Source organism: Triplophysa rosa, linkage group LG25, assembly GCF_024868665.1.
Source record: "Triplophysa rosa linkage group LG25, Trosa_1v2, whole genome shotgun sequence".
Classification (NCBI taxonomy): Eukaryota; Metazoa; Chordata; class Actinopteri; order Cypriniformes; family Nemacheilidae; genus Triplophysa; species Triplophysa rosa.
Window position 1 is genome coordinate 6290199 of NC_079914.1, and position 119344 is coordinate 6409542.

Sequence of the window (119344 nt, forward strand, 5' to 3'; positions counted from 1 at the left end):
TGGACAAAATATACCACTATTGCAGGGCTCTAGACTGCGACCAATTTGGTCGCACATGCGACCTAATTTCTCAATGGTGCGACTAAAAAAAATCTGAGGTCGCACCGGTGCGACCAGCCGTTCGAGAGAAAAAAAGTCTCTGCGAAAGTCTCCCTGTGGTTCAACAACAGACACATTAGGCCCATATCGTGGTCTAAACCAATCAGAGATAGTGAAGGGCAGACCCCCCTCTGATTGGCCGTGGTCCAGATATTCCTGTACGTGTGTGTACGTTTGAAAATGCTGTGCTGCAGTCAGACAGAGAGAGGTGAGTAGCCTATAGGCCCGTTAGATAAACAGAGTGGATGTAGCCGCGGATGATGAGAGAAGATGAAAAGAACGATTGACAACTTTTTCGTTAAGAATGTTAAGTTAAGGCCTGATCCGTCCGAAAATCATAACCAATGCTCTGACACGCTAGACTGCGACTTAATGGTCTCATTTTGCGACAATTTTTACTGCCAGTGCGACAAGTTTTTCTTAATGGTCGCACCGGTGCGACTGTCAAACTGATCAATATATAATTTTTGCGTATTATAAATTTAATGCGCAGAAATGTTATATTGCGCAAACTGCGCATTCGGTCACTCATTTTCGTTAACCATTCACTTATCTATCAGTGCCCCGCCCCCAAAGACGTAATTCGCGGGTTATGGGTAAGAGGCGAAGGACCGAAAGAGCAGACGAGTGAAGCGCACAATCTTGCAACTTAAATAAATATGCAGAATACAAGAATTTCCCCTGCTAAGGTACAAAACAGCAAAGATAACGAAATGTGTTGCAAGTATTGTATGCATGTGAAGCTAATGCAGGAAACACGTGTTTAAACTTTATGCACTAAACTATTGTATAAAGATCTCTAACAATACTACAAAGCATACAAAACGTTATACATCACGCTAAATACTATTTATTTGTTAGTCGCTATTGATAGAAGCCAAACGTGTATCAATGCAGCTTTCATGAAGATTAATCACTAAAAGCCTTCAGGTCTCGCGGGTTGTTTGAGATATGCGCGCGCCCAGAGAGTCAGAGCACAAAATACTAAACGGAGTTCTCTTTCACGCCTTCTTATTCTGAAACGGACATATTAACACAAAATAACCTAAAGATTCCCATATTAACAAGAAACCTAGTAAATGTATTCAGTTTCGTGACCAAACATTTGGGAAACAAAACACATGTGTGTTCCAGTATATTGCGTGAGGTCTTAAAGGGGCAGCAGCATAATAAAGATCTGTTTATAATGTTCATCAAACAACAACGGACAGGCCCAAAACCCCTCACTGATATTTAAGGAATTGTGTTCTCTTATAGGAGTTGTTCACAACAAATAAAGGAAGAAAGTAGCTTTAAGAAAGATGTGCTTTAAATATGGTAAAGTGTTGAAAGAGAGTTTACATATACAATAAAAATAATTCAATCATAAACAATGATTTGTATTAATTTCTAATTGATTTATTAATGTATTAAACACATTTTAATGAAGTTTTAGTGATTCTTTTTTCTTACCTCACCCCACGACTCTGGTGCTATCAAATTAAGGGCTGGTGCCACCAACTGAATAACTTGGTAGCGCCAGTGCCACCTCTCTCAAGTGTTAGTCTAGAGCCCTGCTTTCTTGTAGAATTGTGCTTCAAATAAAGAACTTTATGTTGACCAGATTGTTAGTTAATCATTTACAAGTCAATATTGCCTATATGGACAGCGATTTAAAAAAAAAAGTGAACTTGTAAAACTTTTGTTAGGCGCACCAGTGCAACCAGTGCAAAAAGTTAGTCTAGAGCACTTTAAGGTAATCTAAAAATGATACGGCCCTAATTTATTCATCTGTATGTAACATTAATGTATTTTGTCAGATACCTGTCTATTCATGATGAACTGCACTTGAATTTTTTTTTTTAATGGTGACAACAGACGATTTATACTCCTATAGTTTGGCCTGTGCTACCACACTTTAAACCTCTGTAGCACCAGTGCTATGTGCAAAAAAAGTTAACCTACAGCCTTAAAACTAATAATAATTACTGCTTGCCTTTGTTTTATAGCAGTCACGGAGAGTAGGCCTATAACCAAATTCAGGCGGCCAAAGCGGACACTAGTTAAAATACTTAGAAGCAAACTTTACCAATCTAGACCCGGAACAATTATATTGATTATATTATATTATAATTCAAATGAAATATATTTTTTTTATCGTTGGACAAGTAATTTTTGTACTCGGACAAGTGAATGACAAGTTTACTTGTCCGAAGGACAACCACATGACAATGCTTAATGTCAAGCCCTGTGAAAAGGCACAGTCACTGAAGTGACCGGGCTATGCCCCCTTGTTTTTTTATGATATTGGCAAAAATCCAATATCGTGCATCACTAATAAAAACATATTCTTCTCTGGTTTAAAGTGGTGCTTCTTCGTGTTTGTTGGAGATACAGTTAGTCGGTAGTTGACATTTTCTAAAGTGGAAAAAACAAAGAACATTTTAATTTTATAGGTTAAGAGACACTGTGGCATGAGCTGAGGTGTGGTATGAGCTGTGTCGGAAAGCTTGTTGCCTTGCTGCCCTGTCACGCAATGACTTCGGAGGCAGTATTTGTTAAGTAACTAGGCTACGCCACATTAAATTCTCAAACATCATGGTAAACGTAAAAATATTAAGTTAAATAAATAGAAACAATTTTTACTCTCCTTGTACTGTCATCATGCTTCTAAACCAATAAGCTGTAATTAGGGCTGTCACGATTATGAAATTTGATTGACGATTAATTGTCTGATAAATCATTGCGATTATGGCGATTAATTGTCTGTTTTAGGGCTTTGGCGATTATGCCGATTAATTGTCTGTTTTTGAGCTTTGACATTTAATTCTCATTCATTTTTGATTCAGCGATTGAAATGACCATATTGTTCTGAATACAAGACTATGTTTTTTTCTTGGAAATACATCGGAAAAAATTGGGTCATCATATATTCAAGGTTTAGGCTTTCACCTGTCAATAATACAACCACCAAATACTTGTAAATGAAGTAAATTCATCAGGGGTGAAATGAAGCAACCGTTAAAATACTATCAGTCACAGAAAAGCTTCTAGTCTGTTTTTTTCTCACTTGCAAGACTACAATAAAATTTTACTTCTGTGTTAATGAAATTTTGGTAGACTGGTTTTCACACTGAGATTTGCTTAAATAATATTAAATTGTACTGCAGGTAATTTGTATATGTTTTAGTTTTTTTTTTAGTGATTGTGTTGTGGTGGTACATTTTACAAGTATTACAATGCTTTAGTAACAATATATACACTAAAATATGCAATATGCAGATGCACTACAGCTCCCCCTAGTGTCTTCTATAGAGATGTGCGATAATTGCGATGATCCGAAATCATCGCGATGAGGTCAAACAATCGCGATGAGACGATTATTTAATAATCGTGACAGCCCTAGCTGTAATAGCATCACACTTCTCTATACCAATAAGCTCCTTCTGATCATGAACCAATTAAAGGTGAAGTGGGCAGGGCGACACATGTCGCTCCTTCCAAATGTGTTGCCCTGCCCCATCGTCCAGCCTGCAGGGCTACTCACTGTACTGGGCTGGGGACTCGGGTTGAGTGACGTGAGTGGGCGTGGCTTCAGCGCCAACACCGGACACGCCCCCAACAGTAGAGTTTTTTTATAACTTATTTTATTTACTTGGATGTTTTTTTCTCCATTCAAATTTGGATGGGTGGTTAATAACACGCTTTTCTGTTGTGTGACAAACTCAGAACACATATTTTAATGTCACTGTACTGTACTCGGACTTTAAAGAAGTTGTTCATCCACAAGTGAATAGTCACTCATAATTCTTATTTTTTTCATTAAAATAGATCCCAACTTGTACCACCTAGAAGCTCAAACATCCATCATAAAAGTAATCTAAAAGAATACAATGGCTAGTGTCTAATGAACTTAAATGTATAAGAGAAATCTATTCATATTTTGAACGTTTAGCAATGAGCATTTGGCGAAACTGAAACCAAAACAAACCCATAAGCATGCCAAATTCAAATATGCCAACACTTTAATAACTTCACATCTCATTAGTTCTCAAATGTCTCATCATATGACAATTAGTCATGAGAAATGTGAAAAGCAATGGGATTTGAAATGATTAATGTGTCGCCATGTTATAGTTTCATTATAGCTTTTATGATGAGTGTATGCTGTTTTGGGACCTATATATGGGCATAAAGGGAACAAATATCTTTATTTTTAAAAATTTGTGCAGTTAAAGTCATGTACATGCCATGGGGGTGAGTAAAATATAAAATAATTTTCATATCGGGTGAACTATCGCTTTAAGAGCTAATTCTGTATTTTACATACGCTCTTGTGGTTTGGGCAAACAAGAGATTAATGAAGTAATTTTTCTCGGGGAGCCGTGCAAATTATCATAGCAGCTTTGTATGAGCTCACGCGATTACACCCGCATCGAATAAACCCTGTCACAAGATAAAGTGAAAAGGAAATGATTCTGGAAAGCGGAGGAGTGTTGAGATACAGATACTCTATGAATGCGTCAGCACAAATACGTTGAAGAGTCGACCTACAACAAATAAACCAATAGGAAACGAGGAAAGTATCTGCGTCATTGCAACTTAATGACATGACTAAAAGGGTGAATAATGTTGTCAATGGCACAACAATGCTGTTAACAACACATGATGTTGGCTACTAATAAGAACACAAGGGCTAGCCTGGTTAAACAGACGAATGGCTTTTAAAAGTGTAGAAAAGCAATGGCATGCAAATGCGATTTCAATCTCTCTTACCACGCACACACGGCGCAGGAGAGGTGCAGCGCTCTTCTTAATTAGCTGTGAAGTGTGGATTTAGCTAAAGTGACTCTGGAAGTATGTAATTGAGAAAACGGCTCTTGTTTGGCAGGCAGGGTTGGGTGGGGGTTTGGAAAAGATGAAGTACTAATGCATCTGACAGTCTATCAAAAATCAGAGTGGGCTTTAGAGGCATCAAAAACCGCTCTTCACAATTTAAAAAGCCTTCATGTAAAATCACATCTTTGATCGCTGCTCGTAAGCAGCACACCACCATCCATATCAATATATATGTGTCAAAGAGTGCATTGCATTACTTTTTCATAAATTTACAGGATTTTCATTTATTGCAGCTATGTCGGTGATCAGGTTTTCTGTCATTTAGTCAAAATCAAATTTTATAACTGATGTAGTGGTACCCACAGGTGTGTTTCCCATTTTCAATGTTTACTGAAAAAAGATGATGTAATTAATTGTTTTGTCAACCTTTATGTTAATGCTATTGTTTTCATCACCCATATAAAAAGTACAACATATTTTACATAGTTTTTAAATCAGTACAACCTTAAAATCTGACTAAAAATACTATACTGAGGTTTAGTCACAAGCTTAATTATTTTTTTAATTATGGAAAAGATCGAGAAAAAAAACATCTAAACAGTCTGTATATGACTCTTTCTTCAGTGGAACAAAACAAAGATATTTTGAGAAATGTCTCAGTGGATATGTTCAATGGGGGTCCGTGTTGTTTGGTTACCAACATTCTTCACAATATCTTCTTTTGTGTTCTGCTGAAGAAAGTCATACAGGTTTGTTTTTTTATTTTTGGATGAACTGCTCTAAAATCCACAGACACAGAGGCAAAAAAAAAAAGACAATAAGATGTGAGGTTTCTGCCCAGTTTCATTGTAGCTACATTTAACAATGCAGAGACTTGTGATCCCCAAAGAAATGAACGACATTTAAAGTCTGCTTACATTTGAAGAATCTGTCAACCCAAAAACGTGAACTTTTCTCTCTCACGATCTTCAATTAAGATAATAGTCTCTGATGTTTCCATTGTCAGTAAGAATGATACTTCAGTACACGTCATATTAAAAGAGCACTGCATAATTTTCACAAATAATAAGTATGCATTCATAACTTTGCATGGTGCAGGCTGCAAAATAAAGGCAGACGGGTCAGATGTATTCTGCAGTTCTGTCCATAATCAAACTTTTATTAATCTATAGACTGCAGTCCTTCAAAACTCTCCTGTAACCGATTGCTGATGATAAATATGTAATGTTGCATTGTTAAAGTCTGAATATTTTTCAACAAAATAAATCGTGAAAAAAAACCGAATTAAATTTGGAATATAAATTAGCAAAACGGGACCGATCTGACCTCAGGGTTGAGGTACATTTACAGGCCCAGTCTCTGCCGATGGCTGCCCTGCCCTTCAGTTAGTCATTCTGTGTGCGTTTTGGTGATTACAGGGGAAAGTTTGTGATGGGATTTAGACCGTGAGAACATCAGGGTCAGCGTGTGAATTATCATTTCGCATTGACGGATAGGGGAAAAAGAGGAAGTATGTGTGCTATGCAAACTGATTTGATTGAGTGCTGCAATATTGCTGGAGACCGTGTACTTTGCTCAGAAAACACACATTGTACTTCAGTGTGGAGATCTTTGTCTGAACCACTAATCAATAATATGATGCTGTATTAGTATGGTGAATTGTTTTAAAGGGTTCATATTTGACACTTTTTTCGCCGAGACACTTTTAGTCTAATGATAGAGGAAGTCATTCGCCATTGCAAACAATCCGAGCAAACAGCAAGACAACAAAGAACAACAACCAAACAATTTGGAGAAGGATATGCTTCTCAGCTTGCTGTTCTTGGTTTGAGCGTGTTCGAGCGGCACACTGCATACTTTCTGTGTGTGTATTGACCCCTAGTGGACTAGTGCACTTTTTCGCTCATGCGCTGTTGTACGTGTCACGTCTGCGCGGTCTCAAAAAATGGGCTGCACAGGGTTTGCGGACGACCGTGGATCCTTCTGATGACCTAAATTGCGTCAGTCGATTCATCGTATTTGCAAACCTCTTCTGATCAAGCCTCATAATATTATTGGTAATATTATTCCTATCAGGAGCAGCATTAAAAAAGTGCAGAGTTCACTTTAAATTTAACACCTCAAAGGGTTTGATTGCCCTAGCAACCACCAGTTATCATCTTCAGATCTTTAGGTATCCTTCTGACAATACAAGTTTTCCAGTTCAGTTTCCATGGGGATGAAGAATTCCAATGAATGTTAATTGCCAGCATAAGTCTATACAGAACACTATAGTATCAGTGTTTTATTTCAAAGAACCAAAATGTGACGGTGACTGTTCCTCTATAGATTAAAACTAACTTCACGTCCACATTTCTTTCTCTCTTCCACATTATCAGGCCCCTAGGGAGCCCAGAGGCCCTACAAATTACTTGCATGTCAGTTAGCGCCAGGAGAGAGGGGCACAAAAGAACGGCTGGAAATTGATGCTGCCAGTGAAGTGCCACCACCCATTATTTTTCTATTTTTATTTTGAAATGAAAATCCTCGCGATGAGTCATGGCCGGAATTTATATAACGCTATATTTTGTTATTTAAGACCTCTTGAACCTACATTAATTTGAAGTATTTTTCAATAATGTCCTTCATGATTCATCTTTTGGGTTGGGAACATTGCAATAAATTAAGCAAAATCACAAAGGGGCCGAGATATATTACAGCTTTAATAAAAGCACGAAATGGAAAATATTTAATAAAAATGGTTTTAAAATGGATCGGGACACGATTTGCATAGTAAGTCCAAAGAAGACGTTGTTTATCAATCTGCATATCAATTTGAACAAAATGGTAGAGATTTGCAAGTTTTTAAGCCTTGCCATATTCTCAAGACAACGCAAAAGAGAACTCGATTCGGTTCTCACAGGCTGTGTATGATAGCTGCATCTCTGACAATGCGCAAATATTGAATTGAGTTCTCTTTCACGTCTTCTTAACAGACATCCACATAAAATTATGCCAAAATGCTCATATTAGCAAGTATCCTTGTAAAAGTAATCCATTATGTCTTAAGTAAACAGAAACACCCTGCATTCCAATTCGCCTTCTATTACTAGCCCTAAGAGTAGGTACTGTTTTTGTGTTGGAATAGTAGGTACTTTTGAGTGCATGGCAAAATAGATTGCACAAACTGGGACATACTAACAGGAAGCGGAAGTGGCCGTTGTTGCCTAGACAACATTGTGGCCAATAACTGTCACACACATAATACACAAAATACAGCTCTTCTTTCCATTAAGGTATTTATTCATTCATTATTTCGTATGTAATGTTTACTGTATACTTACATTTGTTAATTTAGTGACGCATCAGTTATATAATTTATTAATGCAGTGGAGCGTCACTAAACTCCGCCTACTCGTGGTGAGTTGTGGGTAATATCAGCCGTCAGAGTGTGCATCATTCTGCACTTCGAATTTCTACCGGAAGTAGTAGACCATCCGGGAATCATTGGAATACTATTTTCAACATACTACGATTTGGGACATACTAATTCTACTTTCAAATACTATTAGGACGGATAGTATGCGGATTGGAATGCAGGGACAGTTTGGAAACAAAGCGCGTGTTACAGTTTATTACATCCGTGCATCTCTTATAGGGGCAGCAGCATGATAAACATCTCTGTTTTTAAGGACGAAGAGAAAAAACATTCACTGCTCCTGACTGATTACATTATAACTTTAGTAAGGTTTAATTTTTATTTAATTTATATGGTGAAGACTATAAAGGCTTATCTTACATTTGGTTATTTAATTTCTGTACCTGGTAACTACTATTAGATCAACCTGAAACACCTGAAAAGCACTCATTATTTTTATTTGTATGTTTGCTTTATTAAATTTACTTGTGCTATTGCTTTTGCACATACTACTTTTTTATTTTAAAGGGGTCATATGACACGGCTAAAACGAATATTATCATTTGTTTTAGATGTAATGCAATGTGTATACTAGGGCTGGGCGATATACCGGTATGTACGTGACTACCAGTATTGTTTTGCGCCATGATATGAATTTTGCTATATCATGCATACCGTTATATATTCATGAACTCTAATTTTGCATTTATATTGTTTTGTTCAATTTGTCAACTGTTAACACTGCTAATGAAGACACAGAGTCGAGGGTGAACGTTTTAACCTTTTGTCCTCTCAACTTCGCGCTACACAGGCATTAGTAATCAAACAGAGAGCGCCTTAACAGTCCAAATTAATAGAGCACAAACCACCGAACGTTACTCAAACACGCCACAGCAACAATCAAGCGTGCACAAACAACTGCAGGTTGCGTTTGCGAATTCATGAGATTGAATGTGAGATTTGAGTGAAAAAGATGAGCGAACGCGCAGAAAGTGAGGTTGTTGAACGGCACGAGGAGGAATTAGTTAAAAAAAAGAGGGGCTCCTCTGTCGTATGGAACTGGTTTGGGTTCAAAATCTCTGACATCGACCAGCAAACCATACTCTGCAAGTTGTGTCGCCGTGTTGTTGCAGCCAAAGGTGGAAACACTAGCAATCTCTTTCACCACTTGAAAACCATGCATGTCCGCGAATATAAGACATGCACCCAAATGCGTACAACAGCTCGTCCAACAGATCGTCCTGAAGGCGGCGCACGCCCAAAGACGAGGTTAAAAAGCTTACAGTATTTAAGTTTGTATAAACTACATTTTCCTTGTAGTAATCTTCTTTATCCCCAATGTACTATACAGTATTTTATTTTATTTTACATAATATTTAATTTCTACCTCATGTTGAAATTTTGCACTGTTTGAAAAAAAAACAATTGCACAATTTAAAAAAAACTTTAAGAAAGTTGATGTGAGTATTGGTTGGTACTAGCTGAAGCTTTAAAAGATTTGATTGAAAGTATTACAGTGTATAACAACTAGGGATGGGTATCGTTAAGATTTTATCGATACCGATATCGATACCGGTACTTATCAATACTGTTATCGATACTACGCTCTATAATTTGATGCAAAAATCAAGATGTTAAACATTTTAAGTTTCTTTATTACAGCTGAGCTTTAGAACGGCAGTTTACAAATACTTCTGAGCAAACAGAAAATGCCACATAACAAAACGTGTGTGTGTTCCTTAGCATACCACTTACGTGCCGTAAGTGGTATGCTAAGGAACACACACACGTTAGCATGTGCATAGGAGCACATCATAATGTAATTCAACATATTTACTTAAGTACTATTAGTATAATAAAGTAATATTTTTTTAATTATATGCACTATTTTTTACTAGCACATTTACTTCAATTTACTAAAGTAAGTAAATATACTCCGTGGCCGAATTATTAAAAACAATGTTATAACTTGTTCTCAAATAAAGGACTTTTATTTTGATGGGTTTCCGCAAAGGGCTGTTTGACAGAAGCTTCCTCGTTGTGAAACGCGGACGCTGAAAGCTCAACAAGCGCAACCATGCCACTCTTTCACTCATAAACACGCAAAACAAGGAGATTACAAATACATCGCGGAAATCATATGACCCTAGATATATCACACATACGTCGAGCAAACTTCAGCCATTCGGACATCATTCAGGGATGGAAAATGACAGGCAGCAGCCTCTAATTCGCCGTTTAACACACGAATACACAGAGATAAAACAACGCAAGTATCGATAACAGTATCGTTTGTCATGCAGCTTATCGATACTCTGGTATCGACCCAATTATGTACCGGTCCAAAAAAGTACCGGTTCTCGGTACCCATCCCTAATAACAACTGAGTTACCTTATTTTCCATGTAGCAAAATATTTTCATTTTCTTTATCCCATGTGTTCATTAAATGTGTTTAAATAAAAGTCTTTTAAGGTCTATGTTCCATCCCTGACTTTTTTTTAGTTATATGAGGTTAAAATACCTATTTTTCCTATAATTTAACTAAGGTGTACTAAAATGTGATTCCATATGTTTTTATCATATCGAAATATCGATATCGACTGGACAGTGAAAAATACAGTGATATGAATTTGAGCTCATATCGCCCACCCCTAGTGTATACACGATTTAAGTTTAAAAAAACGCTGTATTTTCCACATACCGTGCATGTTTGTATCTCCTCTTTGCCCCGCTTCTCTGAAACTCACAGATTTTTTACAAAGCTCATCGCTCTGAAAAGCGAGGTGTGCTATGATTGGTCAGTTAACCAGTGCGTAGTGATTGGTCGAATGTAACGCCTCTTACCATATTTGGAACATCAGGTTCCAAAGCAATTGCACTGACAGGTACGCCCACCTTACCTGCGTATACATTTGGGCGGCTGGTGAAATTTTTTTGAGGTGGGGCTGTGGCACACTGGCACAGCAAACAATTTCAGCAAGCAACAAAGTTAGAGAACATCTAGTTACCTGTTTATTCATTAAAATCTCTGATCAGTTAATTTACCAGTCTCAGTTAAATTTTGGACACCTCCATGACTGATACAAATCTGAGGATCACCATGTACAAGAAAATCAATCAGGTGCTTCATATCCCTCACTCCCGTAACTGTCCATGCTGGATCTGTCCCAGTTGCTTTAAACAACAGGCACGGAAAGCAAAATAAGGCATTAGCAGAAACGCACCCACATAGCCAGGCCTTTTTGGTATACCAACGGGAAGCGAAGCGAAGCGTATACTTCTTCCCTTTTTCGCTTGTCTGCTGTCTGATTAAGAGGTCAGGCTGATCTGGACCCAGCTCCTTTACCTTCAGTTTTACTGCCAAAGTTCTCTCTCAAACGTACATTGGAGTTGAGAGTTAGGTTCGTGTCCGGAATTACCTGAGCCCGCCATTGTCACACAATTGGAAATTGCGCCACTACAGACCAGCCCTGATTTTAGCAGTTTGGGGCGACAGAAAAATCGCCCATGTCAGATAAGATTTGTGGACGCTGACTGGGTAAATTTGATGTCACGTCTTAAATATATGTATATCTTGAATCAGGATTTGACTAAATTCTACAAAGACCCGCCTCCTGTGGGCAATTTCTCGATCGCCCCTCAGCTGAAATTGAGACGTGCAGACAAGCAGAGAGGCCATATTGTGATGATGAAAACATATATTTTCCACATATGATTATCTATAACATTATATTACGCAAATATACATTTAAAAAATGTATATAATTATTATTTTGTGTGTGTAGCTCAGGGAGGGCGGCGCCCTAGCGCCCTCTATTGGCCAGCCGCCACTGCGTTTCAGGCAGGTCTGGGTGAGCGTTGGCTTTTAGATAGAATGCATCTTTTGTTCCGATACTTTAAGTTTTGCAATTTTACGTGTCTAATACATGCATGGGCAACTTGTAACACACCAAAGACACAGAAAAACACGTATTCGCGCCATATGACCCCTTTAATACTTAGTATTAGTAGTTGTCTTCAACAGTATTTGAAATTTCAGTTTAGCTAATAGTTTTTATATCATTACCTTATTTATTGAGATTACATAGGTAGAAAAAACAACAAACAAACAAATAACTAGACAGTGTTATTTATTTATTACTTTTTAAGGTGGGGCCAGTGAAAATTTTGTAGAAAACGTTTGTTAATGTATTTTAACTTTTATTTCTGAAACGATAAAAAATATTAATTTGATATTTTTTGATTGAGAACTGTGGGTACGCTGTCCATCTGCTCTGGTATCCTTTCGGTTTCTTTGTTCGGTTTAGCTCAGCATTGAGACACAGAGGCAAGATCTTGAGACCTCCAGTTAAATCATTAAATTCGTTCATCTTGGCCGTGGCTTTATTAAACCAGAGGAGACACACTGTTCTGGCTACTGTCTGCTGAGGATTTACTGCTGGTCTACGAACTAAAGTCTTTCTCTCAATGATTAGATTATCATTATTCTATGTTAGACACTGTGTCAGGCACCGTGTACTTTTACACTTTTATGACAAACGTAAAGCAATGAGGATTTTAATAAAATCAAATGTGAAATACACTTAGAGTGGGTTCAATCTTTATTACCTTTACGTACAGCCATTAAAAGAATGTTTTGAGTATAGCTTAAAGGGATAGTTCACCCCAAAACAACATTTTTGTCATCATTCATTCACTCTCGTGTGATTTAAAACCTGTATATGACTCAAAGCATAAGCTCTATAGATCGTGTGTATTTAACGCAACATTCATTTCTCTTTTCACAATTTTTATACGAGAAGTACATAAGCACTTGATAGTAAAACAATTGTCTTATCTCATTTTTCTGCACTTTAATTTCTGATCTAAATGAATACATTCAAATATACTTTTTTCGGTGTTGAATGATACTAATGTTGATGTCTGAATGCATCCCCAGACATCTACAGTATATTCAATATCACAGAACATCAAGGGACTTCTTTCAAATCACAGAAAGAAACTTCAGATTAATTTCCTCTGCTTTTGAGTTTTATCATTAAAGCTACGACTGTGATTTCCCACCGCTTGCGTTCCCTCAGTGTATTTACCTCAATTTCAATTTGTCCTGGTTCGAAATTACCATGTACACACACAGTGGTTGAAAAAATACAAACATAAACTTGAATTCTCTCTGCCGTTTTTCCAAACTTCAGAAACAAATTTCCACTTATCGAAATGGCCACAAGGGAAAAGCACAACAGATGCAAAGAGGAAACGGTCCAAACGCTAGCCACCAATTCCCAGCGACCCCTGTGTGAACAGACTAACACAGGAGGCTGCTTTCACTCCACGCTGATGCGCTCACCGCAGGAAGCACTTATTGTTTAAGTGTCTCATGACATTTGTGCCCCTCGTGGTCTTCACTGACCTCAACAGCTTGAATCTATCTGACCTATGGGTCGTTTTCAGTTCATGTGACAGAATTCATAGACATTCCCCAGGGACCGAAACTGTATCTTGCTGATTTAGTGGCTCGTATCAAGGTCAAATTCTCTTTTTGCATCCGATTTGAAAGGTTTCCTCAAGTTAAAACCGTGTTAATTACACTTCTGCCAATAATGTTTTGCCATTTGAACCACAAATCCTGTCCTTTAAATCTGCCCTGTTGCTTGCAACCCTGTTACATCCTTTTTTATGTTATTTATATCATTTTACAATTAATGTTTATGTTTATTTTAGTATATCATCGCTGTCTGACCGAAAGCTCATATCTGTAACATCCCCTCTCGTCGGTCAGCCACGCCCCCCCCAGCATCAGCGCTTTCTCCCAGTTTCACCCGCTCCCTTTCACCGGACCTTTAACTTCACGGACTACACTTCCCATAATCCCTTGCACCCGATTATCACACCTGAACCTCATCCCCTGAATACTATATATGCCATGTCTTTTGTTGTGTTCTTTGTCTGTCTAGTTGTATATGGTCAGTTGTATTATGACGTGCACTAGTTTGACCATTTTGATACCTGTGGATGTTACCTGTCATTTTAATGATATGCATGTTTATTCAAAAATGAAAATTCTGTCATCATTTACTCACCCTCGAGTGAAAAACACAGAGAAAGATATTTGGAAAAATGCTTGTAACCAAACAGTGCCACCACTGACTACCATAGTAGGAAAAATGACAATGGTAGTCAAAAGTGCCCAGAACTGTTTGCTTTCCAACATTTTTCAAAATATCTTCTTTTGTCTTCAACAGAACAAAGCAATTTTTCCTACTATAGCAGTCAATGGTGGCCAAGAACTGTTTGGTGACGAGCATTCTTCCAAATATCTTTCTCTGTGTTTATCAGAACAGAGATATTTATACAAATTTGGAACATGTAAATGTGAGTAAATGAAGACAGAATTGCTATAAAGTTTCAGAGATTGACACAAATTAGTGTTTTAAATTGTAATCAAACATGTTTGTTAGTTACACTTCCCGAGGTTGATGCACAACTGACCATTTGCTTTTATTTTTAGTAGTTTCAGGCTCTGTTTGTGCCCCATTCATGGCAATTCCACAAGTGACGAATGACATCTTATCATTTGCTTGAATAAGACGTTTGATTGTAAAGCATCGCTTAAAACCTCTATAAGGTGCAATTCAATAAGCGACCCGATTAGCAATCATCTCATCTTCTTTGCGTCCCCGCAGACTAATTTTATAACCTGAATTCTGCAATTAAACACTTCATCTCCCTCACGCCGCAATTCCGCCGGCTTGTTTTGTACCCACATCGTAGATGCGTACGCTCTGAGAACGCATCTCTGTGTTTTAAACACTTCCACACTTACTCTCTGCTGCACAGCTGCGTGTCACAGCGGTTTTAAGTGCACTTACATACACAAATTGACTTATGTTAATGCTGGAAAAGTACAATTCAGGAAAACATTCTGGATGGGGCAAACAAATTCTTCTCATTGTTTTTAGGTTTCAAAATACTGTATATAACTATATTTAATAGTATATATGAACATTAAAATCAGTTTTTTATATTTAAACTATATTTCATATAGAAAAGTTTTTTGTGTGTTTGTACCCTGGTTCTGGTTGTCATTAATGTGATAAACCATACCTGTTGTTACTCTGCTTGGACACCAAAAAATGTTGAAAGATTATTTTGTAAGAAGCACTTGATACTGTTATCTAATGTAATGAAACACACGCATCTGAAGAGCATCTTAAGCCCTATTCGCACGGGATTAGGGCTAGGGACCTCTAGTCATTTGTAGAGATGCACCGATTGCAATTTTCTTTGCCGATTCCGATTTTATTACAAGTGAAACCTGCCGATTCCGATTTTTGCCGATTCCGATTTTCTATCCACAAACTATAATTGACAGTATACTGTATATAAAACCATATTAACTTTTCTTCAATACACATTTTTTTTATTTTCATTGAATAAATGATTGAACATTACAATTTCCCTAAATGCAGTTCTCCAAGCTGCATTAAATTACAGAATCTTCTCTTTCCCAAACAACTCTTAAATTGAATAACTCTGTGACTGAAAAGAAGTACAAATAATAAAATATAACTAAACATGTCACTTAATTTACCTTTTTCATTTTTGTAGATAACAATAAAATACTTCAACTTTATTCTCGTCTGTTTCCGTTTATGAAACTAACATTGCTTTATTTCATTTTTTCTGAAATGTAAAATTGTCTTTATCTTGGGTCTGTAGTATTAAAAGAAGTGGGTTGATTTTTGCTGCAACTTCAATAAAATAGTTAAAAATCTTATGAGTGAATTCTACTCTAAAGATGTATATGTATTTGCAGTTTTTTTGTGTTAGTAAAGAACTCAATCAGATATATATCACATATAATGGTTGATTTATTCATTTTTTTATATTTGGGATTTTTAAAAACAAGTAGAAGTCGTGTTGAATGTCATTTTACCTAGGTGAAATGACCAGTTTTAATGTAAGACAAGGAATCAGGTTGAATGGAATTTACATTTGTTTTACACAGAGTGAACGACTTCTACATGAGTTTAGCATGTGTCAGAGTTTAGCATCACTGTTGGCATACATACCCCATGTAGACGGAGCAGCGAGAGATTAACTACAGTGCACCTTTTTGTCTGTACAGTACATGATGCGTGTGCACGCGCGTGCAGTCAGCGGATATGAGAGATGCGCGTCAGTCAGCAGAGACTCGCGGTCCGGTGGACCCACATGCGTGTATAAACGAGCCGTGAAAGACAGGCTGTGCGCGTGCACGTTTACACGTCACGGCTGTGACGTTCTTGCCCGCATCACGGGAAACAGCGGATCGGCTTGGAATCGGCGAGACGTGAGACTGACCGGCCGGTCACCGGTCGGGCCGATCATACGAAAAACCGGCCTGATTCCGATCTCTGGCCGGTCAATCGGTGCACCTCTAGTCATTTGTAATAATTACAGATGTTGTCTGTGATCTTAATCCCATGCAAATCAGCCATGTCTGTAATTTGTAAAGTAAAGATTCCTAAATTCCTAAAAATCAAGGCTGTAGCGGTGACAGTTGGGCTTTCAATGCAATGTAAACAAATAAAGTGGCATGTAAGTTAACGGAGTAGCACACCGGACACTCGAGGACAGCTCACAGGAGGCATACATTCTGTATGCTTAAACTCAAATTCAAAGTCTACTCCTGATTGAACCAATTTAACTTATTTTATGTTATTATTTAGCAAATAGGCTCTATATCACGTTAATAAATCCATTATAGTTTGCTGTAAATGCAAACAGTTCAGGGGAAAAGCATCCGTGCGCGCTAGCTCTTAAAGAGACAGCAGCATAATAAATATATCTGTTTTAATGCTCATCAAACAACAAAAAACGAAGACAAAACACACTCACTGCTCCTGACTGATCAACTTTAATATGGTTTGATCTATATTCCAGTATACTGTGAAGACTATGAAGTGTTATTGTCAAGGTCCTGCCTTCTTGTTTCTGAATTTCTAGTCTTGTGGCAGGATCGGGACGGAGCCCTTAGGTTTTATGTGAGAAAGCCATGAGTTGTTTACGTTTTACATCTCATGTGCTTTCTCGTGTCTTGTCTTTGGCCCCGCCCCTCTCGTTTCATGTATTGCTTCCCTGCCGTGTCTAATGTTTCCCACCAGCCCTGTGTCATTATCCCTCGTTTGTCTCTCCTATAAATGCCCTCATGTTTCATTGTCTTGTTGTTCGGTCATTGCGTTTGGTGTGTTTGTAATGTTCCCGTGTTCCTGTCCCGTGCCTTGTCAATGGACTGTGAGTTTTATGTTTTACCCTGCCGTGTTTTATTGTAAGACGTTTGGTCGTGTTTTTTAGTTTAGTTTTGCTGTTCTTGTTTTTCGTTTTGCCCCATCGAGGGAAGTGTTTCGTTTGAATTCTTGTTTTGTTCTCGTGCCTGTTTTTCCCCCATCGTGGGTGTTTTGTTTTGTCCTTGTATTTAATAAAGTATCTGTTAACCCCTTCACCACCGCTGCTGCCTGCGCTTGGGTTCTTCCCCTCAACTATCGTGACAGTTATTTTACATTTGACTCCTTTATTCAGTTTCTGTACCTAATAACCACAGTTAGACCAACCTGAAACACCTAAAAAGCACTCTTCATTTTATTTGTGTGTTTGCTTTATTAAATTTATTTGTGCTATTGCTCATAATTTGATCATTTGTTCTAATTGTATAACTAACTGATTGACTATTATTATTAGAGTTAGGCTAATAGTTTATGGTATTATGAGCTTATTTATTAAGATTGCATAGGTAAAAAAAGAAACTAGTAACTAGATGTTATTATTTATTTATTACTTTTTGTGGCGGGAAAGTAATTTTTGTATGTATGCATAGTAATCATCATAATCGTGCAACCGTGATTATTCCTCAGATTATAATCGTACCAACAAAATCTATAATTGTTATATCCCTAGTGCTAGGTCATATCCATACCTGCCAACACTGTCGTTTTGGCCGGGAGTCTCCCGTTTTGTTATTTCTCATGGAAACTCTCGGAACATGTGAGACCCGCGATCGCGGTGATGATCCGGTTCATGATCGTGGGTCTCAAATGCTGACAGGTACGGTCATATATCATTAAACACCATACAACTATAGGTTATACAAACTATACGCAAAGCCTTGTCATCATATCCGGGAAATAAGTCCGTAAATTTTAGTAAAATCACAGGCTTCACTTATCCCGTGCAAATGCTCCACATGAAATACAGATGTGTGGAGGTCATTTCTAAATCACACGAGTTCCCCAGATAATACTAATCCCGTGCGACTAGGGCTTTAGTGTTTAAAGAGGTCTATGCACTTTACTTTTGGGACCCACTGTTTGTTTTTCTCACATTTCTCCACTCCACAAATGAAAATAATTCAAATAGAAACCAAAACACGCATTGCTTATCAATCCACATTCTGAAAAACAGTGTGGATTTGTGACATGGAGTGACAGAAATGTCTCAAATTGTTTGGTCAGTAGATCCACTTCATGTTTTCCATTTTGCATAAGGCCAAATAATGTGAATAAAGCAGAATTGCAGAATTGACAATAAAGTTTTATTTGCCTACTATATTTTACTGTTTAAGCAGGGCTCGACATTAACGCTTGTCCGGGACAAGTGAATGTTTTGTATGGGCAAGTGAGAGAGAATTTTACTTGCCTGACCAGACAAGTAACGTTAACTTGAAGAAAAAAATTTAACAACAGTGCGAGATATATGTAGGATAATAAGAATATATGCATTAGACAGAGCTGCTTGTTTTTGTGTGACAATAATCAATGGCGCACCGCACCGCACTGAGTCCATGTAACTTGATACGGACACGCAATCCTGTTATTTAAATGTCATCTGGCTGTTCTGCGTGTCTGAGTGAATTATGTGCACAGTTTAATATTCAACACGGGTAATGGTCGAGGATTTATCTGCGTCTGCACTGTGATGATGACAACAGACGATTTATACTTGTGCTCCTACAGTTTGACCTGTGCTACCAAACTTTAAACCTCTCTAGCACCAGTGCTATGTGCAAGAAAAGTTAACTTACAGCCTTAACACTAATAATAATTACTGCTTGCCTTTGTTTTATAGCAGTCACGGAGAGTAGGCCTATAACCAAATTCAGGCGGCCAAAGCGGACACAAGTTAAAATGCTTAGAAGCAAACTTGACCAATCTAAATCTGAAACAATTATATTGATTATATTATATTATAATTCAAATGAAATATCTTTTTTTATCTTTGGACAAGTAATTTTTGTACTCGGACAAGTGAATGACAAATGTACTTGTCCGAAGGACAACCACATGACAATGCTTAATGTCAAGCCCTGGTTTAAGAATTCAGACATAATAGAGTGCTGTAGGGATGACGCATTTTTGTAGGCCAACCCGGAAGTCAGCGCCACACTGGTTCCCTATGCATTTTTCACAAAAAAATAAGCTCTACGATTAGCAAAGGTTTATCACATCACATCTGCAGAAGTAAAAAGCTAACAGGCTATGAACAAACTACACTACGGTCGCTCGATATCAACGTCACCACCACAAAGCCTCTAACAACTTTTTCAAACATTATAAAAATAAATTCCAATAAATCCTCATCCATGTTTTTAGAGAATTGTGCCCATGTTGCATTATTTTTAGATTTATATAACATCCCGCATGTCTAACATCTCTGCAAGTATTTTTTATCAACTTGTTAGCAACCACCGTTTTAAAAATCACAATTGAGTTATAACTAATGTGTTTTATTTCGTGGATTAAAACGTGAAAATATTTAAAGGTTTCGTTACGACAGATCATATTTAAGGAAATTTACCAAAAAACAATTGAAAAAACCTATAGATTTTGGGGCGATGGAACCGAAAGTGCTAAAATGCTAAATCGCTTCCAGGGTTTGCATACAAAAATACGTCATCCCTGCGGTACTCTATATACTGTATAGTAGGCAAGTATGCTTATGCGGACATGGGGAATGTGTATTTATGTGATACCTTTGGGACAACTAACATCTCCTCTTCACTTAAAGTAAAAAACTAAACTCTCTCACTGGTTGCATGCAGTGATCATTTTTAATGACAAAAAATGCCCTTGTTTGTGACTCATTCCTCACCTGCTCTGATTTATAATGTCAAGATTTTTCACACTTATTTGGCCAAAACATTTTATAGCACCCCCCACCCCACCTTTATCTAAACGTCCATCACACTCCGATCTCCCACTCCACGCATATTCACGCCTCTGCCTAAATACCCCCTCTCACCCCCTCATCGTGTCAAATAGAAACCTCTGTGGGTGATGATGCTCTGACATATTTGTATTGTTGTTAAATCTTTAACGTAAGCTCCGTGTAATAAAATCCTAATTTGAATCTTTGTAATTATCATTGTACTGTCTTGACGATTTAATGATGATTACAGAAGAGAATAAAAGAGTAAATCATCGTGATCTGTCACAATTATGGAGGTCTCGGTACATTCTCTCTTAAATGTATTGCTGGCCATGGGGAGCTTTACCCGCAGGCAACGTTTCAGTTCCAAAATGCTATTGCCAAATTGCTCTGAGAACAAAATGATGAATCATTGAGAATGGAGGAAAACAGAAATAATAAACAGAATTTTAGAGGAGAACCGCAAAATCAGATGATTTGAAATCAAATTGAACTCCGAGAAGAGTTCAAGGAACTGGATAAGGTCGATGACAGACACTAGAAACTTTTTCATGTTTAAAAGGCTTAAATTTGTGCATGCTTTTAAGAAAATGTAAATCATAGGAATATTAAAAATGTGTTGACATCATCTGACATGCTGTCATTACAAGAAGAAACAATTTTGAGTTTAAAAAATGGCGTTTACAGTATTGGATTGACAATGTACTGTAAGCCTATGGGGTCAAAGGATCACAGAGGGTTTAAAAACGGATGTATTGTATTTATTCTTTGTAAAGAAATGTTTACTGTTTGAGCTGTAAAGTTTTTACACAAAACTGTCCGTCTGGACTTGGTTGTTATTAATTTAAGTACAAAAAGTATTTTTTACTCTTTATGGTATTCTTGCACTTGCAGGCTTGTCAGCTTTACATGTCATGACATGATTTAAATATCACTTACTTTTACAAACAAGAGTAATAAGTGCTTTTATCAAAGTAGTCTAACACTTATAATGCCAACCATAACTCCTGTTTTTTAACGTTTATCTCTGAGCGCTGCTTTCTCCCATTGAGTTTCATTGAGAAGCATTACTGTAAACACAATTTTTGCTTGTCCTGTGGTAATCAACTGCATATTTTCAGCTCATACCATAATAAATGGTGTATTTTATTGGAGCGTTTTGTCAATAAAATATAAAAAATATCTCCAGGGACATTTTCTTTCAATGATAACACAAAATTGCTCTGCATTGTTTGTTTTATTCTTTGAGTGCTTTTGTTGTTCAGATTGTGTGTGCAAATACAATTTGTTAGACCTTAGTGGTAAAACACTTTGAGAGCACAACCAGGACAGAAAACAATATACATCAAGATTATTTTTTTTCAGATATGACAAAAATGCACAGTGACAGGTAGTTTGTAAATGTCATTGGAAACCTTTGCTTTTAACCGTTTTAGCAGGTCAGACACAAATTGAACTGGACGATCACTTCATCTTACTGAACCTAACAACACGTGGAGATATGTCTCCATCTGTCACACCGCAAGAGCGAGGACGACCTCTGTTACACTGTCAGTCATTTGATATCTCGCTGAATATTCCTGCGTTGTTTTGTATTCCCAGAGACTGAAAGATTAAACTCTGTATGTTGCACTCTTAGTAAAGTAGCTTTCAAGGCTGAAACAGTGACCTGGATGCCACACGCTTTATTAGTTCCAGAAAATTACTGTCATAATCGCTGTAATTTTCTTGCGTTGGGGTGCTAAAGATCCATCCATTATATCCAGAATGACAGATATAATCGACATCAAAAGCAAAAGAAATTTGTTGTGACACCAGCCCCGTCAGGTTCCAGTCAGACTAGCTTAACATCTTTTTGCTTAACGGTGCGCGCCAAGATTGTAAATGAACCGTCACCAGCGGGGATAAAAGACAATTTGTCCGCCTAACAATCAACACCTTCACAATGAATTATACAATATGTCGGGGACATAAAAAGGCCAGAGAGAAGATACTGACATGCACATTCTGGACGAATTAGCTCAATGCACCGCGTATGACTTTGCAGTCCTTTATGAAGTTTGAAGGCCACATCAACACAGTTTGGCACATTGTTTTTCACATTTGGATCAGATGATAAAGTACCACAGTTACAAAACCATTCCACAACACAATACATTTATAAAATGGATCAACCCACCACATTTTGTGCTGTAATTGCATAAACATGCATTGTGACATTTATACAAAGCATGCGTCTTTTCCCCTTTAGACTTGTGGAAAAATGACACAACACGTTGGCTAACTGTACACAAATATCACACTCCACTAACGTGAAAAAAAGTGTAACCTGATCTCAGTCTGTTATTTAAAAAAGAAAAGAAAACCCCCGTTCACCCGACTCTCCTGTTATCTCTTCGGCAGAGTATCTTTTTAAAGGACCTTCGGAAATCGTTATTGAAAATCGTGTATATAATGGGATTGAGGGAGCTGTTGCAATAACCGAACCAGAAAAAGAACTTGAAAAGCCTTTCTGGCACGCAGGAGTCGCAAAACGCGGTCAGCGTGTACGTGAAGAAAAACGGGAACCAGCAGACGACGAACACGCCTATAACTACAGCTAGGACAAAGGTGAACCGCTTCTCCCGGTTTTGACGACCCTTCCACCTGCTGGTCTTGGTCCTCTGGCAGGCCTCTTGCTTCTCGATGTTGTCACCCGGTTTGATTTGGCTCAGTTTGGTCTTGCCCTTGGAGCTCTTCTTTTTGAGCGAGCAAGGGTTGGAGACCTTGTGGTCGGAGGAGGACGATTCTTCCATGTCCACTCCATTTATTTCGTCCTTGTCGTCTGCGCCGTTTGGCTGGACGTCCGGGTCCCCGCTGAGCCTCTCCTCCTTTTCATCCTTCTTATCTGCTTCCTTTTTCCTCCGGTCCCCAGGGGGCACTCTGGTCCTCTTCTTGGCGATCTGATAGATTCGGATGTACACGAGCACCATGATTATGCAAGGAAGGAAAAAGGAGCCAATGGAAGAGGAAATGATGTACCATTGTTCTCGATTAATGTCACAGGTGGAGTCCTCTTCCTTCTTCTTCATGGTAATGAGAGGCGGGAAGGAGATCACGACGGCAATGACCCACACAACAAAAATGATGCGCTTGATCCGTTGCGGCGTGCGCTTGAGGTTATACTCAATGGCTTGCGTGATGGACCAGTACCTGTCCAAACTGATGGCGCACAGGTGCGTGATGGAGGCCGTGCAAAAGAGAACGTCCAGGGCGAGGTAGATTTCGCACCAGACCTTCCCGAAGGCCCAATAGCACATCAGCTCATTGGCTAATGAGAAAGGCATCACCAGAGTGGCCACCAGTATATCAGCTGATGCCAGCGACACTAGGAACAAGTTCTGGGGAGCCCTGAGAGCTCGGCTCGTGAAGACGGCGATGATCACCAGCACGTTGCCAAAAACGATGAGGAGGATGAGGAGACCCACGAGAACGCTCAGAGGAAGGGCCACCAGGACGGTGTAGCGTTCGCAACAATCCGTCCCATTGGTCACATTGGCGCACTCCATCGCTGAGAATCAGTCTCTTCCTCTCGCAACCCAGATTATGTTTCCAGCTGATGACACTTCATGACGTCCATATTAGTGAGAGAATCTTTGCATTAGGCAGGAATGACATTTTTGGTCATGTTGACATCTAAAAAACAAAAGAGGAGACATTTAACAATACATAAACATTATAATAATATATATATATATATATATATATATATACATATAATAATATAATAACAAAAACAGTGATAATAAAAACAGCTTCAAATCATTTTAAATGAAAAACATGTATTAGGCAAATATGATGGACATTTTCTTCATTTTTACATTAAGCAATACTAACACGAATAAAAAGCTATTATTTAAAAAGGAGCAATACATAATATTCTGCTTTTTATTAATGGTACAATTTAAGGCAACAATATTATCCACTAGAAGCAAAAAGTGTAGGACAGACCTTACCTTGGAAGGAAAAAAATAATGCGACGCACAAACTTATTTATCCATCCAAACAAATCGTGTTCAGTTTATAACTTCTCCGTTTCAAGTCGGTCAATATGAGGAAAAACTGCCTGACTGTTTTCTCGCATGTCGTCGGCGGAGCGTGTTATGACAGCGCTTCATCATCAGCGCTCAACTCAGCGGTGCGCGCGCTGGATCGGGCTCATCTCGCGCACGGAGCTAATAGAGGCGTAATCATATTACCCGCTGTGAGCGCGCCTCGTGTGTGAGAGACGCCGGAATGAAGTGCGAGTGTGTGTGCGCGCACTCCCGTTCGAAATGACTTCCCATACGCCGTGTGCGGGCCACGCCCTCTTTCTGATAACACCAGCCTCCGTTGCTTAGCAGTAGGCAAGAGGCGCGGTGGAAACGACGAAAGCAGGTTTAAAACGCCTTTTTATCAGCTCAAGACAGGTTTGAATCAATTATAAACTATTTGTTTTTGGAGTGTTCATTCGGATAAGAGAGAATAAACCTGAAGTGACTGTTTAGGAGGGGTTAATGATTATCTACGCGTCAAACAAAAGGTCTTTATTTAAGGTAAAGTTGGCCCAGTCGACACACTTTTAGTCAGGATGGGTATTACATATAATGCATCCCTATGAAAAATATGATGACATTTTACTGTGGAGGATGTAAGTTAATTTAACAAAAATATTTGAATGTGAGTGTTTTGGACTAAATGTTGACTAAAATCTTATTAATAGTTACTGAGATATAACTCTCGTGACAAGTAGGCCTACTCGTGTTGCAACTATTGCCTACATTCTTAAAACGCATACAAAATGTCCACACCTTTTAAACAGTTTTATTCCATTAAACGACTTGCATGTTTATTTTTCCTTGCTCATAAAGTGGTCTTCCTTAAGAAAATTCAACATGGTTTTACTATGATAACAGCCTATAACAACCATATTTTTTTGCGGATTGATTATCATGTACAACCAGTTTGACCTCAAGTATAAAATGGTTTAAACTGTAGTAAAACCATAGTTAATTTGTAATTGCTATATTTTTACAACAACAAAAACCCCTACCGTTAATATACTTAACCATGGATAATTTTCGTAAGGGATGTTACATAATAAGCTTTTTTTATTAATTTTATCAGTAGGTATCCTTGGAATTAATATATTTAAATTATTATAATTTATTTTTTGTACTATTTTCTCCACCGTGACACTCAATGGTTTTCAGGCACGCTTTACTCTACAAAGATCAATGTAAATATGAAGTTATTTCAAGATCTTACTAATTTTCATGACGTGGAGCCTTGGCAAAATCTCAAAACATTACTGAGTTACAAAAGAGTTTTTCTAGTGATAAACAATGAAGAGGAAGCGCGTTAACTGTGATTATGAGTGACTAATCACGCCATACAATAAGCGCTCAATGAGAACAGCTGGGAGCAAGAAGCGATGAAACAGCGACACCCACTGGGAAACTATGCAATGCGTTTATTACTGTTATCAGGGACACGGCTGCAAAAATCCTTGATTAGCTACATTCATAAGATGTTCTTTTAAAAATATGACATTATAAATCCTATATCTTATAGGAACTGGATTTTCTTTGTAGTTTTTTGTTCATGGGTTTTAATTAAACATATACAAATCTTGAATATAAGGGACTGAATGTTTTAATTGATGGCTCTACAACGACCCTAGGTGACAGGCAGGAATAATACATGCTTTTTAAGAACTCTTGTGAAGTGTTCAGCACCACAAAAAATGTCTTTAACCCTTTCATGCTTAGAGGTCGAAGTAGCTATCCAAAAAGCCAGTTTTTGTGTATGCATGATTTTGATGACATAGTTGCATATCATCCACTACACTATCCTACATACTCCTTGTAAAACCTCTTTGAAACATATGTGTAATTAAAATCTTGTTTTTCATGTCCTAAGAGCCAATAAGAAACATCTGAAAAATTCCTGACAGAGGTTGAAATAATTTACCCATAAAACAGTTGAAGAACACTTCATTGAAAGGTTCTTCGAGGATCAAAAAAAGTTCCCTATTGTTCTATTAATGTAGACTGATAACATTTTGAAAACATGGCTGGTGAGAGAACAGCAGATGTGACATTTGTAAGGCAGTCAAATGAACATTTATTTGAAGAATGCTTATCAAAGCAAAGACTTGACTGAAGAGGGTCGTGTTACTCATTTGGGCTGAGTTAGAAAGAAACCAACCAAGAGATTCACCTTTAAGGCTGTTCTTCTAGAGAAAGTAACATTAAACATGTCTGAACATCACTTGATACCCTATGAATCTTGTATAATAAAAACATTTTGCAGTTACGAAAGAGCAACATGTTTTGTACTTTTTTTTACATCCCTGCCCACCCAGACAATAATGAATAAAAAAAAGGGGGGTAAAAATAATAGAAAATCAACATGCTTGTTTCCTATACATGGCAAGGCAAGAAAGAAAGAAAGCAGGAAACAACATATTCTTACAGTAAAAAATTATCATGAATAATAACTTCATCGAAAACAGTTTTTATGACCTAAAAGCACAGACAATAAAAAAATAAGCAAACCCTTCAGCTCAAATCATGTGGATTCACCAGAACATTACAAGTTCAAAATCAAATTTGCCATCCTGGGCTGATCACAACTGCACTGTCAGTATTCGCCATTAAAAGTACATAATTGTTTTCCTTTTTCGTTTGGACTACATTCCTGGTTTGCGAAAAAAAATGCTCTCATCCTAAATTGAATAGAACTGTTAATCCACTTAAAAATCAGCCCCAAACCCCTGCATAATAAATGGCACATAAATGATTTATAAAAAAAAACTTAGATGGAACACATCACAACGTCATGTCCCTAATGCACATCTCACTTGAAGTACTCAAAGGCATTTATTATCACATAATAATAATTACATTTTGTTAACATCTAACAAGTCCCTCGCACGCACATTCACACACACAAAAGAAAAATGTACAGTTCTAAGCTTTTATACAAAACCAGGAATGCAATGCCTCTGGTGTATAGTTAAGCATGAACAGAGAAAGCCCTTTTTTACAACGTTTGTATTTTTTCCATTTATCTTTGTAGTTATTATTCAGCGTCTGCGTCAGGCGCCATATGCACCGTATTGGCCAAACATATCCAGAGGGGTTTCGTCTGTGGAACGTCTGTGCTGGTAGAACCGTCCGAGAGCCCAGTCCTAACATCGCATCCGGGTCGGTTCTTTTACAGCATTACGTTTTTATGAGGTCCATAAAGCAGCAACAGGTTCTGCTGGTTGATAAAGCAGCAATTTGTGTCCTTTTTCATGCCAAATGTGGCCCCATTAATGTGAAGTGCCTCTATGAGAGCCGCTCTGTGGCTGCAAGTCTTTACACTGCTGCCAAAGTAAAAGAAAATGAGACATGAAAATAAACAGCGTGGACAATCCTTACAAAAGACATTTGGCTTGATAAACTAAAAATGTTGTTTACAGTCACTTATAATACAATACTAAACCAAAAGAAAATGCATGTTGGCTTCAACAGAACAATTCCATATGAAAAAAAAGATGAAATAAAAAAGGTCATAATCAAAACATTATGGGTTTCATATCAATACTTTGATGATTTGCACCATTTGAAACCAAAGGATACCTGTGTGAATTTTAAATATACAGGAACACAAACTAGTCAGACAGAAGTTCAAATCAAAACATTTAATAAAGATAGCATTAAATCCTCAAAAAAAATCTAAGTTCTTAATAGAATGTGTTAACATTTAAATTTGCTGAGGCAAACTTTTTTCATTCATTGTTATACAATATACATGATAGACAATTAAAATAAACGATAAAATACTTTAGAAATTATAATAAAAATGCCCCCAACCATTTGTTTAATCGGTAACGTAAAAAATCGCGACCCTTTTACTTGAGGTGGATGCCAAATATCAATACAAAGTGCATTAAAAGCAGCAGCATAAGAGGGGCGGTGTATGAAACAAAATAAGGATCCTGTGACCATGTCGAGGTTCAGTGTTCTGAACAGTTAAAAGAGCAGAAATCAGGGGGTTACGTTTAAGACCGGTCCCATAACGCCATTACTGGCGAACCGGACCATAAAATCCTTCAAAATTAACGAAAAAATTGATGTGAATGGGTGTTTTGGCATTCCTCACAGTAAATGTGGGCCTTTAACTGCTAGCAACGTTCAGCACCTGATATGTAGATGCAAACTGATAGAACACAAGCAGAGCGCAACACTGTGGATATGGCAAACAAGTAAACAATCTTAGACCCACAACCCAGACCTGCACCTTATTAGCGAAACCCATGACGTGATTGTTGTCGATTAAAACAAATCTAGATCTTGGTTACGTTATTTCATTTTCTCTAAACCGGTTCCTATAATGAAAGAAAACGTTACTGATCACTGCAGATTTACCAACTTCAAGCATAGCAACATGGCACGCCTATCCCAACACTGAATAGGAATGAATATTGAAAAATGGGACTGATTGAGTAATCAAAATTATTACAAAAAAGGAATTACGGAATAAATTATGCTTTTGTAAATTCAACCTTTTTGTATTAAAAACCTCTTGGATACTTATGTTCAGACACAAACCACCCAACTGCACTGAATAGGCACAATTTCTATAATAATATTAATAATAATAAAAAATTAAACACTAAAATTTGTTCTCTGCTTCCGAACAGGTCCTCTGTACAATAAAAATCTTTTGGTTGTGGGATGAAAAGATCTAAAAAAAATAAATACAAAAAAATCAAACAAATAAAAAAATCAAACAACTAACATACAGTATGGCGGCAGCAGCAGCAAAAATGAAGTTGTTTCTCAAAAATGAAGTTGAAAAAACGTTTTGTTTTGCATACGACTGTTTTTCCTGGTGCCAAGAACCACTATAATGACTTTCAATAAATTGGCAAAATGATTGAAACATTTTAAGAGCGTCGCTTCTCAGAATCACTGATACATAATCATTAATTTTGGCAACAAAAGTCTAGACATTGTGTTCTACTCGACTGGGGTAAAGGGGGCCTAACTGGCTATTATTCCTCCATTTGGAACCCAGTTATGCAGTTTGCTGTCCTAGATGTCTTCGAGACGACATAAAAGCGATTCTGTTTTTTCCTCTACAGTGTGTAAGCCTCAAGCATGACATTTCAGACCATAGCTCGGTAGGGCCCCTGCATCTTTAGGAACTGGATGATAAATGAAGGACCACCAGCGACGATCTGGGGTGGGAGGTGACTGAGGGGGCAGTTCTCTATGCTCATTATGGACAGCTTACTGCATAGGGCCAACTCAAACGGCAGGCTGTGCAGGTTAGGGTTGTCATTTAGGTACAGGTCCTCAAGGTTCTCCAGTGTACCTGTGGATGGAGAAAAAAATTAGGATAGGATAAGCACCATACAGGCTTTGTGTTTGATGACAGCAGTGACATCATACCGATCTCCTCAGGTAGGTGCTGCAGTAGGTTCTCTCCCAAGCCCAGGTAGGTCAGGTTTGTCAGGTGACCGATACCTCTAGGCAAAGTGGTCAGCTGATTATTGGTCAGCACAAGTTTCTAAGAAAATGAACATGAAACATTGAGATGAGTTCCAGAGCATCCAATAGAGCCACTCCAGATCTGCATCTAACCACAGTCACTCCAGATCTGCATCTAACCACAGTCACTCCAGATCTGCACCTAACCACAGTCACTCCAGATTTGCACATCACCAGTCACTCCAGATCTGCACCTCACCAGAGTCACTCCAGATCTGCACCTCACCAGAGTCACTCCAGATCTGCACCTCACCAGAGTCACTCCAGATCTGCACCTAATCAGTCACTCCAGATCTGCACCTAGCCAGAGTCACTCCCGATCTGCTTTAAATGTCCTACCTGTAGATCCTTAAGGTAGGCAATCTCATTTGGGAGGGACTCCAGTTTGTTCTCCTCCAAGTCAAGCTCTCGTAGTTTCCGTAAATTCCCAATCCCGTGAGGCAACTTTTTCAATAGATTGTTGGACAATATAAGAACCTGAAAGAGAACAGTGTGAAACCATAAGCCAAAAAAATGACACTAAACAACATGAGACCCACTATGACAAAGATCAGTGTGCATCAGTAATCAGTAATGCACTTGTAAGAATGTGTGTAGTTGCATGGACTAAAGAAAAACACCCTTATATCTTTAGATTGCAAGTGATCCATTACAACAGATGATATTGTACAGCACCTCTAAAGACACAAGGCCGCAGATATCCTCTGGAATCTTGGTGAGCTGGTTTGTTGCCAAGTTCAGCTCCACCATGCTGGTCCACGTCCCAAAATCCAGTGGGAGGGACGTTAGCTGGTTGTCCTTTAAGTATGGTTAAAAAATATAAATAATGTTAAATCACCAGTAACATTTCTAGCTAAATTAATGACAATTCACATCAAAAGACACCTGATATTAGGACAACTTTATAACTTATTTAAAAAAAAAGAGCAGCACTTCTTAGAATGATGTATATCAGTGACGCTTATATTAGTGATGCTTAAGGTAAATACTACTATGTAGAGCTTATTGGATAATATTAACAGATGCTTGCCTAAGTAAACACTACTATAATGTACACTAAATGTTAATCCTTAAATCTAGTGACTTCAAACGTGCTTTTACCTTCATATTGAGCTTGCTGAGCACTTTGGCTCTGGAGAAGATGCCAAAAGGGATTTTGTTGATACGGTTGTGCTCCATGTTGAGAGAGTAGATAGTGGAGAACTGGGAAGGGCCTCCCACTGGGTAAGACTGGAAACAGTTTCTTGCCAGCGTCAGACTCGTCAGGTTGACCAGGCTGGAGAGAAGACCCTGAGGAGGAACCGATGTGATGATATTAGTGACAGTGATTAGACAAAATTAACATGACAATCTTGTTAATTAGCATAGAGCTGGAGATTTCTAAAATCAAAGCAAGCCTCACCTCTGGTAACACTGAAATGTTGTTGTTTTCAAGGTTAAGCTCCTCCAGCTCTCGGCACTTCGCCAAGGATCGAGGGATCGCTGAAAGACGGTTGTACCTTAGGCCCAAACGGTTTATACTCGACAGGTTACCTAAAACAGTGAAGGAACGTGATTAACTCCACTGTTATAATCGAGTTTGTGGTTGACTTCAATGAAATAAAACAAGTCATCCCCATCATGAGTAGATCCTAACCTATAGTCTCAGGTAGGTCAAGAAGTTCATTGTGCTGCAAGTCGAGGTTGGTGATCTGAGTGCAATTGCCAATCTCTTTAGGAAGGTGCTCCAGCTGGTTGTGTGCTACATCCAGCGTTATCAGGTTACATAGTTCACCTATAAAATAATCAAAGAACATGACATTGCTTCTAACTAAATATATTTATTCCTACGTTAATTCTTTCAAATACTTAATTTTTCATTCAGTAATGGACACTGCAGAAATAATTAACCAAAAAAGTAAAACTGTCACATTTACACGCTCAAATCAATTATATTTTGAAACATAGACTACTTTTATGTTTCTCTTTAGTCGTTTGTGGGTGTCCATCCCCAACTAACTAAGAATACAAGTTTGAAACAACATGGGGGCAAATGACAGAAAAGGATCACGTCACTCACCGATCTCTGCGGGAAGCTGTTTAATCTTGTTCTCTCGGATGCTGAGCATGGTGAGTTTGGACAGGTTCTTGATGTCCTTCTCCACGGTGGTGATGCGATTAAAGCGCAGGTAGAGCGTGGTGAGAGAGGTGACGCGGTAGACCACGGCTGGAATCTCCCGCAGTTTGTTATGCCGAAGGTCAAGCATACGCAACTTTTTCAGGTTGTCCAGAGCGTCGGGCAGGCTGGTGAGAGAGTTCTCGCTGAGCGCCAGCGTCACCAAACCCGACAGGCAGCCCACCTCCGGCGGGAGGCTCTGCAGCTTGTTGCTGTACAGGTAGAGCTCGGTCAGCTGGGTCAACTCCTTGATGGAAGAGGGCAACTGATGGATGGATCTCTTGGAAAGGTCCAGGCGCATCGAGTTCTCCTCGCGGCACTTATTAAGGTCCTTGATGACCTCCGCATTGCTGGATTTTTTGCGGGTGCTGGGCGGCGGGTTGGGGCGTTTTATCGTGCTATCCAAGGTGAAGGCCACGGCGGGCGAAGCGCCACTTGCGTCCTTCTTCCCGTCTTTGGCATCTTTCCCTTTGGTTTTGGATTTCCCTTCGGCTTTCGGTTCCCTCTCCTTAGAGTCTTTATCTTTGCCCAGAGTACTGCTCATGGCGAAAGCCCCTCAGCCCAATGACACATGGGACCCTCAGTCTCTTCTTTTTCTCTCTCTCTAGTACTTTGTTCGGTATTCAGGCGCAGTTCTGGTATTGAACCAAAGGGAAGGGGCTATTAGATCTGTCAGTGCTCATACATACCTGTGTGTTCCTTTACTTGTGTTGGAGGGCTGAGACAGTCTGTGCTCCTAAAGGGGTTAAAACTCCATGGGGGAAACGCGTGTTTGCTGTAGTCGGTGTGGTGAGGAGGCCAGCAGCATCATGCTTGTTCACTCTTTCCCTCAGCTGGGCTAGAGCTGTTGTACACAGATAGGTTGCCAGGATTCATATCCTGTGGCTGTTAAAAAAAACTAAGTTTAGTTTGGACAAATAATCGACAAAGACAAGAGACTTAATATGTGCAACTAAGCTATCCGATTTCTAAATGTAGGGCCCTATGAGATCCGTTTAATTTTTTCTCAAATACCGTTTTATATTTTCCCCAATTTTTTTTCTGTTTATATTTTTCTGTATTCTGTGTTTTCCGTCTTTTACTTTACAATAGTAATTAATATATTGCCCACATGAAAAGGTACTTCAGTAAACTATAATATTCACTTATAAATAAAAAAACCCTACTAATTTAAGTTAACCAGACTTTTATTTTGACTGGTCTACACAAAGGTTGTTTGACAGTAGCTTCAATGCAGGTAAAAGCTTCACACGAGTATTAAGCATGCAGTACACGCAATCTAACCACTTTTAATACAGACACACAAAACAAGCAGATTATTTAAACCGCATCTGAATAATTCTAACGTTATTCATAGCATATCCATGTTTAGCACTACTTTCTGGTTAAGTACATTTGCCAGATTCCGTGCCATTCAGTGTATACAGCAAATTCCATTTTGATGCCAGGATTCCGTGATTCCGTATCGCGGATAACATAGTACCCTTTAAATGTCATGCATAAGGAAAAGACCAGAAATGAAACATTAGTGACAAAATAATTCTTCAAATTCAGGATGTGAAAAATGTATTTAAGAGCTTCCTTAATGGTGCCAACATTTGAGCCAGCATACAGTTCTTTCCTGTACGTTTACACCACAAGCAGTTTCAGGAAGACAAAACATAAAATCACTGTGGCCGTTTGAAGCAACTAAGGCCGCATTTACACCGCATGTATCAAGTGACCCAATTCCGATTTTTTCCTCCAATGTGGCACAGATCGGATATGACCCATAACCGTGTAAGCAGGAAAAAAGAACATGGATTCTGATATTTTCAGATCAGTTTCAGGCCTCAATCATATGTGGAAATAAATCTGATATGAATCGGATACGTGCAGTTGCGTCTGCCATGTAAGCAGACAGATCGGATATTCACCCGTCATTGTGAGTTGTACATCATTAATTCCTTTTAAACAGAGCGATGATCCCCGAAATTTTTATACAATTGCCAGGAAACAAGAGCTAAGCGAGTTTGTCAATTATTTGAAAACAAAAAAAAACTATTGGTATGCTCTATTTAGCTTAATCATGCATGAATGCATGTACATCCTAATCATCAAACTGAATCTCAAGACGGGAGAATAGTGTTGTCTGCTTAAATGCAGTTTTAAAGTTTGAAATTAATAAAAATTCATCACAATATCAAAAATTATCATCACAAAAATACAAATCGCTTTAATAAACTTGCTCAGCAGCCTTTAAAACAATTATCTGTTCCATGCAACGGAGAAGCTCGGGTTTCTCTGCAGACAACCGCTTTACTTTTAACAGGCTTCACTTGACCGAGCATTTACAGATTTTTTCCTCAACAAAACCATTACAAACAACATGAACATTATGATGATACACCGACCTAAGTGTCTTTGTAATATTAAATGCAGTCTGCTTTATTAAGCGGTTTTTCGTTCGGTTTGCTTGAGTTTGATAAAAAAAATCTAAATGATAAAAAAACTTTCTCAGACTTTAAAAAACATTAACGATTAAGTCATTTTTGAGTTCAAAAAATGCGCTGCTGTAATATCCTTTTATATTGCAGTTGCAAAAATGCCAGCTCATTTTTACTTTAAGACTCCACTGCGTTCCGTTATAATTTGTATTGAGGCTCTGTAAAATTTAATTTGACAGTTCATATTTATCTTTGTAAACTGGCTGAGCTTAATCCTTCTCTCAGAACCTTTCATTCTTTTCATTCTTATTGTCATTGTTCTGCATTTACCAATAAATATATAAGTAAAAGGTATTTACGTAAAATAAAAAAACAATATATGCTACATAATAATAACCCAAGCAATATAGCTTATTTAGCCCTATTTGACTAAATATAAAAGGAAGCGGCAATAAAAGCAATTTTGAGCTATTGAGCCACCTAAAAACACAGCAAGGGAAATTCCGTCACCTTGACATCCCTACATTCACGATTAAAAAATCTGCACATGACATTACATTACAGTACATTATCAAGTGTCTTTATGTGTGAAGACGCACTGGGGGACAAATCCTGGGACACATTATGCGTTCATTTTCCGAGATCTCTGTATGAAAAGGCTATTAAATAAGCAGCGTTTGTTTTTGGTCAGTACGTCTACCTCGGGTTGTTTCGCCATGTGCAGTGTAAATGCAGATATCGGATATGTGTCACTTTTAAAAGAAGATGTAAGCGGGTCATCAAAAAAATAGTCACAAAAACGGAATTGAGCATCAAGAACTGCAGTGTAAATGCGGCCTAAGAGCAATTAAATCCCACATCTAGTTCTACGAAGCATCGGGCCATCCCGTTCTGTTGGGGTTGTAGAATTCTCTTTTGTCAACAACCAACAATTTGTTTATTAATAAAATTAGTGCACACACTAGACAAACTTTGACAAAGCACTGGATTAAGCAAGCATGATCTTAGTTTTAAAGCTTTGGAAGGTAGGAACAATAAAAGTACAAACACAGGCTCATTGGTTTTAGTCATTACTACCTCATGCCCAAGTGCTGCCATTGTGGTTGGGCCTTGGTATTCTTGTGTGTTTGTTTACAGTAATTTACACTAGATTTTCATGTAGTTTGTCAGCAAGTATATAAACTGTAAACAGCTGTCGGTAGGGCTGAACGATTAATCGAAATCGAATCGCAATCGCGATGTGAGACGTTGCGATTTGCTAATCGCAAGAGGCTGCGACGTGGAAGCGATGTGAAAAATAGGAAACGCGTCTGTTCCAAACCCGCTTTGAGTGGCATTCTTGCTAACCAACTGAGTGAGCGAACCTCCGTTATGCCTAATCAGCACTGCCCTAGCCAACTGCGTAAACGTCCGTCATTAAAAAAAAAAACATACAGAAGGCAGGAGAGAGAGAGTGTGTGTTATTATGGCATCTGCAGAGTCAGATCGATCATTAGGCAAATAAATACTAAAGAACCGTCCAATTCAGAAGACCGCACACACAGCCTGTGTCATACTCGCGCGACTCTTCCCCGCGTTGTGCGTCTCGCGGACGAGCCTTTTAAACTTGACGCGCGCACACACAGCCTGTCATACTCGCGCGTCTCTGCCCCGCGTTGCACGTCTCGCGGACGAGCCGTTTAAACTTGGCGCGCACACACAGCCTGTTTCGTAATGACGTTTATAGTACTTGAGTCCGGCTTGGGCATCTGGCAATATGGACGAGGCTTGACGCACGCACGCACCTTGTGTAAACTCACGCCTAGCTCCGCGTTTCAAACAAATGTAAATTCTATCTAACTGTTTTGCTAATTTCACTTGGATGAAATTAAACATTCAGCACATTTTTTACTTGTTTTAAAAAATCCCACATACTTAAACAATAATAAATCAGCCTATGTAAACTATGAACTATTTTAATAATTCACTAACACAATAGAAAATGTTATGGATTTAAGGGTTACAATGGGAGTTGTATTTGTTTTAATGGAAACTATAATAGTGTACACTGGTAGTTGGATTCTATTGGTGTGATGTAATCTGGAAGTTGGGAACCAATTGAACAACAGTAAGTCCTATTTGAATAATGCCCAAAGCACACTACAAAAATTAATTTTGTAATGGTTTTAATGGAAACAATTAAATGTTTTTATTTTTGTTGTTTTCTTTCAGGGTAACTATACCCATACTGTGCTCCACACAACAATATTGAATTGAAGCTTGAATTAGAAAAGTTAAAATCCCAAATCAAATCGCAATCGCTGTCAAAAATATCGCAATTAGATATTTTCCCCAAATCGCACAGCCCTAGCTGTCGGTGCAATTTCGTCATTACAATCGTTGTTTATTAGTGTCACCTAACTATCAACAGTCAGCAACAAAATACACCAGGCTTTTCAATAACCATAATTATCACAAGTAATGGCAGCCTATAAAAATGCATGTGTAAATGCACTAACAAACAAGTACTGTGTGAGATGCTATGTTTGCATGAGCATGTGCAGTTCTGTACTTTATACAAACTTACAGACGTGCTGAAATTTGTTGGTACCCCTCCAAAAAAACGAAGAATGCACAATTTTCTCTGAAATAACTTGAAACTGACAAAAGTAATCCACCATTGTTTATTCCATATTTAATAGATATCAGACTTTGCTTTTGATTTTTTATTCATGAAATGGTTGTCAGTCAGCATCAGTCATAATTGCTTGCATTGGATGTTTTTTTTTCTCAAATCATTTTGCAATATAGCCTATAATAATCCAACAGTTTTAGTTTATTCGTATTTTTAGCTTATAGGCCTAATGTGGAATGACAGTTTTTAATGAAGTGTTTTGTTGTAGGGGTACAGAGTACCCCTTAATAGGGGCAGTCGTGGCCTAATGGTTAGAGAGTCGGACTTGTGACCAGAAGGTTGCCGGTTCGATTCCCAGGGCCAGCGGATTCCCCCACTTGCTCTCCTAGTGATAGCTGCCCACTGCTCCGGGTGTACGTGTGTTCACCACTTGCTGTGCGTGTGTTCACTACTCTCTGGATGGGTTAAATGCAGAGGTCACATTTCAGGTATGGGTCACCATATCTGACTAATAGGTCACTTTCACATATAGGCTATTCATGAAGGAACAGGGCTCAATTTTTTGTTTGAATTTACTTTGTTTTGCTCAATTTTATATTAAGTTGTATTGTATATTATTGAAAAAGCAAGACAAATTATAAAAAGCACATTTTGACTATTCAGTTTGTGCAATAGTGAAAAAAAACATGTTCGGTGTTCGGTATTATTCGGCCTACGGCCAAGTGTTTCACATCATGTTCAGCTTCGGCCAAGAATTTTAATTTCGGTGCATCCCTAATTCAGATCAAGGCTCATAGAAGGCCACTTCTGAATAGTCCAATGTTTTGTTCGACAGAGCTTTCTGACACTGGGCAGTACGTTTCGCTCCAGAATGCCTTGATAGTCTTGAGATTTCATTGTGATCTGCACAGATTCAAGGCACCCTGTGTCAGATGCAGCAAACCAAAACATAACCGAGCCTCCTCCATGTTTCACTGTAGGTATGGTGTTCACTTCTTTGAAAGCTTGATTTTTTTCATCTGTGAACATAGAGCTGATGTGAATTGCCAAAAAGCTCCAGTTTTGACTCATCTGTCCCCAGAAGGATTGTGGCTTGTCAATATGAATTTTAGCAAATTCCAGTCTGGCATTTTATGTTTTTCTTTTTTTTTATGAGTCCCCCTGGGTCTTCTTCCATGGAGCCCACTTTTGCTCAAAAAGCGATGAATGGTGAGATCAGAAACTGATGTGCCTTCACCTTGGAGTTCAGCTTGTATCTCTTTGGCAGTTATCCTTGGTTCTTTTTCTACCATTCGCACTATCCTTCTGTTCAATCTGGGGTCGATTTTCCTCTTCCGGCTGTGCCCAGGGAGGTTGGCTACAATTCCATGGACCTTAAACTTTTTAATAATATTTGCAACTGTTGTCACAGGAACATCGAGCTGCTTAGAGATGGTCTTGTAGCCTTTACCATGCTTTGTCTGTCCTTTGCTTTCTCTGGTTCATTCAGTGTGGTGCACACAATGATACCAAACAGCACAGTGAGTACTTTTCTCTGTGCAAATAGGCTGAATGACTTATTACAAGATTGGTACATGTGTGATACTAATTAATGAAACTAATTAGTTTGAAATACCACTATAATCCAATTATGTATTATCTTTTCTAAGGGTTACCAACAAATGTGTCCAGGCCATTTTAGAATACCCTTGTAGAATAAGCAAGAATTCATCTCTTTCCACAGCTTCTTTGCTTTATTCTATGACATACCAAAGGCATGCAAGTATACATGATACAATAGCTTTTCATTTCATCACTCTTCAGGAGGAATGAAGCATTATTTCAACGAGCTGTAAGGGTACCAACAAATTTGAGCACGTCTGTATAAGCATGTGCATATAATGTGAAATTTACGTGTTGTGTGTTCGCAAGCCTACCAAGCCCAGATCAGAGCTGTGGAAAGGTTAATGCCGCAGGGAATAACTTTGCAAGCGCTCTTTAAAGATCAAGCTTCCTGCAGGTTGGAAGACCTTTACGCCTAAGGAATCTTCAACAATAATAATAGTAATTATTATAAAACATATTATTATATTGTAATATACTGCAGTATTATATATATATCATCATAGTTATTTTACTTCATGAACGTTGCATTTAGTGATGCGTCAAAATGAAACTTCTTGGCCGAAACCGAAAATTCAGGATGCACAATCAAATTTAACTTTTTTTACCAATCATCCAAGCATTGCATTTCTAGAATAATTCTAGAATTATTATATCCATAACAGTAGTTAAGTTATAGTCAAACTCAGCAGCTCTTGCTAATACAAGAATATATTTATATATGGTGCAAAATCATTTTAATGAAACCAACATGCAGAACACAGAGGGGCAGGGAGTCTGTTCATGTAAACAGGCTTAAAATGAGCATCAGTGATAGCAGCACCTGCTGGATGACAGTCCACATAAACTACATCATCGGTTATTGAAAGATCGTTCCACTGATCATTCACATCTATGTTAAAAGTCTGTTGCGTTTAAAGCTCAGCTTTAAAATAGGGATGGGCATTTTTCAATAATTTCATATTTGAATATTTGTTTATTTAAATTAAGTTAATAATGACATCATTTGTTACATTTTTATTTAAAGGCGCAGTTCTTAATTAACAGCGGCCACTAGCGTTGTATTATAGATTTGCCACGAATCGCTCAGTCCAAACACGACGGTGGCCACCACAGTACAAAAAGATGTCGTTCTCATGTTGACGCAGGGAAGAGATTTTGCGGGCATTAGAAAGACTGTAGAAAGAGCTATGACTTATGTATTACATAAAATAAAAGGTTTGTGGATTTTAAGTTTAAAAAGAAGGATAAAAGTCAGGCAGGAGCTGGACCTGTGTTAATATTATAAAGACTTTACAGCAGAGACAGGTTAGAATTAGCAGATATGTACTCAGATATCTATGGAGATACTTTCCAGCAGAGAGACGTTGGAGAGAAAGATCGTCTAAAAATCACCCCCGAGGAGGATACTTTGAATCGGATCAGTATGAGTAACATACTAACATACCAAGATATGTTGTTGTTGTAATATTAGCTGTGTGACGGAGCAGTTTTGAGCGTCATTGTTTATCTGGAACCGCTTTAATATTGTACTCGTCCAGATACTGGAGAGAGAGAGCGAGAGCGCGTTGGAGCTGAAACTGGAGTGCGAGCGAGAGCGCGTTTTATTCTTTTACTCAATGATGAATAAACTTTCACTTAATCCGCGGGTCACAAGCGTTCCGCACCGGTTCTGCACGATCCGTACGAATCACGGATCTTCCCGCGATCCATTTCACCACAATACCGCAGCGGAAAGGAAGAGGAAACGTGCATGTAGAGTTGTTTGTCCGTTTAGGGCTGCTGTACAAAACATGGCGGCGAATTCAATGTATGTAGGCCCGTTCTGTATGTAGATATAAACATCTTATTCTAAGGTATTACAAACTTAATGGTTCATTACGTAAGGTCTTTATACACCTCTGAAGAAATAGTTTTGTATATTATATTGCATTTCCGTCAATAGATCCTCCTAAAAATGCCATATTGTTCCTTTAAGTCACAATTTCACACAAAGCTTATAATTATCACTAAATATTCATAACGCATTAATATTATATACTGTATAAATGTTTTTTTAATGTTGAAAAAAAGAAAAAATAGAAAAATACATAAAAACTGAATTTAAACCTGCGCAGAACGGTATAATACAAAAAGAAAACAGACAAAACAAAACGAACAACACCCAACGTATATTGACAGTCTGTGATATGTGGTTATCTTGTTTATTTAGTTTTACATGTTCTTGATAAGAAAAACAAGCATATAGGTCTATTTTACTCTGGTGAAAGACAAGCCGACAGCGGAGAAAACGCGCTGCTCTTCTCTAACTCCCTGTTTACAAAACCCAGATCTGACAAGAATATCTGGCTTTATTGTTTAAAATGAAGTAAACGGGCCCCGCAACAAAGACGGAGCCATAGTGCTTGTTTTCCTTATAAGTGACCATCATATGAGGAAGATATTTCCTGCTGATCAGCACGCATATAAATATTGTTTTCTTTGTCGTTCACGGTCAGTGTCTGTCTTGTTTAGCTTTGCATTGCATTTGCATCAATAAATAAGGTAGGCCTATTTATTTCAACTAAGGTAAGGAATCATAGCGCGTTTTAAAACAAACAAAAAAAGCATCCGTGCGAATTTATTTACAGGCTGTCACTTGAAGGCAACGACCCTATTTGAACTTCTAGAAGGAAAAATCAGGCTTTTAGGTATGGAAAAATGTGCCAGTCTTATGTTAAGGCCAAATTCATTAACGTTAGTTGCAGTGAAATGTACATTTTCATGTTTCAAGTTGTTGAAATTAGCATTACTTCGTATATTTTTAACGAACGAATATGAATTTACTCAGAACAACCGCTCCAAACAAGTTATGGTAATAAATTAATTATCAGGGCTCTAGACTAACTTTTTGCACTGGTGCGCCTAACTTTTTTTCTTAGGTGCACCAGCACAAAAGTTAGGTGCACCCAAATTTTCGACCGCATCGCATTTAACATCGCTGTTCTAGCTCACTTTTTTTTTTAGATCGCTGTCCATATAGGCAAAATTGACTTGTAAATGATTAACTAACAATCTGGTCAACATAAAGTTCTTTATTTGAAGCACAATTCTACAGGAAAGGTAACTTACTGAAAAAGTGTTGGTGCTTAAAGTGCTTCACTGAACTGAAACTTCATCTCAAGATAAATGGACCAGGGCTTGACATAACCTGGAGGTGGATGGCTCCGTGTCAGAGCATTGCTTATGATTTTCGGACCGATCAGGCCTTAACTTAACATTATTCACGAAAAAGTTGTCAATCGTTCTTTTCATCTTCTCTCATCATCCGCGGCTACATCCACTCTGTTTAACTGATGGGCCTATAGGCTCCTCCCCTCTCTGTCTGACTGCAGCACACGCATTTTCACACGTACACACCAGAGGTTGCGCTAGACTTTTTATTGTCCGTTATTTTGACGGACAGGCTCGTAAAAAATCTGTCATAATCTATTATTACCCGTCACTATGGTGCAAGGTGGCGTTAGGTGGCGTTAGGTGGTAATTAGTATGTTCGTGACGTCATCACGCTGTACTTGCGTCTCGGAACTTGTTGTATTTTAATACAACTGAATGCCCAATAAAGCCGTTGTTGTTTATATTCATCTATATATTTCATGTTTTAATGTTTATGTTCATATGTGATTCGATCTGGGAAAAGTAGTTTACACAGGACTGGCGGGAAATGTGCATTGATACTCCTTCATTCTTCATGTTATGTGGTTTACTTTGATAGGTGAACTGTCTTTCCCGCGTCCCAGCGCGACATCCGACGGGTTTTCCCAGATCGCATCACATATGTCTAGTCGGTAACAATGACAGGTGAAAACACGCACGTCCCTTCGCGAGCATATCACGCTCTAATGAAGGGAAACGGGGAGTTACAAATTGCCCTCATTGTAATCCGTCAAAATGACAAACGGACGGCCTTCAGATTTTTCCGTCACTGGTAAAAAAAAATCTGTCAATGACAGAGAATTTTCGTTTAACAAACACGTACAGGAAAATCTGGACCACGGCCAATCAGAGGGGGGCCCGGCCCTTCACTATCTCTGATTTGTTTAGACAATGATATGGGCCTAATGTGTGTCTGTTGTTGAATCACAGGGAGACTTTCAGAGTCGCGGAGACTTTTTTTCTCCCTCGAACGGCTGGTCGCACCGGTGCGACCTCAGATTTGTCTTAGTCGCACCATTGAGAAATAAGGTCGCATGTGCGACCAAATTGGTCGCACTCTAGAGCCCTGATTATTGTTAATAATTTAATATTACGTTGGTATTTTTATACCTAATGTAAGTAATGTTAACGAATTCTGTGGCTCACCAGTTTTGAAACATTTTAATATGGTGATGTAGCCGAGCATAAAACGCGATCCGGGCATCCGGTGTGTAAACTTACATTTTTTTAAACAAGATTGCGATCTGAGTGAACAAGATTTAGGAACACATACAAATGATTTTTTTATATTTTCTGTATATTATAAAATCATTACAGATGAAGTGAAGAAGTGTTAAATAAGACGTGACAACTTTAAGGTCTTCTGTAGCGGTAACTTAACCTTGTGGTGACGCAGTTTTATTCTTATGAAAAATACGAAAATTTGAATAGCATTTTTAATATTCGAATAGTTATTGCGGATCGAATATTCAAATTTTTGAACATTCGTGCACATCCCTACTTTAAAACGTGCACGAGTTAATGCGCGTGATCTCCGCCAATAAAGAAACATAAAGGCAGTCACGCATCACACAGATCTTGAGTGTCATTTTCTGTCCGCTGGTTTTGAGCTTTTCTTGTTATATTTATTAGTTTTAACCTTTGTTATGGCAGGCTTACACGATCATCCTTTGATAACAGCTTGAGTGAGCACAAGCACTGAAGGGAGAGGCGGGGGCGCCAGATATTTTGGTTTCTATTTCATTCTTTTTTTATATATATAAATTTTCGGCAGCCGAAATTGCATTGATAAATATTTTTAGGCCTCAATATTTGTATTGTGTGATAACTTTTATAAAAGCAATACTTGAGGCTGGTGCTTTATCGTAAATAAGTCCCGGCTGAAGGGGTTGTAGGCACAACGCTATACGCCTTTCAGTCATGACTTATTTGCGATAAAGCACAGCCTCTCGAACCTTACTGCTTACATATAGCTAGGCATGGGCCGAATACCGGTTTCAAGGTATACCAAGGTTTGAAAGAATCAAGGTTTTAAAACCACTAACATTTTCTGTGATACCGTTTCTAAGGTATGAGCTGTGTTTACACAAAAATACGTAGTTAAGTCATGTAATGCATTGTTTGATGTTTAGGCCTAATATATGGGGTATGACAAAAATATATATTTTTAAAGAGTATTATCATTTTATAGCTTTATTTTTAGCTGACATACAGGTACATCTAAAAAAATAGAATATTGTGAAAAAGGTGAATATTTTTTGTCACTCATTTCAGAAAGTGAAACCCATGAAATGAACAGTGATTACCGTCCAAAAAATGACCTTATATTTCATGACCTTTCATCTTGCATCTCGAGATGAGTAGACAAGGTATTACACACCACATCAATAGAACTGGAGGAAATCACATTAGGAGTTTCTGCTGACCTGCCTCTTTATATGTCGACTTGCAAAGACTCAAATGCATTGTAAACAGGTCACTTTAATGTTAAAATAGCTACTTGTTTATTACAACACAGTATTATAGCGTGTATCAACATTTCACGATACGATAGTACCTCGATATGAAGACTACGATACGGTATTTATTGAATTTTGTGCAGGAAAAAAAACAAAACAAATGAAGACTTGGAAAAATGTGGCATAAGTGTTTATTAAACTATGACTGAACAAAGATCACATTTATTATTTTTAGATTAGGTCATTTTAAAGTGCAAAGAACAGTAATATAATAGCATTAAAATTAATAACATAAAAATTGAGAACATGAAACATGAAAAAATGAAAAAAGTTTGAGTTGTTTGTCGACTTTTAACAACTCACAACCAGTCAGGTACTCGCCTCATTCACTGCTTCACTCACTGCTATTTTTTTTTCTCCTCGTATCATCATGAAACTTTTCAGGGTGATGTAACAAATGGCTCTTCACATTAGTCGTATTCCCCGAATTGTACTTCACCGCAGTCTGGCAGTGTCTGCATATTGTTTTTTGTCTGTCCGTCACCTTTTCTCGTTTCTTGTTACGGGAAAACCGAAATGCTTCCACACATGCGATTTATAATTCGCTTTAGCTTCAACTAGAGGTGGGCGGAATGGCCAAAAATCTATTTCAAGGAATGAGTAATTTTATTTCACGGTAACGATATATTTTATGAAACAATCTCCCATTATAATTCTATATTTTATACCTCATTTTTCTTAGATTGATTTAACTAATTTATTTATTACAGTTCATTTAAATGCTCACCATAGTTAAAATGTAGGTAAGTTATGAAAATGTACTAAAGATATCAAATTAAGTTCTGATAATCAGATGTATTATTTATTAATATTTATCTTCTGGCTATATCATATGTATACAGTAGGAAGATAGACAACATATATAACAATAAAGTATGAATATGCACAAACAATGAGAGTACAGTATATGACTAAACTGGTGTTCATGGGGTCTGTACTGTAGGTCTTTATCGCTCTTCACTCTCTATTAGATGAGCACTTTTAGTGTGTTGCGACTCTCTGTCTTTAGGTTTGTTTATTCTCGGGCTTGTTTTTGCACTGCGAGTCTCTGGTGACTCCTCACGCGTTTCCCAAAACTGGAGGTAGAGCGCATCACATCAAAGCACTCGTGCACGCGCTCGCGAGCATCATCGCGCATTTCAACGCAAGTTTCACCTTGGCTCGCCTGAAGTTAAACTTTATAAAACTATTAACAGCTTTTCAAAACAACCTGACTTCTGAAATACGTGTTGAGAATGAGCTGTTTTAAATGCTGGCGCAGATCCCTGCACGAGTACTGCGGGTGAGAGAAGCGCCGGACTGGAGCGGATCACTAAACTACAGACTGAAAGAAGGTCAAAAGAATGTTTGATACGTTCATTTGTTACGGGTGGATTAATTCATTAGTTTTTTTCAGAATAGCGCCTAATTTGCAGAGCGCAGAGTTAACCACACCTACTTATTTACATTCCGCGGAATACATGGAATAGAAAAATCTCTTACGGTTGACATTTTATTCCGCGGTAACCGAATATTCCGTCATTCCGCCCAGCCCTAGCTTCAACAATTTGTAAATCCGTTTCTATGCCACTAGCGGCATCCACCATTTTCGCTCAACTTGATCTGTAGCAGGCGGCAGCAGAGCGCAGAGGATGATGGGCACGCATGGGTTGATGGGAATTGTAGTTCCCGCGTCCCTCAACTCGCTCCATTCGGCTGAAAAAACTACACTTTGCCTGGAAGATCTATCGTCATGCGACCACGATAGTATCGAAAAAAAAATGCTATCGCAATACTTCGATATTTACAATACCGTTACATAGGGCTGGGCGATATGGCAAAAAAGTAAACTCGATAGTTTTTTTCTATATTGATCGATAACGATATTTATTTCGATATATATTTAATTAAAAAACTGTATTTAAAAGAATCTATTTTAAATACAGTTTATTAACAAAAGTTAACCTTTAACCAGTTAAAATTCAATTAAATTAATGCACTGTTGCAACACGGAGGATATTAGGCCATAAACAACATGTACCAGTTCATTCAGTCTCATTTTGACTCAATACGCCCTTTTCACATGACGTCACGCATCTTCCGTTCTGCCGCGAAGCAGTGTATCATTACTTCCGCTAGCACTCCAGTTCATAAGGTGGCGGTAATGCACCTATAAGCTGATTTTCCAACCGCCAGTAAAACTCAAGAAGAAGAAGTTACTTCCGCTAGCGCCTCAGAATGGAGTTTACCAAGTGGCTTGCACATCTGCCACAAATACGTATGATGTACAACGTCTTGCAGACAAATTTTCGCTAACGACAAGATCAAAGCTAGAGAAAGGATACAAATTCTTCGTTGAACAGTACCTGTTTGATTATGAAGGTAAGTGTTTTGTTTTCTTTTTGTGTTAGCGAAGGTGCTAGGATAAGTACTTGAATACGTGTTCTGTCAGCTTTTTTTCTCACTGTTGTTAAATTCCAGCGCGACGGCAAAACGGAAGTTCTTCTTCTTGTTTGTTGCAAGACGGATGTTATGATGCACTGCTTTGCAAAAAGGCGTAAGTTAAGTGACGTCATTGTGAAAAGGGCGTATTGGAGTGTTCATTCAGTACATTCAACCAATGAAAGGGCTCCGTTACTGTGTACATTCGAACGCTATTGGCTCAGCACCTGCGCACATACATAACGCTGCAATAATGTCTTGCTCGAGTAGTGTGATTCATTCATTGTATTCAGTGAACCTTAAAGACATCTCACATAAACTGTAGTACATTTCTTTAATCATGCAAGCATCTTACATACAAGGTTCAATATTTTAATGTGCACACAAACTCACTTTATTACATCTCTAATCTGTACATGGCAGTGCTGGTTTGTTTCATATGCACCAGCTCATGTTAGCAGATATGTTAACGATGGATATAAAAACGTTTGTGCTTGAGTTTCGAAAGTAACTCGCTTGCAATTGCGCCTCAAGTTTGTTTTGTTTAACCGGCGATTGCGAAAAAAACAAGACACTTGATAAACCGCGTGATGACAACTCGAGGTTAGTTTCACCTTTGTTTCCGCTTCCAGTAATGTTTTCCTCCTCATGTCGAGTTTTCTTTGCCAAGTGCAGTATGAAATGGACTTTGTACTTTGACGCGCATGATAAAAGCTGCACGCTGACTGACTGTTGTTGCGTTTATTTCTGCTGTCTGTTAGACTGTAAGATTAATCCATATCGAGTCAAAATGCCAATAGCTTATCATCGTTTTTGAAATACATTCTATCGCGATTCGATATGATATCGTTTATCGGCACAGCCCTACCGTTACATCCATAGCCGATAATAATCCAACAGTTTTCGTGTATTTGTATTTTTAGCTTATAGGCCTAATGTTGAATGACACTTTTTAATTAACTGATTTATTGTAGGGGTACAGAGTAACTTGCTTTACATTCTTTTAGCAGTCAGTTATAGGCCTAATATAGGCTATTCATGAAGGGAGAGGGCTCAATTTTTTGTTTTAATTGACTTTGTTCAATTTTATTTTAAGCTATATTGTATTTTATTGAAAAGCAAGACAAATTATAAAAAGCACATTTTGAGCATTCAGTTTATGCAATAGTGGAAAAAATGGCTAAATAAATAAAAGAATTGCAAAAAAACATGTTCGATATTCGGCCAAGTGTTTAATTGTTATTTGGCTTTGGCCAAGAATTTTCATTTCGGTGCATCTCTAATTTGATCTCTTAAATTAGATGCAGGAAAGCCCAGCACAACTTACAGCCTTAACTAAGCTCCCCATAAATCCAGAGGCTGTGATATTTTGCAGAAAAGCCACTTGAGAAAGTCTCTTCTAAGCAAGATCACTGGTTTCGTACAACATGACTTCTAGGGCTGGGCGATATTGACCAAAATTCATATCTCTGTATTTTTTTGATGAAAAGCGATATCCGATATGTATCCGATATCCGATATGGAATAAATGTTTACTAGCAAGTCAAAGCCTCATGTGAGATGTCACAATCACCTATATTAAAATGGCTTGTGAAAAGAAATTCAATGACAGGGTTTTTTCCCTATTTGAAAACATACACAAGGTTTTTCCTGGCTCAAAATGAGGCGGAGGTGGTGCCATCCTGATCTTGTACACACACATGTAGGCCTACCGTACCTTTAAGTGGCTTAACCAAAGTGACTTTGACCTATTAAAAGTTCTAATAGAATTAGATGAAAATTACAATTATTAAGTTATATAAAACATTAATTTTATTCAACCAAACAGAAATGTTTTTTTTTTAATCAAATAACGCATTTTTATCATTTTCAACTAACTTTTCAGCCCACAATAGCCAACTGAATTAACCAGTCTTACTAAATGATCAAAGCTCATTCACATCTTGCATTCTCTGTGGTTCACTTTAAATGATTCAATGATCTCTTATATTCGCTAGTGACTGAAAAGTTCAGTAGTTTAAATGAATCGGTTCAAATGAGTCATTCATGTGCGAGTCGTTCTAAACACAATGTGCGTTCATACTGGCGAACTCGCTGTATACAGTATACGCTGATTCAACGATCCAATTGCACAGCTAAAGACATTACAATGATGTACGTCATGTTAATTTAATAAATTTCAAGAAATTAAACGTACTTGGATGCAAAACAAACAGCCGTGAAACACAGGCTGGCTCTTGTTCTGCATCTCTTTTTAGCGCCTCAGTGTGCTGATAACGAAACAGCGCCTCCACTGTGGTGTAATGTCGCAACTGCAGTTACAAATGACAGTCTGATAAATGCACGCAGCATTTCTTGTGAAGACTCACAACATACACAAAATTTTGGCGAGAGCCTGAGGCGGCACGACATTTGACACGACAATTTCTCTATGCAGGAAAAACCCTGCATACAGCTGCACACCACTTGTTTAAAACATGTAAATTGAGGGGGCCGTCCAGTTCGCGCGCAGAGTGCATGCGTACTGCGCATGTCAGACACCACAGAGCTGCTTCAAGTTGAACACACCCCATATAATACCTCGATATTAACGATATCGTCTAATCCCGCATCGCGTTGAAAAATTTATCGATATATCTTAAAAATCGATATATCGCCCAGCCCTAATGACTTCCATGAGGGAAGAGTAAAACCAACCAAATATAGAAGATCAATACCACAACAAATAGAGAACCCAGTCCACCTTACACTGTCTTTTAAAAAACAAAAACTCTTTGCTTTCTAATGGCTCGAATACTTGTAACAGCAATGATCTATCATGAAGACATTCATTGTTTTTTCAAATCTTTTTTCAATATTTCACAACATTAAAACCGTTGTAAAACTACAGAAACATTCAATAAATTGTGCTTGTATTTTTGTTTATGGTTACAGCAACATTTTCAGTGGTAACCTGCGGGATGACCAAACAGCAAACACTGTAGTCACTTTCAGTATTGGGGCATCAACAGCACTCAACAACACACTGGAAAGGTATGTGCTTAAAAAGTTTGTGTCTTGACACATGCTGTAAAATGTTGACTACTTTTAATATTGCCATTCGGGCATTAGGTTTCTCTGCTTTTCGCCATGAGATTTGTCTACTAAAGACAAAGATATCTAATGCAGAGAAATAACTGACGTTATTACACAAAAATATATCGTATCGACTGTATCAGCCAATTGTTACATCTTTATTTATTAATTCCTTTCAGGTTTTGTACAGTGTTACAGTGCAAAATGCTCAAGACTATTTCTGATTTGTTATAATTTATATATTCAAATGTTTTGCTATCTGGTTTGTCCCGAAGCACATCAAGACAACCTATAAAACAACACAGATTTCAAATCTTGTCTGACACTGTATAACAAAATTTACATTAGTTCACATCCCATTAGAAGCTTTAAACATACAGGAAATAACTCAGAATAGCTTTATGCAGAAAACTGGAACAATTCTGGATATGTGTTGTGGGCGAAGACTGCTGAACAGCAGTGTGGGTCAGAGGTCATCCTGCACTATTTTCTCCTAAACATGCACACAAGAAGACCATAGAGAAATGCAATTGTCCTTTAACACACTTCTTGAGTCCTTGTATCAGATCAACAGAAGATGCATCTCATATTTCTACAAATCAGTCCTGAAATCAATTTATGGAGTTCTGCTTGTCTGAAAGAGTTGAAAATGACATATTGTAACATTTTCTGTAGAATTCTGTCAATACAGGCTTCAAGTCTAGTGGACAAAAACACATGCATTACACATATCAGGTCATCTAGCCACATTGAGGGCCTTCACTTATTCTTTCCTCACGCACTTGATACGCAGCCTTTATTAACCCCGAAGTCTGACTACACAGATGCACAATGACAACAAAAACAAGCAGATCAACAGTTTTTGGTGAATTTGTTACAAATTGGTTATTTGGGTATTGATACGGGGCCTACATGTAAATTATAAAACTATAGTTCAATAACAGATGTATATGTCAAATATAATGTGTTGTACTTCAATACACACCAACGCAAACCATATAATACCGCTGTCTACAGCACATCTAAATGTGCATTCAAACAACCAAAGGGCAGAAGGCATTTGTACAGCAGCCTTATCTGATGTGTTAAAGTGCTCAGAGTGCAAAGCGTCTGTTTTGCAACATGCTAACCATTCCTTTCTGGTAAACCACACAAACCCCTAACCTGTCACGAACATCGGCTAACACGACATAGATGAATTAAAAAGTATAAAACCTCTGTGGCTGCTGGTTTCGTCGTGATAGGTGTCATTATCAACAAACAGTTTGAAAGCTGGCTAAGGAAATCTCTAAAATAGCATTAGCCACCCTTCAGCTGGGGCTAACAAGCTAACAGCATTAGCGCAGCGCGAGACATTCACATAAAAGCAACACAAACCAAAATGTCACTTCACACTTCTCACCAGATGCGTACAATTAGGATCAAGATGTCTCATCTTGACGAGAAGACAATAAATCCCAGTAGTTAGGCCTGTGAATTTTCGCTCTTGTCAGACGGGCCCGCTCTGAAAAACAAACTGTCATCCGCCAAACGGCACTCGTAGCAGCTCGAGCTCGAAGCGGGAAGAGCTCAATCCGCAACGAGTGCGTGTACTTGCGCGTGCGTGCTCGTGCGTTTACTTGCGCGTGAACGCGCAACAGTCGTGCTCCTCAGTCTGTTGAACTGACACTGATGATGAAGGTGTACTATTTGTACTTTACCCTGTCCCTTTTTTTGGTTAGTTTTTATTACGTAGCTTTAATTACTTTTACAAGAAATGTATACATGCTGTAAGAATGCAGTACGCGTTGGCAATGTTGAAAATGTTAACAATCACCCTATAAAGCTTTGTTGACTCTGACTCTAGTCTATATGACCATTTTGGGACAAAATCACTATTTTGTTTACTGCCGGGTGACACCCAGACGCGTGCCTTGACCATAGATGGCATTCGCGGTACATTATTTTTTCTCTTAATTCTTTTATTTTCTCTTTTAAAAGCCTATGGAATATATATCAAATGATAAGAAAAGACATTCTTCACACGCTCTCACACACACACACATAGAGCAGCGGCCATTCCGGGACTGAACAAAAGAGTGCATTGAAATCCCCTGAACGCGGACAGCGGCCGCGTTCATTCGACCGCCGAATGTTAACGTTTATCGGGGTGAATATAAACCCTGAGCTGCGGAAGTGTGATTCGGAGGCGCATACAGCAGTAAAAGTGCTTTACCTTCAGAGGTGTGACTCCGCCATCCTTGTTTCCTCCTCCTTTCCAGCAGTGCTGCTGCAGCTCGAGCTCCCCTCCCCAGCGCGCGTCACACGCACGCATTACAGACGCGTCACGAGACTTCTGGAACTCCCTTTTATTTTTGTTTTGAAAGTATTGCAGTACATACAGACGCAATAAATGGCACTGGGTGTGATCAGTAGGGAAAGTGGCGTATTGGAGGACGGATGTTTTTGTATGTGGTTGGTTTATTTGCTGTAATGATGTCCAATAATGTGTAATTACTTAATAATAGATTATAGAGAGTGGTGTATGTGCAGCTAATAATTGTTATTATTATGACAATATGATGTTAAAATGAAGGTAAAATATAGTTTGTTTTCTATAATCAAATTATATTTTTTATTTAAGGGGAAAATATTATCCTGAGATTCAGCATTTGCTTTATGGACGACTGATTTTCTATGCAGTTCAATTAATAACTCGCATACAATTTCACTCTAAAAAAACTCTAAAAAAATGTTGATTCTCGTCGAATCAACGACTACTTCATTTCAACAGTCCAGAATCATTTATTTTAAACAATAAAACACAAAGATGCTTACATTAAGAAATAACAATAATACTAAAACCGACAATATACCATTCATACACAATTTGACTTACACAGTTTTTGAAGTAAATATAATTATGAACGCAAATTAATTGCGGGTGTTTTAGAACTGGGTTTGAATGTCCTTGCCTCATAAAAAAGTGATTTAAAGATACATTACAAATAATACATACATATTTAAAGATTCATACAAAAATGTTCTCTCTGTCTTTATCTTTATTGGCTTACCACATTCATCTGTTTTTAAAAATCCAACACAACGTTAAAGGCACCTCTGTGGCACAAGGCGGCAGCAGCGGCTTGCAAGTCTCGCGACAGTGGAGTGGAGGGGAGAAGAATCTAAACCGGAAGTGTACATAACCAGCTGAGGAGATAAACGGTAAATCCTTTAATTTATGTTTTATATTTCTATGCATGTAGAGCAAACTGTCTAAATCGTTTAATAACACTAAGTTGTTTTATTATTTCGCATGTTGTTTATCAGTCATACATGACGCTGTCATCTGTAAACAACTTAAGCAAACCTCACGAAACCAAAAGTATTCTTGCAATTTTCAAAATCCGAAGACAGGATAATACATTTTGCCTGAAGAAAATGAATGTTCAGCATTACAAAGAGTACACAACAGTAATAGTGCAATGTAATAGTGGTAACGATAAGTAGCGTTAGAAAAAAATAAAACAATTTATTTTATTTCTTGTGTATTGGGGTCAAATGTGACCATTATTTATTTTTGTGAGAGTTATGCAAATAGCCGAAAAGACTGATGCTGCATAATAATAAACCCGTCTTTACAGTGCATTAACGGATAACCAAGAAATACAATGCCTGAAGTCAAATCCATGTTAAGAGAGGTTCTACCTAAACAAGGTGAGTATTTTCTGCTCAACGGGGTTTTAAGTAGGTGTTTGATTTGCCCAAACTCGCATCAGTGCAGTAGGGTGGAGCTTTTTTTTCACGCCCTTATCTAGACAAATCACATGACAACACCACACAGTGTCAAAATAAACAAAAAAGCTGAAAAACAACCCAGGCAAGCCCTCAGCCATCATATCACACCCACTTCTGTGTGTTTTCTGAAAGCACTCACCATAGTTTGGTTTACTGATAAATGAATATAGCTGCCAGTGTTAATATTTTTAAAACAATTAAAGATCTGTGTCCAAATGGCTTAGCAACAAGTCTATCCCATAGTCTACAACTATAAATACAATACTCTCCCACCAGCTTTTTTTCTAGGTATCGTTATTGGCATCATTACATAAAAAACTAAAATCAGTCAACCATTACTTGGTGTTAATCAATTCATGCCCCTTTTTATTCAGGTCAGCTTTCCATGGAGGACGTGCCCACCATGGTCCTGTGCAAACCCAAGCTTTTACCTCTGAAATCTGTGACGCTGGAGAAACTGGAAAAGATGCAGAAGGAAGCTCAGGAGATCATTAAACAACAAGAACTGGCTTTAAGGCAACAGCAACAGCTTGAACAAGCAGAGTAGGATACACTACACATGGGACGAAGTACACACTTCCGTTACAACCTAATATCAGCACATATCACTAATGTAGTCAGTCATAATTTGTGTGTAATGGTTAGCTGAACAGCCAGATTGAAATGTTCTTTTCTTTGTTTTATTATTTAGCAAGTTACCAGACTATTACAGCTCTGTTTCATGGATTTAATATCAATATTCACAAATCAATTGTAAATATATGTTAAAGTGTACTGATATCTGTCAATATGAGCTTTTGTCAAAACATGGCAGCTACTGAATGCATGAGAGCTTTATTTTCTCCAGTTAGTATTCCATTCTCTAACTGTTACTATTTAACAAATTCATGTCTTCAGAAATATATATTAAAGTTTTCATTGGTCAAGCATGTTTAAGCACAGTGAAATGCACTTTTCTTCTAATAATTTTGATTAATAAGATAAATGACAGGTAGCCTACTTTAATGGAAAAAAGCACCAATTACTAGTGAAAAACAAACATACATTTTAAAGAACACATCACGCTATTATACAGTGATGACAACCATTTTTATTATTTGCCAACCATTTTAAACAAAGAGCATGTAAATTCGGTACATTTTACACCCACCACTCTGCTGAAATATAAAAATAAATGTTCTTGACACTATTCTGTGAAATGATCCCGACTGCTTTACGTTGCCCCGTTTGCCTTTCGTCATTTAGCCATCAGAAATGGCATCCTTCGAAAGGTCAAGGTGAAAATAAAGGGGAAAAATCATAGGACACAAAAAGCAGCCCAGACGGGAGAAGAGCTTTGAACTTACAACCCCCACCCCTTTCCCCATTTATAAAGCTCTGTAGGCAAATTTGCAAGTCTATACAAACACTGCTAACTGGAGCAGGAGCGGCAGTGAACTCAGAAATACAAATCATGGAATGACCAAGTCATTATAAGTGTGGAACTTTTAGGATTAGCTTATATAAGTCACATCAGAAGGATCAGTTAGATCCTTTTGATTTAAAAGTGCCTGGTCTTTCGGTCCCACTGTGTTTCGATAGGAGGAACGTTTTAAGTACTTAAACCTTCATGACAAATACAAGCAACTTAAAGAAATATAAAGCTCCAGTTAACATCAACTGGAGCAGCTGCCATGGAACTGGCTCGTGGGGCTCCAGAACTCAGTAGCTTTCAAGTTTAAGGCGCCCACCATCTCCTTCGCTGATAAACCTCTTTCTACCTCTGAAATAAGAGAGAATTGAAAAGTAATACAGAAATTTAATCTAAATCTATGAAAATGCATATTGTACAGTAAAAAAATCCAAAAACATCTTTTATCTAAATGGAACTTGCAAAAATCAGTGTAACAATGCCAGGATATTTTAAGTGGTTTGTTTATTCAAACAACTATATCCCAACTATAAACTTGTTTAAATTACAACAGTGATGCTCGTCTTACAATTTAAATTGTTCCTTTCAACTTACCGACAAGGACAGAGATCTCGGAGTTTTTTATTGATGACTCCAGCGTTGAAGCTCTGTTCCACAAACTGCTCCAGAAGCGAGTATGCACACGGCACGTCAATGCTGATATCAGCCATGTCCAGGTAAACCCTCTCAAATCCCTGCAGGAGGAGGAAGTTCTGATCAGAGCAAGATCTTTAAAACTGCAATAATGCAGATGACCAACAGGTGGCTCCATACCCGTCTCAACTGGTCAACAGTGATGACCGTAGAGGCGCAGAGACACTTTAGCAACTGTAGGATCATTTGAAGTGTTCGGTCACCTTTAGACTCCAGCACCATGATAACAGCCTGAGGAGTAACGAAAGTCGTGAACAAAGTGATTTTTTTCCACTTTAGACGTCTGAATGACCGTTTTGTTTGGCAGTGGCACTATTACCTCGTACACAAACTCGTGATGAAAATGTGGGACTTCTAGTTCTCTCAAGCACCGTTCGGCCTCCACGGTGTCACCTGACAACAGGTACTCCTTAAGCAAGAGATTAACCTGCAACAACAATTGCGCAATCCATTATTGACGTTACACAAACAACATTGAGTTACTGAGACTGAAAACATGCTGAAATTTAACGCCCTTTCGAAGACAAAAGGAATTTGTTATTTTATGTATCTTGTGGAGGGGGTGTGTCCTTGCCTCTTTGATGAGTTGATTGACAGGCCTCTGGCCGCCGCCCGAGCCCCAGAGGTTGTCGATTCGAAGGCCAGTCCACAGACTCATCCTTAGAAGCACGGCCGCACGATCCAGAGCAGCTCTGGAAATGGACCAAATTCAAAGTCTGACACAAATATCAACCTACAAATCGCTTTCAGATTCATATTTTAACACCAGACATGTCCTAACCAGACATGCAACGACAAGTTTCCAGCGACAAGTAATTGTCACAGTGGGTCGTGTGTCACATTTTCTATTTAATCTTAGCCTGTCAGAACACTTCCGATGTTGAATTTAACGTTGTGTTGGTCCAATGAGATTTCACGGAGGGCAGGGTTAAAATAAAGAAGAAATAGAAAGAAACAGAAAAACAAAGTCTCATTGCTGGTTGCTTTGTGGTCACAGCTGGTTAGGACAAAAACACAAATTGAAAGACACTTAATACCTGGCGTATTCACAATCTACTCGGCCTTTGTAGCCGTCTATGAAGCTTTTGGGAAGGATGTTGTCTGCAACCGCTCTTGCAATGAACTGGCCAACCATCTGAAAGACAAAAACAAAGTCACTAGGTATTTTAATATTTCCAGGCAACAACTGCTCATTCAAATAGCCTTCTACTGACTTCACTTGCATCTATTATGTCAACTCGAAAACACCCAAGACCGTGAGCTCACTGTTTGCACAGGAATCCAAAACAAGGAACCGAAATCAGTGAATACAGGTCACTTGAAGTATGAAACCAATCCAAGGTTCCTCATCACGACTATGCAAATGAGCGATGGCACATTTTTAAAATGCCACTGGAATTTTGTGTTCGACAGCAAACAGCTTGTTTACACAGCTGGCAAAATACCCAACATTTGTCCAGAAACACATTTTGTCATACACTAAGAAAACCTAAGAAACAGATGTTGGCATTTGTGCACGTGGTTTTAGCACGTCTTTCACAATCTGTGTGACATTTGCAGTGGCAAATGGTGCGACGGAGAGGATTGCGTGAACGTGTTTGCACAGCGTTTGGAGCACAAAGCTGAGCCAGCGTTCTGCACACAGCGAGACAAAAGCACGAGCTCTGGTGTTTCAAAGGAAACAGCTGAAAGTCTCTTGTGACTGGCTGATCTGTACCGCCGGACACACACAGACCACAGAGTTTTCATTGTCAACCACAGCCTGACAAAGTCACTTACAGCAAAAATAAACATTCTGTACAAAGAAAGACTGAAACCAAACCGGACATACTGCAGAGATATGGCGATGGTATTTGGTTCATGAAGACTACTGTGGTTCCTTTTGTCTTGTATAATTATTCAGAGTTAGGATCTTGGACAAATAAAGTATAAGATAAAGTCAAAGATGGATCCTATGTAAGGTGCTTATTTGTGCACAATAATGTTACCCGTGGAGCCGTTGGCGTATCTAGTACCAGATCAGGCAACTCCATAAGCAGTTTATGGAAGGATGCCTCTACGTCACTGCAAGTGAGCACACGGCCACAGAGCTCGCTGAGCAGCCTCGATGTCAGCTCTCTGTGACTGGCTTTCGCCTCCAACGATAGCGACACGGCCAGCATGGGCACGTTGCTACGCATGCCGCCCAGGTTCAGCTCGGCAAACAGTTCCTGCAGGAACACAGCGAGATGCCTTCAAAAACTAGCCATTCAAGAGTGCTGTGCAATATTATTATGATATTAGCAAAATTTAAGACGTGTTTAGAAGATGCAACTCACCGCAACTTCATTGGCATCTCCATGCTCAAAGTACTCCTGAACGATAGGAGTGACGGTCTTCTCAAAGGTTTCTTCGTCCAAGGGCAGGACGACGGTCTCGTACACGCAGTTCTCCTGGAAAGAAACAAAGCTGGGTGAGTTGTTCGCAGGTTTTATCATTAAAATTGTAAGCCAAAGTAACAAGTGTTTCTTACCTGTTCAGCGTCATAATTGGGGTCTTTAAAATCAACCTTGTCTTCGTCATAAACAACACCTGCTGGTCCCCATACACCTTTACCTCCAGCTCCACCTATGGATAAAAGTGAAAGCATTGGAGGAAAATTCAAGTGATCGTTCTACATTTAAGAGAATAATAGTCCACACTAGAACTATGATAAGATATAGAGGAACTATATAGTTGGGATCACTGTCAGAAAAAAAACATTTTTTCAAGCTGAGGAGTGACAAAACATTGACAGCCAATCAAAATCCAGTTTTAAAGTCTGCGCTCATTTCAAATTTGAAACCGCAGCATACAAGCTTTTAATAAACAAAGTTGTTGCTCGCTGGTGTGGGCAGTAATGAAGTTAGTGTTGTAGTTATCATCTTGCCTTTAGTGTGTAAGTAGATACTGTATACACTGTTCTCTGAAATAATTACTCAAAACAAAACCGAAGTCTCTTTAACTTACAGCTGGTGACATCATCTCTCGACAGACACCAACCACAAATACCAAGCAGACTGAACAGAGAAAGAGAAACCGATTCGAACCAATCATTTTTCCGTTGAAATGGGGGAATTTACTCTGCAAGGTCTTAATGTCTATAAACACGAAATCTCTGGTCAAAGCCAGAAAAGACCCAACACATCCTACCATGGTGTACAGTAAGACAGATCGATCAACTTGAGTTAAAAATAAACATTGAATTTTTATTAACGCTGTGATCGACGTCGTCTCTTTTCAGCTGCATCAGGAAGTGGTTCCTCTGGTTAAAACGCACTATTTGCGTTTGAAGTTAAGCGTCTTTATATGGAACATCTACAGCGTTTATTTTTTCATTATGTCAGAACTCAGATTAAAGGGCTTTTAAGAGTGACTAGAGGTTAGGATGAGCGGTGTTGTTTTCCCAAAGCCTCTAAAGAAGATTGTCAACATGCATTATCCACATTTCAGGCCACTAATGGATTCTATGCTTAAAAGGATGGTTCACCCAAAAATGAAAATCATGTCATTATGTACTCATTTCAAACATGGCCATCATGTCATTTCAAACGTCCTTTCTTCTGCAGAACACAAAAGAAGATGATTGTTGGTAGCCAAAGAACATTGGCCCCCATTGACTTCCATTGTATGGACACAAAACCACTGAGGCATTTTTCAAAATATCTTCTTTTATTCCAAATGAGATGAAAGAATTTTTAGTTTTGGGTGAACTTTCCCTTTAAGTCCACACTTGTGTTCAACTGTGGACTTCCAAACCTGTCATGTACGCACCGAAAATTCACATGCATCTAAAAACAAAATTACTCAACGGGATCTCCAGCCCTGCCTTGCTGGCTGACATAACCAACAATTATGTAATAGGAACGGGGTGCACAGGACCGACCGCACCATGCTAGAGAGTCAAAATGAGACCGTACCATTAACTCGTGTCGTACAGGGAAGAGTCAGATGGTGACGCAAGTGTTAAGCAGCACTCATGACGCAGTAATCTCTCCTAAAACACATCAAATCTCTCGGCCATCTGGATGATCTTACATCTCAGACGAATAAACGTTCTGAGTCAAGACACAAAGAAAGCCAAGACTGTTACATGATACGGCAAGTGTTGTTCTCTGCTGCTGGCCATTGTGCTAGCCCACAGAAGCCTTGCGTATGAGGGGCGGATCTGTCTGTCTTTGCCGCACCGATATGTAGGCCACTTCTACAGGCAAACCCTTCTCATTAATTCAGGTCTGTTGCACACAAGAGCTTTTAACGTCTTAACAAGAGACCCCCATTGAGCAAATACAATAACTGCGAGTCCACTATGAATGTATGTGTGAACTTGAGCTGTTTTGTTGGTGTTTGTGAAGCGTGGCATGTTCTAAGAAAAGGTATATGGCATGTATGCCAAGGCAAGATGGATCAGCTGTTTGTGTGGTTGGGTTTATAAGAGTACATTGAGGATGCAGGGCTAAAACCAAGCTAACACACACTTGCAATGGGATTCTCTATTCAAACTATTTATATTTTAACTTAAATTGTTAAAGTGATAATACAATTTGTAAAAGAAAAATGTTGAATTAAAGAAAGCAAGATAAGCATATTTGCTAGTGGTCTTCCACTTTTGGACCCCAACATGCCCTTATAAAAACACTAGGTTTTTCTACCCTTGCAATATGACTAGTCTTGTGTTTTTCCATTTGATGCCCTACGACCATATAAATGCAATGTTCTGGAAACTGCTGGACTTCCGGACCTTTCCACCAGCTCCAAACAATCGACTACAATTCCAAATCCCTGAGTTCCAATTTTTCAGCATTTATGTGCATTCCAACTTCAATTCAATCAGAATGCCTGCATTTCTTAGAAAAATAAACTATAAAATAAAACACTTTGTCTAAACCTTTCTTAGGCAGGCCTCGTCCTTTCCCCATTCTTGATTTCCTGTTCAGTTTGCTCTTTGGGCTGGTGGGCAGAACCGCAGACCGGACCGCATCTCCATTATCGCTGACCGAGTCTCCCCGACCCGAGTCTCTGGATGAGTTCTTCCTCAGACGTCTCTTCACCTTGGCCTTTAGTCTCGCCTCATGGATGCTGCCGGTGGCTATCCAGTTTCCATTGACCTCCTTGTTGATGTTTTCAGTGAAGGTGGGTTCCTCATCTCCAGATTCGCTCAGATCGACAGCCTCTGCGGAAGGATGACAACGGTTGTATATGTGCATGTGCAAGACTTTCGTAAAGTAACAGTCCAGGCAAAAATGTTTGAAAGTTTTCTAAAGTAGTCTAAAATGAAAGTCAAAATTGTGTGATATATTCCCTGTCTTCAAACTAAGTCTTCCTGTTTCCAAATGAGAAACAGGAGAAAATGTTGATGGAAAAGTATGGAAAAAATCTATCTTTCCCATTTTAATGCTGACAAAAATATTATATATTTTTGAAGACCTTCCATTAACTCTCACAACAATCCAGCTCTGCAAGACTAAAGCGTGTTACTCTTGACCTTGACAACTCTCGTCTCTTATCACGACAAATTCCCTATAGGGTAAATATTTTTAAAGCAATTGTCCACAATAGGAGACAAAACCACCAAAGATCTCAATAAAAATCAACTTACCAACAGGGTTTGCATTAAGCCATGCCTCGCAGTCAGTTGCCATGGTTGGTAAAAATAAATCTGACAGTGTATTAAACGCGTCTTTGCACCTAGAATTAGAAAATAAATTATACTCGTACATTTTTGGACAAAGCATAAATGAATGAAAACAAACTGCAGTCAGCTGCTCCAATCAGCTTCGTCCATCTGGCTCAAAACACAAGACAGATGAAATGAATGGAGCGCATTACCATGCAGAAAAACGCTCCGCAATCCCCAAACAAAGCCTCTTCACAAAGAAATGTTTTAATTGTGTGTTAAATACAATAAATACGGGTTATATTTCACACACCAATGCATTTACTGCAAGGCGATGCGTGCACGCGCAAGCGCAACGTAAACATAAACAAAGCCAAACGCAATGAGCTGTGAACAAACGCTGTTCTTTCATTAATTTAACGCAGTTTGTACAAAAAAACGACACACACTTTTATATCACGCAGTATATCTTTGCATAAAAGGACGGTTAGTCGATAAAGAACAAATCTCACAAACCTGCTTTCCACCGTAGTCCAAGTTTGCACGTCCTCTCCGTTTGTGTTGATTTTGTGTTCTCTGCCCAGCAACTCGATAGCGTAATGCTGTCCTACGAGCTCTCCGATTGGTCAGAATAACGGAGGCGGATGAAAGTCGGCCAATGAGAAATTGGATGTCATGAGGCAGGCCTTTCTCGTATTTTCGACGACGTTGGGCGACCGTCACGCCGCGCGCCGTCTGGTGTTGAATATGGGGACTGCAGTGATGTCATTACGTAACAGTTTGCGCGTGGTTGAGCATTAAGTCACTGTTGTTATCCAATTGATCCAGTTTATTAAGTTAAGGGGTGAAAAGGTTTAAACTTGGATTATATTTGTTATCAGCCCGTCATCGAGTAATTCCATAACGCACAAGCCAATACATGTCATTGAGGACCGTTGCATAGGTAAATTAAGGTGTTTAGTTGCAGACGTGCATCATGGCATATTAAAGTCATGAGCATCATTACAATATTACAAAGAATTAATATTTAACTTTTTATCTAAAACATCCTTGTTATTGCTTGATTAACTCATAAATTGAAGGGAAGCAAATTGGTACGTCTGGAAACGCTTTCAGTTATCAAGTCAACAAGACAACGTAATTTCCATAAAGGTTTAATTAAATATTTGCACCAAAGCAACCCATAGCAATTATACAGAACTTTATTTTTAGAAATCGCGATGCCATTATATAAAACAAAAAAGTTCCAGAACTATTTGAATAAAATACTATCTTAACAACACACACTCAGCTTGTTACTTTACACAAATACATTTGAAATCATATAAATAAACATGGTCCAGTTAAAGAATCCCTAAAATCTGAGATCGGTGTACAGTAATGACATGAAGCAAAAGAAAAATAATATAACCAACTGTAGGCTTATATCTTTTTTCTGGCTTATTCTAAGGCACTTTGAAACTGAAGGCACTTTACACTTAAAATGATAAGGCGCTTTGAAAATTAAAATATTCAACCACTGAAATAAATTCACGACCTGCAGTTAATAATGAAACACTGAAATAGCAATCAAGACAGACACTTCAGAAAGCAACATTCACACAAAAAAACCTGAGGATGAATTTGAATTACCTCTTCAAATTTAAATTAGGCACTTCTGAAAGTCTGAAGATATACACTCACCTAAAGGATTATTAGGAACACCTGTTCAATTTCTCATTAATGCAATTATCTAATCAACCAATCACATGGCAGTTGCTTCAATGCATTTAGGGGTGTGGTCCTGGTCAAGACAATCTCCTGAACTCCAAACTGAATGTCAGAATGGGAAAGAAAGGTGATTTAAGCAATTTTGAGCGTGGCATGGTTGTTGGTGCCAGACGGGCCGGTCTGAGTATTTCACAATCTGCTCAGTTACTGGGATTTTCACGCACAACCATTTCTAGGGTTTACAAAGAATGGTGTGAAAAGGGAAAAACATCCAGTATGCGGCAGTCCTGTGGGCGAAAATGCCTTGTTGATGCTAGAGGTCAGAGGAGAATGGGCCGACTGATTCAAGCTGATAGAAGAGCAACTTTGACTGAAATAACCACTCGTTACAACCGAGGTATGCAGCAAAGCATTTGTGAAGCCACAACACGCACAACCTTGAGGCAGATGGGCTACAACAGCAGAAGACCCCACCGGGTACCACTCATCTCCACTACAAATAGGAAAAAGAGGCTACAATTTGCACGAGCTCACCAAAATTGGACAGTTGAAGACTGGAAAAATGTTGCCTGGTCTGATGAGTCTCGATTTCTGTTGAGACATTCAAATGGTAGAGTCAGAATTTGGCGTAAACAGAATGAGAACATGGATCCATCATGCCTTGTTACCACTGTGCAGGCTGGTGGTGGTGGTGTAATGGTGTGGGGGATGTTTTCTTGGCACACTTTAGGCCCCTTAGTGCCAATTGGGCATCGTTTAAATGCCACGGCCTACCTGAGCATTGTTTCTGACCATGTCCATCCCTTTATGACCACCATGTACCCATCCTCTAATGGCTACTTCCAGCAGGATAATGCACCATGTCACAAAGCTCGAATCATTTCAAATTGGTTTCTTGAACATGACAATGAGTTCACTGTACTAGAATGGCCCCCACAGTCACCAGATCTCAACCCGATAGAACATCTTTGGGATGTGGTGGAACGGGAGCTTCGTGCCCTGGATGTGCATCCCACAAATCTCCATCAACTGCAAGATGCTATCCTATCAATATGGGCCAACATTTCTAAAGAATGCTTTCAGCACCTTGTTGAATCAATGCCACGTAGAATTAAGGCAGTTCTGAAGGCGAAAGGGGGTCAAACACCGTATTAGTATGGTGTTCCTAATAATCCTTTAGGTGAGTGTATATGTACACAACAGAGAAAAATCTATATATTTGCAAGTTAGTTTTTAGTATGAATGAGGCAGATGCAGATGATGTAAACACTACACTTATCAGTGCTTTTCACATTCTGATACATAATATTGTTCACAGTTTAATAAAAATACTTCACTGGACAACAGAGGATACAAATATTTTCTTGCGTCCTATGTATAAGGACAGTGACCCAAACGAAGGGTTTGCCCCAAAATGAAAATTTGTCATTCATGTCATTCCAATGCCCATGAATCCACAATGTTATTTTAACAAATGTAGATGCTGCTCTTACATTTATCTTCACATTTGTCCTTTAAAGCCATGTAATCGCTGTATTGGAAAAACATTTTTTATTTAAAAAAAAATAATTCTGGGTTATATTGTTTTATATGTCACATATGATAACATAGGTTAATAATTACTCGGGTGTTTTGATTTCACACTGTATATTTGTATACCCTGAGACATTCATATTTGCATATTTATGACATTGATGATGTTTATTGAGCAACAGGCCTATTCGCTTTTGTGTGGAAAACAAAAGTGTGAACATTCATCAAGAACTTTTATTTTTTTGTTGACTCTTTTCGTTTAAGTAAAGTCATTACTTAATTACTCTTAAAACGTCATGTGCTAAAAGATTCAGGTGCTCTGTTTCTCCTGTTTTGTGTCTCTGTTGATCTGAACAGATTGTGTTGTCCAGGCAGCGTCGCAATCCTGCTCTTACATATGCTTCATTCCGTGTTCGCCGACCCAGTGTGAAAGTTTAAAAGACTTTCCTCAGCCAACTGCGATAGATACTTCTACAAAATACAAAACATAGACATTCAAATCACTGAAATCTTCTTCAATGACATATGACAGAAGCAGCTATACATTTCAGAACAGCAACAGTTTGGTTTCTCTGTCAATATTGGCTTGTCATCTGTCATGACTTAAAGGTCCAGTGTGTAATATTTAAGAGGATCGACTGACAGAAATGCAATATAAGATACATAACTATGTCTTCAGACGTGTATAAAGACCTTACATAATGAAGTGTTATGTTTTTATTACCTTAGAATGAGCTATTTCTATCTACATACACTGCGGGTCCTCTTAAATGGAATTCACCATGTTGTTTCTACAGTAGCCCTAAACGGACAAACTGCACAGAGCGTGTTTCGTAAATACATTATCTCCTTCAGCAAAGAAGCGAAAATGTGACAACGTCCTAGTCCTGTGTCAGCCACCGTAGTGCTTCGAAAGGAAGGGGTGGAGTGTGTGTCTTAAACCCACCTAAAGTCCCTTCGGATGAAAGGCCATAAATGCAAATAGATTCCTGCTGCATTAGAGTTCACATATTTCCCTGAAGGTCGAAGCTCAACAGCGGTTGAGTGAAACACAGAGGAGAGTTGAAACAGAAGAAGGTCAAATTGTGGGAGGCAAAGCAGGTGTTTCCTGTAATGTTTACAGTCTTCACAGTCTACCACCACTTGTCTTGTGGTGTTAAACCCAGCTGTCGCTTTCTCACTGTACTTGTAAACTCTACACGCATGGCAGGCCTCAAGGATGAGAAATGAAGTGGGAGGTGATGTTCTCCTGCCCGCTACTCTGGTCTGAGAGACAGGACAACTGGTAACGGTCTGACTGTGTTGACGGGAAACCTCTGGCTCCATGCTGGGCCCCCATATCATACTGGATAGCGTGTATGTGTGTGTTTATGTGTGTAAAGGTGTGAAGGACTAGATGAGAAACCATATCCCACCCCAAGGACTGAAGTAATACCGCCGTCTTAGATCAGTCAATCGTACACTGCAGTCTTATGACCAGTTGGAAACATTCAACGCAGACCAGTTCTCACTTTTCTGACACACTTCACGGTGAAGAGATATTCGTTCAAATCCAACCACAACTGGCCTTCCTAACTTTCCAGCCTAACACCCAATAAGACAAATATACTAAACATAAGCACATGTTCGGGTTTCATTCTCACGCCACAAGGGGCGCTAAAGCAACCATAAGTTTGAATTACCTTGACCTAAATAATCAAATAAATAAAGTGATTTCATTAAAAACTTAAATAATAAATTTATAAATATTATATTAATATTATTATATATATTAACATAATATATTTGACATTAATTTTAGTGACAATAATGTTTTCCATGAAGAGTCATTTTGTTTAAATTTTTTTTGAGAAAAATGGTTTTGAAAACAGATTGTTTATGTACCTGCTCAGCTGATTTTTTCGTTTATTTTTTGCAAGAATAAATAGTACATAAGAAAGATTAAAAGTTTTTATAGAAAGTGTCTACATTTAGTAGTTTATATATGTGTGTATTACCTGTAGATTCCTGTAGTGAATTGTACTCCGACAGTGTGACGTCTTGGCCGTTTGCTCGTTGGTGTAAAACAAGCCACACAAGTTGCAATAAAACCCTGTCCTTGGCACAATGAACTCCACACCTGCCAAAAAACAAAATCAGCCAGAATTCACAACCATGCCAGGCAAACATCTGTACACAGACAAACAACCATTTTTCTTGTCACAAATCTAATATATTTCAGGGCGATTGTTGGGGTGTAAAGTCAGCTCTTCTGTGCTTGAATTAGCTGCATTAGCTGTGCAGTAATCTGTACACAAGCTCACGTCTCGTGGGTGCAATTCACACCTCACGCTCTAAAACGGGATGACAAACGCTCGACTGACATCAGCTGGACCCAAGTCTTCAGTTACACTCTGAGTGCCCACCTCACAGCCAGAGCCTTTCATTTATAATCCCATCTCAACACCTTACACCTTACACCCCACACTGATCCTGCATCAGTGGTAATGTGATGAATCCTTTTCCCACCACATGCCAAAGTCTCGGTCCATTAACTCTTTTTCATATAGATAGACGTTATATAGAGACATTGAGGGCGTTTTTATGCTATGGCAATGATTCTAGACAAGTGGTTAGACTTTGGCTTGTGCAGTTGGCTTAGTACAAAGCTTACGTCCATGTAAAAAATAACTTCATAATTTCATTGTTGTAAAAGCAAAGTTTGGCTGCTTGCAAGACATGACACATTAAACCTTTTTAGTGTGGGACACTAAAGTAGCTCAACATTCAAAATAATGCAACATGACACAAGCTAGAGTGTGTTATGGCCGTGTACGATCATGACAATGAGTTGATTGATAACATTAAGAGAAATATCAAAGGGCTATTTACGCATTGCTTTGGAAATTCTAGCTCCGTTCAGTGAGGTGAAGTGTTGTGTTTTGATTGGATGTGATGTGATCAGTCACCTAACGGTATGCTGTGTTCACTGATGGCTTTCTCCTGCTCATGGGAGGGCGAGAGTGCCGAGACCTCTGTCATCTGAGATGAAGGAGCAGGTGACGTGTCAGGGATATCTAGAATTAACAAAGATCATGGTTGAAATAATGTTTATGTGATTTAATGTAGTTTCTATTCTATTTAAAACAAAAGTCAGTTACCTTTCTTCTCGTTGTCTGGTTTGAGACATGGATTCTTGTCGTCCATCTCTATCACCTTTCTCTCATCGTTGCTCAACTGCGTGTCTGTTAATTTCCCATTTTCACATGAGCTGTCAGGGTTGGGTGGACCAGCTGGTGTGGTTGCGTTGATGTGCGGCTCCATTTCCGTGGAGGTACAACTTTGTTCCAAAGCTGTCTTAAACTCCTGAGAGGGAAACTGGATAAGTTGTGAGATGGGCTGCTCTTGAAGAGATGTGGCAGGGGACATCTCTTTGGGGCTGGGCTGAGCTCCACATGAGCTTTCTTCCAGAGCCAAATCCAGAGCTGGAAGAGTTGAAGGGTGCAGAGTGGGCTCCTCACCCTGTTTTGGGGCGTTCTTCTCAATGTGGTTAGGACTGACTCCTGCCTGCGTTCCAGCCTCCACGTTCTGGTCCTCCTCTTGAAGCTCAGGTAGATCAGGCTCTACGATGGAGTCGTCCTCTCCTCCAACTTCATCAACGGTCACCAATTCCTCCATGCTTTTAGGATACCAGGACTCTTCCTCTCCATCATCTCCACTATCTAAACCCTGAGAATCAAGAAAAATCTTCCAGCAACGAGCAATAGTACACGGATCTGTATATAAACACAATGCGCATCCGTTTAAGGCTATGCTAAAGCTAATTGACTGGCCGTGTCTTGCTAGCTTGGCATAAAAACTGATTAAACTTGTTTACCTCACTGTCTCTGTTTTTTTCACACTTATTGGGCTCTGAAGGTTTGATGTTATGAGGAGAGGAAGATCTTTCTTTTGCTGGATTTTCTTCTTTCTGTTATAGACAAACAAGCAAGGCTTATTTTAGGATGAGTTTGGTGAAAAGGTGAAGTTGCTATAGCGCATATGCTGTACATATACAAAAGTCAAACAGAAATGTGTACGACTTGCCTGATTCTCAGACTCACGCTCTTCTTTCTCTTGCCTCCGGCTCGACCTCTTGCTACGTCCTCTGTCCTCGGCCATCCGATTGGAGTTTGTGTCATCTATCACATCTGATTCTGAATGCCGAGGTCTGTGGTCTCCACCCTCCCTCCTTTTAGATTTACCCTCATGCCTGTGATGTTGCGACCTGCTTTGTTTATCACTCTTGTACAATGAATCTTTCTTGTAAAAGTCGTCTATGGAGTGGTAAGAGGAGGAGAAAGAGGAACCCTGAGGACTTTCACGAGGGTACCAGTCTCTGCCTCGCTCGTCTCCGGGCCCCATACGAGGACTAATCCGGTCCCCTGATTTAAGATAGGGCTTCCTGCGCTCTGACAACCAACCATTGGGTCTGTCTTCATCACCGTTCCTCCAGACATCTCTGTCACGTGGGTCATCATCGCCACGCAAATGGGATGACCAATCCCAGGAGCCCCGCCGCGGCCCCATTCCGTTGCTCCAGTCAGGTCGACCAGGTGGCCCTGGTGGACTGTGGGCAGAACTACATGAAGTGAAGCTTGGACTGTGAGAGCGAGGACTTTGAGAACGGCTCACTGGACTGCGCGATCTTGCTCGTTCTGGGAGGTATCTACACGGACACACCAGCAGTGGTTTTGAGACCACACATCTTAAAAAATACTTTTCCTTTAAAATACAAAATTCTGATGTCCTTCTCACCTGTCAATCTCCTGCATTTCATCTCGCTCTCTCTGGGAATTTATGTCTTGAATTATAGACTGTACATCTTTACCTGGTTTCTGGATTGGAAAAGCAAACATGCATTTAAGTTTACGTCTGGCTATTCATGACTAAAGCAAGATTTCTGCATTTTCCAAAGAAAAGGAAAGGGGTGTTTGCCATTTAAAATTAAAAAGTCAGCAAGTTGCTGTGCCACGGCTAGGACTTCCTGAGCATTTTTTGAGGTACTATAGAGTGTCTAAGTGTCTTAGCAAATATCACTAGTATTCATATAGGCAATAATAAGCCAGAGAGAAACATACTGTACCTTCAACTGTAGCTCCTTGTATCTCTTAGACATACGGATCAGTAACTTCTGTTCGTTGATTGTAGCTGGCTGCAGCTGGTAGTACTGCACCATAGCCTGAGCCGCCTCCACGTATGCCATCTCCAGAAAAGCCTGGAGGAAACATACCATAAAACACACATCATACATAAAAAGTGTCAAATATGATCCTAGCACATGTTATAAGATAATATTTAATTGCATAGTAAATATCTAAGACAGTTACAGGATTGGATCACTGTGGTGCCATATCCTGCACGTGTCGCACTTGGCACTGGACTAAATATTTGATCCAGATTGTATTACTGGAACCAGTCAAAAAGTCAATCAAAAATGTGATTAATAAATTCAGGATGGGCGATTGAGACATAGTCTTGTTGGGGTTCGAATGTACATACTGTCAGGACTCTGTCCTTCCTGTTTTCGAGTTCTTTAACTCTATGGACAGGGTCGTGATAGAACCATGTCCTGCGGGTGTTTTGTGTGGAGACGCGTGGCTTTTGATTACTTTTTGCCACGTGTCCTCCGGTCTTGTCTCATAGCCCCGCTCTCTTGTTTCCCTGATTCTTTCCATGATTGTTTTATCCTCGTCACCTGTCCCTCGTCTCTGTAATTATCCTCTGTGAGTTTTTCCCTATTTAATGTTCCCCTCAGTCTCGAGTTTTGGTCGGTTCATTGTGTTCGTGTCGTGTGGACTACGTGTTTCCCCTGGGCTATTTTCTTGTTGGATTTATTATTTGGATTTATTCTTCGTGTGTACTTTATCCCCGTTCGGGAAGTATTTTAGTTTGTTTTCGTGTTTTGTACAGTTTTCCCCATCGTGGGTTTTTTTTGTTGTGTTTACATTTATTAAAATCTTTTGTGTTACCCGTACTGCTGCCTGCGTTTGGGTTCTGTCTTCGCACGCCCGTGACACATACTGTGCTTGCCTAAATATATGTCTGCTTTACCTACCCCATTCGGCCCAGTACTATGGCTTTATTTACAAGTATCTTATACTATACGGGACCGTGATAACCCAGGACTATCCAAAACTTACTTTTTATGAGCAATATGTTTTTATAGTAAATTACAAAAACTACATGGTGTAAGAGTTAAACCGTGTGTATTTTGTTAACTATAGGGCGCAGAACTGTACCTGATGTGTCGAGCGCATGAGGATGTAGTTGGTCACTTTCCCGAAGGGTAGACCCAAGTTGATGACATCATTCTCAGTGCAGCTGCCCTCCGGCAAGTTACAGATGTGGACGACACGACCAGGACATGCTTTACGCTGAAGAAACTGTAAGGAAAAGGTTTGAGACTTCATTATTGTTCTTTTATTAATGGTCATCAGAAAATGCTCTACAACTGGCAGTGGTGGGAAAATATGGTTTTGAGCTCTGATTGGTTGTAACGTTTCTCAGTTGTGATAGGCTGTAGGGTTAGTAATGGAAAAAGAGGGTTGCATTTTGATTTGCTGTAATTCTAATGTCATGATGTTAGTAGGTTATGCGTTGTTATTGGTTCAAAATATACAGCTCCTATGTTTATCATTTAAAAATTCAAAGATAATGTTATGATTTGAATACTGGTTATGTTCATGTGTAATACAAAGAGATCTGGAATCTGTGTCAGCTAACCGCCCCCTATTGGAGTAAATCATTTTCAAAGACAAAAAGTATATTTCGATCAGATCTAAAGGTTAAAAAACAAATTGTGTTGGAGTGATAACATTTAAGTTGTGCCTTTTTTGCAAAAGAGACAAAAATTTTAAAACCATAAAAGAATCTAGATCATTAACTCACAGAACCACAAATTTGTATATATATACACGTGTGTGTGGGGGGTGTTTCGCCGAGTTGCAGAATTTGATTGACAGCGGCAAGTGCATGGCGAGCTTAGACCACATGATGAGTGAGACGGTAGGGTCAGTGTTTACACTGCAATTTACACACCAGGAGACGGGCATTATAGTGTAAGTACCACAGTGATCTACATAGTGAACTGAACTGATCAATTATCAAAAGTGATGATCTAAAGTGAATGAACCTACAGAATCTACATGAAAATGATTCAGACAAAAATGACCTCAGATCAGTAGCAAACTTAAATCAATCTTGATGTGGTTGGTTTATGCGGTTTAACTGCCACTGGCTGCTGACCCCAGTCTAACAGTTGAAGGGGAGCCCATGATAATTCTATGAATGGCTCCGTGCCAGACCTTCCCTTCACCTAAATGTGCCAAAAAGGTCATGTTAGGTCCACATCCATTAACAGATACAGAAATAGATTCACAAACAGGCTGTTTATACCTCTGTAGACTGCTATATAATACAGTGTGCTGTGCTAGAAAAATGCAGCGGCAGTGTTTTGGAGCTTGTTCAACATTTTACAGGTTAGTGAAAGATCGCTGGGTGGCTGGAGGCTCTGGCAGAGAGCAAGGTGATTATTAAAATAGGGAGTCATAGATAACCCTGGAATGGCATTAAACCGCTGGGGGTTGTGGTGGCTGCTGATTGGCTGGAAGGGACTGTCACTCAAATGAGGCTTTTGGGTTACCTAAAGTGATTGGTCTGGATTGTCCATATACGGATCATTGCTGGCTGTTAGCAATCAACTACCACTGATACAGTACATACAAAAAAATCATATTATTTATAAAGATGTGAGGGTTACTATGTATTAAAAACATTAAAAGTAAGTGTTGTCGATTCAGTTCAATTCTGTGTATGCTACTATCGTAATAAAATAATATATATATAATTTATTTATTAAATAAAATTAAAAAAAATTGCATCTTAAAAAGGGTTTGTTTAAATGTTTCCAAGTTTAAATATGATCTTTAATCCCAGTTTGTGGATATAATATCAGAACCTTCGTCAAATTAAACCCACCATCAATTCTGTATTATGAGTGCCAGTTGAGGGCTCAATGCAACATAAACATGCCACAAATGACATGCAGCGTATAAAATTATGATTTTTCCCTTCACATTCTTGAACGCATCATAAATCTGAGCAATGACAGACGTTCTCTTTGGAGATTCAGTGATGACCAGCACCCTACTGTGAAACAAATACATTCACTTATGTTTGTTTATATAGAGAGGGTTTACACTGGCACTGGAATAGGTTTTGTTGGAGCTCTAGCACACAGTTTCTGAATTTCATAGATCTCCAGGCATTCCCATGTCAGGAAGCCTTTATCCCCACCAGATCAGGTTACGAATCTGTGGGTGGAAATTGAATTCCCAGCCTCAACAGAATCCTGGAACACCGCACACATCTTGATTACTTGGCTCGGCAGTTTGGAACCAGCTATTCCTTTGTCTTTGCCTAAGTAATAGAAGGGCTAAAATCAATTGAATGTAAAGTCTTATGGAGGGTCCCCACCATTCTTTTTTTTTGGTTGGTCCATTTATATTTATTTGATCATAATATGCATAACTTAGATGACGTAGCAGGTAGTAAAAAATGTCAGGTTCTTAAGACATTTTTAAAGAGACAGATATGATGGTTAAAATATGACAAGCAGCCTAGAACAAGACTTCGGTCAATTATTGTATATAATTAATTCACAAAGTTTACTGTATTTTAATAGTGTAAGTAGATTACCTTTACTAAAAGATATCTGGGAGAACCCATTGCCTTAAGGGGTCCCGAATCCCCCAAGCCCCTCCCCCCTCAATTCAATAGAATTTAGAAAATTTTATAAACTGAACTTATTTCTAGTTATGTCTACTGTATCATACTGTTCAAATTTAACATACTGTTCTATTAAAAGTACTCTATCAAAAGTTTAGAAATGTCTCCTATACCTTCCCACATTTTAGAATAATAGTCAAGAAAAATGGATGTACTAACAATGTAGCTTGTAGATATGGGCTGCACTGTTTATTTCTAAAAGCAGATATACAACCGCAGAAAACCATTTCAAAATTATTTTCATTTTTTTCTGAATTTACTATTTATTGGTATGTGTTTAGGTAAATTTGTCATTTTTGTTTCATTCTGTGAACTACTAACAACATTTCAACCAAATTTCAAATAAAAATATTGGTAACACTTTACAATAAGGTGCTATTAGTTAACATTAGTAAATGCATTGGCTAACATTAGCTAAAAATGAACAGTTTAGTTTTTCCAGCATTTAATAATCCTTGTTAATGTTAGTTCATGTTAATACAGTTATTGATGTTAGTTCATGGTGCATTAATTAATGTTAACAGTGACAACTTTTGATTTTTATAATGTATTAGTAAATGCTGAAATTACCATAAATTCATATTGATAAATGCTGTAGAAGTATTGTTCATTGTTGGTTTATGTTAGCTAATGCATAAACTGATTGTTAACAAATAGCACCTTATTGTAAAGTGTTACCAAAATATTGTTTCTATTTTTATTTATTTGCAGAAAAATAAATACGGGAGAAACAGGTCAAAACAACAGAAAAGATGTTCTGTATTTAATACATTCTCTATGTATTTTACCTCTTATACTGCAAAGAAAACAAGTTTATATTCTCTTTTAAGCAAAACAACAGTAGTATTTATACATAGGAAAAGTTAAAAATATATTTTTATGTGATAACCTCGTGTCTTGTCATGCTGTCAGTCTTTCACTTTGCTTTTGGATGAGTGCTGATGTCACTGTTTGTTTTTGTTGTAAATTAACAGACACTGGACTGGAATAGCCACAATACATCTAGAAATGCTGATTACATAAAAATGTGAAAAAAAATCTGCGACTTTAAGAGAGAGTTTGCCAAAACTTAAATAAACAATAAAAACTCTTTGAATATTACCTAAATGTTATACTGCATACATATATCAAAAGTATTTACAATATGTTGCCATATCACTACTTTCCTTTCATCTACACTATATCACTGATGTCCCGGTTCCCCAAGGTCCTTTTACAGAAATAAAAACACCTACATTGGTTTGTCGGCTCAAAGGGTACGCTGCAATGTAAAAGAGTTGTAAATGCCAATGTACAGCTGCTGTATGACATAGGGGTTTTACAGGAGCTAACATTAGCCCTTGCGTTCACTGCATGCACCTCGTCGGTAAACTAAATCATAAATAACTTGGCTAAACAAGCCACCGTAAAGATCTTCGTGTATAGAAGCCGATGGGCAACTGCATAAAATACCATGCCGCACAGAGCATCGATTCAATTATAGGCGAGACTTTTAGGTCATGACTTTTTTAAGACTTTTAGGCAAGGTCAGAGTGGATCTAATCCAAAACAATGCTCACGGCGTCCATATGTGAGGACTCATCAGTCACACTCTGGGTACGCAAACAGCCGTTTGCGTGTAAGCCGGGCTCACATTACCGCAGTTCGTACAACCATGGAACACTGAATCACTGTGAGATTATTCTATTTTCTGCCAATGAGATCAAACCAATTCAAACAGACGGATGACATCATACAAATAACAAGTTTGGTTAAGACAATATTCTTAGATTTGCATTTAAAAGCTATACTTACAGTAATGAATTGTAAAGGTATTCACAATTGCTTGCTATACATATTGTAATATACAGTATATGAAAACTTTTTTTTTTATACACAATAACTGCATAAATTATACCCTTGAGTACGAATCTAGCCAAATGTTTTCGACCACATTAATACTCTTCAACTTGTAATATATATATATATATATATATATACAAATTAAATCTTAATATAATACTAATAAACTGAATATTAAACTGTAAACTGAACTGAACTTATAATACTATTAACTGAATATTAGTGATTATTCAAATGGTAGCTAGGTAGGTAGAATAATTCCAAAATAATGGGATAGCCTAATTAAACAAACAAAAAATATATTTGTGACTAAACAAAATGGAGTTACCATTCAGTTGGTAACATTTGTTGTTTGAAATACAATACAATATTAAATCGTAAGGACAGTCCCGCAAAAATTAAAATACAACAACGATTGGTCTCAGTGTTTTTTTGCTTGGTTGCATTTCATTGAGAAGCTTTTAGTTACAAAATGCGGGATAAAACAGCTAGATAATCACATATATATATATATTTTCTAAATACACTAACAAGAAATACATAACTAGTAAGTAGGGCTGTCAAACAATTAATCGCATCTAGACTAAAAGTTTATGTTTACGTAATATGTGTCAGTGTACTGTGCATATTCATTTTGTAGTTATTAACACATACACATACATGCATATTTAAGACAAATATAAAAATTCATTAACGTTGATATATAATTTAAATTATTGGTAAATATAAATAAATATCTCTAAATATTTCCAAAATATACATTTATGTTTTTGTGTTTATAACACAATTAACATGCACAGAACATATATTTTGTAAAATCAGACTTTTTTCTGGATGTGATTAATCGTGATTAATCGTTTGACAGCCCTACTAGTTAGACATAGTTATGTCTGGACAATTATATCAATCCATTCAACATTGGCAGATGTGGCAAAAAGTACATTTTGGACCCTGGTTGGACAACAAAAACAAGTGCTCGTTTCAAACATACAACCGGATCTATCCAAAGGCAGTAAACCCTTCTGCGTTTCCGCCTTATTACAGCAGCGCAGCAATAAATACGCACCTCTAGATACAGAAACTATCCCCTCAATGCTACTAAACCGCAATTAAACATTAACCTTTTAACTTGTGCGCAATGACAGAGTCGTCCAGTGCTGCGGGCTACCACCTGTTCCCCAAGCGCTCTAGCTGTGAAGATGGCTCAGTTGTCTTTTGAATAATAACCATTACACTGCGATAATAAGCACAAAGTAATTTGTCTGTCAGTGAAACAGCACGAAGTAGCCATAGCATGATCTCTATCTCGCTACTGTTGGCTCCGTTACAAAGCCTGTGAACTAAGCATAGAACGAATAACATTATGAGTTAAGCCGAAAAACTTTCAGAGAAAAAACAACCTCAGTGAACTGCGGTATTTCAACATGCAAAAATGGGATTAACCAAATGGCAAATGCTTTGATATTCTGTTAATTTTGTTGGTAATTTGATACCATTTTTTGTGTGAAAGTCAATGGCAATCCAGCGCCAAATATGAATTGTCTTTATATATGAAAATATATGACGTTATTTTTCTCATAATCAAAAATTAATTCAAGAAAAGGGTTTTCTATATTAAAAAGGATGTAACACATGCAGTTTCTGCCAATCTCATATTAATCTTGAGTACCTATAGAGAAGTATTGCATACTTCGTATCTTCAAAGAGTCTTTAGTTTGATCACATTTATAAAAGACATACAGCTGTACGATTATTTCCGAAAACAGACGACCTCCTGCACTCGTGCAGGGTGGGGGGACGGTACTAAAGCACGTGCGCACCCATTGCCAACAAAACACATGACTCAGTTTCACTTACCGCGTGCGATTCATTTCCGGCATCTTTTAGCGATCTCCAAATCCGGCGTTATATCCACATTCCTCACCGAAATGCAGTAAACAAACAAACACAGCTGAACTTCGCGAACGCAGTGTTCTCTCTTGCTCCAGCGGGTTGACTTGTGCGCATGCTCCTTCTCCCGCCCTCCCTGGTTGACGCGTGGGCGTGCTCTTTCTTCTCGCTCTGGCGAGTTGACGCGTAGGCGTGCTTTTCCGGGAGAATTGTCCAATAAGGGACTTTGAAAAGTTGATACGAAACGGATTTTCATGTTCAAAAAAAAAAATCAGAAACCTGTACGAACCCTGGCGAAGTGAATGGAGCACAGAAATGCTACGTCATACGTTCAGTTTGTTTTTTGACAAGTTGACCATGTTAAGCATGAGAACCCATCAAGTTTAACATTGTAAAGAAGTCAGAATGCATGAAACACTTTGGTGCCCCCCCCCATTTAAGGCTGAAAAGGTCCCAAAGCTGCAAAACATATAGTCAATTTTTGAAGGTGTTTGTTTGTCAGCAATGAAGTTGAGTCAAGCTCAAAAAATTTAAATGGTGTGTGAGGAAGTTTTCAAAGCATAGTTTTGATATAAATTTAAGTTAAATTTTAACTTTCAACATTTTTTAAATGCATTTCTACCGAGAAATTAGTATTTTAAAGAATTAATTATCACCAAAGCACTCTGTCATCATATTTAAAATATTATTTTGTCATTTATTTTTGTCAGGATCTAACCTTTGCTTCTGATTGGTGTGAATTAAATCCCACCCCTGTGAGAGGAAATGACTTTATGGCTGTGGCAGGCAAATATGATGCGCTTCCAGTTGAAACATCTGTGGAAAACAGAAAACAGGAAGTAGAAGGCGGGGCATATTAAAGCCTTGTGTTTACAATACAACACTGTAAATCCACATATAGTAAGGCCAAGTTCTTAAACCAAGTTAATAAATAATAAAAATAACCTATGAGCTTTAGCATAACATGATAGAACACACGCTACTACAAGTGGTGTCATGTGGATGACGTTGTCATTCTAGCAAACAAGCAAAAATGAGTAAATAATATTTTGGTCCATTGTCCCAAAAGAAAAGACTGTCACTTTTAAATGCGTGTACATGTTGAAAATAATTTAGTCAATTATTAGTAAACTAGCATATAGGTGGCTTAAAATCAGCACGCATCCACTAAATGCCAGAAAACAAATTTGACCACTCATAATACAACATCGACATTTTGTTTAGTTTATGTAATAATTTATTTAACTATTAACTTTATTAATTATTGATAATGTTAACATCAAAACGTTTTTCTTCGCCTCTATGTTCCAACAAAAAACAACTGTGTCTGGGGTATAAATACATGACTGTAGACGCCCCGTAACCCTCCCACCCCCACTACCAAAATGACTGCTCTAAAAATAAAGTCCTCTCTAAAATCACATCTCATACCTCCCAGTCTCTTAAACTGCCAGTTGAAGTGACAATATTCGACTCACCTTGACCGGCAGCTGATGAATACGCCATTGTGTTACTCAGTGCCATGTTGAGACATCCTTCAGACGACACAGGGAAGTGCACTCCTCCGACCATAGGGCTGTGAGGGTGACAGCGCTGCTTTTAGACTCTAGATCCCAGCGCAACTGGGCTGACCATATCTTATGACACAGCTCGAATTCAAGTTATAACCATCTCTATGTGGTAGAGGACTGTTTATAAAATCACTCTGTTTAATAAAAGTCTGGTTGTGCTCATAAAGGGCTTAACAACAGTATCGCATGCGATGACCGGTAAGTAACGAGGATTAAAATAGACCACATTCAAGTCCTTTAAAAATATCTTGTTTCTTTATCAAGTTAGCAAAGATTACCGTAGCCACCCATGTGATGAATTTATCAGTTAGAGGCTAAGATTACACATAGTTCTCATAAAACTAGACTTTTTCCTATGTACTCACCTCTCGGTGTAAAGCGAACAGTTCTGTAGATGTAATTTGCCCTTCACATGCTGGTCCCAGTCCTGAGAACACCACACACAGAGACCAAACATATACACAAACACGATATGTCAGTCCGATTCTCTGACTTCACTTCTAATCCTTCTGTGTAAGAGTGATAGATTCCTCTGGCATTGCCATAACCCGGCCATTAGAGAGATAGCGGCTCACAGAGGAGAGAGGGTGAGAGCCTAGAATGAATGCTATTGCGACGGAGCCCTCTAGAACAACTGCGTCCTCACCCTCTAAACCTGCCTTCGACACACGCCAGCTGCCACAAAAGCCTTCACACCCAACTGTAACCAACAAGCCCATTTATTTTACTTTAAGTACTACACCCAACTCAAAAAACAACAGGGAAAAAATGTATATGTAAGTTTCTAGATAGACTTGCTCATAGCTTTTGATGCATTTGGCCCAAGAAGCACATTCTTGAGGTTGGTCATTTTACAAATATTCACAGTGTAGTGTGAATGGGTCATTTCCCTCAATCTCACCCAGCAGGTTTGATCCACTCACCTTCAAGTTGTAAACCTTTTTCTCACAAATGGTGCACTGATGAGGTAGGTGTGAAGGTGTTGTCCCATGAAAGTCATTGAGCTGGTGAGGTTGTAAGGACATCCTCACCCCTTCCTCCCCCTGGTGAAGCTGCGGCTGCTGTTGAAACCCCCCTTGCTGCCCCATGGATGGACCAACTCCTGGGCCACATGCTGAGTTGAACTTGGGATCTGCCGTGGGTTCCTCAGGGTTATACAGCTCTGCTCTCTGGCCCATAAACCCTGGGCCTGTTGGTACCCAAGCACCAGAACCTGCTCCTGTACCCATGTCCATTTTTCCCAGGTTGACAGGGCCTTTCCATTGCTCCTTTGGTGCTGATGAAGACAGAGATCCCAGATTTTGATCACTAACTCCTCCCAGGAATCCTGTTGGTTTAACCTGGGATTCGGAAGAGTAGAAGTCTCTCTGAAAATTGCTTTGGACGTTGTTTCTGGGTTGAGATCCGCCATACTGTCCACCATCACATGCCTTACTAGTCACAACTGAAGCCCCTCCCAGAAATCCAAACTGTAGGCGTCTATCCGTATCCGTCAAATACGTTCCGGTCTTTTTACCGTACTCATTGTGTTGACTGACCTTCTTGTTGGAAGCCCCACCGTAAGTGGTAGGCCTGATCCCAGTAGGATTTGGATTGAAGCCACTGCCAACCAGTGTTCCCAGAGCTGAGTTTGGGGACGGGAAGGCTATGGGTGGTGGTGGGAAGGCCCCACCATGAGCTTGGGGCATGCTGGAACCTCTAAGCTGGTTGAAAAGCGGCTGCGACATGGCCACATTGGAGAGTACCTGATTGAGGACAGAGGCTGCGGCAGCTGTATTGGTGGTCTGGGCGAGTTTGAGACGGTGGAGGGTAAGCTGGGCCTGAAGTTGAGCCAACTGAAGACTGGCGGGACTCAGCAGCAGGTTTTGACCCACTCCACCAAGAGCTCCGCCCAGAGGAGCCAACGACTTATCAGGCTTGTCTCCTGTGGAGCTGTGAAAAGATACGTAACATGTTACTATAAAATAAACAAGAGTCAGGTCAAAATCCAAGGGAAGATTGGATTAACAGAAGAGAACAAGTTTCGGGGTAAATATCGTGGCAAAAATATTGTTAGATTAAACTAGGTAAATACATTTTGTCTGTAAATACTTTTACGCAGAAACATAATTGTCCAAACAAAGGAAGTAGTACTGATTAAAAGAGTAACAAGAAAAGCTGAAAATGGAACATGTGCCGTCTAGATCTACGCAAAATATGTTTGTGTTTCATGTGGTTTTGAGAATGGCGCACATAGCTATGCTTTAAGATTTTGCCATGCGTGGTCTCAGGCGAGAGAGAGTGTAGGGATACGTTTGCAGGGATTGACGAAAGGCGGTAGAGAAGAGGTTGTGTGCAAAGCCCATATATGGAGACGGCTTGTACATTACTAACTGTGCACACAAACGCTTCCAGGTGATTATCAGCGAATGATGTTAATGACAGCTTTTGAAATTGAAATGTATTGCTTTGTGATACATCATATCAAGGTACTGAAATTGGCTTCGTCCGATCAGGAAACATTCCTGCAGCCCAGACGCTTTGGACTCCACGTCCCCGTTTGAGTGCACTGATTAATGCGCTCACATGCTGGCTAAATTTAGCAAGCGCTACTATCAATCAAAATATCTGTGCAAGCCTCATGCCATCCTCGCTGAGCATACACCCTCCAAACCAAGAGCCAGAGATCAGCACAGGTGGCAATTCCCCAAAGGAAACTTGTGCTACAGTGCTGAAAGAGGGAACAACAAAGTTTCTGAAAGGCACAGGTAGAAGCGTTACATGCGGACTCCGATTTTGGAGCAAAATCCCCCAATAACTTTTGTCTTGTGATATAAATATTTCAAGGCTGGTTCAAATCTCAGAGATGATTCTGGTGTCTAAAGTATGGTTCTTGCCCCTGTTGTCAAGAATCAAAACTGGAATTAGGGGGAGGTTCTCAAATACTTTTGAATCTGAATTTGTGCAACTTAATATTTTGGGGGATTAACACCTCTCCAATGTAGTACTGGAGTCATTTCATATTATGATATGGACTTACAGGAACATTTTCAGATCGTAAAGTTCACACATCAATACTAACTCCAAATAAGCTAGCCTTCATTTCTACACAATGGAAAATGAACAAAATGATTGTTCAACATATTGTATGAACGTACATACAATACACTGGTCCCAAAATGTATTTGGAAACTTCCACACATCGCAATATTACTGCATTAGATTAGAGACATTAGACACAAGATCTCTAAACAAATGATGCATAAACCTTCACAGGCCTAACCACAGTTTTAGCCATTTGTGCTATTATTTTCAATGAAAATCAGATAGGAAAATGTTGGTAAAGTTAGTGTGTCTTAGCAGAGTATTAGGTGTATCACATTAAGATTATAAAAAATCCAGCACCATAAAATGTCCACACACTGTTTGAACATAACACTATATCTGGTATTTAATAATTTATCATTTAAAAGTTAAACTTGTTTTATTTATGCTATCTTTTATTGGAATAAATGCTACAAGTTGTTATAATGTATATCACAACTGGCTTAAGTTTTTTTTTATTTATTTTTTATTTTTTATTTTTTTTTTAAGTATTTTGGGGTCACTGTATTTACAGTAATTACACCAAACTAATGAAATTTAAAAATATATACAAAAAGAAACGCATATAAAACAGTAGGTGAAGCATTAGCCTATACTGAACATATAGCTGTAGATTGGCTACCATGCTACTCGAAAGAAGAAATGTCAATCTTGGGCTAAGACATAACATACATAAATTAGATTTTACGGATACAACTGGTGTTTGAGATACAACAGCTGGCCAATTGAAAAATACCAGGATTAGGATTCCAGATAAGGAGCCAAATTCCAAATTTATGGCATACAAGCTATAAATTCAAATTCAACTGTGTACCATTTACTGTATCAGTTCGTCACACATTGTAATTCTAATTCATATGAATCCAAGATGCTGCACATTTGAACAAATCTTTTTACATTAACATTTGTTACATTTATACATTTGGCATATGCTTTTGACCTTTACCAATTGAGGCCAACTTTTAAATGTACCTTAAACTGAACTCTGCATTTATTTAAGTTTTATGTCGGTGTATGTGTTTACAAGTACAACCAAGTAATATGTACAAAAATTAAAACTGGCTTATGAAAACCTGGCAAGAAATGCTAGTGTGGAACAATTTGGGGTGTTTGCTGTTTTGACATCGATCCATAATTATGCACATTGAAAAAGCCAACAGAGTGTGATAAAAGCATTTACATCCAGGGCCAAACTTAAAAGTCAATTTTGTCGTATTGACATCCATCCAAACCCATGACCTTGACGTCGCCAGCATCCCGTTCTTTCACTTGAGCTACAAGAACAGTTATATAATATTATCAACATTGTTCAGTGTTATTAAATAGCACCACTAGACATTACACGGGTGCCGCTCTACCTTCATGACTCACAGCCCGAAATACACTGCTGACATACAGCACAAAACGCTCAGCTAACACGGGAAACCAATATGGCCTTCATGACTGCCAGCTCGGCGGAGTCCTGACTCGGATCATCTCATTTAAACACAAGATTCAGGTGTCAGATGCACTTGACCAATTAATGCAGTCCAGTGTTAAGAAAGAAGATGCGCTAAGCATAATTATACGTCATTGTGCATGTTCGACGTCTTTGCACCGAATGGGGTGTGGGAAGAGACATGCTGCGTGACTTTTCTTGAATTTGTATCTAATCTAGGGATAACATGACTGGGGTAGTGGGGTCAAAGCCCTCTGACTTCACAACACAGACAGTTATGGCCTGGAAGCAACTGTTCTGGTTTTATAAAAGCTGAATCTTGGGCTGTGATTGGTTGAAAATGCGTCACATGTTGAGACAACACACCAGACTTTATGAGACCTTGTGATGCTGGACCCAACATCAAGTTAATTTACGTAGGCAGAGTTTGAGGGATGTGCACTACTGGGGGTACTACAAAGGAAATTATTTAATTGTTTTAATATCAGTGAATGTAAATAAATAAATATGATTTTTACTAATATTAAATTAGTATTTATTATTTAATATTTAAATTAATTATGTGGGTCACTAATACTACTGATTTGTACCTTAAACATTGGATTCTTGCATCTATATTGAGATATACATTTTTATTAGAGATTTATGAGAAATTTCTGCAATATATTTTGCAAAAATGTTTTTGCAAAACAAAATGTGTAATTACAGGAAATTAGAAGTTACTAAAAACAAAACAACTGTGCATATAAAAAGACTTTTTGCTGGATGTTACTAAGCCGCCTTAGTTTTCATCTTAATATCTCAGCCAGTTGGTCGCTCAAACAAATTGGTACAAACTTTAATGCCACTAGCGGTTCCAAAATTACACTTATGCTTTAAACAGATGGTTTTGACCTAAATAGACGAGCTAAAAAAAAAGTTTCTTTATTTTGCAAAGAGCAACACATAACGTTTACATTTATTCATTTAGCAGAGGCTCTCATCCATAGGAACTTACAAATGAGATAGCATTTAACATTTTGTCAAAGGAACCATTAGTGTAGTTGACAAAGCTAGAATCTCTAGCTATATAAGAATACTAATTAAAAAACTTCACAATAACATTTACCTCGCGTACATGTATTTTATCTATTCGTTAATATCTGCAGGTATATTAAGAGATACACTTTATCCAAAAACTGTTTATACAAAAAACAAAAAACAAAAGTAAAAACAAATCAAAAAGTCTCCACACAAAAGAATCACAAATGACATTTAATCTAAAAAAGCAAGTTTTACTTGCTTGTGTAAAAAGCCTCAAAACTCTGAAACCACAAAGAAACTAGGCCACAACAAAAACTTAAATTCAACGAATACACTGAATTTAGAATCTCCAGAATGTCTCTATAAATTACATCCAAGCTAACAAAATTGACAAATATTCTGGAAAACTTGGTTTTAATTTTGTAAAGCAAAAGGGACTGGTGTGAGATTTTCTTTTTTCTTTTTATTTAATGTCCATTATTTATTTATTGCAGGATTGTGATGAAAACACTTTTCTTATAGAAGGTGATTGAAAATGCCTTCTATCTATAAGAAGCATAAATGTTTAAAAAAAACAGTGAGAAGAATTTTATATTATCTCAAAACATTAATGAGTGAAAAGTGTCCTGAGAGAATCTGAGGCAATGCACATGGACAAACTTACAAATCACTGCTGCTCTGATGAGAGTGTGTTAGCGTATTCAGTTACTGCTTACAGGAGCAGCTGATGTCTCAAATGTAATGTATGTACAAGGTTTGTTTACATATCAACTTTAAATGCTATAGCACCATGAAAATTCCACATGAAAAGAATATATATTTCATAATCACATAATAAAAAATACAAATGTTTGAAGAGTGCATATGTACACACTTTTTAATATGCCACTTTCTTTATTTTTATGTCTGAAGTTTAATCCTATTTATTTTTTCATAAACATGTTTTATTTTTTAATTAAGTTTAATTTATTATTTGTTTATTCATTTAAATTTAGAAAAGGCAAGTTTTTGCTACTAGGCTTTTGATTACTAATGAAGAGATTGGTGCTATTCCCATGGCTGTGAATAAAACAATTACAAATAACAATTTTGCTAGTGAGAATTTTAAAATCCCTTTTGCACCATATTGATCTTATTTTAGGTACATATTTTATTGTTATTCTTATTTTACACGTATTATATATGTACATCAGGCAGTAAGGATTTCCTAAAATGAGAACATGTGCAGTTGTAACGCTCAACTTGACCTGACCTCTCAAAATTACATTCATTAACCTAATGAAGGTTGATTCCGCCATATAGAATCGTGCTTTGAACTTCTTTTCATTTGTAAATCTGTTGAGATTATGCCAAACAATATTTCAGTAAATGGAAAAAACTCCTAGAAATATTTCAAGTTTATAAAAGGTGACTTGTTAACATCCACATCGTGATATTGAATCGTACATCTTTCTTAATGTTATTAGAATAATAAAAATATAAATAACTAATCATTTGTATATCCCTCTACTGTTAAATGAACAGTTCTATTAATCGGTTTATCAAGAACAACAGGCATCTTTGTCTGAACCGCTGGCACATCTGTTGTGCCAGACTCTTCTAATCTCACCTCCAGACAGATCAAAGCTCTATTTCTCTACACACTTTCACACATTCACAAGAGGAAGCGATAAATTAGACCAGGGAGTGGCACTGGTAAATAAAAAACCTGGTGGCCACTTTACAATCCATGCTGGAACACACAGTCCCTGCAATAGCAGGCCAAACCCAGTCTGACTCACCTATACAATCCTCTAGATGATGATCTGAATAGCTCCTATGCTGTAAACAGGCCTACACTCAAACCAATGGACAGCAGTCTACGTGTCGGTACGGTGCCCTCCAAAAGTGCACAATGCGCATTTACGGACGCTGGCCCGCTCGTAGTTCCCAGTGCTGTGTGCGCGCTCTGTCCCTGAGAGCTGGAATAGAGGCCGGAGTGATGTAGTGTCACATGTGCTTTGCAAAGAGTGTAAGGGAGGACAGGGAGGGCGACGTTATTAAAGTCCCAAATGGGAAATGTTTTCGCATTCATGCAGCAAATGTAACTGTTGGAAGACTATTTTATTGCCGAATGTTAAACTAAAATCTGTGTCGATAAACTTTTAAACTGTAACTGAATTTTACGGTTATTTGAGACTATTTTTCCGACAGAAAACAACAACAAAAAACACTTGATAGAACGTCTTTGGAGACATTCACAAGGTAAAATGTGACCGTTTGTTGCTGCACGGGTCAATTTACAATAAATAAGAACATATTAACTAAAAAGATTTGAATGCGATAAAAACATAATTATATCACTTAATGTTGTCAGGTTAAATTAGGCTATATCGTTGGGGTATTAAAATAATAAAATACAAACCGTTAAGTTAGGATTTTGCTGAACGTGTAATTACCAACATGTCTACAAACATGCAGAAATCACGGTGTGCAAAATTCAATTTACCTGTTTTTATTTGTTTATTTTTACTTGTTAATAAGTACAGCATTTACAAACCTGCAATTCTTACAGACTTCGTTAATCGTTATTAAACAGAACAAATTGATTTAACAAGATGTGCAGGTAGTCTTTGAAAACAAAAATAAAACTATATGAAACATGATGCTAATATGAACTATGTGAAGATAATCCTATAAACCCTTTTATAAGCGTGACAGAAACGAGGAGGGAAACTTTTCTCAAGGAGTCACGAACCTCTCCGAGTTTGTCGGACGATGCTGCAGTGTTAAATCCTATCGGTGATCATATTTGACAGCAGTTTGTCTTTGCCAAGACCTCCACCTGGCTCTAGTCTTCAGGCCATGCATCTCTCTGTCCTGCGCGCTCTATTACATGTTTCCTTAGCATCACCAGTGCGTCCTAATGACAGATGCGCGCTATCACCTGCTTATCATGATGAACGCACGCGCTGACAGCATCTATAAAGCCAAAGCCTCACTCACCGACTCCAACTACTAATGATTAACATTAGAAAATAGTTACGAACCGCAAACGGTTTCAATTTGCATACGGCAATAGGTGACGCAAATTGCCGACGACATTTAGAAATAAATGAACAGTGATTGTGAAAGACCAAATAGATAAAAAAAATAGTGCTATATTTGTGCTATTCAGTGCTTGGTAAATATCATTAAAAATGTTTATAGGGCCTATTGAAATAACATTTCACTTTGAAAATAATATTTCCTTTGTTTTGATATTTGTTTGTTTTCTTGCGTTATTTATAACAGACATTAAAATAGTTGCCTTTGTCGATCTTAAATCATCTTAAAAGAATCATATTAAAAATATTATTAAATGAATATAACAAATTAATATTAAAACGTTCTTAAAATTAATTTATCAACTTTTCACAGGCAACAAATTTGAACAAATAGTAAAGTAAGAATTTTTTTTTTTTAATGTAAAGTTGAAAAATAATGACTATATAATAGGCCTATTTACAATATTGGAAATTTGCTAAATGCTGAATAATCAATATAGCCTACATTCTACTGTCAAGGTGCCCATGCAGTCTAAACTGTCACAAGTATTTAACTAAAGCTCAAATGCTCGTTTTTATAAAGCATTGGTGTTGTAAATGTGGTAATATTACAAAATTCATTACATTTCGTTTCTGTTCAGGTCTATTTGTAATGTTTTTGTTATCTTTAATTATATCTCTTTTACAAATTTTGTTTTTCAAAGGTTTTTGAGGAGCCACTTAACGCTATGTTTAATACAAATTCTGTATTATTTAATGTATGCATATTTAAATATCTGAACAACATAAACAAACGTTTTGTGACCCCCAACTTAACTTCCGGTAAACATTCACAAAGTGTGCCTGTACATTATTTCTGATAACAATCAAAAGAAACCGTTACTTGGCTTAACTTTTCTGTGCAATATTTTGAATTTAGACTCCAATACCAAGCTCAACCGCTAGATGTCAGTGTACCATACCGTTTGTTTAAATGCGACCAAATTACAGCTATGACCCATTCAACAAATTGTTTATTTAATAAAATGAACATACAACAAAATTCAACAAATCGTTTATTTAATACAATTATTACACAGTAAAATAATAAGACAAATTAATATTGACATAAAATATAAATAGTTATATAATCAGACACTTGCCAAACACAAACCGGAAGTTAACTGGAGGTCAGGCGCGCATGGGTCCGATGAAACGGTCTATACAGGATAAAAAGTGATAATGTTAAATTGTAAATTTATAGTCTATGTTGGATTATATCTAGCTCAATCTAACGAGGATATCTTTTTAGATAGGGTCATGTGTATGCATGTGAGGTATATACATATAGGCCTACTTTATACAGGTCTGCAACCTTGTTTACAGAAAATTAATGAATACATTTGATTTAGTAAATTAGATGATATTTGTAGCATTGTAGTGCTCCTCGTGGCCTGCCACAAACAGCCCTTTGTACATAAGCGCCCCAGCATCCAATTCCCTGCGAGGTGCCAATGCGGCAGATTTACAGCCAGCCATCTGTTGCCTTCTGCAAGAACGACACAACAACACCCGCATTTCAGATTCTTTCCCCTTTTTAGACACAGGATGCTCCGCCAGATGTTCAGCTCTGACAGGGAACAACTTGACTGTAATGCTAAGATATTTACTGTGAAGCCAAAACCAAGTACAAGGTATTTCTTCCTGTATTGTTTATATGTTGTTATATTTATTTGTAGACCGATAATTACATTCAATAATAGACATATGATAATAATTTTCTATGTAATTTTCAATAGTGACCTGCAAACATATAATGACACGTTTTAAATCCAATTCCTGTAAAAACTGTCAATTTAAAGGACTGTTTTTATTATTTGCTATGAGCTGATAGAAGGCCAGATCCACTAGATGGTGCTAACAGATTTCTCCCCACTGTCAACAAAACATCGGAGACGTTATTGTGGACTGTGCTACATACAACGAACTGATGGCAGTCTGGACAGTCTAATTCTTTTAAAAAGACTAAAATAAGATGGCTTTAATGATGATCAATTCTGTTATTGTTGTCATCTATTTTAGCAGAGAAGATAAGAAGGTGCTTACATCACATCCATGAAGTTAAAGGGATTTTACCACGATTAAAGACAACAGTAGGCCTAGAGTAAAACCTACCATGATCAAATCTATTTAATGCACTGACTTTTGTGGCTAATATTGATTTTATAAAACTTGCAGAAAATAAACGGTAAAATAAAAGATGGCAATATTTGATCACAGACTTATTATCTTTTATCTATTTTGTATTAAAAAAGGTTCTTGCTTGTGCACTGATGCGATGTATATTTTGAATTCATCTGATGTGAGATCACAGATTTGTTTCTTAGTGACAATCTGTTATAATCTTGCCTTTGAATGTGGCTCATCGATTTGGCAAACTTAACAAACTTCATTTTGATTGACCTATAAAAGCACATAAATATAACAAAAAATCAATATTTAGTACAAGGAAATGTGAAGTGTGTATCCTATGTCAAAGAAGCTTTCAATAAATCTATCAAACTTTAACAAGCCATCAGCCCTTTCAACGAATGCAGCCTATCCTACTTGGCCAAGGCACCGGAGACGGACCGGATTGGCTGGTCTTGACCGTGAGGTGTGTTTGTGCCAGGCACAGTTGAGCAGAGGAAAATTTATAGTCTTCTGTTATTACCCAAACCACAGTCTAGTCCAAGAGCCCACAGTGGACCATCACAAGTCTAAGGAATGATGGGATTCATGTGTCCACGACCATCACAAACGTCAGAGTTCACAGTTAGTCGCGCCATATGTTGACTTTTACAAGCTTTCCGATACGTGAACAAACAGGACATTGTTTAACAGACATTAGAAACTGTTGTAAAGGTGTGGAGTGTTGTCAGAAGTGATGACATAAATGTGTGAACATGGTGTTAGCATGTTTGCTCGCAGCCACAGCTTAGCAATTGTCACCGTCTCAGTACTGAAATAAAACTTGACTCTTTTAGAGGCCATTAAATACCCAGAATTACATGCTGTCAATCTTTGGATAAGACATGATGGCTCTTTTCCCAAACTGAAGTGTGCTACGGAAGTAGCATCGCGTCCTTCACAGAAAATGCTATACAGAATGCACTGCAATTACCTCAGTGAAAGAAACATCCAAGCTGATTGTAAAGAAACTTACTTCATTCAGTACTGAAAAGTAAGTCAATTAAAATGTTATATTGTGGCACGATACATCAAGATACAAATTATCATTAGGATAGGTGTTGAGGCTTTGGTGATCTTTTACAATTTTACGTCTGTTTAATCATGTGGTAGGCTGCCAACATGAGACCAGCGTCAACATATATAATGTTTTAATGTAATGTTTTATTGCAATTTTTTTGTGCGTTTACTGCTTTAAAGCGGCCGTGCAAACGCAATGTGTCATGCATTCTGACTTCTTTACAATGATAAACGTGCTGTCTTCTCATGCTTAACATGGTCAACTTGTCAAAAAACGAGTTGGGCGTATTACGTAGTATTTCTGTGCTCGATACACTCCCCCAGCGATCGTACAGGTTTCGGTAAGTTTTTTTCGAACATATAAAACTGTTTCGTAACAATTTTTCTTAGTCCCTTATTGGACAATTCTCCCGGAAAAGCTCCCGGAGAGCAGGAGACGTCACTTTCACTTGTGTGCAGGAGAGAGAGAGAGAGCATACGTTCGCGAAGTTCAGGTGTTTGTTTGTTCACTGCATTTGGGTGATGAATGTTATATAAAGGGTGGATATAACGCTGGATTTGGAGATCGTTTGAAACTGATATATGGAGCTGTCCCAGCGCTAAAAGAAGCCGGACATGAACCGCATGCGGTGAGTGAAACTGAAGTCTGTGTTTTGTTGGCAATGGGTGCGCACGTGCTTTAGTTCAGCCTACCCCTCCCCCCCACACGCGCCGTATGCTTTTGGAAATAATTCTACAGCTGTATCTCTCTTTTATAAATGTGATCAAACTAAATACTCTTCGAAGATACGAAGTATGCAATACTACTCTATAGGTACTCAAGATTAATCCAGCGTTATATCCACCCTTTATATAACATTCATCACCCAAATGCAGTGAACAAACAAACACCTGAACTTCGCGAACGTATGCTCTCTCTCTCTCTCCTGCACACAAGTGAAAGTGACGTCTCCTGCTCTCCGGGAGCTTTTCCGGGAGAATTGTCCAATAAGGGACTAAGAAAAATTGTTACGAAACAGTTTTATATGTTCGAAAAAAACTTACCGAAACCTGTACGATCGCTGGGGGAGTGTATCGAGCACAGAAATACTACGTAATACGCCCAACTCGTTTTTTGACAAGTTGACCATGTTAAGCATGAGAAGACAGCACGTTTATCATTGTAAAGAAGTCAGAATGCATGACACATTGCGTTTGCACGGCCGCTTTAAAGCAGTAAACGCACAAAAAAATTGNTGTTGTGAATTTGGAGATCGTTTGAAACTGATATATGGAGCCGTCCCAGCGCTAAAAGATGCCGGACATGAACTTTAGTTCAACCTACCCCTCCCCCCCACAAGCGCCGTATGCTTTCGGAAAAAATCTTACAGCTGTATCTCTCTTTTATAAATGTGATCAAACTAAATACTCTTCGAAGATACGAAGTATGCAATACTACTCTATAGGTACTCAAGATTAATATGAGATTGGCAGAAACCACGTGTGTTACGGCCACTTTAAGAAGTTTTTTTCATAATTTTTCAACTTTAATTTAATGGGAAAGTTTAGTAAAATTTACTTTTCAGTAACATGCCTAGATTCAAGATTTTCGTTTCTCACATACACCCACGGAAAAAAATAAGAGACCATTTCAAAATCATTTTCAGTTTTTCCGCATTTACTATTTATAGGTATGTGTTTAGGTAAAAAGATCACTTAGTTTCATTGTGTGAACTACTAACGGTATTTCTCCCATATTTAAAACAAAAATATTGTTTCTATTTGCATTTATGAAAAATGGACACTGGAGAAACAGGTCAAAATGACAGAAAAGATGCTCTGTATTCAGACCTCAACTACTGCAAAGAAAACAAGTTCATATTTACTTTTAAGCAATAACCTTGATTTTTTATCACCATTTTTTTTTGGACTGAAATGACCACAATACATTTTTTGGAATAGTCTCTTAATTTTTTCCCGTGGCTTTATATGTGTGTATTCTTTGGCCTTATAGAGTATCATGTCACTAGCAACATCACATGCTGCTAGCAGCTCAGCACCATGTTTACATCAAACTATGAAAACTCAACTGGATGAATAAAAGAAATGCGCCCTTTTGTATGTTGCTGCCTACGTAGAGCATTCCAAATTGATCTTGAGGGCACGTCTGAGTTATGATGCTGCTTTAAAAGGCAGCTGCTTGTGTCTATGTAGACGTCGATCCAAGTTTTGGAACAGAGCTACAAACAGCACACCCAATGTTCTTTCCACCCTACTGTTCCTGGATAAATTACACCCATAACTTTGGTTTGCTCAGTCGGCAGCAGCCTGGCTCAAACCTCCGTGCTGACAGTCCTGGGCAAACTACCTACCCCAGTTTACCTCCCAGGGTTGCTGACACTATGTGTACCATCACGTGATGAGGGCAGAGGTCAGATGACCAAATGATCTTCTGGCTGTCCCACCACAGGACTATGAATATTCTGATGGCTGTGGAATGTCCATCCAGCTCAGCACATCGTAACGTGAAGTACAGTCAACAATCACATACAACCGCCAACACAGACGCCTTGTCTAACAGTAAACGCAATACTGTGAACAAGGAAGACATTAGAGCCTCTCTCTACAACATATTTAATAGACGTCACCCATTCATTTTGTGTTGACTAGGCAGAACAAAAATAGCTTCACTGGGCGATTTGCAGTCTTACCACTTTTGAAATGCGGCTCATTGCAGTGTCACCGTATAGCAACTAACATAGGCACACATTTTATTCGCATATTAATATTGGGATGATGCAGCCCTGAATCTCCACAGATTTTATCTGTAAAAATTTAGGGCAACACAGTTGAGACATTCCAGAATTCCTAACCTCCACCACCCCGATACTCCCCCCGATCACCCCAACTACCACCCTGCGAGGGAGCTCGGCCCAGAGCTTGCTTAGCATTTTACCATCTGTCTGCACCATCAGCCTGTGGATGCCAATCACACCCTGTCACTCTCCAGTGATTCTACCTCCTCAGCCAATCACAACACAGTACACGTCGTCCTCGGCCAATCAGAGTCCAATGCTTCATACACCTGCTGTCGCCCCAATGGTTCTGCCCTCACATGGAAATCCACAGCAGGCCAAATACATTTACACATGCATGTATGACCCTTTCATTCAGAGATTTGAGGAAAATATGCTCGAGTTTGGAAGAACGTTAGTGTGAACCCGGTAGGTTATGTTGGGTTGTTTCAACCCAAAATGTTGGGTTGTTTTAACTCATTGTTGGGTCAAATATAAACATTTTCTGGTTTAATTCAACCCAACGGCTAGGTTTGTCCCTTTTTGACCCAGTGCTGGGTTGAAAATAACCCAGCATTTTTTCATGCCTGTGTCATGTCTTTAAGCAGTTTGCTGATGAAGTTCACAAACACAAGTACACACACACACACACACACATACAATGAGTTTGCATTTTGCACCTCCTAAAATAAGACCTATTAAAATAAAGTTAGTGCAGCAGTAAAGCCTAAAAAAACATCACTGTTTGGCAGCCTGCCTGCTTCAGTCCAATAACAGCTATATCTGAATTTTCCCAGTGAGACACAGCCAAAGATTATAGACACACTGGGCCTCATTTATCAATCTAACGTAGCAACGAGCGCAGATCCACGCGCAGAAATCCTCTTACGAAAGTGTGATTCATGAAAAATGTGTACAAATCCAAGCCCATCATATGAGTATCGTACATTTATAAATGTGGCGGATTAACACAATCATCATTTAAATATCACGCTCCTAGTTTACGACATGTTTGTTTACACATAACATTTGTTTATATTGTGCCGTCGAAACTGACGTGAGATTTGATCGTAACCACCACAAATTTCGCAAAATTTGCATTTCTGTCGTACGCTTATTTCATAAACGAAACCCATTGTTTTTTTTAAATGCTGTTTTTAAGATCACGATAAAATAGTATTTTTATACATTTGGCAGACACGTCTAAAGTGACGTTACAAGGTATACATTTTACGTAACTGGGAATCAAACCACAATCTCTGTATTGCGGTGCTTTACCAACTGAGCACTATAATTTATTTATTATAAATATCACTATAAATATATTATTAAAATCCTTTACATTTCATAAACAATTTCTAGTACAGTATATTAATAAACATATCAAGAAATAAAAACAGTCTCATTTCAGCTCAAATGTATTTGTTCACTGAGCACATTGCAGTGCATTCTGGGATGCCTTATAATTTGATTACAAAGTCCCCATGAAATAAAAATGTAGGTTTTGGCTGTTAGCATGAATATGTTAGCCTTAAGGATAACCATAAACTAGTGTGATCGAAATTACTGTATGTCAGTGCATTGAACAAAGCTGGGTCTGTAAGAAGCCAGCATTATCATTTCTTATCAGTGCTCATTTGACGCCTTTATATATTGCCCAGGTAGGCAACTCACAAGTGTTTAGAACAGAGCAATAAACACACAAATGCACATACCTAGACCCAGACTGCAAAAACCCTGATTACTGTATAACATCACAGTTTTGGTACGACCCTGGGCATCTGGGCACTTCCAGCATTTTAATTACTACCACCCATTAGTGAGCCCCTGACATCATTTCCTCCCCAGCGGTCTCATTGATTAAGCAGAATCATCTGATGAGAGAGTTACCAGCAGGCTCGTGATCTGCACTGACAGCTGCACACTCTCCAGACCTCACTGCGCTCTGGCCAGCTGGAGCTGCAAGATGTTATTAATACACATCACACTTAAACGCACGCTTTCTGCCAATCACACACACCATTACTCCCATCCACAAAATTGAAAAGGACAGATACAGATTTTTCTACTTTAGCACACTGAGACGAATGAAGCTGAACAGTGTCTTTGGACATATGTTATCCTTTAAGGCAACACACAGACCGTCTCTCTTCTTGTCTGTGTGAGAGCTCAGAGCTCTCCTGTGAGATAACAGCGGGTTAAGTCGCACTGATAGCAGCTCAGAATAGAGCAGCGAGGGGAAGGTGTTGGACTCCCCATGTTGACACCGAGCTACTGTTAGCCCAAAAGCTAATGTTTGGTAATATTAGTACGATTACGGATTGACAGAAGGAATTGAAATGTGCATCTTAAACTGGATTATAAAGAATTGTATAATGTTGGACGTCCTTATTTGCAATTGTGAATAGCTAGCTCAACACTCACAGTTTAAAATGTTGTCGTGCTTTCGTGAGATTCCCACCAACCCACGTTGTGTCACCGCTGGAAAGTATCGACAGGTTTACCTGTGTTTCGCTCTCGTTCATGATGTGTTTGGGTGTTATGCAAGGTGGGCTGTGGGTGGACGTGAGTCACTTAAACTCTTAAAATGTCTACATGACTCACTCCGCTTACACTTACATTGTGAGTCTTAAAGACACAATGAATGTACACATCCCACCCTGCAACACAGTCAACGTCAACCTGCAGCGGTGTCATCCACTGTGTCAAACTTTCATCTCATGAAGTTCAGCTAATGACAGCAAAACTGCAGGGAGGGCTTCCCCACGGCACTAAACCATACAGGTTTGGCAGATGGGCACTGAGTCAGATGTAATGTGTCACTGAGAAAAGAGAAGAGAAACATATAAAGATAAAACTTATGAGCATGCACTAAACATGCAAAAAGGGAGTATGCAACATACAGTACACAACACAACACAACACATGGTGCACTACGTGAAACTTATACTCTACAAAAAATGGTGCTATATAGCACTAAAAGTGGTTCTTGGCTCGTAATCATAGGGGAACCACTTTAAGTGCTATATAGAACCATATATTGGTGCTTCAGTGGTTCCTCAGCGGTTCTTTGGGATGACTGAGGTGCTATATAGAACCGTTGAAGAACCATACAGGGGCTTAACAGGTTCTTTATATGGAAACGGTGCTATATAACACCTTGGTCACCCCAAAGAACCTCTGAAGAACTACTGAAGCACCAAGATATGGTGAATATATCACCAAAAGTGGTTCCACTGTGATTACGAGCAAAGAACTACTTTTAGTGCTTTTTAGTGCACCTTTTCTTTTTTTTAGAGCATACCGCTAAAATCATAGACAAAACCATGACCTACAAAAGCTCACAAATAACAAAATCACGTTTTAAAATAATGAAAATAGCACATTTTGCTCATGTCTTCATTTTTTGTCATTTTAAATAGATTCATATTCATTGCCTAAACCCCCATCGTTTTCTAGATGATTATGGGTAAGGTATTTCCTCACTAAGAATACATCTATAAAACATTTATAAAATTGTAATTTTTTTTTTTTTCAAAATACATCAAAATCACACAGACTAGCATTGCGACACATCGGCTGGCTTTTGCATATAAGCATATTATAAACAACCTTAAAGCATATCATTGCTGTCCTTCCAAAACCTCAGGAAATGGAAAAACACTGTACTTTAAAAATGATTTAAAATGTGTTGTCAAAGTTGACGAGCATTTTTTTAAGAGTAACTATTACAATGTCCTTAAAATTACATTTCGTGCAGTGTGTAAATCACGCGAACAAGTTGTCTGTCGTTCTAATTTCAGTTCCGTGTCAGATTTGTGTCACTCGGTGTAATGAACGTTAGGTTCCATTTCCGACGCTGTACGCGATAGACCAATCACAGCAGACTAGACCATCTGACCAATCAGATCAGACTAGGTTGACAGAAAGGAGGGGATTAGACAGATGAATTGCCGAACAAACCATTTGAGAGTCAGTCAAGAAGTAAGGTAATAATAACTGCCTATTATTAGAAAATGAACGTTTTTTTTACACCTTGAACGTACGTAAACTTGTTGTTGATCACTCCATAAACCAAAGTGGGACCTTAAAAATCACAAAATATTTACTCTTTAATACTTTTTATTGGTTAGATATTTGCAAAAACCCAGTGACAAACATGAAGGGTGACTAATAACAATGATTTATTATCCGAAATATGGAGTTACAAGGTTTCTGAAAGACAGCAGCGTTACGTTGAAAATTTTATGCATTGTTAAAAATGTATTTCTGTGTTGTAAAAATGGGATTTTTACTTATAATCTTTTCAAGATTTCGGTGACTATGTGTAGAGTAACTTATAGAGTATTCAATTACTTATAGTTACTTATTAAAGTATAGAGTTTCTACCGGTTGCGAAGCTAGATAAATTGCTAGCTCTCAAACCATAAGCTAACCAAACAAAACAGAGAACGATTAATGTTTAGTTTCAAAATCTATATCTATAAAATTATATGTGACATATAATTTGAACTGATTGACATAATTATGAAAAGACATCATATATTATATCACGATTATGAAGGACGTCTAATCAGGTAACCATTTAAAAGCTCTTTCAGTGAATAGAATCACTTTGGGGTCCAAGGTGGACAGAAACTGCCACTACACAATTCAGCAAATTATACAAATATCATTGCATAATTATTCAGTAGATAAGTTTACATTTTATATTGTGTCCTTACCACACACACACACATTTCTCAGATGGTTCCTGCTCCACTGCATCTATTAATTTAGCTACTAATATGGTGAGGAGTTTTTTGGCAGGGCAGGGTCGGTGTGTGTTACATGGAAGATCATATGGAGTCTAAGAGAAAGACAAGCTGTCATAGGGCCTGTAAAGCCGCTGTAAAACACAGCTTGTGTGTTGCCATGCTGAGTGGGAATCCCTCAGAGAATTATAACTGCCATTGGGTGAAAGTCTTTGCTTGATTGTTTTTGTTGGCATTTGGGAAACGAAAATAAATGACCAAACCCTAAAGATCCTTGAGGTTCCTCCTAGATTCCCAGAGGGCAAAACTGAGAATGAATAACATGTATAACATGAAGAGCTGTCATTGGCTCCAAGAAAAAAATATTTTAATAACCTAAATTCCATTCATTTGTAGAGAGTAAATGGGACATAACTAAAGACTTTACAGTAATAGTTTTAACAATTACGCATCCCTACACACAAAGAAATCTCATTACTGCAAGAAATAATGATAAATACATAAATAATACAAATAAAATGGTTATTGATTGCAATTGAGATTGAAATGTGATGAACATAATGTATAAAGTATTATACGATTTCTAATGACATCAAAACATGCTTTATGAAAAATGTATTTCTATAAAAACAATGTATAATAATTATGTGATGATTGTTTTTCTGAACTTGTGAAATGACTCTGACATTTCTTTTGCGAGATTCGTACATGAGTCGGTTACAGATTAAGTTTCATTTAAAGCACAAAACCCAACCACTATGTGAGAAAAGTTTACAGGTGTTGACATCAGTGGATTAAGGGAAATTATTCCCGGTATTTAGATCCTACTTATTTATCCATCTTGCTGAACAATAGCTACCGGCTCTCGTGGTCTTGGCAGCCATCTAAAGGTGACCTACTTTCAACTGTCAACAAGTGAACAAAATGTGACCAAGCTGCGGTTACACGATACATGTTATAGGCCGGTCACGTGATCACGGAAGAACACTGCGGGTTAGTCCATCCAGAATATCAAGCATTGCAATCCATTAACATCGGCAGCAGTTAGCATCTTATGTTACAAACGGTGAGCTTTAACATTATGCATTACTCTTCAGCACACCCGCTGGTGAATTGTGGGCATTGCATTCGCTGGCATGCACGGTAATTTATATACCCGACACCTGGTCAGACCATGAGACCTCATTGCAAACTGCTTGCAGACCCCGTTTCAGATATGGCTGAACCTTATACTGGCTCAAAATGGAGAAGGAACCCATCCAGATAGTATGTTGATGTGTATCGTAATACACCCTAAATCACCTAGACATGTCAAGGTTTGAAAGAAAGGCGATAAATAAGCTGTGAATTTAGGGCCTTTTACAGCATGTTAGCTTTCTTTGGTAGTGTCGATGTGCGCCATATATGAGTATTAGGAAAACGGGTGGAGGCGATAAATATTTTATAGTAAAATATTTAGACAGGTGTCTTCGAGTGAGGTTTTAAGACTTGTCGACAATGTGAAATGGCACTCTCGGCTTATTTTACTTTTTAACATTTAACAAACTTTTTTTCATTTTGAATATCATGCACTGATGAATTGTGTACAATAAGACTATTAATATGTTCTAACAAAATAAATTGAGTCGATTTTTATATTATGCAAAAACATCCTCGATATACTTAATAATGCAAATATTTCTCATTATCGTAGAGGCCTTTGTTTAACCAGTGGCCATTTAAGAGCTCAGGTGGACTTCAATTTTTTCCTGTCTGCTACATTGTATAATATAGCTCATATTGCCAATAAAATACACTTCTTGTGTATCTGTGCATACACGTACATATTTACATGTATTAACAAACACTTTCATCGAAACATCTGAGTATATAACACAATATTTTTATATCAGTTATGGAGAAAATAGGGCACAGGAGCTAAGCTTCACATTTCGCGTTATAAACCTAGATCATTACCAAAACTTTCTTACACCAGTTTAGTAAATCACTGTGTAAACCACGTGTCACATAAATAATAATCATTCAAAAGCTGAATATTGAATAATTAAAGCTGTCTCCCCCTTCTATTCCTTTAGTTCAGGAATTTGTTTGGCACAACTTGGCTTGTGTTACAAGACAGATCACATGACAGAAAAGAATTAATGCAAAGATATACAGACAGCTGTTTGAGAGAGGCGTTTAGTGTAGGACTTTACATACTACACGATACAGCATTATCAATACAATATACAATTAACTTCCATAAGGGAATATTGAACGGCTTGACTCTGTCTGTCAGGATTTCAGATTTTCAGGACAGCTATCATTCATAATTGTTACACATAATGAAATAATGTATACCTTGAATACATTTAGATAAAAATCATCTGCCAGATGCATCAATGTAAATCTCATAACACCCCAACCCGTTCGCGAATTACTTTAAATGAATTTTTTTTTTCGTGATTTAATAATGGTCTCATTTTCAAAACCAATCTACACAATTCTACTACAAAAATTGCAAAAAAAAGTTGGTCTGGATACCATGAAACCACGTGCTGTTGATCTATTATTAGCGTCTGGTGTTACTGTCACCATGTCAGAACTGCGTCTCGTATACATTTGGTTTTATTTGTTTGTTATTCATGTGCTTTGGTTCCAAGGGCGTAGCTGATTGGTCTGCTGACAGGGGGCGGGGCTCCTATATAAGGGTTTTGGTTTCACTAGTTTTTATAAGAGGGAATGCCCTCCATACTTTACTAGATCTGTCGAACGAAGTAACCTACCCTTAGACAAATGTCAGTATCACCCACAGGCGAAAGACACAGATTTTAAAAACAAATAAAAGAAATTAATTTGGCGGATGACCAAAAACTTAACATAGAAATGTAGTAGTTACATTTAGTCACACCCATGATCGCTAGAAATAATGGTTGGGAATATTTTGTCTCCTAACATTAGCAAGGATCGTGTGTACTTATATCTACGACTATTTTGCCAGACATCACATCAAGACAAAAAAAAGTGTGCATGTCTAAACAGAATATATTGCTGTAAAGGTTTCTGTCAAACAAAATGTTTAATGATAAAAGGGCTGGGTTTATGTCACATCCGATTCACTGTTTACTGTAGAAACAAAGACATTCATTTCGAAGTTTGTACAAACAAAGATTTTTTAAGATTTTTTAAGATTAAAAAATATTTCCAAAATTTGTAAGTTATCAAATGTAATTATACGTTTTTGAAGATTGACAGATTTCTCTTTTGCTTGCTGGACAAACACTTTTACGACCATTAAACTTTCACGCATGGTTTAGCCGTATCTAAAGCATCATTTTATGACATAGCAAAGACTTGAGAAGTGAGAGTTTGTGAAAACGGAGTCATTCTCATGAAAGGAACATTTAGAGCACTTGGCACCCTGAACAGTTACGAGTCTATACCATACCCCGTAAACATTTCATAGAGAAGTCCATACTGCTACCAAGAGAGGCATTAGAAATTCAATCTGCCTTTGAGAAAAACAATAATTTTTTTGCTGAAAGCGGAGTGACAGCTATTCCTGATGTGTGAAAGTGTCAAGTATGACAAAATGATTTTAATAGGCTGTAATTTACCGGTTGACTTATGAATCATTTTAATGAGGTTATTATCACAAGCATTTTTAGTTGAGATGAGTCACAACGTAATCATCAATCTGAATTGCTGACAAGTTTGAGACTTTGAAACTTTCGGTATTATCAAAGCACTATTTTAATACAGTCTGTTATTTCACAATGCTGGAAATTGTTCAATTTTTCGGCTCTTCTGAACTTTGAGAATCGTATTCACACTACGTTAAAAATGTTGTGTTTAAACATTGTGTCAGAATTGATGCCATCGAAACCCCATTGGTTCTCTCGCATCATGTGACTAGTCGATATTGCAATAAATCATTTGGGTGTCCAACACAAAAAGTTAAGGTCATATACTTTGTGAATACAGGTGTTCTAGTATGTGTTTTAGTCTTATTGTGAACTACAACTGACAAAAATTCACTTATGATATCATGAAGAGGGTAACTGTGACACAATGAACAACTGAGCTACTGGTTGTAAAATGTGTCGGCCAGCTGTAGACCGTTAAATGTGAGTTCCTGTGATCTCTATAGATGAAAGTAGATGCCTTTATGATGAGCACACATGCCACAAACTACTTTGACAACCCTGAGCTTTATGTCAAAGATTTTAAGATCTTGCAAGTTAGACCTTACACATTCCATAAAGACATGGCAGGGATGTTGTCCGGGTGATGTTTATGTTATGGGAGCCATCTTTAAAAGCCTAAACGGCACGATGTCACCCTGGGGTGACCATGCGTAGTATAAATTAGTGGATCAAGAAGCAAACTCGATCTCACAATATGTAACTATTTTACGAGGTGGCTAATTCGTATGAATTCATACATTGTAAATAGTACAAAAATGTACGATTATTAAGCAACGATGATTAAATTAGCAATACCCAAGCCCCTACCCCACCCCTAAACCTAATCTAACCAGTTACAGTGAGGGAAATAAGTATTTGATCCCCTGCTGATTTTGTAAGTTTGCCTACTTACAAACAAATGAAGGGTCTATAATTTTTATGGTGGGTTTATTTTAACTGATAGACACAGAATATTAAAAAAAATCAGGGGAAAAAAATGTTATATAAAGGTTATAAATTGATTTGCATTTCAGTCAGTGAAATAAGTATTTGATCCCCAAGCAAAACATAACTTTGTACTTTGTGGAGAAACCCTTGTTGGCAAGCACAGAGGTCAGACATTTCTGATAGTTGGTCACCAGGTTTGCACATGTGTCCGGATACATTTAGTCCACTCCTCTGTCAATCTTTAAGGTTTCTTGGCTGTCGCTCAGCAAATTGGAGTTTTAGCCTCCTTCACAGAGGTTCTATAGGACTAGGGTCTAGAGACTGGCTAGGACATTTAATGTGCTTCTCCTTAAGCCACTATTTGGTTGTCTTGGCAATATGTTTTGCGTCTTTGTCATGTTAAAGGCTCATCCATGACCCATCTTCAGTGACCTAGTTAAGGGGAGGAGGTTCTCGTCCAAGATTTTACGGTACATGGGCCCGTCCCTCAGCCCCTCAATGCGGTGAAGTCATCCTGTATACCTGTAGCAGAGAAAAAGCCCTAAAGCAGAATGTTTCCAACACTGTGCTTCTCTGTAGACATGATGTTCTTGGGCTCATAGTCAGCATTTCTCTCCCTCCAAACACAGGAGTCCATTTTGGTCTCACAGCAGTGCCAGCACTTTCGCCAAAGCCTTTTCTGAATCATTTTGATGTTCATTGTCAAACTTAAGACGAGCCAGGCGGGCCTTCTTGGGCAGGAGGACCTTGCGGGTGCTTCAGGATTTCAGTCTACTGTGGCATAGCGTGTTACCAATGTGTTACCAATGTTTTGCTTGCTAACTGTGTTCCCAACTGTCTTGAAATCATTAACAGGCTTCTTCCGTGTAGTTCTGGGCTGATCTTTAACATTTCTCATGATCATCTTTACCCCATTGGGGAAATATTGCAGGGAGCTCCAGAACAAGGGCATTTGATAGTTATTTTGTATATCTTCTATTTCCAAATAATCACACCAACAGTTGTCTCCTTCTCACCAAGCTTCTGTCTGTAGCCTATTCAAGGTTTGTGCAGGTCTCCAATCTTGTCGCTGACATCCTTTAAAACCTATTTGGTCTGGACCATGGTGTTGGAGAGGTTGAACTGGAAGATACAGATTCTGTTGGCAGGCATCTTTTATATACATAACAAGCTGATTTAGGAGTACTTTCTTAAAGTGACAGGACTAATCTGTGGTCCATATAGGCACATAACCAATCTGTGGAGCCAGAATTCTTGCTAGTTGGTAGGGGATCAAATACTTATTTCACTGACTGAAATGCAAATCAATTTATAACCTTTATATAACATTTTTTTCCCCTGATTTTTTTTAATATTCTGTGTCTATCAGTTAAAATAAACCCACCATAAAAATTATAGACCCTTCATTTGTTTGTAAGTAGGCAAACTTACAAAATCAGCAGGGGATCAAATACTTATTTCCCTCACTGTATATCATTTATTTTGAAACCATAACAATGTATTTTTTATTATTTGTTTTAATGATATATTTATAATTCATAATATATTTAATACATTTTTTATTATTTTATTATAGACCGCTTCGCAAGATGTAAACACTGTTCCAGAGGCACTTTTATTTTTTAAATCTTACATGAATAATTAAATCTTAATTATATTTGTTTAACATTTTGATTTGGTTATAAATGTTCTGTTGGTTTGTGTAGTGTTAAAAAACTGAAACAGGAAGTTGACCAGCATTGTTTACATCATCCGAAGGGGTCTATAGAATTGAGAACAATCAGGGTTTAACTGAACCGAACGTTCGTAAATTAATAAAAATTGGTCTGTTGCTAAAAGATTTAACCCGTTTTAACAATTCAAATAAAGAAAGTTAAACCCTAAGAGAAAACTCCTTAAAGCAATAAAAGCACAAAATAAAAAACAAACAAACAGGCATATGTTGACATAGGTCACGTATTAGCAGCTCAACAGATAAGATTAAACAGATTTTTTTTTAAATCAGCACATAAATAATATGCCATAGTCCTCAAATACATATCGTAATCGTCTGTATCCTGATATATTGCGCCTAAAATTGCTTAAAATAGTGGCAAGAAGACTTTTATTTTGTTAGTCGCCAGCATCATGTAACATATCTTAGAGATATGGTAGTGTCCTCCTGCCAGCTAAGTATAGCTGAGAGATTTTGATAAAACGACGCCTCTCCTCCGGTTTCCTTTTCTTTAAAGGCTGGCAACAGTTGCCAATGTGCCCTTATAAAAGACAGATAAATGTAATCGTGTCTACAGACCATGTGCTGCGTCATAGTTTCCTGCATCTGTGTGAGCCATTGAGGGCAATGCTATTGAATGCAATTTGATATGTGATACTGGATTGTCAGGAGTTATCAGACACACACACACATAGCTCAAGGAATATCACATGCACCACTTGAAAATGTACTTACAGGGACATGACAATGATTTTTAAAGCCGCCCTTGACAGATATCGTATTTTAACAATCAAATAAAGGCTAAATGTGGTTTATAAGCAGATCTGGCTTGTGCCTTCATTCTGCACGGGGACAGACGTCCAATTAAACTCGGATAAACACCTTCTTTAATTTTAGATGCTGTTTACCCAAAGACCTTTACACTTGGCCAATGTGTTCATATCAGCATATGCTCAGAGCTCAGAAGGCCCACCTCTGCTCCAGCAGAGCTTATTACATATAATTCAATTGGACGCATATAGACCTGACAGTGAGGTCACACTTAATGCACTCTGAAAAGGGAAACAGCATCGGATGGCACGAAACGGTCGCCCACACTGACGTGACACATTTTTGATGTCTTAAGGCTTAAACTCCTTGGGTTTTAGGACTTGAGAGAGGATAAAGACATGTTCACACCAAACGATAACTATAAAGATAACGTTTTTTTTATTCTTTAAAATTGATGAGAATAGAGTCCACATCACAACTGTAATGATCAAGATTTAGATAAAGATTTTTTATTACAGCAGATGAATGATCAAACGTTTTAAAGGGGTCACGCATCCTTCCCTAAGTCCTACATGTAACCATAGCTTTGTAGTAGATCTTTATTGTTAGCTTATTTGACAAAATATTAAAAGCTTATATTTTTAAGTCACTTGGCATAAAAGCATCTGCTAAATAAATAAATGTTTATTTATGCATTTTACATGTGAAACAGCGTTATTGTGTGTTACATTTAGTCATTTCAATGCTAGTTAATTTACCGTTCTTGGTGTGAACGAGCCTTAATACATGATAGATTTGATCTAGAAATGTTTCCCCAGCTCTTTTCCTTGCAATAATAATACCAAAAATGAATATATTAAACATAAATAAATGCAAACTAAAATAAAAATATTCAACAAAAGCAACTTTTTTAAAACTCAACAAAGAAATAAGAATGCTCCTGTAGTTCAGGCATCTGCTCAGGTTGTCCATTTGTGCATTGTATATTAATATTGGCCAATACTTCTACTCTCTACAAAATATCCTTCTTGCACTTTTCCTCCGAATTTGTATTCTTATTACAACCAATGTATTTCCAGATAAAATTGTTCATTCACATTCAACCCCAGACACAGAATTTCATCTAAAGGGATACTCCACCCAAAAATGAAAATTCTGTCATCATTTTCTCACCCTTGTTGTGGAAACTTTTCTGAGAGAAGAGACCATTTGTCTTTAAAAATATTTTATTGCTTGCAAGCAGGATCAACTCAAAACAGAGTGACAATCATCAGTCAGCAGAGAGTGGAACACTCCATCATTCCATCTTTATACCCCTACTTCTCCTTTCTCCACCAATCATCAGTCTCGTTTTACATCACCCCATGCTACGTTTCATTGTTATCCACAGCTCCAAGGCCATGCACATCTTCCCTTCTTAAAGATCACACGCAGTTTCTGCCAATCTTATATTAATCTTGAGTACCTATAGAGTAGTATTGCATACGTCGTATCTTCTAAGAGTATTTAGTTTGATCACATTTATAATAGAGAGATACAGCTGTACGATTATTTCCGGAAAAACACGAGCTGCTGGAGGCAGGCAGTGGGACGGAACTACAGCCCGAGCACACAACACATCATCGCATTAATCCCTTCCTGTTTTTTACCCTTACCACGTGCGGTTCATGTCCGGCATCTTTTAGCACTGGGACCGCTCCATCAATCGGTTTCAGACGATCTCCAAATCCAGCGTTATATCCACCGTTTATATAACATTCATCACTGAAATGCCGTGAACAAACACACACACCTCAAACTTCTCTCCCTATCGCCAGAGTAACGAGCTGCAGTGCAGACCCAAAGCGCAGCCAATCTTGATGGTAGGCGGGTCTTCCTATCGCTTGTCGGTTTGGTCGCGTGGGCGGGCTCTTTCTTTCGCCTTGCCGTGAGCGTGCTTTTCCTTGAGAATTGCCCAATAAAAGGAATAGACTTATAAAAAACTTTCCGAAAAAAGTTGGAGTGCTGGGGAAGTGTATCAAGCACAGAAATACTACGTCATACGTCCAACTCGTTTTTTAACAAGTTGACCATGTTAACTCAACTCAACTTTATTTATATAGCGCTTTTACAATTTTCATTGTTACAAAGCAGCTGTACATGAGACATATTGACTATAAGCAAAATAATTAAAGTTGTACCTGCAGAAACAAGAAAAAGCATGAGAAGCCAGCACGTTCAACAGTGTGAAGAAGTTAGAATGCATGAAACAGCGTTAAATCCCCCCTTTAACAACCCCAGACATTATTCACCTCACGTAGGCCTCCTTTCCGCTACATTGAAAAAAATAAATCAGTGGAAACGCGCTGTACTAATCTCACACTTGTGTTAGTTGAATTAATGCATACATATTTTACATTAGTTTGTAAGGCACAAGTTTGCAAAAGCATAAAAATCTTAATTTCTTCCACACTCTCAAGTTGTTCCAAACCTGTATTCTTTGTTCTGTTAAACACAAAGAAAGATATTTGGAAGAATGTTACCAAATCACATTTCTGGGGCACCATTGACTGCCATAGTAGAAAAATTAAAATGGTAGTCAAAAGTTCTTCTAAACCGTTTGCTTTCCTAAATCCTTCAAAATATCTCATTTTGTGTTCAACAGAACAAAAAATTCTACAATAATTTCACAGAAATGTCAGTTCAATGAAACAACGAAATTACAACAGATTTGGAACAATTTGAGGGTGAGTAAATGATGACACAGAATTTTCTGTTTTGAGTGAGTATCCCTTTAAAAACATCCTTTAGAAATCCCCAGTTACTAAGTTAAAGGGCTGCACATGACATTGAGGAATTTAAAGGAGTAGTTCACCTTCAAAATGAAAATGTTGTCATCATTTACTCACCCTCTTGTCATTTCAAACCTGTATGACTTTCTTTCTTCCGCAGAACACAAAAGGAAGTATTTTGAAAAATGTTGGTAACAGAACAGCACAGCCCCCCATTCACTTCTACGGCAAACAATGCAAGTGAATGGGAGGCTGTTAACAACATTCTTCAAAATATCTTCTTTTTGTGTTCTGCGGAAGAAAGAAAGTCATACAGGTCTGAAATGACAAGAGGGCGTGTAAATGATGACAGAATTTTCATTTTGAAGGTGAACTATCCCTTTAATGATTTTAATACAAACTGTTATGTAGAGTCAATTTTAGGTGGATGTATAGGCGTAGAAAGGGGAAGACACAGGCACACAAATGTTAGTGCCTTTGCAGGTCATGTGGAAGATGATTAACAATCGTAACGAATGTGCAACAGTTGTTCATTTAATTTTCAGCGTTTAAATAGTGTAAACGTTTTTACAAACATTACAAGCATTGTAATGTCTTTTTTACAAGCATCGTTTTGCACAAATATACCATTACTTAGCAAGTTATGGTATTTTTCTTCAATATTGTGTATAGTTAAAATCACCTTTTTTTAAAATCCAAAACCACATCTGAATGCCACCAGGCCTGCATATAAAACAGCATGACGCCTTATCAGGAATTCCAAGGCTATTCACTAAAACCCCACGCTGGTGCCACAAAACTGTCATACATTTAACATAAAGATTAGTCCAGTTGTTTCCTCGCGTCAACGAGGCAATGAGCACATGCTCAGAGGCCTGAACCTCAACATTACCACAGCAATATCACAGTGGAAACAAATAAGCATTACCGCAAATAAGCTGTCGGTGGTTGACACCAGCAAAGGGCCAAGTCTAGCACTTTTTCACCCAGCTTTCTGCTTGTCAACAAATCTTTTCACTTTGTATTTATAGCGTTGGTGGGTAGACGCGAAGCCAAGAGCAGTTTAATGTCAGTCCCTCGTATACAAGCAAAATGAACGACCAGCATTGCTTTGATAATTGATGGCTGTTCGACTTTTCCATCGATCAAGATAGCTGACAGGACACATGTTACAGCCACCCAAAGGGCGAGTGCTGATATCTGAGAAATCACACCTTCCTGAATAAACTGTCATGTGCTCTGAGCCTCAAGGAGAGAACAGGATACAGTAGGATATTCAATCTATACATCATGATTTGGGAAAAGGCGTCAGAGGTGTTCGGGTCAGACAATGACAGCAGAAGATCACAGTGCTAACAGGATAAAGTACGGTGAATGTAAAAAATAAATGTACGAGTCGGCTGATAAAGTTTTTTAATAAGCGATGAAGACATCATTTATGGTGCTTATTGGTGATGTCTATTGTTTGATAATTCATGGCTGATGATTATTGTGTTTCACTATGAAAAGAATACAGAATACTTTGACTTTTATTACACGTTTTATCTGAATTTGATTTATACGTATCTATAAAGAACAGTAAGATCCAATTAGCTCTGGAAAACCCTGTCATTAAATCAATAAACAATACTGAAATAATAATTATTATCATTTAACTGATTAATTAAATATACTTAAATTTACAAGTTAAAGTAAAAAGTAAAGTAACAATTCATGACGGTATTAAAATTGGAGCTGTCAAACGATTCATTGCAATTAATCGCATCCAGAATAAAAGTTTGTGTTTACGTAATGCACGTCTGTGCACTATGCATATATTTTTGTGTGTAAAATATGTATATATGTATTTATATTTGCCAACAATTTAAATGATATATAAATGTTTATATCATTAAATAAATATTGTTGTTTTTCTTAAATACATAAGTTTTTTTTTGTGTGTTTTATAAATAACTAAAAAAGAAATATGCACAGTACACAGTCATATATTATGTAAACACAAACTTTTATTCTGGGTGCGATTAATCGTTTGACTGTCCGAATTATTGCGCCGTTACAATTATAATGTTTAAAAAAACTCTTTCCTTACTTGATTCACAATGGTAAGCTTATAATAATCATTTATAATTTGTCGATTTTATTTTGCAGGAAATATCAGTTTTGTGACATTCGATTTCAATTCATGAAGTACGTACAGTAACCTGCAATGTCATACTTCAAACAGAGGTGGCGATAGAGATGCAAAACAGTTACAGATTGCAGCGTTAACAAGTAAACAAATCGACAGCATTTAACATATTTTAATAACTTCATGCTTTAACACATACGAGCGGGCAGATGATATTAAAATGTCAACATAAAGTTCATATTTCAAGCTGTAGTTAACCTTTAGCATTCCTGATCAACTCTTACCTGTTATTTTAGAATTTATAGTTTCCCGAACTTCATCAAACAGCTCGACGCACAACTGTTTCCACGCAGCACTGTGTTGCCACAATTGACACCATATTATACGTAAGGCAGACAACAAAAGGCAAGCAAATAGCCGGCGGTCTCAGAAGCAGAATGCACAAAGGCATTCACGACATATTTCCCAGCTGCGATTTAGGCATCACTGGTAATGCCACCAAACATGTGCGCTATGCACAACCAAGGTCAACTCAACACTCGGGATTTCACAAAAAAAACAAAGTGCTTGTAATGTCTAGATAAAAAAAAACAATGAATAAAACTGCTGACAACAAAATCAGACAAAGAAATGTACCATTCCAGGGAAGAATGAAAGAGGCAACAGGTATAACAGAAGGCGACGGCTGGAATGGCGTCTGGGACTCCCATTGGTACAAGGCAGGTTGGCAGAGTGATATAGAGAGAGCAACTAAGCAGAGACATATGAGAAAACAGCAAAGCTCAACACAATAGGCCCGAAACATCGTGACAATACCGACTCTAATGCTGCGGAACACCAAGCTATTTAAAAACAATCCATCAAAAATGGTCCGTCTTTCACCGCACTCTCTCATCTCATGACCTCTCGCTGGCTGAGAAAAGCTTCACGCAGGCAGCTGAGGGTTTAATGCAATGCACTGTGCAAGAGCCAACCTGCATACATGGACGACTAAACAATTAGACAGCCTTAGTCGGTATGATGGAGATCTCAAATGATTTTAGAAAATAATATTAGTCACCATGACAATCTTTATAAAGTCACAACAATGGCGTCATGCTGGTGGATTATTTGCTAAACAAATGAAGTGTTTGCAGACAGATGAGAACTGATGAAAGCATTTTACAATATTTTTTATTATTGTTAAGTGCTAAATGCTTATTGTTTTATTATATTTACAATCATTTTAAATGGTAGTTTTCCTAAATATTTAACAAAACCAAATGTCTATTAATTACATGAAATGAAAAGTCTGTCATTGTAGAGCTATGTATACAATGAAATTGGGAGCGCTGCTCCTGATGTTGAGAAACAAATATATAATGGAACAAACATGAAACGACAAACACATAGAAATATAAAATAAATGAATCTGAAGTAAAAGTGAGCCACGAGTCTGTGACAAAGCAGTTATAATATTGTACATTTGACATTCTGAAAAAGTGGAAAATTCTGTCATCATTTACTCACCCTCTTGTCATTTCAAACCTGTATGACTTTCTTTATTCCGCAGAACACAAAAGAAGATATTTTGAAGAATGTTGGTAATGGTAACCGAACAGCACTGGCCCCCATTCACTTCTATAGAATGGACACAAAACCACTGCAAGTCAATGGGGTCCAGTTAACAACATTCTTCAAAATATCTTCTTTTGTGTTCTGCGGAAGAAAGAAAGTCATACAGGTCTGAAATGAAAAGAGGGAAAGTAAATGACGACAGAATTCGTATTTTTGGGTGAATATAACTTTAATATACTAATATACTTTAATATATATATTAATACATAAATAAATACATGAAATATATTGATCAATATCATTGAATGACATTAAAGTATGTAGTATTTCGTTTTATTTTGGCATTATCGGTTCTTGAAGAAAAGCACAGCATTGCACGTTACAACTCATTATGTTTCTTTATTATGTTGCATTAGTAAAACTAACATTTTGTTATTCTTTAGCAAAGCAAGTCACACTTACACTTCGTCTTGATTGTTCCTTAAATCATGACATCACTTAAAGTTCACCCAAAAATAAAAATTCTGTCATCATTTACTTTCCCTTTTCAACCTTTATGACTTTCATTCTTCCGCAGAACACAGAGAAGATATTTTAAAGAAAGTTGGTAACTGAACAACACTGGCACCCATTCACTTCTATTGAATGGACACAAAACCAATGCAAGTCAATGGGGTCCAGCTAACAACATTCTTCAAAATATCTTCTTTTGTGTTCTGCGGAAGAAAGAAAGTCATACAGGTCTGAAATGACAAGAGGGTGAGTAAATGATGACAGAATTTTGATTTTTGGGTGAAGTGTCACTTTAACTTGACGTTTTGTTCCACAATACACATCTATTTAACACACACTTGTATGTATGTATGTAGGTAAATAAATGAAAATGTGCTCTTGTCTAAAGCTTCACAAATTACCATGTTTGGAATCAGATGCAAAGAAAGAAACTTGCACACGGTCACAGGAAGTGTCATGAGGAAAGAGAAAATGTTCAAGCGTTAAAATAGAACCAGCGGTCGGCATGTCCATAAACGGACACATTTCTAGTGCAACAACAAAACTGTCTTCCATATTTCTGCTATTGACACGTTGAACAGTCGCATGATTCTATAAGAATCAAGAAGTTTTCACTCAGGAACTCACAAATCCAAACCGTATAGTTCTAATCGTGCGTGGTCTACATGAAGTTAGTCTGTTTTTTAATATTACCCACACAGTTGGGCAAGTGAGTCAAATGACAAAACTGATATTTATACCTTCTTTAAATCATGCAAAAATTCTTTGTCTTCTTTTCAACAGCTTTAACAGTTAGCAAGAAAGCTAGTCATCAAAATGCATACACAAAACAAACAGACCATGTAATGCAAGTGTTGCGATTAGCATTAAGCAAGATCTTCAATACTCTGTGACTTCACACAGAAGCATGTTGCAGGAATGTGGTCATCACTTATGTGCACATCATCGTTGACCAGGTTGTCCGTGTGTCATTTATTTGTTATGAGCAAATAGCCACTTGTCACCTGTAACGTCTGGTGGAAACATTCAACAGGAGCCCCACACATGGTTCACATGTGGTTTCTGTGTCTGTGAAGCCCAAAGTGCCCCATTTCTCACCATTCGTTTTGTTTTATTGCTCATAATTGCTCGTGACGTGTTAAAACAAACAGGTAGATCAAAGAGAATAGCTTTCTATTTTACATTTCCGGAGATTTAATCGATCATTTTTATAGTATGCGTTATAGCGCGTTTGCTTATTGAAAACTAATTTGAAAATACATTTCTACAACTTTTTTTAGTTGTAATAATTGTAATAATAATGCCATTTGAATCAGATTACAGGTTAAAAACAGTTTAAACGGGACTGTGCAGATGTTGTTTTATTAATTGGTTGAATTACTGCACATAAGCATCGCATGACACTGACCACAAGTAAGTTACCACTAATCTTCCAAGTTAAAAACTAATTTTATAACCTCAAAACTTCTCTCAGAAGTATAGAATGTATAGAATCCGAATGCTTATACAAATAATTTTAATATTTAAAACGTTTAAAAATATATTCTAAAAGCTATTTCAAACCGCTGAATCTTATAACCCTTCATTTTTGTGAATGAATTGAATAAAAAAAATGTAACATGCATTAAGTCATATTTAAGTCACCGTTTTTTTGTGTGTATATATATATATATATATTTTTTTTTTTACATTTCTTTATTTAACACTCCTTTACACTGTTAATTGTAGCTCATTTTGACTAGATCCATTATCCAATAAAAACCATATTTTCAAATGCTTTATAATTTTGATTAATGCAAATGTTTGGGATTACTACTAAACGGGTCATCACCATAATCTTGGGTGTGCAAGCTTATAATAAAATAGTTAGATGAAAAAATAATAATGTGCTTAAAAACGCTTGAATATAAACAGATACACGTGCTTAACTGTGTACAAAACACTGTCGACAAAAACATGATGAATTTAAGCAGATGCGTGGATGATAACATGATTATGTTTGAGATCTACAATTATACAGCTCAGAATGGCAGAGGAATTACACTTTGGCAAAGAACACAGAGTTACACTCATCGTACCGATCCATCATTCTAGTGTCTTCTGCACAACCATGCAACCACAAGCATTTCCATGGTTTCTCAGTGTACTTCCAAACCAAGAAACACTTGCAAAAAAATTGATTTTTCATACATCTATCAACTATGTTTTTCCCACATCATCATGGTTCTTACCTCTGTAGGTGTTCAGCGGTAGTTCTGGTTCCATTCCCTGGAATCTTGGACTGTCCGTTCTCAAAAACACCCTTGTCCCAAGTTTGCTTCATGGTAGAAAAACGTCCTCCCCCAGAAAAATCCAACGTAATGGAGTCTCTACCCCGCCAAAAGCAAAGTTGCTCAGTAGGGTGTTGCTGCACAGTGATCAGGTTAAATTTAATCCCGTTGGCGGTTCTTTTCCTGTCGAGGCGGTGTTGAGGGAAGCGGCCTCCAAAGCTTGAATCAGCAACCTTCAAACTAACTCTCTGCCAGCCACCTCGAGAGTCTAAAAACATGTGGGGTGTTCAAAGGCTGGCAGTAAAGTTGGATGAGGACTTCAAGCATACGACAGGAAGGAGGTCGTGAGAGGCACTTGACCATTTGGGAGTCCCCGAGGGCTGACGATCCCGTCTGCTGTCCACTTTCATTCTCTCACTCGCTGACTGCCTTTCGTCTCGGCCAATGATTGAGCAAGTGTGAGGAATGCCATTAGCCAGTCACTCAAAAGTGCTGGATCAGATTCGTCAACGCAAGTCCGGAGCCTGCCGCGGAGATTATCAACATTTCCGGCCATTAACATTTTGGGGGGTACAATGGGGCCCCTGCTCCACGTCTACGTGCAAAGCCTTTGATTCTCTTACTGTAAATCTCTGCGTGATCACTGACGGCCGGGGATTTCAACGCACGACATGATGGATCTGGATTGTTGTTGAGGGGGAAGATAATGCGTCTGGGTCCTGTGCTTGGTTGGAGGCAGGATTTTCAACTTTGGGAATGGTTTTTTTACTCAATGAAAGTATTTTACCTGAATAACTTTGGGACGCCAATTTGCTTGAAAGTGAGCTTGAATGTCGTATCATTAATTCTAACAACCACTACTGATAAGAATAAAATGGTCATTAAATTTGTGACCCAGTCTGTGAAAACCCAGCTAAAGTCTGTTTTTGTGATTTTGTGTTTTCTACATAAAACCACTCTAATTCATGTAAAGAACATTCTGTGAAAATATAACCTTGACAACTTGAATATTGATGTTTAGAAAGCCAACTTCCAGTATTTGTTTCTGCGCAAAATAATACATTAAAACGAATAACGATACATTATGAAGTATAAATGAAAATTTGAGTACTGGAATCTCATCATTATTAGACAAGGTCAAGGTCACGCACAGTCTCGCAAAAAATGAAGAGACCATTCTAAATGCTCATTTAATCAATATTTCTAGACGTATTGTGGCCATTTCAGTCCAGTGTCTGTTGAATTTCAACAAACTGAAACCTCAGGAACGACATCAAGTCATCCAACAGCAACGTGAACCACTGACAGCATGACAAGATGCACAAAAACTGTGATATAAATCCAATTTACTTTTTCTAAAATATGACTGTTGTATTGTGTAAAAGTGAATATGAATTTGTTTTCTTTGCCGTATTTGAGGGCTGAAAAAATATTGAGCATCTTTACTGGTATTTTGATCTGTTTCTACATTTTTCATTTTCTGCAAATAAATGCAAATAGAAACAATATTTTTATTTGGTAAAAATATTGTTAGTAGTTCACAGAATGAAACAAAAATGATCATTTTACCTAAACATATTCCTTAAGTCTCTTATTTTTTTCCACGGCTGTATATAAGCGGGTTCAACATATATGTCCATGTTACATCACTATAAATACATGTATACATAAACAAGTTCAGCTCCTGAAAATATAGACAGGCCTATAAATATATCTACATAAAACTTAATAATAATACAAATTCGTATAAAACCTATATGCATACTAAGTTCTCCCTCTTTGCAAAGTTTAACTAAATAACACCAAATTACGAAACATCTAGATTTCTTGCTGACACTCATGTTGACCCCCACACGGGTAACAATTCCAGAGTATTTTTGGCTGGAAGGAAAGCAGATCCTTTTCAAGGGTATGCCTGAAACTAACTGAGAGCACTGGACAACATGTTCCATATCTGCTGAACAACTGTTCACAGGAAACTGAAGGTTCCTCGCAGGAGTCTTAACCACATCAACAGGTGCTAAAACAGTGGTTGTACTGTGCATAAAAAGATTTTTGTGATCATTTAATAGCTGTTTTTCAGCATCTAAAGGTATTCAAGTATTGGCTATTTGGTTATTACGATTATTTATTATTTTACAATTTAGTTACACATCGTAAAGGCAAGCGGACCTCCCCCTCTCACCCTGTTCAAATTTGCACTTTCCCCTCATTAGACGTGTTAAGTCACAACGATGCTCCGTCTGAACTCGATTGCTTTCATACATAAAAGCGACCTCAGCTGCGTATGCCATTCACAATAATTTGACCCTATAGACACTATATTCATCCAACACTGGATTTAAACATGGAGCAGTCAATCATCACGAAAGCAGAACACAGTTTTTATTATTAAAAATCAACTTTCTGAATTCCAGTTTAGGCTCCTATTGCATGCACAGAGGTGTGATGGTACACGGTTTGCGTTGAGCAGGTGGTGATTGGCTGCTCCGCTATGACCTCATAAAACCTCCGCTATGACCTCATAAAAAAGGAACGAATGCGGTTCCTTGAAACGGCAAGTTGTAAATGCCTTTTTCCGCACGGGGTTTGACGTGATGGGTTTACGTGATTATAAATGGAACAGAAATTACACAATGACCCCTGTGGTTATATGTGGAGCGTGTGGTTGCTGGGTCAGATTTGGGAGATCCTGCAGGGTGAGAAGTGTTAGCCACTTCTCTAGTTTTGCAGTTAAGCCTATAATAAATCTAAGAGCAATGTAAAATAAATAAAGGAGCGACTATGTGCGCAGGGTGTAAATATCAGTAGCAAGACAGAGCTGCTATTCAATTCACGAATATATATACGTAAATATTTGTGATTTTTTAAATATGAATTTGAATAATATAAAATAATATATTGTAAACCGTCTGTTTTCAAAATTCTATGTCACACCATAGGACACATGTACGGATATAACTGTCGACTACCCATATATAAACACAAATATGTTACCATATATTACATTGAAGAGTTTATTTGCAAAATCATGTTTGGTTGTTTTTGAGTTGTTACTAAATCAAAACAGCCCAAGTGCAGTTTGATTGATATTACTTGAAATGCACAAATAAATAAAAAAACATTTTTTAAATGGAGTTATCTGTTTTTGCAAATGAACTCCTCATATGTATTTATAGTAGTCTGATACCAATTACGAATAGTTTATGTTAGCATTCACACCAAGGTAAAAATGATAGTTGCTATTATTTACAGCAGGAGGTTAATAACGGTTTCAACTATTGACAGTGTAAATAGCCAATAAACAAATAACACTTAAAATTTTGCTGAGAGAGGTAGCGTTAGCATAACCATAAAACTAGAAGGACCTCAAAGAAGCATATTCTATCAAAGGATTTCAACAAGTAATATTTCTTACAATACATTATTTTATTTTTAACAGATTTTCACCCGCGTTCAGCTGCAAAGTTAAACAGCTATACAACTTTACAAAATTATTCAGCTTGTGCTGTAATAAGCTTGAACATAAAACTAAAATCAGTGATTTTATACATTTTTAAATATATATTAAAGATCTATTAACACGTTAAGGGGTCGTTTCCCATACAGGGATTAAGACTAGTCCTAGGCTAAAATAAATATTACAGCTGTCTAAACTGAAAACAGCTTGCAGTGACGTATCTTAAAATACAGCAGTTTCATAGTTTTGTCTCAAAATGCACAAGAAGAATGTCGTTTTATAGGGCATGTTTGTAAAAAAAACTACTTAAATGTCATTTAACGTAGGACTAGTCCTGGCTTAATCTGATCCCTGTCCAGGAAACCGCCCCTGAATCTAAAATAATAATCAAACTAAATATTAACTAAAATTTACTTGTCTCTGATCCGGGACAGAATTGTGCTTTTGTGAGTATGATTATTGCATCCTAAAGTTTTTCATTTATGGATAGCCATGGTGAAATTTCAATTGTAATGCACGGCACATTAACAATCACACAGCCACATAAACTAGAACTTTAACAATCATAAAGCCACAGAACTTTTCTCTTTAAACTGTAATGGCTGAAAAACTCTACTCAGATACAGGAACTAGACGCACGCCATGGAGCCTTTCTCTCCATCATTTCCCCCCAAATCGGTTTTGTAAAGACATTGCATTTTTCCAACAGATACTGAGGTGATTGTGTGTGCAGCCGAATGGTCACAGAGCATTCACCCCCCCCCCCCGACAGAACAAGACCCATTAAAACAGCATCTGTTCTCCCAGCAGGGCACTGGTCACAAAACTGACAAGTTTAATGGGACAAACACTGTCAAGAGAGACAGACAGATTCAAGGGCACATGGAAGGATCAAGTGGTTATAGGTTCAACCAGGCACCTGTCGAACAACAAATTAACTTGTGTGGGGAATGACTGCGTGGCAGAGACAGATTTGTGTGTTTAATGAGGCTCTCGGTGATTTCATCTGTTGACTGCTATGAAGGGCTCATGTAGAGCAGAAGAGATATAGATTCTGGCAGTTAAGAGAGAGCACTGCTGGAGCACATTTGTGATCAGATCTGATAAAGATTGTGTTCGTGTCAATGGCAGATGGATCTAATATCTGAGAACATTTCAGTAGACGTGACTCACCTTTGACCTTGACTCTCTTATAGACAAGCATGGCCATTTTCAAACCTAAACTCAATGAGCAACTCTAATAAGAATTGGTTTTGGTTTAAATGGACTGAAAATAATA

At 38.0% G+C, this 119344-nt stretch overlaps 4 protein-coding genes and 1 long non-coding RNA gene across 7 annotated transcripts; 1 reads left to right on the forward strand and 4 right to left on the reverse strand.

Annotated features, from left to right (window-relative positions):
• Positions 1–21724: 21724 nt before the first annotated feature.
• On the reverse strand, positions 21725–24970 carry adra2a (adrenoceptor alpha 2A). Its single transcript, XM_057325029.1, has 2 exons — positions 24494–24970; positions 21725–24173 (listed from the first exon to the last, which is right to left on the reverse strand). The coding sequence occupies exon 2, from the start codon at positions 24044–24046 to the stop codon at positions 22871–22873; it is 1176 nt and encodes a 391-aa protein (XP_057181012.1). The 5' UTR covers positions 24047–24173; positions 24494–24970; the 3' UTR covers positions 21725–22870.
• A 3224-nt stretch (positions 24971–28194) lies between these two features.
• shoc2 (SHOC2 leucine rich repeat scaffold protein) lies at positions 28195–52375 on the reverse strand. Of its 3 annotated transcripts, none has more exons than XM_057325025.1 (9): positions 52287–52375; positions 32124–33104; positions 31701–31838; positions 31467–31597; positions 31166–31354; positions 30740–30862; positions 30404–30541; positions 29966–30083; positions 28195–29888 (listed from the first exon to the last, which is right to left on the reverse strand). In XM_057325025.1, exons 2-9 carry the CDS (start codon positions 32761–32763, stop codon positions 29680–29682), a joined length of 1686 nt encoding a protein of 561 aa, XP_057181008.1. In that variant the 5' UTR covers positions 32764–33104; positions 52287–52375; the 3' UTR covers positions 28195–29679. The 3 variants fall into 3 exon arrangements, with proteins under 3 accessions (XP_057181008.1, XP_057181009.1, XP_057181010.1); XM_057325026.1 differs by lacking the exon at positions 52287–52375 and adding an exon at positions 51485–51609; XM_057325027.1 differs by lacking the exon at positions 52287–52375 and adding an exon at positions 51474–51595.
• A 65-nt stretch (positions 52376–52440) lies between these two features.
• LOC130548331 (uncharacterized) lies at positions 52441–53706 on the forward strand. The gene is made up of 3 exons (XR_008962014.1): positions 52441–52518; positions 53165–53275; positions 53695–53706. It is a non-coding gene; the product is annotated as an uncharacterized LOC130548331 (long non-coding RNA).
• Positions 53707–54941: 1235 nt separating this feature from the next.
• Positions 54942–62189, reverse strand: pdcd4b (programmed cell death 4b). The gene is made up of 12 exons (XM_057325028.1): positions 62104–62189; positions 61570–61658; positions 60859–61143; positions 58465–58559; positions 58271–58384; positions 57941–58162; positions 56990–57087; positions 56527–56644; positions 56272–56379; positions 56073–56183; positions 55854–55993; positions 54942–55610 (listed from the first exon to the last, which is right to left on the reverse strand). Exons 2-12 carry the CDS (start codon positions 61610–61612, stop codon positions 55550–55552), a joined length of 1395 nt encoding a protein of 464 aa, XP_057181011.1. The 5' UTR covers positions 61613–61658; positions 62104–62189; the 3' UTR covers positions 54942–55549.
• A 2668-nt stretch (positions 62190–64857) lies between these two features.
• On the reverse strand, positions 64858–114658 carry rbm20 (RNA binding motif protein 20). Its single transcript, XM_057326462.1, has 14 exons — positions 114567–114658; positions 79865–80873; positions 79307–79368; positions 78849–78946; positions 78089–78186; positions 71091–71234; positions 69935–70066; positions 69607–69686; positions 68896–69517; positions 68687–68779; positions 67971–68538; positions 67779–67886; positions 66828–66949; positions 64858–65301 (listed from the first exon to the last, which is right to left on the reverse strand). Exons 1-14 carry the CDS (start codon positions 114656–114658, stop codon positions 65233–65235), a joined length of 3297 nt encoding a protein of 1098 aa, XP_057182445.1. The 3' UTR covers positions 64858–65232.
• Positions 114659–119344: the final 4686 nt, after the last annotated feature.

Bases quoted from the DNA above. Each gene is read 5' to 3' on its own strand.
- adra2a (XM_057325029.1), bottom strand. From the start codon at position 24,046: ATGGAGTGCGCCAATGTGACCAATGGGACGGATTGTTGCGAACGCTAC.
- shoc2 (XM_057325025.1), bottom strand. From the start codon at position 32,763: ATGAGCAGTACTCTGGGCAAAGATAAAGACTCTAAGGAGAGGGAACCG. The intron at 31,355-31,466 runs GTGAGGCTTGCT...GTTCCTCCTCAG, and splicing joins ACATTTCAGTGTTACCAGAG to GGTCTTCTCTCCAGCCTGGT. The intron at 30,863-31,165 runs GTAAAAGCACGT...CCATACTTAAAG, and splicing joins TCAGCAAGCTCAATATGAAG to GACAACCAGCTAACGTCCCT.
- pdcd4b (XM_057325028.1), bottom strand. From the start codon at position 61,612: ATGGCAACTGACTGCGAGGCATGGCTTAATGCAAACCCTGTTG. The intron at 57,088-57,940 runs GTAACATTATTG...TTTGTCTTTCAG, and splicing joins ATACGCCAACGGCTCCACGG to ATGGTTGGCCAGTTCATTGC. The intron at 56,380-56,526 runs GCAAGGACACAC...TTGTTGTTGCAG, and splicing joins TCAATCAACTCATCAAAGAG to GTTAATCTCTTGCTTAAGGA.
- rbm20 (XM_057326462.1), bottom strand. From the start codon at position 114,658: ATGAAGCAAACTTGGGACAAGGGTGTTTTTGAGAACGGACAGTCCAAG. The intron at 78,187-78,848 runs GTGAGTCGAATA...TGTTTTCCACAG, and splicing joins TTCATCAGCTGCCGGTCAAG to ATGTTTCAACTGGAAGCGCA. The intron at 67,887-67,970 runs GTAACTGACTTT...TGTTAATTCTAG, and splicing joins ACCAGACAACGAGAAGAAAG to ATATCCCTGACACGTCACCT.